The sequence below is a fragment of the Peromyscus eremicus genome, chromosome 5 (assembly GCF_949786415.1).
Source record: "Peromyscus eremicus chromosome 5, PerEre_H2_v1, whole genome shotgun sequence".
Taxonomy (NCBI): Eukaryota; Metazoa; Chordata; class Mammalia; order Rodentia; family Cricetidae; genus Peromyscus; species Peromyscus eremicus.
In genome coordinates, this window is record NC_081420.1 from 85,635,825 (window position 1) to 85,776,866 (window position 141,042).

General features: G+C 54.7%; 3 protein-coding genes across 3 annotated transcripts; 1 reads left to right on the top strand and 2 right to left on the bottom strand.

Moving 5' to 3' along the window:
- The first annotated feature begins 285 nt into the window (after positions 1-285).
- Positions 286-3,805, top strand: LOC131910620 (thyrotropin-releasing hormone receptor-like). Its single transcript, XM_059262512.1, has 3 exons — positions 286-657; positions 1,863-2,256; positions 3,124-3,805. Exons 1-3 carry the CDS (start codon positions 299-301, stop codon positions 3,517-3,519), a joined length of 1,149 nt encoding a protein of 382 aa, XP_059118495.1. The 5' UTR covers positions 286-298; the 3' UTR covers positions 3,520-3,805.
- A 23,665-nt stretch (positions 3,806-27,470) lies between these two features.
- Positions 27,471-88,590, bottom strand: Zfpm1 (zinc finger protein, FOG family member 1). Its single transcript, XM_059263885.1, has 10 exons — positions 88,489-88,590; positions 64,569-64,691; positions 60,998-61,147; positions 42,544-42,677; positions 33,458-33,557; positions 31,509-31,715; positions 30,708-30,938; positions 30,309-30,404; positions 30,077-30,223; positions 27,471-29,905 (listed from the first exon to the last, which is right to left on the bottom strand). The coding sequence occupies exons 1-10, from the start codon at positions 88,526-88,528 to the stop codon at positions 28,140-28,142; spliced, it is 2,994 nt and encodes a 997-aa protein (XP_059119868.1). The 5' UTR covers positions 88,529-88,590; the 3' UTR covers positions 27,471-28,139.
- Positions 88,591-99,080: 10,490 nt separating this feature from the next.
- On the bottom strand, positions 99,081-111,468 carry Znf469 (zinc finger protein 469). Its single transcript, XM_059262513.1, has one exon. The coding sequence runs from the start codon at positions 111,466-111,468 to the stop codon at positions 100,030-100,032; it is 11,439 nt and encodes a 3,812-aa protein (XP_059118496.1). The 3' UTR covers positions 99,081-100,029.
- Positions 111,469-141,042: the final 29,574 nt, after the last annotated feature.

Sequence of the window (141,042 nt, forward strand, 5' to 3'; positions counted from 1 at the left end):
TAAGGTCCCCTCCACCTTCCACAGTGGGCTGTCTCCTGCATCCACACAGGAGAGGAAGCTTCATGGTGGCACTACTCACTGTTATTGCTGGGAATGGCAGAATACCATGCACACTCCATGACCTGCCCCAGTGCAGTATCCATGCTACACAGCACCAGGTCTCTGAATGCAGTGTCCTGGGCAGGTATCTATAGGATCCAGAGCCAGTATGTAGTCCAGCCCAACCCATGGCTGCCTCTCAGAGCTGCCTCTTCCTACCCCTCCAGGCCTGCCGGGCATCACAGAAAACACCGGCAAGATGGATGGCCCCAGCAATGTCTCACTGGTTCATGGTGATACTACTCTGGGTCTGCCAGAGTACAAGGTGGTCTCAGTCTTCCTAGTGCTCCTGGTGTGCACCACAGGCATTGTAGGCAATGCCATGGTGGTCCTGGTGGTCTTGACCTCACGAGACATGCGCACGCCCACCAACTGCTACCTGGTCAGCTTAGCTCTAGCTGACTTAATTGTGCTGGTGGCCGCGGGGCTGCCCAATGTCTCTGACAGCCTGGTGGGGCACTGGATCTATGGACATGCTGGCTGCTTGGGTATCACCTACTTCCAGTATCTAGGCATCAATGTCTCCTCCTGCTCCATCCTGGCATTTACTGTGGAGAGGTAAGTACCCACAGGCTACCCCATGCCTTCTTCCTTCTCATTGTCTGCCTTAATGAGAATCCAAGGAGTCTGGATTCAAGCAGGGATTCCTGGTAAATTGAGGCTCCACTGAACAGAAGGGGAGCTAGGCCAGTGTGGGGTGCTCAAAGAACCAGCAAATGTGGGCGTTTGCTCTGCCTCTAGATTACTGTAGAGCGTCAGGAAAAGTCCCTGTCTTCCTTTGAGTCTGGATTTCCCATCCGGAACACAGGGACTTGGATGGTCTTTCTCATCACCCCCCCTACTGGGGATTGAACCCTGGTCTCCCACCTACTAGGCAAGCCATACCTCCAATCTTTAAAAAAGTTAAACTTGAGATGGACTTGTTGACTATAAACTTGTGATCCTCCTGTCTCGGTCTCTCAAGAAACAGAAATAACAGGCCGTACTACTGTGCTCAGCTATGGTACGACTCTTGAGTCTCCCCCAGCTTGAAGGTTTTGTTTCCATGCTTGTTTGTTCATTTTATGAGACAGGGTTTTACTATGAATACATATTTGGAATTGCAAGCCGGCCTTGAACTCTCTTTGTAGCTGAGGCTGGCTCAAACTCCCTGCAATCCTACTGCTTCAACCTCCTGGGTCCTGGAATTATGAGTGTGTACCACCATGTCTGGCTTACCTCTGATTTTAACACCCAAGACAAGTGGCCCAGTGGTTGAACATGCTGATCCAAAGTATGAATTTGGGGTCAAACTCAGCTGTATCCACAGCAGGAGTTGAGGCTTGGGGCTCAGTAACTTGTTAGGGCTACTCAGAAGCTGAACAAAGCCCAGGTCTGCCATATCCAAACACTGGGTCTGCTTTTACAATCCGGGGACAAGTCAGCGTGGGGATGTCTCATCTGCACCATGTGATTGTCCCCAGGGGCCTAAGTGTGAGCAATAAAGAGATCTGCCTGTAAGCATTGTACAGTATAACTCCCTGCCTTTGGTGGAGGGCATGGAGTCACAGGACATGCCCAGGCTGCTTTCTGTTCCTCTTGGGAGGCTGGCTTTGTCCTGCCTCTCCTTGAAGTGTCCTCACCCTAAACCTTTGCAGCTTCTGCCCTTGCAAAGTGCAGCTCAGCTACCGTTACTCAAGGCTCAGCTTGGAACAGATGTCTCAGACATAAGGCAAGCAGGCCCATGGCCTCAGGAGCCAACATGCCTTGCCTGTGCCCCACAGGTACATCGCCATTTGCCACCCAATGAAAGCACAGACTGTGTGCACCGTGGCCCGGGCTAAACGGATCATCGCAGGCATTTGGGGGGTCACATCCCTCTATTGCCTACTCTGGTTCTTCTTGGTGGACCTCAATGTCCATGACAATCAGCGCCTGGAATGTGGCTACAAGGTGTCCCGAGGCCTCTACCTGCCCATCTACCTGCTGGACTTCACCATCTTCTTCATCGCGCCCTTGCTGGTGACCATGGTGCTCTATGGGTTCATTGGAAGGATTTTATTTCAGAGCCCATTGTCTCAGGAGGCCTGGCAGAAGGCGAGACAACCCAATGGGCAGGGTGAGGGTGCACCAGGCAGCCGCTCTAGGTCCAAGGGCTCCATGTCCTCCAGGAAGCAGGTTAGGAGTCCTCCTGGGTACAGGTGGGGGTTGCATGTGGGTAGAATTATGGGGAGAGGCACAGATATGCAAAAGAGCATAAAACACAGGATATGACTAGCAAAGCAGATAAGTAAGTGAGCAATCACTTGGTCTCTTATTTGTCCAACCATTCATCCATCCATCCATACATACATACATACATACATACATATATCCATCCATACCTTCATATATCTGTGCTATGCCTGCCAAGCCCTTACATATGCCCAGTGGGTGCTAGGACACAGGGAGAACATGGAAACACAGTCATATGCCTCCTTGAACTACTACCGTGGAACCAAGTAAACACAAGCCTGTCCAAAGACAGGAAGGAAGGAAATGTGGGGACAAATGATGCTGGGGAACAGGAGTTAGGGGATAGTTCAGGAGGCCTTGCTAAGAGGTGACAAACAGATAGAGCTCTGATGTTGACAAGGGAGAAAGCCAAGCTGGCTGTGGGGAAGCATTCCAGGAAGAGGAACAACCAAGGTTGAGGCTGAGGTGGCAAGCTGAGCAGAGGAGGGACTTGGAATGTATAAAATGGGGACATTCAGGAATGGGGAGAGAAAGAGGGATGCGTAGCTAAAAATGAGGTGGGCATGCCCAAAGTCACAGTGGGGACCCTCTCTGGGGCCAGGGACTTCGTAATAGAATTGTGTCCTTGGAAATCCAACATTTGGAGGAGCTCAGGGTGGTGGCTGTCCTGATCCTGTCTGAGTCCCAGTTCTGAGAGATGCCCCAAGATGCTGGTTTTGGCATCTGGTGTATGTGGATCCCTGTGGTCAGCTTCTCCCTGTGCTTGGTGAGTGTCTCACAGCCATGCCCCGCCCCCTTTCCTCTCCACAGGCCACCAGGATGCTGGCAGTGGTAGTGTTGCTTTTTGCAGTGCTGTGGACCCCCTACCGCACACTGGTGTTACTCAACTCTTTCCTGGCCCAGCCTTTCCTGGACCCCTGGGTCCTGCTGTTCTGTCGCACCTGTGTCTACACCAACAGTGCCATCAACCCTGTCATCTACAGCCTTATGTCCCAGAAGTTCCGGGCAGCCTTCCTGAAGCTGTGCTGGTGCAAGGCAGCCAGGCCACAGGGGCGTGCAGCATGCACCACAGCCAGCAGCCACAGTGCTGTCCAGGAGACCCCAGTCGGAACTGAGAAGCTGCAGCTGGGCTCCAGTGAGGCCTCAGGTCCCACAGCAGCCGGGTCCCTGCATTGCCAGCAAGAGCCCCACTTCAGTGTGCTCTGAGGAGCCCTGCCTGGCCCCTGACTCCACCCCCTGTGTTGACTTGCTCGCTGGTCTGGTTGATATCTGCTCTGAGCACTGGTGGATTGCCAGGAGAGGGACAGACAGCTCATTGCTTATGGGTGACCAGAGGTCCCTTTACCATGAAGGAGGACACTGGAATGTTCTCAGCTGGATCCTGTGTGGGTAGTTCTCTACTCTGAAGTGATGCCGGTGGGGACAGAGAGGAAGCTGGAGGCCCAGTCTTCACCCCCCTGTATGATCAAAACCTTTTGTCTGTTTCCACTCATTACTTTAAGCATCTTTTGGGGGGTTCTTATTGAAGGACTGGCTTCCAGGTTTTGCTCACGTCTGTCCCTTGGTGAGCCCATGTGCACAGGTTTCATATGTGGTCATTGGACAATGGGGGTTACATAGAATGGGCATCCAGCCAGTCACACTGGCACCCAGGGCTGCTCCATGACGTTCACCACTGGCCCCAGAACCCCTTCCAGTCTTCCATTACGGTGGGCAGCCCTGTAAGAGAGTGCACCAAGCAAGCTCACCCACCACAGATGGTCTTGAGGGAGACCATCTGTCTTCCCAACCAGCACCAAGAAGCTGCCTCTACCTCCTGGGCCCCAAATGTGCACGCCCGGCCCTCCGGACCCACTGTGCCAGTGACTGTCCTGCGTGCTGTCTTTACTTGGAGGCACGCTGCAGACTCAAGAGATGTCAGGAAAAGCTGCTTCTGGGAGCCAGCCCCATCACTGCCTGCAGGACTACTGGCTGAGCCTGAGGACAGCAGCCCTCCATGTCCCATACTGTAAATGGGGTCAGTGACCCTACCTTGGTCCTGGGACCTCAAAGCTGAGGGACACTGTAGCAAACATGTTTCACTCTGGAAACATGGGGCCACTCTGGGACTGGAGACCTCAGGAAGGCAGGAATTGGGGGATGCTTGCATGTGTGTGTGGGCGCGGGGGTGGGGGTGGGGGGTGGGGGGGGGAGGCAGAGGTAGTTGGACCAGGTGATTCAGCCTACTCACACAGCTTCTGCCTTTCCAGCTGAATGTGGTCCTAGTGACTCATCCCTGCTCTGGGGACCTGGGGTACTCCAAAATTGATGTGGCTTTTTAGGGGCTCTGATTGCTGAATCTGGTCTGGTGGGGTAGGACATTTAGAACCTCACGGGGGAAGAAAGGGCCTTACCAAGGGGAAACACAAAGGTTAGGGCCGCCCAGGGCAGCTGGAGCCCTAGCTGAGGTCTCTCCGTGCCGTAGTCTCCAGCCTGGGAGGCACGTTCTCTGGAAGCCCACACACCAGGCTGGCTGTCCTGGGGCAGGACTTGCCCCACCCTCTACCTGAGCCAGCGGTTCCTGCCATCTTTTGAGCCCCTTTACCCTGTGACTTAAGACCATGATGTTCTTCCTTACCACACCCGTGTGACATGCATGTGTCCCCTGGCTGATGTGGCCAGACAGACCTGCTCCTTAGCTCTGCCCTGTCTCCTGCGTCATTATCTGAGATCAGAGCTTCTGTCCACTGTGAAGTAGTCAAATATGGGGACAAACATGGAGGTGGCAGGACAGGTCCAGCCATGGTCTCTCATGCTGCCCGGTCTGCCTGTGTGAGCTGCAAGAACCACACCACCCAGCTGTGTGACCTCTCTCTATGACTGTGGCCTGAACAAAACACTGCTGACATCAGACACACCAACTGTTTTCCTGTCCAGTCTCATCTTTCCTAGTTGCTCCCTGGAAGCACATTGTCACCAGCATGGCTGCATGGCATCTGTTGGAGGTATGTGGCAGCCATCACCTCACCTCACTGCAGCTTACACCGGCCTGTGCTTTATGTAAGCTAGTCCATGACGCTGACAGCCAGGTGGTGGAACCCACAGAAGTGGCCGATGCCTGTTGACTCAACTCTATACACTGTCCTTACCCCTCAGGGGCACCTGACCACTGCCTTGGCCCATCCTGAAAAACTCTCTCCTAGTGTCACAGCGAGAATTGGGCCCTTGGTTCTTGTACCACCTCAAGAAAGAATTCAAACAGCTCACGGATAGTAGTAGCAGAAGCTAAACTGAGCTGCATCCCCAGGTCCAGTGAAATTTCACTGAAAGAATGCAAAGCAGTCAAGACAGGAGTCATGAGAGAGCTCTTTCCGTGTCCTAAACTTTTCCCTCCTGACCCCAAGGTGGAGTTCTGAAGTTGGGTAACTTCAAGAGCCATGTGACTTGCTGTCCATTGCACATGTCTCTGCCTAGAAGTTACCTGCAAAGTCCATCGGGGTCAGAACGGCAATGCCAATGACATAGTTTAGTGAGCTTTAGTCACTGGAGCTGGGGTCTGGCTGGCTGAATCTAGTTCTTTCCCTATTGTATGTATCAGAGGCAGCTGAAGCATCCTTACTCTGGAAGCTGCAAGTGTAAAATGCTATATTCCCAGAATCCTGAATTTTAACCCCTTCTTTGTTTTGTTTTTCAAGACAGTGTTTCTCTGTAAAATAGTCCTGGCTGTCCTGGAACTCACTCTGTAGACCAGGCTGGCCTCAAACTCACAGAGATCCACCTTCCTCTACCTCCCAAGTGCTGGGTTTAAAGGCGCGCACCATCACCGCCTGGCTTTTTAACTCCTTCTTGTCCACTCTTGTCTAGCTAATCACTAATGTCACTGTGATTATGTACTTAATGTCACCGTGCATGGGGAAGGAACAGAGTTCTGATCATTTCCAGGTATGGCCAGAGCCACTGGCCGTCAGTCTGTAGATACCTGAAGAAGAGGTACCTGTTCAGCGGGACAGCCACAAAAAGAAGCTGTCCACAGATCTTGAGCTCCGCACGTTAGCAGTAAGAGCTGCTCACGGTGTACAGGACAGCAGCCACTGGGGCGCCAGGGCAGTGTCCTGTGTCAGATGTGGAACTGAAGATCCCATCACGACAGACATGCCTCTTGATGTTGCACACCTGGTAGTACTCACTTTCCTGGGTGAACTTGGGTCTTGTAGGGCCAACTCAGACTGTGGCTAGGCAGAGCTCACGAGGTCAGCTCTGTGCCATCCTCCAAGTCCACAGTACTTCAACTCTGTGCCCAGCTGTTGCCTTCTATAGCCTCTCTTTTGTGGAGCATGAGGTCAGTGACCACTCCCACTCTTGGCTTGGAATGCTGTTTGATAAAGTTGCTGGTTGACTGGTGAGTGTTGCCTAGACATATAGTGTCCTATTATACTGGCTTTTCTCTGTTGAGTGGTGACCTTACAGGTCTGGTATGGGATGAAGCAGGTCAGCAGCTCCCAGGATCGCATGGGTCTTGTAAATGGTGTAGATGTTCGGCCACTGTGGACTCCTGCCCTAGAAGCAGGCTGCCCAGGATATGCTTAACACCCTGGAGAACAAAAACCATGGAGCAGACCTCAAGGGTCCCTCTGGCCCTGAATCGGGGTCTACTTTACATTTGTAGCAAGAGCTCTCTCCTGAGGAGGCAGCTGAGAACCCATGAATGGAAAGATTGCAGAGAAAGACATGGGAGACACAAGCCTTCTTCAAGACTGCCTGATGACACACAGACATTTGTAAATGTATACATTTGCTCATGTGTGACATAAAGTCTTTTACATACATGCAAGCTGTGCTTGGAACAGGCTTGGACAGCCTGTCTTATGCATGCTTTCCCTGGAGGCCAGGTGAACATGGATACCTGCTTCTAAGCTTAGGCTCTGGAACTTTCTTAGGTCACAGCATACTACAGACACCTTGTCTCTCTCCCACGAGACCCAGGAAGCTCCAGGTCCTCTGCAGTCAGGTACAGCTACTCAGTCAGCAGTCACTCAGGGTGAGCCCTGAAAGATGCTGGCCTACTCTATGATGTGATGACCTCCTCCCCTGAGGAGGCTAGGTGCTTGCTCAGGGTTTCCCACAGACAAGCAGATGCACATTCCTGTGAGGAGTGTGGTCTAGTGGCACAGTAATTAGCCTTTAAGCACAGGGCCTGGCAGCCCCATTTGTCACCCGCAGTTCATCTTAAAGCCACCTAGGTAATTGGGAGGCCATCAGTGTGGGTATTATGGGATTTGTTAGTCCTTCTCATTCCCCGCAGCTGCTGGGAGCTGCAGATGCTAGAAGACAAAGGACCTACTAATCTTTCTTTCTTTGAGTGTCCTAGGCCCTGCAAGGCAAATAGGAGTCAGAAATGAAAAATAAGGAAACAGGTTAATCCTTGTTGGTGAGAGAGGGGAAGGGCCTCCATATTCATAGTTATTTTACACGAGACAACCTGATGGGTTAGTTGCTTCCTGTGCTGGGTTTGTTTTGTCTTTTTAAAAAAATAATTTATTATTTTTATTTTATTTGCATAGGTGTTTTGCCTCCATGTATGTCTATATGAGGGTGTCAGACCTTGGAGTTACAGACAGTTGTGAGCTGCCATGTGGGTGCTGGGAATTGAACCTGGGTCCTCCGGAAGAGCAGCCCGTGCTCTTAATTGCTGAGCCATCTCTCCAGCCCCCTGTCTTTTATATTTTCAATATATTACGGATATATGAGGTGGGGTTTGTGTTCATGACTGCAGTGCCTGCAGAGACCAGAAGAGGGCATTGTATCTCCTGGAGCTGCAGTTAACAATGGTTGTGAGCCACCAGTGTGGGTGCTGGGAACTGAACTCAGGTCCTCTGCAAAAGTAGCAAGCGCTGTGAACTGCTGAGCCATTTCTCTAGCCCTCTGTGTCTGTTCTGTGACTTTTTTTTTTTAAGGCAGGGTCTTGCTATGTTGACCCAGGCTGACCTTGAACTCTAGATCCTCCTACCTACAGCTTATGAACTGAGGAGCTGCTCTTCTGAACCATGATCAAAAGCAGGGAGTTCTGCCTCACAGCGTCTGGCAAGGGGAACTCTTGAATGGAACAGGGAGGGGCCGATGTTGAGGGATGGAGTCAAGCACAGGAAATAGACAATAAAGCCGGGCACCCGACCAGGTGGGCTCTCTCATGGATGGGGACAGGAAGCCCAATGCAGCTTGTGGCACATTGCTGGGACAGTGCAGGAAGATGACAGCTAGAGGTGGACAAGGAAGGATGCCCCAGGATGAAGCCCCCGTGGAGGCCTCGCAGAGGAGAGCGCAGCCGCCCTGCACCAGCCACTGAGAACAAAAGCAGGCAGTCTCGTCGGGTTTGGCTCCCCTGAGACCCACTGGAACGGAAGACAGAAACAGCTGCTGTTCTGGGGAGGGGGTGATTTGATTTGGGAGGAGGCAGGGAAGGAAGAGAAGTGAATAAAATGTACAATATGGAGACAGTCGCACCTGACTTGGTCCCACTGGCGACCTTATGTACAGCTGTGAGGTTTGTCCTCTGCATCCACCCTCCCAAGGACAGATGGCATTTGCCATGATCCCCATGCTCATTGGTTGATGGCTGCCCTGGGTATCAAACCTCTATTCTTGTGACCTCCATCCTGTGGCAGAGAAGAGCCAAGTGACTTAACTGGGCACCCACACATAGCATTGAGTTGGAGTGGGGCCGAGGTAGGTGGTAGGGCACACAGAGAATCCGCTACAGACATGGCATCGTTGAGGCCCTCAGAGCACATTGTCCTTGATCTTGAGTGCAAGAGATAAGGAAATATGTGGACAAGACACCACGTTCAGAACAGAAACTGTGCCAGGTGGTGCCACTGTGACTGACAATAGCTGCTCAGGGAGGGAGGCACTTAATAGGTGTCCCCTAAGTAGCTCGTGAGTGACATAGATGCATGAGAAATAGAGGCTCAGCTCCCCTATACAGACTATAGAAAGCTGGGCTCACACAGATCAGGCCCGCTAGAGGAGACCCACTGCATCACAGATGGGCAGATCAAAGCTCCTATTTCTCTGCTGGGAAACCCAGGCCCTAGGAAGAGAGGGGACTTGTCTGTCTGTCTTAGTAATGCTGTCCTGGTTCCCACTGCTTGATGCTTGTAAGAATGGCAATCTATTATAGTCCAGGGAACACAGAGGCGTCTCTTCTGGTCAAGTTAGAATTGCATGTACACAGTGCTGCGGCAGGTTTTGTAACTCCTAAAAATGATCAGGGTTCCTGATCTCTCTAGGTGATTAAGAGAAACATTCCACATGCTGTCCTGGCCCTGAAGGTGCCCTTGACCCAGGATGCAAAGGTCAAGGCAGGAGGAGCCCAAGGGTTCAGCCACAGGATGCCAGCCCTGCATTTCTAGTTCAAGTGAAGAAAACCAGAATTCAGGCAGAGTCTGAGTTGTTTGTGCTGTCCTACTGACTGGATTCAACACTGAACAAGCCACAAAGGGAGAGGCAATGACCAGGGGACCCATTTCAAGATAATAAGGAGGGGATGAGAAGAGGTGGGAGGGAGGCAGATGGCCCAGGGATCTTCTAATAGGTCGAGGGACCAGGAAGTTGGGAGAGGCAGGAGTGGCTGAGGGAGATGGAGCCCTCAGGGGTCTCTTTCAAAACTGCCAGGGCTTTGGTGCTGAAAAGGCACAGGCCTGGCATGTAAGGGTCCTCAGTCCTCGCTTGTGTTCATACCAACTGCTCAAGGCACCAACTGCTCAAGGCACCAGCTGGCTGACACCTCGAGACACACTAGTTTCTGTCTTTTGTCTCAAGGCCTCACAGAAGATCCCACATGGCCCAGATAAAGGACAAAAGAAAGCACTTCCCACTGGGTGTTTGGTCCCCACCTGCATCCAGCTCAGGCTGGAGCTTGCAGACTCCATTCTACAGACCCCCACTGACTGCCACTCACCCTCCCTGTAAACTAAGCTGGACAGTTTCTCTGCTCCTCACAGCATTCCATTCCACATGCGCATAAATTATCTTTTAATTGAAAGTTTATAAGCTCTTTAATCTTGCTTATTGTAGCTGAGATGATATGTGTTTGTACAGTTTTATTAAATAATGAATGTCCTTGCCTCCCAAACGCCCATTTAGTTTGCTTTGCATGGCTGTGTGGGAGGTGGAATAGGGGGGTAAAAGCCCTACATCTGCAATGCTTAAAACTTGTGGCTTTAGGGGGTAGGGGATGGCTTAGTCGGTAAGGTGTCTACCACACAAGCATAAGGAGCTGAGTTCAGATCCTCAGCACCCGTGAAAACGCTGGGCATGTTGGTGCACATCTAATCCCAGTGTTGGGGAGGGAGAGGCAGGAAGATTCCTGAAAACTCACTGGCCAGCCAGCCTCGCTGAATCTGGGAAATCCAGAGCTCAGTGAGAGACTTGGTCACACACACAAAAAAAGTTGGGTGGGGCTGGAGAGCTAGCTCAGCAGTTTGCTCTTCTGCAGGGGATCTGGATTCAGTTCCCAGCACTCACACAGAGGCTTGCCACCACCTGAAACTCCAGTTCCAGAGAGTCTGATGCCCTCTTCTGGCCTATGTGGGTACTGCACACACATAATGCACAAAAACATGTAGACAAGACATTCATACGCATAAAACAAAAATAAATAAATCTGTTTTGTTTGTTTTTCAAGACAGGGTTTCTCTGTGTGGCCCTGGCTGTCCTAGAACTCATTTTATAGACCAGGCTGGCCTCAAACTCAGGGATCCACCTGCCTCTGCCTCCTGAGTGTTAGGATTAAAGGTGTGCGCTGTCACCACCAGCCAGCAAAAATAAAAACTGACCTGACACATATTCATCGGCTAGTAAGTAGCTAAACAAACGTGGTAACTCCATACTGTGGAATGCCATTCAGACTGGGAAAGAATGAGGCACCAGCATGCTCAGCAAGAAGATCCCAGAGGACACAGTGCTGAGGAGGCAAGCCAGAGGCTACAGGCTATGAAACACCCATGACAGAAGCCTCCAGAAGAGAGAGAGGTCTCCAGGTACTTAAGGGCTGGAGGAAGGGATAGGGGTGTGCCTGCTCATGGGCTCAGAGACCTCATGTGATGGTGGGGAGGCTCTGGAGCGAGTTAGAGGTGAAGGCTGTACAACTTTGTGAACCACTAAATATTACTCACTTGTGCGCGCTAAAGAGCAGAGAGAGGTATTCTGTGAAGTTTATCTCAATTAAGAACAAGGTGGACCAAGAGACAGCTGAGGGATGTGGGCTGTGGGATTCCCCAGTGACCTTGGCTTACAGTGCAGTTCTGGGACCCAAGCCTCTCTGGTATAGGCTCAGGGCTGAGGTCTGTTGTGGCGTTTGGTGACCCTTGTTGGCACTTTGCCTCACTGAGACAAAACCGAGACAGTGTGGCAAGGATTGTAAGATAATGGGTTGAAACACTAGCAATGCAGCCAACCCTCGAGTTGGTTTGTTTTATGGTACTGGGAACCCAACCCTGGGCCTTCCTTGTGGGGCTGGGCAAGCGCTCTAGCACTGAATCGTAACCCCGCCCCCAACCAAGTTTCCAGAGGAAACCTCAGCTCCTGAGTTTTGGACGCAGCAGGCAGGCAGTCCTCCAGAGGCCACTGCCTAGGCAGCCTCTCTCATGTAAGCTGCTCACTGTTTATCCAGGTATGGCCCAGAGTGGTCACTTGGCTGGAAGCCAGCCTCTGAGAAGTCCAGGCTTAGTATGCCAGCCCTGCTGCTGGGCTGCTCTCTTGGCTGAGCTCAGTGTCACATGACTCAGGGCTGTAAGCGAGCTGAACAAGAGAGGAGATGAATCCCAGAACCACGTCTGAAGGCTATACTGGCTCTGAGAGGGCCAGCTCAGCTTTTTGCTGACCACTGCTAAGGACCATTGTGCTCTGCTTACCTTGTCCCAGAAAGGAGCCCGAGGCCCTGTCTTCTGCCTTTCAGGTAGGGTCAGAGCCCCTGGCCCTGGGCCAACCTGAGCAGCCCTAAGGCATCTTTGTCTGTGGATGTCAAGTGTGGGGGGCCAGACGGCTCTGAGAGGCAGAGAGGAGGAAGCTGTCCACATCTGTGTCTAAGGTATATAGACGCTGGGCAAGACTGTGCCTTAAGAGACACAGCTGTGATTCAGAGGAGCCTGGAGAGGGGAAGGGGTCTGGCCTCCAAGGAGCCGCAGGTGAGATCATGGCGGTCAGGGCTCCGGAAGCGGGTGCACTTGCTTTCCTGGTATTCTGAGATTTTGGAGAGACACACGGGGGTTCAGTAGGTATGAGAGGTCTTTGTCTTCTAATAGTGGGGCAGGGACTAGGGAGCATCACAAGTTTGAGTGCACCCAGACCCTCCTTTCAGGTATATATAAGATGTGGTGGACGAACTTGGCCTCACCCCAGGTCCCCACTGAAGACGATCCTTGTGTCTAAAGGGGAGAGCCCTTAGAACCTTCAATATTCCCAGTTGGTGAAGGTTTCAAAGTCTTGCTATTTATTTTATTTATTTATATTTTTATTTCTCCTGTGTGTGTGTGTGTGTGAGAGAGAGAGAGAGAGAGAGAGAGAGAGAGAGAGAGAGAGAGAGAGAGAGCGCACGCATACACACACACACACACACACACACACACACACACACACACACAAGTACACTCATACCCTAAGGCTAAGGACCCTCTTGTCTCTGCCTCTCTACCTCTTTCATAGCCCATGCTGGCCTGGAACTCCTCATCCTCTGGTCTTCACCTTCCAAGTTCTGGATTACAGGTGTGGACCACCATACATAGCTAGTGTTGTTATTTAAGTAAATGCCACCACCACCACCACCCCGACTAAGTCACTGACACACACAGTAGTGACTTGCTTATTTTGCCTTGACTGAGCACTTAAAGAATCTCAGCAAAAAAGTTCAGATACTAGCTAGGTGGTGGCACATGCCTTTAATCCCAACACTTGGGGGCAGAGGCAGGTGGATCTCTGAGTTTGAGGCCAGCCTGGTCTACAGCGTAAGATCCAGGACAGCTAGGGCTACACAGAGAAACCTAGTCTCGAAAAAACAAACAAAAAGTTCAGACATTGAAGTTTAAAAAAAGACAGCATGATGGTTCCTTTGCAAAATTAATGCTGAATTGGTGCCATTTTTAGACTAAGAAACACTTTGTTCTGCTTTGGTATTTCTGCTTATTTTGAGATCCAGAAGTGGCCCCTCTTTGCCATGGAGGTTGTGCAGGGATTCGGGCCAAAGCAGCCCTACACTGGCTTGCAGCCCCATAGGGAGAGTTAGAGCCAGAGAGAGTCCTGTCCACACACCTAACCACAGGGACCGTCTGTTTCCCTTTCTGTAAAACACCACCAGTGGGGCCATGCCTGTTTCCACGCAACAAAAAGTAAATAGTGAGAGTGAAGCAGATGTCATAAAAATACAGTTACATCCAAGTTCATCTGTGTGTGTGTGTGTGTGTGTGTGTGTGTGCGCGCGCGCGCGCGCGCACACACACACACACACACAGACCACAGCGCAAGTTCATCTTTCTCTGTGTGTGTGTGTGCACGCACGCACCTGTGTGTATGTGATCTGGTGTGCACATATATCCAAGTGCAGGTGTGCATCTGTGTGTAGGTGTGCATCTGTGTGCAGGTGCACAGGGGGGCTAGAGGTTGATGACAGTTGTCTTCCTCAGTCAACCTCTGCTTGTCATTGTCATCATTATTGTGTGTGTGTGTGTGTGTGTATGTGTATGTGTGTGTGGTGTGCGTAGGTGCACACAGACCACAGCGCAAGTGTGAAGGACAGCAAACAACCGTGTGGAGTCAGTTTTACGCGTCCACTTTTATGTGGGTCCCAGGGATTGACCTCAGGTTGGCAGGCTTCATAGTGAGTGCTTTTATCCACCAAGGCAGCTGGCTCATCCATTTATTTATTGAGACAGGGTCTCACTCACAATGTAGCTCTGGCTGACCTCAGTTCACAGAAGTCTGGGGACCTGCCCCCTGCCTGAGTGCTGGGATTAAAGGTGTGTGCCACCATGCTCAGCCTTATTTTATATATATATATATAATATTTTAAATTTTATTCAGAGAAATTTATACCTTTATACAGTTTATTTTGATCATATCCATCCCACTTCATTTTTTGTTTTGTTTTGTTTTTTCAAGACAGGGTTTCGCTGTGTAGCCCTGGCTGTCCTGGAATTCCCTCTTTAGACCAGGCTGGCCTTGAACTCATAGAGATCCTCCTGCCTCTGCCTCCTGAGTGCTGGGGTCAAAGGTGTGCGCCACCACTGCCTGGCCCCACCTCATTCCTTACAACAGCCTTTCACTGAGCCTGCAGATCAGAGTCCGCTAGACCCGCTGACCAGCAAACCCCTTGGGCCCTGTCTCCAGCTTCTGCTCTGGGGTTATACAGTGTATTCCTGGGGATCTGAACTCAGGGCCTCACACTGCAAGGCAAGCACTTTAGTGTCTGGATGGATGGCCAGCTCTGTACAGAGAGCTATATCCAGGTACCACTCTCCTGGAGACCAGAGATGTCTGTACTGCATTTGACCAGTGAAGCTTGAGGGTCCTGGAAGTGAACTGCCCCATCTTGGGGCTCACAGAGTAGATGGGGTCAAGCATACTCCTATAACTTCCAAATTTCATGACCTTCGGCTGATGTCACAAAGGCTGGTAATTCATGTAAAGATAGTGAATGTCCCTCTTCATCCAAGGAAAACACAGGCCACATCACATCTGTGGGGAGGGCTGCCAGGAAAGGGCATGTTACACAAATTGGTAAGGCTGTGGAAAGTTGAAGTCCTCACACAGCCCCACAAGAAGGGTGGAAGTCAGTGTTTCATGAGGATTCAGAGTCACCACAGACTCAGAAAGTCCAATCAGGTGTACCTAAGAAAGCCGACAACACGGGACCACCCAGACACTCACAGAAAGATTCCAGAGCAGAATGCTGTTCACTGTGAACGGGAAGCACAGAGACCTGCCACAGCACACGTGGCCCAAGCTTCCGGAGCTCAGTCACAGAACCCAGACAGACCCAAGAGACCACTGTGTGTGCAGGAAATGTCTGAACCCCCAAATTCGCAGAGCTAGAAGACTGGCTAGCAGATGTTTAGAAAGGTGTGGGGAGGTAGTCAATAGCAATGTTTCTTTTTGGGGTGATGACATTGTTCTAAAGTTGAACACGGGGACCCACGCACCGCTGGGAGTCCACTAGCAGCCAATGAACTGTGTGCTGGCTGGGTGACTGTATGTGTGAGAGCTTTGGCTGGGTACAGCTTCCCGGGACCTGAGGTGGCTGAGGCTCTGGGAAGGTATGGGGTGCAGCCAGGTGTTTAGGGTGCAGCTCTGCTGTTCTACAGATCATTACGGAGTGAGGGACCTGTAGTCCCTGCCCTTCCCCAGGGTGCAGGGGAGAAGGGACCCCATTTTCCTTCCCAGAGGCAGCCATCGAGCCTGCCTGTCTCCCTTTCTTCCTCCCTCCTCCTACTGAGCACAGGGGTGGCTGGCAGATAGACACAAGCTTGATTAGGTACAAGTGGGAGAAGCAGGCAGTCAGGTGACCTGTTTGCCCTGTGTAGGCAGGGGCTCTCTTTCCTCTGGGGACAGAGCTAAAAATAGAGCTCCAGGGAGCAGCTGTAATTATGTTGTGTGTACCCTCTCTCCCTTCCCTCTCCCTGCCCCCCTTCTCCACCCTCTACCTTCTTCACCCCCACGGCTCCTTTCCCGTTCTCCACCAACTTCTTCATAGATCCTTTTTTGGAACCCCTTTCTAGTTTTTTCCCTTCCAAACCTGGGAAATGGAGAGTAAACAAGCCAAGGTTAATTCTAACAGAGGGTTCTGCCTGCTAGCTCTCTCCACAGTCTTGTGAGGAGGATGGGCCCACACTGCGAGGCTCATAGGGACAAGCCTGGATTCACTAGGTAGTGACCCCTTCACCCTGTTGAGGCCAAGGACACAGGTCACAAAAAAACACATTCTTGTCACCCCATCTCTGCACCAGTAGCCCAGCAGGTCTGGCCTAGCCATTCCTTGAGCAGTTGGGATACAGGTCCTGCTGAGACCACCAGATGCCCACCATCATGGGGAGTCGACATAGTGAGGCTAATCTTGTTGTTGTGGGACACCCCCTGAGGTGCCCCTCCCATCCCTACCCACAGTCCATTGCACCTCCAGGGACCGGGGGCCCTCAGGGCTCCTCCTGAGTTCTCACCACTGTTGTGGGGCTCTGTCCCATGAGGGCTCTTTGTGAAAGGAGAGGAATTAGCGTCTGTGCCCCTGTTTGGGTTCTTGGGCACGGAGTGGAGAATGTTCAATCCCAGCAGGTCTTGTGAGCATCCAGCTCTTGGCCTGGCCATGCTGTGGACTGGGCTGACTTGGCCCAGTGTCCATTTGCAAAGGACATGTAGTCCTGCCATGCAGACAGCCTTGGTGCAAAGAAGGCCTTTCTTTCCCAAAGCCTGGGAAGCTGGGCAGTGTGCCCCAGGAACCGTGTTCATCTACATCCCTAGGCTATTGCTTCATTGACAATAAGGGCTTAGCAGGTAACTAGAGAGCAGAGGCGGAGCCAAGAGGGTGGGTCCTACATCCTGAGGCTGTCAGGAGGTACCAGAGAGAGACTAGGGGGATGGAGGCCGACTGCCACGATGAGTCCACACATGTGGGGCCCCAGGAGCTGGGGGCAGGGACAGAGTCTGTCTCGGGAATCTAGTCTCTGCAGAAGTCACAGGGTTATGGGCCTTGCAAGGGCGACCCTACTTCAGTTACTCATGTCCCTATAAAGGGGAGATTTGGAAATGGAAAGACGACCAGTGTGAAGGAGACAGACGGGAGTGATGTGGCCACAGACCAAAGAAACTGGGTCCTCTGGGAGCTGGGAGAGGCAGGATGGAGGCCCCACCCACCAGGGGGCACAGCTCTGAAACTTAGATTTTTCATTTCTGGTCTGCAGAGAAGCACCCCGGTTTTCAGTCATTGGTTATAGGTGTCTCAGGACACTCAGTGAGGGGCTGAGTCTAGAGGGACTGGTCCAGGACTCTAAGCCTGTCTCATCTCCCTCAGTGTCTCTGTTGCTAATGGAGTCCCCAGCTTGTGCTCTACTCAGAGCATCTTCTGTCCCAGGGGAGCAGAGTCCCTGCTGTGTCGGCTGTGAGTGTCAAGGGATACCTTTCTCCACCCAGACCCTCTGGCTTCTGGTGCACACTACAAATTTCCTGAATGTCAGTGACTCCTTTTAGTAGTCCCTGCCAAACATGCTGGATGTATCTGATATGTTCTTCCTGGCCAGTGATTTGCTGCATGTTCACATGGAGTCCCTGGCTTGGTGGGAGAGCAAGAACAGGACACCTCAGCTAGGCCCCTTTCTAGGATGATGGTTATGCCTGTCAACTTGACGGACTCCAGAGTCACGGAGGAGACAAACCTCTCATCATTTGTGAGTTTTGTCTGTATTAACTGAGGTGAGGACACACATCCTAACTGTGCACCATACATAGCTGGGGTCCTGGACTGAGTAAAATGAAGAAAGTGAGCCAAGCGTCAGCGTTCACTTCTTTCTGCTTCCTAATGGTGGATGCAACTGTGACCAGTCACCTCACATTCCCTATTCCTTCCCTGTTCAGATGGACTGTATCCCTTCTCAATTCATGACCTATCAGCTGGGCATGCTGGCTGTCCTGGTCAGCTTTGTCAGCTTGGAAACAACCTAGAATCACGTGAGAGGAAATCCTCAGTCAAGGAATTGGTGGATCAGATTGTCCTGGGGGCGTGTCTGTGGGGGTTGTTTTGATTATTCATCAATGCCGGAGGGCCCAGCCCACCATTGGTGGATCAGATTGTCCTGGGGGCATGTCTGTGGGGATTGTTTTAATTATTCATCAATGCCGGAGGGCCCAGCCCACCATTGGTGGATCAGGTTGTCCTGGGGGCGTGTCTGTGGGGATTGTTTTGATTATTCATCAATGCCGGAGGGCCCAGCCCACCGTGGGGGGCACCGTTCCTAGGCAGGTGGTCTTGAACTGTATAAGAAAGCTAGCTAAATGAGCCAGAAAGTGAGTTAGCAAGCAGTGTTCCTCCACGGTTCTGGCCTCCACGTACCTGCCTTGAGTTTCTGGCCCTCATTTCCCCCAAGGCTAGAAGTATAAGCTGAACAAACCCTTTCCCCACTAAGTGGCCTTTGTTCGTGGTGTTTATCACAGCAACTGAAAGGAAAATAGAATAATGTCGCCACATGTCTGTAATCCCAGAATTTGGGAGATACAGGCAGAAGGTTTAAGAGTTCAAGGCCAGCCTTGATTACACTGTAAGTTTGAGGCCAACCTGGGCTACATGAGATCCTTCATTGCCCAACCAAAACCAAAACTAAAACCCACCATGAGCCAAAATAAGCACTTTGTCCCTCAAGTTGCTTCCCATCAAGTATGTGGTCATAAAAATGACCAAAGTCCAAAGATCCAGGAGCTTCAGAGAGTTGTCAGCACATGAGAGCAGACTCAATGCTCATCCTTCTGGTTTTAAACACGCAGAGCTATGGATTTTACCGTTAGAGTTATCCAGTGGGAAGAGGGTGTGGGGGTAACTGCTTCTCAAAGTGCTTGCTGTGTCACGATGCTGCCCGAGAGTCAAATCTTGGGTACCGGAGCCAAATGAGTCCTTCGTACAATACTGGACTGATGTTCTCGGCTCTCTGCGAAGCTTTAGATGCTGGCTAATTTCTGGAAAATGCTAAAACTAATATTTGAACACAACCATTGTTAGGACTTTGGAGTGGTGTGTGTGTGTGTGACAGAACTCCATCTAACAGGGAGACTGAGGCTCCCAGGACCCTGCGCAGATGGAAGGATGGTGCTCCCAGGACCCTGTGCAGATGGAAGGATGGTGCTCCCAGGACCCTGTGCAGATGGAAGGATGGTGCTCCCAGGACCCTGTGCAGATGGAAGGATGGTGCTCCCAGGACCCTGTGCTGATGGAAGACTGGTGCTCCCAGGACCCTGTGCTGATGGAAGGATGGTGCTCCCAGGACCCTGTGCTGATGGAAGGATGGTGCTCCCAGGACCCTGTGTAGATGGAAGGATGGTGCTCCCAGGACCCTGTGCAGATGGAAGGATGGTGCTCCTAGGCTCCATTGTAGCTGGGAGAATGGGGCTCCTAGGACCCTGTGTATCTCAGAGAATCTGGAAGCTGCACAGTGCAAATGGAGAGTGGTGGGGGCAGATGAGGTGTGGTAGGGCTAGAGAATCAGGAGCTGGGTATCCATCTCCACTTGCATGGCAGTGAGGTGAGCCCCAGTCTTGAAAGAGGAGTTAGGAAGTATGACAGGATCTCCCCCAGGAAGTATGAGTGGAACCCTGGTGATGGTGAGGGCAGGACTCTCAGTGCCAATGGGGGCTCTGCTAGGAAAGAGGATCCCCAGGGCAGTCTTTCAGAGCTGGAGTAGGTGTCTGTGGTAGGCAGTGGGTGTGGCAGGGCTGGGAACCAGTTCCTGCACTATGGTACATGCCAGCTCTGACTCAGGAACAGGAGGAAGAGGAGGCAGATCTGTCTCCACAGGGTCAGGCTCTTTGCCTCCCTTTCTCACCTACTGCCCACATGCATATCAGAGGCCTGTTTACCCCAGTGGATACCCACAATACACCCCAACAGAGAACAGAGACACAGCAACAAGCATGAGGCCCAGCCCTTACCTCAAGGGGCCATGTGCATCCACCACCCAGGCCCTGGAGCTTTGGGAAGAGGTCTGTCCTTAGATACCCAGTAATTTCCTCTAGGAAGCAGGGTCTCACGGGAGCCCCCAGCTGGCTTCTAAGTCTTAGGATTCTGTGATGCATGCATTTGATTAGACCCATAGAAAAATGCAGCTGACCCCCGGGCTGTCCTCAGTGACTCTGAATACTGAGAGGCTGTTTAATGTGAGCTTCTGCCTTGCTGCCAGCACTGCCTGGATGTGCTCGGATCCTCCGTCCCCAACTCAGGGAAGAGGCGTGCTCCAGAAACACAATGCAGTCCTCGACACCCTCCCTGTCCAGTGAGCATTCTTAGAGGGCTGCAGAGAGCCACAAATCTCCGTGATTGGGCAGGCTAGGGAGAGCAGAGACACTCAGCTAGGTACAAAGAGCTCCACTGGGGCTGTCTTCTGCGAGCTCGGATGGAAAGTCACCTTCCACAGTAAGCCAGCCACACCACTGTCCACTCCTCTGAGGGACTTTCTGGACGAGTCTGACCTAATGCCGGGTAGGATGGGAGCTGTCAGCACAGACACAGTACACATCGTGCCTACCCGTAGGCTGTATCCGACACACTGGAAGGGACACGGGGCTTGCTTGTCCCCATGGAAGGAAATGGGGACTCTTTATGTGGGTTGCAGTGCCTTCCAGTGGAAAGGGTGTACAGTCGGTCCCATAGACTGCCTGGGCTTCACAGGGTGCCTCAGCTCAGCCCTGCTGCCCCTGTGTAGCCGGGACTGAAGCCCTGTGGTGTGGCTGGGCTGGGTGTTTGTTTGTTTTCTGGTTTCCAAGATGTGACCTTCACATTGTTCAGGGGCCTATGAGTCCAATGACAGGAGTTTGGAAGCAAGTTTCTAACGTAACAAGGAAGACTCTGAAGTCATTCTCCAGGTACCCTGCAGCAGCCCAGCTCCTGCAGCTGACATGAATGCCATTTGTCATCCAGGTACAAGGCAAGGTGGTGTTAGGCTCAGCATGAAACACATCTGTGTTCCAGAGAAGAACAGGAGGGCCATGAGTCAGCGATGGGAACCTTAGCAACAACATTGTACAGGCCATGTGGGTGCCCAATGCCCACACTTCAGGGACCCAGACATAGCAGCAAATGTATCCGAGAGAGAGAGAGAGAGAGAGAGAGAGAGAGAGAGAGAGAGAGAGAGAGAGAGAGAGAGGGAGAGGTGTGCATGGCAGAATGACCACAAAGATGTCTCTAGCCAGTCTCAGGTAAGAACTGGGTTGAAGTTCCTCCTTAGCTGACATGGGGATAACTGTTCTGGACTCTTGGGTGACTGAAGTGTGACATGCTCTTATCAGTAGGAGAGAGAGGCAGGACAGAGAGAGCGGAGTTTTGGCTCTAAAGAGGGAGGGGCCACTAGCTAAGGAATGTAGAAGCTTCTAGAGGCTGGAGAAGTCAAGGAGAGGATTCTCCTTGGAGTCTTTGGCAGGAACTGACCCTCCTCAGCTCACTGTGACAACATTGGGCCCTGGTACACTGACTATGACAGAATCCACATGTGCAGTTTAAGCCACTAGCTTGGGGTCTCTGCCAAAGCATCATAGGAACCTCCCACAGAATCCCCACATGACACTGGGACAGAGGGCCTCCAGCAGCCAGGCCACAGGCACACAGGTCTACAAGGGCTGCGGGAGTGTCTGAGCTGCAGGTAGACCTGTGCCTGCCCATCCTGCCGTCTGTTCTTTTCTGCAACCTTGTGAACAGCAGCAGTAAAAACAAAATAACCGTTCAGAACAGGTGGAGAGAAATCAACATGGGGTGCTTTGCTCCTCGGTCAACTGGAGAAAATAACCGTTAAGAAAGGGGAGATGGACAAGATCAGGGAAGTAAGACAAATGGCAGAGAGAAAGCGGAGACAATACAAGCTCCTCCGTGCAAAGCTCCACGTGACATCAAAACATCCAAGGACAGCACAAGGAGCAGAGCTGGAGTGACACTGTGAGGGAGGCAGTTCTGCCTGTAGGGGACAGGGTGGGGACACGTTTCCTGTGGCAGCAAGAGGTCACAGGCCCTGAGAGTCATCATAGTCCCATAAATAGAAAGTGTCTTCTGAGCGGGAGCTACACGCTAGGACCAGGATGTGCAAAGACCACTGGGGCCCAGGCAGGCCGGGCTGAGACAGGGCTGGGCCACTCTGGAGGAGGTAGCTCCATGGAGACTGAGCTGGCAAAACAGCAACAAAACATCTAACAGCAAACCCACCCCTCAGGAGGCTGAGGCAGGAGGATTGTGAGTTCCAGACCAGCCTGAACTACAGAACACGACTCTGCCTTGTCTCAAAACAACACCAAAACCACCAGCAACAATGAAGAAACATGCAGCTTATCCAGCCAAACCAACCACAACACCACAGTGTCGCTCATTCTGGTGATGTTCAGGTTCCTGGCCCAAGGGGGGCAGGTGTTTAGACTTTAGGATATAGTAGCATGCAGCAAGAGTGTTAAAATAACCACGACAGTAAAAAAACAGGACACGAAAATCCTAAATAAAGCTGGCCATGGTGGCACATGCCTTTAGACCTACCAATAAGGAGGCAGAGGCAGGGAGACAGATCTTTGAATTTAAGGCCAGCCTGGTCTTCATAGCAAATTCCAAGCCAGCCAGGACTACATAGTTACATCCTGTCCCAAGAAAACAAAAATCAGGAGCTGGGGAGATGACTCAGTGGTTAAGAGCACTTGCTGCTCTTGCAGAGGACCTGGGTTTAGTTCCCAGCATGCACATGGTGGCTCACAACTATCCATAACTCCAGTTCCAGGGGATCAGTCGTCCTCTTCTGACCTCCAGGGGCACCAGGCATGCACGTGGTGCACATACACACATGGAGGAAAAACACTCACACACATAAACTAAATCTAAAACAACCCAAAATTAAATAAACATTTAAAATCTAAGGAAGAAGGCCGGGGAAAAGACCTAATGAGTACCTAGGGAAGTAAAACAGAGATATAACTAAAACAGGGTTTAAAACAAGATGATGGGAACTGGGAGGTGGTGGCAAATGCCTTTAATCCCAGCATTCTGGATGCAGAGGCAGGTGAATCTCTGAATTCGAGGCCAGACTGGTCTATGGAGTGAGTTCCAGGACAGCCAGGGCTACCCAGAGAAACAGTCTTGAAAAGCCAACCAAACAACTAACCAAACAAACAAAAAACTAAGATGGTAGGAACCCCTTAAAGTGTATCCATAGCTAGCCGGGCGGTGGTGGCGCACGCCTTTAATCCCAGCACTCGGGAGGCAGAGCCAGGCGGATCTCTGTGAGTTCGAGGCCAGCCTGGGCTACCAAGTGAGTCCCAGGAGAGGCGCAAAGCTACACAGAGAAACCCTGTCTCGAAAAACCAAAAAAAAAAAAATAAATAAAAAAAAGTGTATCCATAGCTGACAAGCACCTAGTCCTAAAATGGACAGTGGACTCACTGACGACAGGCAGATGGACGCTGGGCCCCAATGGCACCCAGGCCTCACTGCTCACACTTATGGGACCCAAGAGGCTCCAAGGCTAAAGGAGACTATGGAGTGGAAGTGAGGGTGCAGGGAGAGCACCCCAAAATACTTGGGAGCCCCACTGTGGCTGGAGGGTCCTCATACATGGGTGGGAGAGGCGGGGCTCCACCCTAGAATGGTTGCATGTGCCCTTGGGTAGGGTATTTGACCTCTGGGGGAGCCAGCTCTGCTAGTGGAGCCCAGAGTTTCAGAATGAAGTTGGGGTGCAAGGCCTGCTCCAGCCTCTACGGACTGCTTGGGGCTTGGAGTTCAACCTGGAGCAGTTGGTCTGTACAGGCCATTTCGAGGACATCCTAGATTGTAGATTCCTCCCTCCCCCTAATCCCTAGTCAACGCATTCTGATCAGTTCCAGGACAAACCTTGTCCAGTTGTCCACGGGTGGACCTGCTGCCTGGCTGTTCTGTGCAGGGGTTATCCCGGGCTTGGCGAGGGCAGAGGCTTCTGGTACTCATGCCCAGGATGTGAATGACAGGACAGGTCAGAGTGCAGCTGCTATGTAAGGGGCCAGGCTCCCTTGGATGACGTTTGTGTCCAGCTCCACCTCTCCCAGGAAAGCCCCTCCCCCAGGGGCTGAGGAAGGTCTGTTCAGCAGGTGGGCCCTATACCCACTCATGAGGCTTTCAAGGAAGGTGCTAACAGTGGGCACCTAGCAGCTGTCAGGACACACGAACGAGGCCCCTGAGCAGGCCTGAATCCCTGTGTCCAGAAGCCCTGTGGCATGCGTGTGCTCAGGTGACCCGAGGCAGGTGATGCAGAAGTGTGCTGAGGATCTGCCCACCTCTGCCCCTCCTTCCTCTTCCTCGGGGGGTGGTGGTGGTGGTGGTGGTGGTGGTGGTGGTGGTGGTGGTGGTGATGGCATACACTTCAGGGTGGGCAGGCCACACTAGCTAAGCATGGTGGCAGGCCAGCCAGGTGCTTGCATGGGCCATCGCTGCCCTCTACTGTCCTAGTGTTGAAACCAAGAACAGGACTGGGTAGGGGTGTCTGCCGGGGGAGGGAGAAGGATCTAGATGGGGCCCCCAGCAAACCCAATAGATGCTACCTGTAGCCTGGATCAGACACGTACATGGAGTCTTCGGAGGGGAAACACTGCCAGCATGACCTTCCCTGGTCAGCTGGGCGAACTTCTACAGGCCTGAGCTCCACACAGGTAATGGCTGGGCCTGGGGAGATGGTGCTTGAGATCCTCGGTGCTGGGGGCAGGCCAGCCAACATGGCTAAAGCCCAGCTGTCCCAGAGGTGTGCTGGTAGGGGCTCAGCACCCCCGAACCTTGGTGTCCCTACCCATGGAATAATGCCAGCACAGGGGGAAGATAAGGGGTTGTACACCTGGCAGAGACGGGAGACTGGGACAGTGCAGTTCCTTGTGTTGTCTCACGGACGCTCGCGGGCCAAGCATCATGAGGCGGTGAAGCGGTGCAAGGGCACATGGACTCCATCAAGCCTTGGTGACGGCATCTGGCCAGCACAGGCCTACGGCAGAGTGGAGTATTGTGTAGGGAGGACAGGGGTGGAGGTGGAAGTCTGTCTTGCCTGCAGGGCACTAAGAGGCAGATCATCGTGGTCTGAGTCTGTCTTGAGGGGAGGAGGGTGACAGGCAGGGCTGAAGGAAGCCATCATGGCTTAGCAAACAGGCTCCTAGGCACTCGGTGGTGACCATGGCTGTGGCTACAGTGTTGGTTGCACACACAGCCTTGTTTATGGTGGGTAGAGATGGTGGGCTGGGAACACGTTTGATAAGAGGGTGGTGTGGTGTCACATAAGGAGGTGACATGGGTGGTTTAATTGGGGGGGGCAGGTAGACACAGGCAGACTAATTGGGAGGCCCGATGGGGACTGACCTTAGGGTCTGTGATTGGGAACCAACTCCTGGGTATGGAAGAAGATGGCTAGTGAGCTTGTCTGGTAGCTATGAACTCAATGGATAGGGGCTCTCCTCTCAGAAACAGGCCAGACATCTAGGGGCAGGAGGGTTAGGAAAAAGCTGGTGATCTTGAGTGAACCTCATAATGAGGTTACTCTAGTAGGAGGCCCACTGAGAGGCGCAAAGCTCATATGGAGGGGAGTCCCTTGGCTGTAGCTAAGGAATATGGTAGACGGAACAGGGTTGGGCTTCTGCCGGTGGGGCCAGAGAAAGTCCCTGTTCCTCCTGCAGTGAGTCCCTACATGGTGAAGGCTGGGGAGGGGAGTCTGCTCTGCAGGGGTGGAGAAGGGGTTTACAGGGAACTGAAGCCAGAGGCCAGGCCTTGGAAGGTGGGAGTCAGAGGGGTCTGCTAGGGAGATGTGAATGGGGCCGTTAAGAGGAGACCTGGAAGAACGTTCCAGACCGGGAGTATGGGATGTAGGTTGGGCCAACATGGACAACACGGAGTTACATCTACAAAAAGTGCAGCAGGTGGAGCTGGCGCCTTCATCACTATAGCGTGAGGGGCAGAGGTTCACATGTGGGAGTGGAATACGCCCTAGGGAAACCTTGGGGGTAATCCGTGGGCAGGAAGTCAAGAGTCTGAGGGAAGAGGTATGGCCAGACTCATGGCAAACTCGGAGGCATCCCAGGGCTCTCAGTCTCTGTAAATCTTTAAAGGGGAGCTGAGACAGGTCCAGGGCCTTACTTTCATGTAGACATAGCCCCCCAGGGAGCAGGGAACCAACACCCAGAAGGAGGTACGTCAAGTGTCAGTTGGCTGTCTTGCTATGGCAACTACACCCTAGGGCAGAGGCCATAGAGCAGGTGCTGGAAAACCTAGGGGATCGCAGGGAGAGGAGAATGGGACATAAACTTGAGGGTACACATGGATTGCTGACATCTGTGGAAGCATGCCAGGACTGAGTGAGTTCTAAGCACAGGTGTGTATTGACTGATTACAGGCCCAGGGGTGAACTGTAGGGGTGGTTGTCTGTGCTTTACCCCTGAAGTACCACCTCTAGTAGGCAGCAGGTAACTGCTAGGTACCTGTACTCCCTGGGGCATGGTCAAGATGGGGACCCCTTAAGACCTGGGATGAGTATACGCTCATTCTCTCTTGGCTACCTCGTGGTCTCGGATGCTGGTGCTGCAGATCAAGGCAGAGTTCTCCAGAGAACTGTGTTGGACCGCACCCCACCCCTCCTGGATTCTGCAACCAACTCCTTTATGCTTGTTGTGAATTAATCCAGACTAAATTTCTTTGATTATCAAATAGACTCCGTGGAATTTCCCCATTATCTGGTACCCCATGTTGGGCGCCATGGCTGCTGGTTCCTGTTCCTGGCCATAAACTGTAGGAAACTGCAGAATCCAGCATCCCACTGCAGACGTCATATGAAGCTCACACTTCTGCTCAAGAGGCTCCTACCAGGCCATGGTAACACTCTTACAGCCCAAGGTGGGGATAGTGGATGGCAGGAGGGACCTCCGGGTAACAGGGTATAGCCTAACCTGCAGCTCAGCCTGGGTGAGGGTCACAGGGTCCCTTCACTGAGTTCTCAGAAGGGAGCTCAATCCTATTTTACAGGCATGGAAACTGAGGCAGGCCTGGATGATATGGTGAGCCTGTGGTACAGGGCCTTGTCCGAAGCTGTGTATGGGTTGGGGCTCAAGGGGGAGGCTGGGGTGACCTTCCGTCATCCAAACATCTATTACCCACCAGCCCATCTCCCTGATGTTCCCCATCACCTTTAAACAATTTCAGGCACACACTAAAACTACGTTTAAGCTGCTAGAGAGCCGTGTGTACAGACTTGGGAGGCATTTGCCTTCTACCAGGCTTTGAATGGAAACCGGAGCCCTTCATGTAAATTCACACCAGCTTTTGTGAAAAGAGGGCCCAAGACAGAGGCTGCCTGACTTCTCAGAACCCTTCGCTAGCCAAATCCTGGGCTCCAGTTGTCCTGGTGGTGTATGGCCAACTCTTACTGAAAAGGTGTGGCTTTTATGTACCCCTGTGGTAAGCAGGGCAGGGCCTGTGAACGACTCTCAGGAACATTTATTTTTTGTGCAAACCCATTAGCACAATGTGCAGGCCCACTAGCAGGTCACCTTAGAGGGCTGGGTGAGAGGCAAACCATGCTCCAGGTCTCCAGAGGTATTTCCAACCTCCACAGTGGGCAGGTTAAGACTTACGGAGTTGGAGAACAGGCCTGTTTGCTTTCTCAGGGGACCAAGTAATGAAAGAGGCCAAGGCAATGGCTAGACAGAGTTTGGATGGGCTCTGCCAGGCATGGTCTACAGCCAGTCAGCAACAGACTACAGGTGGTACCCCCAGTGCCAACTCAGTAGTCATAGGGACCCACCCAGGTTGTGATGGGAGGGGCCCTCTGGGACTTGCGCCCTTCCTCTCTTACTCAGCAAGTACAAGGTTTCATTCTCCCTAGTGGTCTGCAATCGGACGCACACGGTGGCAGGGCTGCGGGTGAGCTAGAAGCAGAGGAAAAGAGCTCTGCATCAGGTGGTTGAGCCTCTGGAGTGGGCTAGGTCCTGGAGGAAACGGTGGGGTGCCCGTTGCGGGTCTGCACAGGCTGGGGTATGGAATGAAGCCCACTGGATCTAAGACAACAGGCTGGCCCATCAGCAAGCTTGTCACACCCAACGTCTTTATTAAATGCCAAGGGTCCAGGCGGTGCGGCCCCGCGGGCTCACTTCACGTGCTCAGCAGCATGAGAAGAGCAGTAATACTTCTTGTGTGCGATGAAGGTGGACAGGCTGCTGAACCTGATGTTGCACAGGCGGCAGTAGCGGTGGCCACCACCACCACCTGACGAAGGAGCAGACGCTGGCGGGCCCTTGGAGGGCGTCCGCACGCCTTGATCTGCGGGGTCAGAAGGCGTGTTCTCAGGAACTGGGGATGGGGAGCGTGGCGCGCGGCCGTCGGGGCTGTCACGCGGAGCACGTTCGGCGGGCGTGCGGGGCTCTGCGCCCGGGCTGGCCGCCGGCTTGGCTACCTGCAGGCCGTGCGCCAGGCGCAAGTGCTCCACCAGGTCGCCGCGCACGCGCCCGTTGGGCGGGCAGTAGGGGCAGAGGGCGGCGGTGCGCAAAGGCGCAGCGGGGCACGAGTATTTCTTGTGAGCCAGGTAAGCTTCCAGGCTGTGGAAGCTTACACGACATGCGGTACACTCATGGTAGTCAGCCAGTGCGGGCAAAGCGGCAGGTGCATCCGGAGTCTGGCGTCGGGGCCGCTTGCTCAGGTCTATGGGGCCGTCGGGTACCGGGCCTGGGGAGGGCGTGGGGGTGGGGCCGGCGCTTGCGCTCGCGGGTCTCGGAGAGGAGGGCAGCTCCGCCGTGGGGGCGGGGACAACAGGCACAGGGGCGGGGCCTACAGCAGGAGGCGGAGCACCGGCTCCCGGCAGCTCGTACAGTTTGCGTCGCCGGCGCGTACGCACGGGTGGAGCTGTTAGCGCCGGAGCCGCCGGTCCGGGAGCCGGCGTGGGTGCGGGTGGCCGGCGCGGTGGCGGGTCGTGGCGTGAGGCGCAGTAGTAGCGCTTGTGCACAGTGTAGGTCTCGTGGCGGCTGAACCGGATGTTGCAGGCCTCGCACAGTGTGCGGCTGGGATCGTCCTCCGAGTCGTCCACCGAGCTGCCCGGGCTCTGGCTGCCCTCGCTGCCCCGGCCAGCGACCTCGGCCTCTGGAGTGGTTGCGCCACCCGCCTCTTCCTCTCGCGGCCCGGGCCCCGGCGACGAGCGCTGCTGGTCTGCCTCTGCAGCTGTGCCTGGGGTCGCGCGGGCCGGCCCCGGGGCCGTCTTGGGTCTGCGCACGGCGGGCGTGTCCTCGGGCGCGCGGCGGCCAGAGCAGTAGAGGCGCTTGTGCACGTAGAAGTTGTTGATGTTGTTGAAGGTGATCTCGCACTCAAAGCACGTGGCGCCCTTGGTCCCCGGGAAGAGGCCGGCGGGCGTTCCCCCTGCTCCGGAGCTCCCCGCACCCTGTTGCAGCCGGCTGTGCACCAACTCGGACATCTTGGCCAGGATCTCTGAGGCCTGTGGCGCTGCGGGGCCGGTAGTCGTGCCCGCGTCGGGACCGAACACATATTGTGGCAGGAAGAGCGTCCCCGCCATTGCTAGCTCTCCAGGCCCCGGGCTGGAGCCCGGCGTGGGGCTGGACAGTTCTGCTTTCACCCTGACTGGAGTGGGGCTATGCGGTGAAGGTGTCCGAGATGGAGCCTGGGGACCCGGCTCTCCCGGACCGGAAGCACGGGCCGCTTCAGGCTCCTCTGCAGCCTCCACCTTGATGGTTCTGGGAGCTGCGGGGGCCTCACTGCTGCCCCCATTTTGGGGGGGCACTCTGGTCTCTCCATTGGTGACTTCGGCCAAGGCTTTACTGTCCAGTCCTGAGGATGGGGCGGGTGCCTTGTCAGCGGGAGCCAAGGGGCCGTGCATCAGTGAGTGTTGTTGGAAGCCTGCCAGGCTGTCTACAAGAACACAGGACTGCATGTCAGGCCTGGGACAGGCCCTACATAGGATGGGGTAGGCAGAAGGGATTTAGGACAAAGGCTGACAAAGACACCATGTGTTGCCTGTGGACAAGCCCCCTCCCTTTCCACTTATCAGAGGGTCAGTGAGGCCCCAGCATGTCTGCTTACCTGGAGGAAGTTTGGCTGCTGGGTGTCCAGCCCCTGGAGAGTAGATCTCACCCTTGGAGCCTGGCTGGCACACCATATGGTTTGTCACCAGGTGGCTGTAGAGGATGTCCCTTGTGGTGGATATGAAGCCACAGTTGTGACAGACACCTGCAGGCCATGCTGTTGTGGTCAGGGTCCTGGAGCTGAGGTGCGGCCCCAGAGACCCCAACCCGCCCCTCTCCAGCCCACCTACCGCTGAGTGTGTCCGTGTGCACCTTGAGGTGGCGTTCACAGTTGGCCTTGGTGGTGAAGGCTGACAGGCAGATGAGGCACACGAAGGGGCGCTCTCCTGGAACATGGAGATGAGAGGCTGCCTTGGATCCCAGTGACAAGGAAGGGACACGGGACCCAGGCCCTTTTGAGTTTCTTATCAGCCACATGCCTCCCAGGGTCCAAGGCATATACCTAGCCCTGTATTACGTGTGCAGGTAGCCACAGGTAAGCCTTGTGCTAGGCTGCGGAGAGGGACAGGAGAGCTGTATGGGCACAAGGCAGCAGAGTAAACTTTCCTAAGCACCTGTCTGGTGTGTGGTGCTTGGTTATGCCAGAGAGCAGTGAGGCCAGGAGCAGGCACCGGGCACCGGGCACTTACCGCTGTGGCTGCGCATGTGGATCTCCAGGGAGCTGGCGCTGGGGCAGCTCTTTCGGCACTGGGGGAAGGGGCAGACACGCTCATTGGGGTAGGTCTCCTTGGGCTTTTCCTCAGTCGCCGAGGCAGGGGAGCCGGCACGCTGGCGGCTGGCACAGTAGTAGAGTAGGTGGGCTTGCAGGTTCCGCTCACTTCGGTACCAGATCCCGCAGTCTTTGCAAGGGAAGACATCCTCTGGTGGGGGTGAAAGTGGGGATGAGGTACAGACTGACAGTGGGTACCCGAGAGTAGGGACTGGCCTGTGCGACGCCTGTTTTTGGTGACTCCAAGCTGATGTACTGGCTTTTGGTAACCCAGCTCCCCTTTCAACGTGTCCCTGATGGCTAGGGTCTTACCAGGAATGGGATCTCTGAGTAATTCCCCCAGGTCGCCCCTGCTCCACAACAGTGACCTACTCATGAGTCCTCTTCTCACCGTAGGACTCAGGCTCCGGGAATTCTCCTGTCCCTGCACTGGGGACTCAGTGTCTACCGTTGCCTTAGGGCAAACATCCCCCCCACCCCTTAACACTGCATGTTTCTCATGGGCCATGTACCCAGATCCTCCCCACCTTAGCAGGCCATGTGCAAACTTCTAGGACTCAGGTCACCCTGCATTAGCTGGTTACTGTCCTCTTTCAATTCATTGTCTTTCTGGGGACATACTTCACACCTCTTGTATGCCCAGTACCTCTCAGTTATGCCCCAGCCCTAATCTTTACCTTGAGTGTCAATCCAAGTCTGACCCAGGGTGTTGCATACTTACTGTTGATGACTGCGGTGGCGAGGATGGACGCCATGCCAGCCTGCTGGGGCAGCAGCTGGATGTCTGTGTGCACTGGAGCCGGGCCTCCGGCTTCTACTGCTTCCTGCACAGGATGTCTGGGAGTACTGTGGGGCTCAGTCACAAGGAACACATGGAGTAGTCCACCCGAAGGCACCACCTTGGTGACCCTGCACCAGAGGGCGTCATCTGTAGGGTACAGGCATTGATGATGCTGGGACCAGTAATTCTCAGTTTACAATGGAAGTCCTTCCCTTTATCCCTCACGTTGGGGCCCACTATATTGCCAGGGATAGGTGAAGCCAGGCAAATGGCAGGAAGTGGCTGTGTTGAGGTTCACAGTTGTGGCTGGCTGGATTTGAGGGGTGCTATCTTGTGGCTGGGCAAGGATTGGGGGCTATACCATTTCCAGGAAAAGGTGGGTACGGAACTGGCAGCAATAACTGAGGGGATCTTAGGTAGCCTCTTGGCTGGGGTGGAGGGGTTTTCTGATGCAGGGGACCCTAGAACGAATCCTGTTGGGAATTGGCCAGCTGCTGTTCCCAGAGTGACCTGTAGAGGGCAGCCTCAATCAACAAAACCCAGGAGTGCCGGGCCAGCACGTCTACCTTCTGGTCTGGAACCCTGAGGCTGTGCTTGCTTCCCCTTGAGCTGTGGGTAGGGTCACTGTTGGCCTCAGTCCCAAGCCAGGGGCCACACCCAGCAGAAAGCGGGAAAAGAAGAGAGTATGTCTGCTCTAAGAGAGCAGTAGGAGCTGAGCTGCAGTGTAGAGCCTAGGTAAGTCCCATTGTGGGAGCAATGATGGTAGAGGGAAAAAAAAAAATCACTCATCAGAGACTATAGGATTTCTGGGGTCATTATGAACCTGTCTGCTTGTCTTGGATTTTCCAAAGCACAGGCCCTACCTAGATCATGTCACCTTTATCCTCATCAGCCCTATAAGCCCTTGTCTTTTGTGGACAGCACACTTAGGCAGAACTGATACAGAAACCTATGGGCAGGGAAGGTTAGTGGTGCAAGCACAGGGCTTACTGCTTGCCAGCATCCACTCTGGTGCTGGGGCATGTTCCTTCCTAGTACAGGTTGCCTTCTGGCTGCTCTCTCTGGGTCCTCAGACTACCCTTTGATAGGATGGGGAACATGGTCCCCTCTGCTCTGCAGATAGGGAAACTGAAGCAGCGCGCGCACACGCGCGCGCGTGCGTGCACGCGCGCACACACACACACACACACACACACACACACACACACACACACGGGATGAGGTGTTGGCACAGGTCCCACATACTTGAACCCAACTCTTAATACCTTTGGACCTTAGGAGGGCGCTCTGCTTCCCCTGAGGGCTTACTCAGGAGTTGACTTCAAGGACAAAGCTTCCAGAACATTTTAGCTGAGGGGAGAGCCCCCTTTGCACCCTCCCCCCACTTTTAGAAGGCTGGAGAGACAGGGAGGGGGTCAAGTAGGATGAAATCATTTGACCACAGCCTTCTCCAGTTTTCTAGATGGAGTAACAACCTGGAAAGCCAGGGACTTACCCAAGGTCCCACAGCTAGTAAGGGGTGGGTCTGGTCTGAACACAGTTGGTCTAACAGAACCCAGGCTGGGCCTCAGGTTGCTGCCCTTCAGTGGCCCCCAGAATCCCTCTGCATTCAGTCTCTACCTCAGCTCGGGTGGAGAAGCCGCGATCTCAGTGGCTACAGAGGGGCCCAGTGCAGCCCCCATCTAGCTCTTCTGTCAGTAGAGGTGATTTGTGGGACTGCAGCTCCCAAGACTGCCCATCATCCTCTCAGATGGGGTTCTGGGTGCTCTCTCAAGCAGTCTGACTATCACTCTTACCCAGATAGGCTAGTGTCCCTTTAAGAGTGGGGCCAGACAGAGCCCGCCTTCTGAAAGACCTTAGAGGGGAGGGGGCAGGCATGTGAGACAGACCCTTCCTGTAGATCTCTGAGTTGGCTTCGGCTTCAGTCAGGGCTTGGGGCAGCATCCTTAGCCAGCAGGCCTCATCCACCAGCAGGGTCACAGCCGGGCCCTAGGGAAGACCAGGTACAGGAGAGGATCAGTCTACATGGGAGTGCCTATTGGGACTTCGCTGTGCAGTGGAGGTCAGTGGCCTGGCTGCTTCTATGGCTGGGGCACGCGTAGTCCAAACACTATGGTATTTGGAGGCACAGCAGGGCGCTGCTCTTCCCAGGGTTAGGCATCAGTCTCTCTTGGAAACAAAGGTCCAGAGAGGTCAAGCAGTGTGTCCAAGGGCACACAGCTGGTGGGTGAGTCTAGAGCCTGCAGACCTGTGTTGCCTCCCTGCACCAGTGAATGCCTGCAGAGAGCTACATGATACCAATTCCTATTGAGGGAGGGAGGGGGAGGGGGGGACACCAACCGACCCTTGGGTCCTCCGACAGTATAGCTTTCCTCTCTAGTGCAGGGTGGAACTTTTATCCCTCTCCATTCATTGGGAACACTGTCACCTCCCTATGGTGGGTCGCCCCAGCCCAAGACCAGCTGTGTTGCTGAGGCCGGGTAAAGGGTAGGGGGTAGTTGTGGCTCTCTGCCCTTTTCACCATTGTATAGGCAAGGACACTGAGGCTGGGTAAAGGGTTGGGGGTTGGGGGTCGAAGTTCCAGCCTAGGGCTGTGCCACACACTTCCTCTGCAGCTTGGTCTAGACCTGAAAGGAAAGAGCTCTGGGCTCAGCCCCCCAGGGCCACCGAAGCTGCTTGTTTCCTGCCCCCTACACCCTGGCTCTCAGCCCAGCAGCAAAGGAAGTATACGTGGCCATGTCTCAGTGCAGTCCAGGCTGGAAGCCTGGGCTGGGATTTAGTCTCACGTGGAGGATGAGACATAGCCCGTGGCAGGCAAGCAGGGGCAGCAGAAGCCCTGTCCTGTTTGTCCTTGGAGGGTGACCAAACCTCAGTCCCTGGACCCAGCCACTTGGGCACTATGTGTACAAGTACAGAGCATGCCCATGCACTATTCTGTCAGCCACTCACTGTTTTATTCAAATAAAAATGCCTTTTAACCAGAAACCTGTACCTCAAGAACTTTTAACTGAAGGCCCAGAGCCACTGCTCATGCTGTGGGTCTTAAGAACCCCTGTGGGGTTCATGGCAATTGGCTCATTGGGTAGGAAAGATAAACAACTGGCTGCTGATTGTGTGGGGCACCACCCTGCCAGGGCTGTGCTTGGCTTTCTTGGGTTTCCTTGTATGTGGTGCCCATATAGACTCTAGGGCCAAACGTCAGGGTCTAACTCAGGCTTGACCTTTCCCCTATGGCCCCCATGGACCAATTCTTCAGAGACCCCATTCACATGGCATATACAGAACCAGCAAGATAAGGCCTACCAGCTGGGAACTCCCAGTGACCAGGTACTATGAGGTCAGCACAGCCTAGCCAGGTGGCTTCCACGTCACCTGCTTGCTGCCACGTGGCTTGTCATGGAGCAGAGAGTGGAGATAAGCTGGCTCTGAAGGGGAACCCCAGAGTCCCGGCAGGGAACACCTACACCCCTGGCCTCAGTTTCCTATATCCCGGCAGAGTGAGACCACATGACACAGTTGCTGGGAAGACTCCTTGTCCTGCCACCAGCTCTCAGGGGTCCCAGACATGTCATTCTCCTCTCTACGGCCCTTTCTCCCTGGACATCGATGAGTGTAGGTATGCAGAAGCCCATGGAGCTGCACACACTGGCCACAGCTGCCTTACGCTTTGCTTGAAGGATGACGTGAACAGGAAGTTATCTCTGGGCCTAGGTACGAGCCTTAAAGGGTTCTGGATCAGGCTGGCAATTGCCAGCTGTCCATTGAGGGGGTGCATTCCACCCCAGAGCCTGTTCCAGATCTACTGGTGTCAGGGGGGGTGGCTCATTCTTAATGGGTACCTTGCTGACTCCCAGGGATGAAGGGGACAGATATGCCTTCAAGGTCACAGTTGAGTAGCCTGGAGCAAACCAGAGGGATAATACAGCACATGGGGTGTGGCACCCACATCGGGGACCTGTGACTCCCATAGCCTAGCTATTCCAGGCCCGAGCAGAGGGCTGTCAGTGAGGTGGCTGGGTCTGGCCCTCCCTGCCTCAGCCTTCCACGTCTCTAATGAATATTAATGAGCGGAGGAGGGTGAGAAAATTAATCTGCCTGATCCTCTGATGGGTGCTGTGGTAACGATATGAAATCTAATTATTCGTCCCAATATTTCTAACCCCTCAAACTGAGACTGACAGTCGGTTGAATGCTTATCGCTCTCTGGAGCAGCATGTTCACGGCATGATAAAAACACGCGCGCGCCACTTTGCTGACGCTGCACAAGCCGCTCTTTCTGTGGAGGTCCCGGTGTAGGGAGCACCAGACTGCATCCCTCCCACCCACCCCCCTGCCCCGCAGCATTGGGCATGGGGTTCAACTTTGGGGAGCAGAGCTAGGAGGGAGCGAGGGAGGCTGTTCATAATCACATCAGCCCTCCAGGGAAACAGGTCACGAGATCCTGGCTGCCCCAGAGCAGATGTCCTGGGCCTCCATCCATGGTCCTTCTCTGCCTCCAGGGGGCCTGTCATCCAGTGTCAGGATAGGCTGAGGTCTGGGGCAGGGATTACATTCCCTCTTCTTACTGTCCGGATCTCTTAGGCCCTGGAGGATGGAGCACAGCTCAATTCCACCTGACATCCCCGGATAGCTCCCTGTTTGGCCCAGAACCTCCATGCCAGCTGGAGCCACGCTTTGATCCCCTCTGGCAGTGGCTGGGGTAGTAGGACAGGTTAAGGTCCCTGTGTGTGGCTTGCTTCCTTTCTTTCCTTTACTCTCTTCCTTGTTTCTGAACAGTTCTGAGATAGAACTCCTCTCTAGTGTTGAAGGCATCAGCCAAAGCCCCACTGGGTCCTGCCCCACCCATGGGTAGCAAGGAACAGGCCTGAATGGGGTCTATTTTATTTTTCAGAGGGGAGAGCTATGAGACAGGTTCTCCTGTAATCCAGGCTGGCCTTGAACTTGCTACATTGTCAAAGATGTCTGTGAACTATCGACCTCTTGCTTCTGCCTCTTGATTCCTGGGATGACAGGTGTGTACCACCATGCCTGGTTTATATAATACTGGGGATTGAACCCATGGCTTTGTGCATATTAGGCAAGTGCTGTACCAGTCAAGCTATATCTTCAGCATGGGGCTTGTGTTCATTCTCACGGCCTGGCCCTTTTGCCAAGGCCATCAGAGGCACGGTGCAGCCATCTCCCTCCCAGTTCTCAGACCTCACCCCGGCCTCACTCCATCTGTACAGGTGTGTCCAGGCTCAGAGAAGGACCCTGGCATCCGTCCCTCTTGCCCCTCCAGTCACTGTTTGTTTCTTCCTCCTGGCTCTAACTCACCCCGGCCCCCAGCCCAAGATGTCGTCAGCCACTTTAAATTCTCCTGTGGATCTAAGCCTTCTCCCGTTCCCCCAACAAAGAGGTTAATGTCTCGACTCCATGGGCCGATAACCATCAGAAACCATATCTGTGCACTATCCGCTACGACAACTTTATCTGAGACTTTTCCCAAACCTTGCTGTCCAACTTCTAAAGCCATTTATAGGGAAGGTAGGTCCTCTCAGCTGGGCAGCCTGGCCCAGAAATGGCATCCTACACTGCGGCCTGGACTCCAGGTCTCCATGGGCTGGAAAACCAGGGCTGAGGCCTGTGGCCATAGGGTGACTCCAATTATAACCCCTCTCCTAATCCATCCACCTGAGCTAAGAATTTACTGATCCACTCATCTTGCACAGTGATGGCAGCCTAGGCTTCCTTTCTTTTCCCCAGATGCCCATTGCCCACTTCACAGGTACAAGGCTAAGGCCCACCGAGATGGCTATGCACACAGGATTAGAACCAAGGTCTGAGAAGCTCTGCCCCATCCCAGTGGCCTTTCAGTCACACATTCACAAATTCATTCATTCACCCCTCAGATAGTTTCTGAAGGCCAGCTGTGTGCCAGGTGCTAGGGACAAAATAAATAGAAAGGAGGAAGGACCAGGGCCTGTTAAGGGCCAAGGACAGTAGGAAACAAGGGACTAGCAAGTGTCAGGCCTGGGCTTGCTGTTAACTGGGCCATCACAGACAGAAGAATGCAGACCCAGGAGAGCAGACATCACCTGCAGGGAAGGTCACAGGGGTACGATTCATGCCATCCTTGCCAGCTTTCCCTCTGTATGGAATACCCTGCTGCTCACCTCCTGGTCCCCAGCCTTTTATCTCAGGTGGGAGAGCCTGAGCAAAGCTTGGTGCCTGGGGGTTTCCTAAGCTGCTACCACAGCAGACAGGGAAACCAGAGCATGGAGAAGACAGGTGCCTAGGCCCCCACAAGGCCAGCAGCAAGCCTAGACTAGAAGTCCACCCCCACTTCGCCTGGTGACCCAGCCAAATGATACTCCCGACTATCCCAGTCTCTGTGGAGTGGGCAGAATGGAGGCTTCACAGATGTCAGCAGAATCGTGAGAGTGATTGATCTCACGTAGAGAAAGGGGCTTTACAAGTCTGAGTTCAGAATCTCCGAATGAAAATATGAAAGTATCTGGAGCGGGGTAGTCCTAGGCCCAATAACAAGTGACCTAAAAAGAGAAGAGGCAAGGGGAGACAGGAGCCACATGGAGTCAGTAGCAGACAGAGTGGTGGCCAAGGGTCCTGGGGCCACCAGACACCTCAGGCAGACTCTGCCTCTGAGACCCACAGGACTGGCTCTACCCATGAGGATAGTGACCTCTGTCTTCAACCATGACAGAGTGTAACTGAGACACCAGGTTGTAGCACTCAGGGGGCATCCGCGGGAGGATCTGTCTGCTGCCAGAGTCTGGCAAACATCCATTTCCAGTGGAGGTTCCTGAGGCTGGCCTACTGTCTCTTCTAAGCACTAGATGCTAAGTCGGGGGTTGGAATGCCTTAGTAGGTTAGCAAAGCAGGACTCAAACATAGGACATCTCTGGGTAAGGCAGTGGTGGGCACAGCTAGGCTGTGTGGAAGGGAGGCCTTTCCTGGAAACCCCTTCCCTTCCAGTTACACAGAGATGTGGCTGAAAACCAAGCTTGCCCCAGCACTTCCTAAAATCCCTAGCTAGGGTGGGGCCTGAGGTGAGTCTGGGCTTTGCCATGCTGGCCTAGGTTTCCTAGCTCAATCCTCAGGTGAGAGAGCCCCAGGCCATTAGGGGTTGGCCTAAAGGACATTTCACACTCCAGTGAACACTTGCCCAAAGCCATGTGGAGGCTGGGCCCAGATGGTCCCACTTCAGTGTCTCTAGCATCTCTTCCTGCTTAGCACTCAGGCCCTCCCCTGCCTTCACTGATGTTATGGTGGGCTCCTGGCCAAAGTAAGTAAGCTGAGGGAACAATGAACAGGCAGAACCAGCATGGCCAGGCGGGGGTGAATGGCTATGCACTTACCATTCATCTATCCATCCACCTATGTACCCATTTCCTATCTGTTCATTCATTCTTCCACCCATCCATTCACCTACCTACCTATATGCCCACTTAACAACCATCTACTCACTTGTCTATCCATCCATTCACCCCCTTACCCTCTATCTATTCATCTTTCTACCCATACGTGTACCCATTTATGAATACATGTCTACATATCCACTTATCCATTGACCCACCCACTACTCATTCACCCACCCATCTATAATCCATCTACTCACCTATCTATCCATTTAAATAACCATTTATGCATCCATATCCACTCATCCATCCACCCACTTACCACCCATCTACTCATGCATCCATCTTTATCTGTTCACCATCCATCCACCTATCTACTCTCAGTTACCCATCCACTCACCCACCCATTCACTTACCCAACTTTATGTGCTCACCCACTCATCCATCCATCCATCCATCCATCCATCCATCCATCCATCCACCTATCATTCATCAGTCCACCCATCCACTTAGTATCCTCATCTCCTCTCTCTTCATTAATCCATTCTGAGCATTTTTTGGGGTGGGGGCAGGGTGCATCTTGGAGCTGGGACCCCAAGAAGCCTTTTCAACTGTTTTTTTTTTTTTTTTTTACAGGCAATGGAAACCATAGCAAGCCATAGATTCAAGACTACCAACTCTCCACTCAGGGCTGTGTGACTCAGTTTCCTTCCTGGATACTAACCTTGGATATCTGGTGTGGGTGAGTGTTGGGGGAAATTTCTCTTTCAACATGTCCCCATGATGAGCAGTGCCCAGCCTAAGAGAAGCCCGGCAAAGGGGCCCCATATCTGCCTGTGCTCCCTCCTCCTTCTCTTAGGGGAGAGGAGGAACTGCCTGGTGGCTGATAGGGCCATGGGGCAGGAGGCGACTTCTTCCTTAGGCTGCGGGGAGAACTGGGACCCATCAGCCGAACTTGATAAGAGCCCGCTGAATGTTAGCAAAAATATTTAGACAATAAACGAAGTATCGCAAAGGCGCCCATATCTTTCAGAAATCAATCATCTGTACCATGTGTCTGGACGCTTGGCGCCAAGGCGGAGATAGTGCCTTGTGGGGAGATAAGGGTTAATCAAAGGATTTAATTCTGTGAGAAAGAGGGGAGTGAGGGAGGTGCTTCCTCCCTCTACTAGGAGCCTCAGAGGCATTGTGACTGCAGTCCATTGGCCAGCATCTCACACCTGGGTGGGGAGTCTACCTTCCTGCCACCTTCCCAGGCTGAGCTATGCCAGGAGACAAACTGGGAACAGAGGGTGGCAGAGACAGAGGCTCTTGTGAGGAAGGGTGGCTTGAGATGGCCCAAGAACTTGAGCACAGCTGGGCTGGGTTCTAGCTCTCCCTCAGCTCTCTGGATCCTGGTGATTTAGGTAAGAGCCTCAGTGCTTAGCTTTGTCATCTATAAAATGGGGACATTTGGGGCTAAGGAGATGGGTCAGTGGGTAAAGAGGCTTGCCTCTAAGTCTGGCAATATGAGTTCATTCCCCAAGACCCCAAAGGTAGAAAGAACAAATCAACTCCTGTTAAGCTGTCCTCTGACCTCCACATATATGTGTTGGCATGTGTGGATGGACAGATGGATGGACAGAAAGGAGGGGGAGAATAAATTATAAAAGTTGGGGACAGCAGCCTACCTCCTAGGGTTTGGGGAGGCTGCCATGTAGAGTGTGCCTGGGACATACTTATTTGTCCTAGCTTAGGTTGACCACCCGAAGGAATACAGAGGAGACTGAATCAGGGCACACCAGGACTTGGGGGCCGGTTCCTGGGCAGATCTGCCTTTGCTCCTGTTGCCAGATGAGGGTTTTCCTGACTAGAGTGTGGAGACAGGGGCTACCAGGTTCCTGCTTGCACACTGACTCCTCTTTCTGACTAACCAGTGTCAGTGGTCTCCAAGTCACTTGCTGTCTACTGCACACAAGGACATGCTCGCCCTGCAGAGCCACTTTGAATGCCCTGGCTTCCTTCCTACAGGACCTTAATCAGCTGTCCTGTGCATTGTGACATCCCCCCCTGGACCTTGGGCCAGTCTCCTTCCTCGGGCTGTACTGAATGTGTACAGGGTCAAGTACCACTCTAGGCCTATCTTACGTACTCCATGCAGCCACCAGCAGGCAAGGGGATTGACTCCTACTTCAGAGCATAGCCTGACCTTATCTTCTCTGCAGGCCTAGGCCTAAAGGAAGCCTCTAGGTTCTGAGTGTCCTGCCTGCAGTCCCAAGGGCTGAGAAAACAGTGGCTCTGAGCAGGAAGGGATCTGCCTGGGACATAGTAAACAGAAGACTCCAGGTGGACCTGCTCAGTCCAGGGCCAGCTCCTGCTCTCCCTGGACAGCCTGGGACAAGTGTACCTATCCTGCTAGCTGAAAGGCTATGTGGCCAGGCCACAAGCCTCTGTAGATGGCTTATTTGAACTCGGTGAGCCTTTTCCAACATGAGAAAGGCTGTCCCAACACAGAGATTCTGAGTCACCACATATGGCTTGTGCAGAAGGGGCTGTGAGTGGTGGTCTGTGCTAGGGACCTGTTTGCTGCTCCCCACCTGCCTATGGACACTGTCTCAGCAGTTTGTGCTTCTGTGATGTTTCTGAGGATGAGACTGTGTATGCATGTGTGTGCAGCATCCTGGCTTCCAGATGCTGGGGAAGTGCAGCCCACTGTCTCAGCCTCACTGCAAAGGGCACTAAGAAGGCAGTCCTCAGCCCAAGGAACCAGTAGCATGTGGCACTGGCCAGCCAGTGAATATCTTGGATCAAGCCACACCCAAATGCCACATCAGGAGACAGAGGGCCTACACCATAGTGCTCTAGCATAAAGACACCTCATCCTAGGCTTGACTGGGCTAGCCTAGGAGCTGTTAGGCCTCCCAGGCCTTTGCCATCATGCTGCCTCTGGACATTGCACAAGGCCCTCCAATTCCTGCTCATCAGCTGCCTGTGCAGCTGCCCTGTGTTTGTACGCAGGTCTCTGTGTCCTGGTGTCATTTTCCATCTGAAATGATTTCAAAAGGAACCCACACATCCCAGCAGGAGGAAGCCAGGCCGACTTGCCATAACAGACGCGGCCTCAGAAGCAAGTCCAAGACAAACGGCAGTGTAGCTGTGTGGCGGGAAGGAGGCTGCCCTAGGAAATCTCTGCCCAGGCAGGGCTGCTAGGGTGAGCAAGCTGAGCCAGTGCCGGAAAGCCACGCCCACCCCAGTACCTGTTCCTGTGTCGGAAGGAACTTCTTACCTTCCTGCAGCTTCCCCTTCACTCAAGCTGCTGCCCACCCCGGCCACCTTTCCCTCCCAACCTGATGGGCACCCTGTTCCTTGCCACTTATTCCTTTTGGACCCCCTTCCTTTCCCCTGCTGGGCTCCTGTCCTCTAGGAAGTCATCCTGGGACCCAAAGCATAGTATCACTCCCTTCAGAGGCCTCCCGAGAAGTCTCCCCCACTTCAGGGGCCTCCCAGGAAGTCCCTCCCCCTTCAGAGGCCTCCCAGGAAGTCCTCCCCCTTTCACCCTTGGCTCTTTGGATTCCACCAAAGTTCCCCATGGGTAAAGGCAAGAGGTTTGGTTGGTCAGCCAGGGTTCAGCTCCTTACCGGTTCTTCCCGCTCAGGGGATAAGGCTCTGGTCTGGATGCTCCCACGGAATGGGCCCCAGGACAGGCCCTCAGTGAGGCTCAGTCGGGCCCGTACACACCTCTGCCCATCCTGTAGTACCAGCTCCAGCTCCTCTGAAGAAAAACATGGTGGGGTGAGGTGGCTGCTTGGTGAGCCCCCAGCCCACTTCTGACCCATAGCCCCCACTCCTTTGCCCTTTTTGAGGACACGTTGGATTACAGAAACACCACAGAGAGGTGGATAGGCCACACCATGGCCTTGGTCACTGTCTGCAGAAACTGTGTGGCCACACACATGCAGAACCTTGTGTGCTAGGCCAAATGGTAGCCCTCCACAAGACATCACCTATAACTGTGAATGTCCCTTGCATGTGAAAAAAGGTCTGCATGTATGACTAAAGATCATGGGATAAGATCACCCTGGATTAGCAGGTGGTTCTAAATAAGAGACAGTTGTCTTTTAAGAAAGGCAGATGCAGAATACAGGGCCAGAGGGTATGCCACATGAGGCTTCTAGAACTTCTCATGGATTGTGGCCTGCAGGTTGGGACAGGAGACTCAGCTGTACTTATTGGTGTTAGCTGTGGGACACATGGACACGTGGCCAGCCATCTGCCCTACTTGAGCCTCTGTTTCTTTCTTTCTTTTTTCTTTTGGTTTTGGTTTTGGTTTTTCAAGACAGGGTTTCTCTGTGTAGCTCTGGAGCCTGTCCTGGAACTCACCCTGTAGCCCAGGGTGGCCTTGAACTCACAGAGATCCGCCTGCCTCTGCCTCCCCAGTGCTGGGATTAAAGGCGTGTGCCACCACCGCCCGGCTGAGCCTCTGTGTCTTTAAAGGAGGTGGGAGCATGGTCATTCCTCAGGCCACACACGCTCTGCCCTGTCCACCTGCTACTCAGGCTGCCAGCCTGTGGAGGCCTCACATGGCCTGGCCTGGTCCCCTGGCCAGAGTGCTGTGGCGGCCCCACTTCCTGGAGCCCCATCAGGCAGGCTGTGGCCTTAATGGGCTCGATCATCAGATAACTGGCCAGCTAATGGTGGAGATAAGGTGTAAATACGCCAGGAGGCCCCGTGGAGAGCTGTAACTGGGCCTTTGTCTTCCCCGGGGCTGATAAGATGGCAGTGGACCAGGGCTGGAGGCCAAGGAGGCCTGCACCCCTTTATCAGCCTGGGAGTGGGGAGAGGGGCTAAGGGGCCAGAAGGCAGGCTCTACCCTTCATAAAAGCAGCCAGTCCTCTGCAGCTCACCCAGGGCACTGTCCTGGTGCAGGGCTGTCCCACTGGCTCCCCCTCCCTCACCTTCCCTTGCCCCACAGGGCATGGTTCAAAGCTGACACCAGGATGGTCAGTACCATCTACAGGAGCAGGGCTTGGCAGCACTGTCCTGAGAGGGATGGAGAGACTATCTCCTGTGAAGCTTATTTCCTGTGTAGACAAGGAAACTGAGGCCCTGATAGGCCCATAGCTGGCAGCAGGTGTCAGTATCCAAACCTGGACTGACTACAGGGCTGTCTATCGGTTGTTGTGACCCGTCAGCTTCCCCTGGTTTGGGTGCTTATGTCTTTGGTCCCCACATAATGGCCCTCAGGACAGAAATGGAATTAGAGAGTTCTTCTGAGAGTCTGTGCTTTAAGCTTGGCTACCCAGCATCCCACCAAGGTGTCAGGAAGGGACAGAGAAAGCTCTATTATCCTGAGAAGGGTGTACCTGGATCTTGAGACAGACAGCTAAGTCATCTACCCTCACATGACTTCCATTCTGTGTTTAGAACATCCCTCAGAAGATGGGGCCTGGCCCCTGTCATGATCTCCCTGTTGCAGAGACACCTTCACCTGAGGCTATGTCCTCACAAATTGAGGCACAAGGTAAGGAGGCAGTTGATGTAGGTCACCCTGAGGGCGTGGCATGGGCAGTCCTACAGCCACACTCATCCATGCTGCTACCTGTGGGAGCCCGGCTCTGGGCTCCAGCCTGCCTCCATCCCCCATGGGGAAGGAGGCAGTCGGTGCCACCCCCTCACTCACCCACCAGCAAACGGCCCCGCACCCTAATCAGAGTTCACGGCCACAGCTCAGCCTTCCAGATAAGAACATGGCTGGCATTTCCCACGGCAGCCACCCCATCCTCTGGGTATCATGCACTGCCAGAGAGGGCTGGTTGCTGATAAGGGCTGTGGTCCCTCTCTCAGGGGGACAGCACCATCATTCTGCACTCAGGGACTGGGGGAGGCCTTGGAGAAGTGAGATGTACAACAATCACTATGGTAACACACCTCTCTGGTCCAGGGTCCAGGTCAGCCAGTCTGCCTTTTGAGGCAGATGGGTAAGGGGAAGGCAGCTGATTTCAGCCTCAGCTTTCCTCAGCACTGTGTACAAGGCAACCTGTGCAATGGTGCACAGCAGCTCTGGTGATAGTCAACATTCAGTTACTTAGATAACCTAGTTCCTGCCCCAATCCCTTGTGGCCAAAAAATGAGCTAGCACCCAGCAGAGATGCTCTCCTAGCAGGTAAAACGGCACCAGAAAAGTGGGGCTTGGAGAAACTGCTCATTTCCAAGGACCCTGAGAATGAGAGTACATGAAAGCAAGCTCGGGGCTACCTGGCCGGTGAGGGGCTGGGAAGACAGTTTTCTAGGAAACCTGGACCTCAACAGTGGTGACAGGAAACCTGGGCTGGATGTGGCCATGTGGCCATGATCTAGCCTCTGGGTTTGTGGCACATGCTCACTGGCAGAGCTGAGGGGTATCCGGGGACAGGGATTGGGGCCACAGCTTCTATCCTGGGAATTCTAGGAACAAGGTGCTGTCCAGATGCCCTCATGGTCACAGGCAGCTCCTATGGTGGGCTGTTATGGTGGGTTCCAGCCTGGTTTAGACCTTGGCCACCTGTTCCCTCAGTGGAGAACGAAGAATGTGCCCTTTGTCCCTTAAAACCTGCAGTCCTAACATGAACCCTGGTCCCATCCTCTGTCCCTCAGCCCAACACCAGACACAACTTACGAGATTCCTCCTGGCATTCCTGGGAGACCGAGGCTCAAAGAGGGTCAACAGCCAGCGGGACTGTGTAGCAGACAGGCTGAGTTTGACCCAGAGTCTTGCCACACAACCCCAGTACCCTTTTGAAGGATGACGTAGGAGGGAGCAGCTGGCTTCTTCCAGGGGTGAAATATTCTGGCTCTGGTCTCAGTTTCCCTAATGCTCTCTGGTGGGCTCTTGACAGGAACCAGGCAGTCACTGCAGGTCCAGCACTGGGTCAAGGGCTAATTTATTCAGGTAAACAACTGTACACATTGCTTCTAGAACACGTGCTAGGACTTAATTGCATTCCCCAGAAGCATCTTCAAGGAACCTAATGCATATTTATCTGTTTGCAATGTTAGTCATGCACGGCCCTCAGGGCACTCACCCCCCAGGAACAGAAGCCCAGGATCCACCTCCTCAGCTGGAGCCTGGCTGGGGGTAGGGGTTGATCTGGCTATTGTTGGGGTGCCCTAGGTGGCAGAACTGTGTTCAAACCATAGGCCAAGTCCTGACACTACCCTAGTGGCAGCTGTTTCTGTCCTGCTGGACCCTCAGCTTACTATGTTGTAGAAGGGGTGCTCATATGCTCATAGGCCATCCTTAAGAGCGTCTGTCTGTAAGGCCAAAGGGCCGTGTTTACTACAGTGCTGAAACTGGCCTCACAGGGGTGCCCTTGGCCTGGGAGCTCCTCAGACCTGACTTGAGGCCCCTGAGTTCCAGCTCTGCCTTGAAATCTAAGTGTCTTCCCTCAACAGCTGCACAGCACTGCCCAGTCCTGGCGTTGGCCTCCTCTTTATGTAGATGATGGAGACCCAGAGATCTTTTGCAAATTCCCCAAGGTCACAGGCCCACGCGTGGCCACTCCTTTTTCCTTCTTTCCCTCTTTTTTTTCTTTCTTTTTTAATGTTTTATTTATAGTGTGTGTGTGTGTGTGTCTGTGTGTAGGTATGCCGTGTGTGTATCTAGGCTCACACAGGCCAGAAGAGGGTGTCAGATCCCCTGGAGTTGGAGCCTCCTGACACGAGGGCTGAAAACCAAACTTGGATCCCTAAAAGAGCAACAAGTGCTCTCAACCACTGAACCACCTCTCTGGCTCCCCAAGCATGGCCATTCTTTTTGTAGGGTTTCTCTGTGTAACAGTCCTGGTTGGCCTCAAACTCACAGAGATCCGCCTGCCTCTGTCTCCCAAGTGCTGAGGTTAAAGGCCACCACTGCCTGGCCCAAGTATGGTCACTCTTAAGCCCTGACCTCAGAGTACCCTTTTGATAAGACCCGAGTCACCCCTGTTTTCCCGTGTGGGTAATGACCCCATCTGCTGGCATGCAATTCTAAAACAGGAGGTTGTGGTGTATAGGAGTGTCAGCAAGAGACTTCCTCACCTCAAATGGGGCCAGACCCCTTGTGCCAATGGCCAGGGCCTCTGGAGCACCAAACCAACCACCCAAAGCCCCCACCATGCCCCTGTGGAGTCTGTGGTTGGTATGTGGGTGCCCACCAGCTCACCACCAGTACCTACTTATCTAATCAGCCCATCGTTCCCTCCAACCCGCCCTGTGACTCCCATAGGGCAGCTGGGGAGCGGCCCCTATCACAAGGATCATCCTGTTTGCTTTTGATAAAAGTCACAGTAAAGGAAGAAAAAGGCACCAGCGGGGAGGGAGGGAAGCCCCAGTCTGGCGGGATCTAGAAGATTCCGCAGATGTGAATATAGAACAGGGAAGACAAACTATATGGCCCAGAGAACATCTGCTCCACCTAAAACCAAGGCCCAGAAAGGGCAAGTGACCCACCCCAGAGTCACACAGCAGATGAAGGAGGGATGAGAGAGCATCTGGGACAGGTTCTCTGGACCAAGCCACACTGAAGGACAAATCTGGCTGTAAAAAGGGACCTGTGTGTTATGCCTGCCCTTGCTTAGTTGCTGAGGCCTCCGATTGTCTGCTAAACACTTTTTAGGGAAGACATGGGGGGCATTGAAAGCAAGCTCAAAGAGGTCAAGGGACTTTCCAGAGGTTATATAGCCAGTAAGGTGAGTTCAGCCAGTTCCCTCTGACCCCAGACTCATGACTCCAACTCAAGTGGTGCTGGCTCACTCATAGCAAATCCCCTGGACCAGGCCCCTGGGTATGCCGGACTTAGCCACCAGATTTCCCACTTCCAGACAGGAGTATGAGCAGTAATAGGGGCAGACAATGATCCTGAAAGCCCAGCAGGGCCCCAGTGCTCACTCTCTGGGAACTGGCCAGGGAATCTCAAGTCTGTGGTCACTGGCACAACCAAGATGGAAGAATTTTCTGCCAGGTATTCTACCGAGGGCGATGATGGCACTAACCAGGTAAGCTGTGGAGTAACAGACAGCGTGGACACAAGCTTGAGCACTAGGAAGCAGAGGCACAGTAGGCTGGGAGGATCTCCATGGCACATGGGAGGGTCTCTGCCCTGCCCCTCAGGTAAGGTCTGACCTCGCCGAGTGCCTGGAGCTGCCAGCCACCAGGGGAATGGGAATCAGTCAGTTGGCTTCATAAAGACTGATTTCTGACTCGCTTTGGTATTTCTGGCTGGGCTGGAATGACTGGGGGCCACCAGAAAGCTGGGTTCAAGTCCTGTAAGGATGTGATCCGCTCATACCAAGAAGCAGTTCTGTACCGGGGGTGGTGGTGCATGCTTTTAATCCCAGAACTTGGGAGGAAGAGGCAAGTGGATATCAGTGAGTTTGAGGCCAGCCTGGTCTACAAAGTGAGTTCCAGGACAGCCAGGATGGTTACACAGAGAAACCCTGTCTCGGAAAAAAAAACCAAAAAACAACTACCAAAAAAAAAAAAAAAAAAAAAGCAGTTCTGAGTTCTTCTCTGAAGCACATACGTCCACTCTTGTGAAGGCAGCAAAGGATGGTGTTGGGACATACAGGTGCAAGCAGTGTCCACAACCAACAGGTATGGGTAAACTGGTCCATGGGTGCTGCACCAGGATCCTGAGAACCCTCATGTGTTCCTCTCCTCTTTGTGCCCATGTCCCCTCCCTCTCACCTCACTGTTCCCAGTGGCGCAAACCTCAGAGGAAACAGGTGTCTAGCTCCCTAGATTGCCAGCCCTCAGGGATATTCCAGGCATCATGTGTCCTGGACCCAGGAGGATATCGTGCCTGGGAGAAGGGGCAGCTAGTCCCAGGGGGTGGAAGAACACCACTGCTTCTGTTCCCTATTTCTGTGAGCTGCTTTGCCTGCCTCCTCCTCAGGTCCAGCCACCACTCTGGTGGCCCTGGGGAGGAAAAGGCCAGCCTCAAGCTTCCTGTCTACAAAGAAGGTGCAGGGTGGGGTGTGTGTGTGTGGTCAGTTTGGCCTAGGGTCTGGGTCACTGGGAACTCCAATCACTGGTGTTGGGTTGGAGGGCTGGTCCAGAGTGCGGAAGCCCTGCCCCTTCCAGCTAGCCTACGGCTTCTCCCTGGTCTCTGGGACTGTGCGTGTTGAGTATTGATTTTTTGACATGGAACAACAGCCAGCCTTTATCGGCTGAACCCTGGCCCTTGCTAATGACAGATCTGGGTCCACCTGGGAAGAGCAGGTTATGCAGGGTGGGGCTTTTCCTTCCTGGGATCTTGGGGGCCTCTCACCACCTGGGATAACTGAGCTTGTTCTGGTGAAGAGCTGGCTCTCACAGAAGGTACATATATAGGCTGTAATGGAGCAAGGGATGCCTTCCTCCTGAACAGTGCCTAGGTGGCTGTAACTTGCTCCTCCTAGGCCCTTGTATGGCTCAGAGCCAGGATTCTAGCTCTGATCACCCCTACTGAACCTGGAGACAGGACTCCTTGGAGAGGGACACTAGTTCTTTCTCTTCAGGGCATAGCCAAAGCAGCCAGAGCAGCATAGCCTGAGCCCCCATTGCTCCCTCAACAGACACACAGATCCCTTAGTGGCTTGGGTGCCACACCCAGGCGAGGAGCTCTTTCCTACCTACCCCACTTGCCTGAGGAGGCTGAGAGTCGTGGCTTCCAGGTTGCCTTTGTGTGTGTGTGTGTGTGTGTGTGTGTGTGTGTGTGTGCGCGCGCGCGCGCGCGTGTGTGTGTATGTGTGTGTTGTGTGTGTGTATGTGTGTGTGTGCATGTGCGTGTGTGTGTATGTGTGCATGTGTGTGTGTATGTGTGTGTGTGCATGTGCGTGTGTGTATGTGTGTGTGTGTGCGTGTGTGTGTGTGTGTGTGTATGTGTGTGTGTGCATGTGTGTGTGTGGGGTGTGTGTGTGTGTGTGTGTGTGTGTGTGTGTGTGTATGTCTTGACTAGGCTTCTCTAAGATCTCCATGCTAGGTGTTTCACCGTCACCGCCCCCCAGGATGGGGGCAGAGGAAGCCCCATCAGCTTAGAGCCCCCCCCCCCATCTTCCTGTCTACTTGTGATGGCATGGACACTCTGGTCCTTGCCCAGAGCCTGGCTTCACCTGGCTCCAGCTCAGTGCACTCACCGACCTTGCCTTCATCCCTTTGCCTTCTGGTGCCACAGTTTCTGGTCTAAGTGGTCAGAAGGGTGAGTATGAGGGCATGTGAAGGTCTAGAATGTGGCTGCTGTTGCCAAGGGTGAAAAGGTGAATCCTCTCCTACCTGGAGTGACAGCTGTCCGCCTTGCCTACAGGCATTCACATCTTGGGGCCAATAGCTGAGAGTGAGGCAGGTGCTGGGGAGGCCAGCACATCAGGATGTGGCTACCACCTGGAGCGCATTGGTCCTCCAGGGCCCGAGCACCTGCTGACCCTCTGCACACAGACCAGAGGCCCCTACGAAGGAGGTATATGCAAGTGGGGTGTCTGAGGTCTTGGCTGCAGGGTTCCCAATCTCTCTGGATGTTAGGCCTGCACCTCAGGGTGAGTCAGGCACCACACAAGTTGAGAGACAAGGAGGCTTAGGGCCTTGTTAGCATTTCCTCTCAGAAGAGTCATCTGCAGTAGCCTTGGCCTTCGAAGCCTCTGTCGACTTCATCTTGAATTTAGAGGCCAGGGGTCACATTGGGACCCTGGAAGTTCAAACCCAAGCCTCTGACCTGGCTCTGACCTTCTTCAAGCTCCCTAACTGGAAAAGGGAAGAGGATGGCATGGTGTGAGCAGGGGCTGGTGTGGGTTCAGGAAAGGGACCTGCCCTAGATCCACATGTCTCCTACTGCAGCTCCCTGCTGACCCTGGAATCAGGCACCCAGCATGGCTGGGCCTTGGAGCTTGTAGTCCTGGGGCACCTGTCCCGCCTGTCCACTTTCTGCATGTGATCTAGAATGCAGAGTCTTTGGGGGTAGGCCCGGGGCAGGGGGAGTTTGGGCAGAACTAGGCAAAGGCAGGGTTGGGAGACAGTACTCAGCTTGATGGCTCCATGTACCAGTGGAGCTGTGGTCAAGCCTGTCAGGTTCAGGAACTTCCTACAGTATTCCTATGGAGTCTGCATCTCTCAAAATGATTCCCACTCTCTTGTATAATTTTTTCCCCCCTCAAGACAGGGTTTATCTATGTAGTCCTGGCTGTCCTGGAATTCACTCTGTAGTGATCTCTCAAATTCAGAGATCCACCTGCCTCTGCCTCCCAAGTGTTGGGATTAAAGGCATGCGCCACCACTGCCCGGCTCTTGTAGAGACTTTTTTAAGGGTCAAAATGTCCTCTGGCTTCACTACAATGGCCATCCTTGCTGTTCTTCAGTTCACACTCATGGTCTTTCTGGATAAATTTGCAGGGCTCCATCAAGTCTCTGCTTGGGCAGCAAAGGGTTGTGGCAGGCCTTGGTTAGAGGGCTCCAACACACCCCACACAAGTCATATGGGGGGGGAGGAGGCTCAGTGGATTGAAGGACAAATCCAAAGCCTATGGTGATTCCAGGGGACCTGGAGAGCCCAGCTGGGGGCAGGGCCGGGTGGGCAGGGCCCCCATGAGACACAATAAGGTATGATAGCATCTTGCCTCATCTCAGGCCGCGCTGGGCCCTTGCGTGCAGGATATGACCAGCCCTCGAGCCGACGGCGGCCCCTTTGTCCCATCTCTGGGGACCGATCTTATCGGCTGCGTCCACCGCCTCCATAATGGAAAAAACGCAGCGAGGAAATCAAAAGTTACGCACAGAGATAGAGGGGTAATAAATAAATAAATAAATAAGGAGCCATCGTGGCTATGGGGAAGGGGTGCCTCTCAAAGAACAGAGATATGTCATAGGGCTGGCAGGGAGTGGGTGGGGGTTGCTTCCTGGCTCCCATCCTGGGTCTGGGTAAGTCTTGACAGCATGCTGGGTCTCACGAGGGAGGTGGGGGGGGTCTCATAAATGCTGCTCATATAAGGGCAGTGCTGCCCACAACTAAGCAGAGCTGCCTCAGTTTCCCTTCTAGGGCAGGGTAAGACAGAGAGGGGAGGGAACATGTTCCAGTACCTATGGGTCCCAGTACTGTGCCTTGGACCCAGGACCTGTGTAGATTCCAGTTGTGGGTGTAGGGAAGCACAAGCTTGCTCCACTTCAGCCTTACCCTAGTCACCCTGTCCATATCCCAGAGAGAAAGGACAGCTTTCTGGATGAGGCCATCATTGCCACCAGTAAAAACGAGAGGAGTGAGAACATAGACCTAAGGTCACCTCATGTTCCTGTCTTATTCCCACTAGGTACTGGTGGTCATGGTAGAAATAGCTGGAGCAGATGTGGCTCCGGCCAGGACTGGGCATGACAGAGAAGAGAGAACTAACAGGCAGTCTGCGTCGGCTCTTACTCCAAGTGCGATTTGCCAGTGATGGTCATAGTGCCAGGGGCACTGTTAGTCAAGGTACCCGTGGCCAGGAAGCCAGTGACGGCACTGAAGACGGTAACGACACTGGGGCAGCAGCAGTGACCACACAGGTGGCATCATCAGCCATGGCACCAGGAACAACAGCTGTCCCCTACCACACACACTGCTCTGTGGCAGTCCCCTACCACACACACTGCTCTGTGGCCACTGTTCTGAAGAGACCACGACTTAGGGTTACAATGACATGCAGACCTTGTAACCAGGGAGGGGACAGGAGGGAAACTGCTGGAAGGCAGTGGTGGAAGCTCCCCTGGCAAGGACCAAGCTCCTAGGACCTGCCTTGCTGATGTCTAGGCCAGCTGTGGGGCTGCTGGCTGGGCAGGAAGCCGGTGGGAGGGCGGAGAAGGAAGCGACTTGATTAGTGCCGCCACCGAGATAGCGTGCCCTGGCCACAGACAGCGGGTCCCGGAAGGGGGTGAGGTCAGTAGGCCACATGCGGTGGGTAGCCAGGCCTGGGGCCCCTTCTAGGGCTCCACCTGCATTTCCCACTGGATGTCCTATTGTCTGTCCACTTACCCTCTCTGCCTACAGTGTCCAGTGAGATCCCCTTGTGCTGAGACTTCATGGTAGGTAATAGACACTCCCAAGAGGTAGGTTTGCTCACTTCTCCCCAGAACTGCCCATCTTGCTTGTCTGCCTCAGTTTCTACATCTGTCATGGGGCACCACAGTGCCTCCTGCTGCCTGGATAGTGAACTCTCATTTCTTCTGAAGTCTTTTCGGGGCTCTCTTTCTACCAACACAGCAGCCAATGGGATCTGCTCCTAGAGCAGACCTATCTGGCATGCTTGGTCCCCTGATGCCATTACACCAGCTGTACCTTAGGGGCCATTTATCAGGTGTCAGAAAGAGCTCTGTACGAATCCTGGGCCCTGGAGTTCGTAGCCATTGGCCCTGCCCCCATGTCTCAGCCACCTTTCTGTCCCTTGGTGACTGGCTGCCACTCCAGCTGCTGCTGGGATGGCGTCCTCAACCCTGAGATCTGTAACAGGCTGGCATGTACCCAGTGCTCAATGTATGAGAAGCAAGGAGGGGATGGGAGCCAGCATGGGGAGGGGAACAGTTTGACAGGTCACCTGGGTAGCAGTGCTAGTGACAGCCCCCTTCTAAAGTTTCTAGGGCCCAGTGCCTCAGAACAGTTGTCAAGGTGGAATCTGAGCCACAGCTAGCCCAGAACTCGTGTAGGCAGGGCAAGGGTGTCCATCTCCATCTGTCAGCCATCCTCCCATGGCCCATGCTGACCCGAGGCTATGACCTCTGAACCTTGTTTCCAGGACAATCACCTGCTTACCGCCACAGTCCCTCCTTGAGGGGGCCCTCTACCTCTGCGCCTCCTTTCTCCTCACCTGCATTTAGATCTAGCTGTGTACATTCAGCTCAGGCCTTTCACCGTAGCTTCTGCCCCAACACACTAGTTTGGGTGGCTGATGATTTATTGGCTTAGAAAGCCCCACTCAGACACCATCTAGAATAGTCTCTGGCCTCAGACATGGAGGTAGCAGTGTCTCCAATACATCCCAGGAGAGCAAGGTCCTCCCTGTGTCTTTCCAGTCCCTGAGAGTGACTGCCCCAGGAGGTAGTCAGTGACAATCCAGGAAGAATATGCCTGACTGTAAAGACACAATTTCTTTAGGATTTTTCATCCATCTCTTAGCCTCAGATTGTTCATAGCAACCCTGGGGTCTCAGAACAACATGAGTCTTCAAAGGGACTCCAAGCTGCTGGGTTGGTCTCTGAAGCTGACCCCAGAGTGACCCCTGCCATCTACTAGTGCCCCCTCCCCCGCTGGCTAATCTAAGACAAATAGGCCTATCACCCGCCACGCCAGGCCCCATGATAACACAAAATAGCTGGAATGATTTTTCCCACCCACACATGCCAGCTAGACGGTCGTGGGGAGGGGAGCATGGCCAGCTATCGGCCCATCTCCCAGGCTGTCCATCAGGACGAGCCGTCCTGCCTCAGCCACCAGATAACAGGCCTTGAGGTTCACACAGAAACCCGGGCCTGCGAGATTAGTTAGCCGGACACAGTCTAGATAACAAGCTACCGCTCCATGGGAGGGAGGGGTCCCCATCTCCTGCTTCCTTGGGACCCTGGGCCGGAGATCTGGCTGGGGCCTCCAACAGGAAACGGCCAACAACATCTCCTGTGGCCCTAGGAGCAGCCCTTCCATCCTGAGACTGTGGGATGCTCTAACTCTGATCTGCTCTCCCAGGCAGCTGATCAAAGACCCTCCCAACGTCTTTCAGAATCTCCACTGTGCAGCCAGGAATTTCGGGATTGGGTGTGGCTCAGAGGTGGAGTGCTTTCCTAGTGCGTTTGAGGGCTAGGATTTTATCCCTGGCACCATGACAAGGCTGTGAGGGCTGCCCTCAAACTCTATGGCTCATAACCCTGCCCCGTCTATGCCCAGCACCATCTCTCCCCACGCTCACCCTAGCCCTAAGGCTCCATCATGCCATGCCCCCAATGCCCCAGGCCTTTTGCATATGCCAGCTCCTTACCTGAACATCTCCCTTCACCCTAATTTGCCTTTCAGTCGTCAGCTTAGAGATGGGGTCCTTCTCTGGTGCTGCCATCTGCTCTCCCACTTGGCCTTGACACTCAGCCATCCCCTTTGCTGACTGACACTGCTCAGGGACACACTGGCCTAGTACATGGCCACCCTTCCTGGCCCTGCCTCCAGGAGCTGGGATGGGCTGACTGGCTCTCACTCAGTTCATAGCAGCTCCTGGAAAGAGTTCTGGGCTCCAAGAAACTCCTGGGTAGAAGAGAAACAGTCCTTTCTGACTTTCCTTTCCTGTACACGCTGCCTGGGCAGCTGGGCTTCCTCAGGCCGGGGCTGTGGGGTCAGCTGTGCCCCTTGATCTCAGCTGTAAGGAACCACAGGACTCCTCTTCCCTGCTCTACTTTGTCTCTGGAACTTGGGGTGGGTTTACAAGTCTTAATCCTTCCCAAGGACCGTGTGTTCCAGGAAGAATTCTACAGTCACCTCCTTTTCAAAAATGTGCATGGGAAGGTGCTGAACACGGGGTGCTACCTCCTTCCCAGCCAGTGCTCTCCTCTTCCACCCTCCCAGGGCCTCAGGATGCTGCCAGACCTTGGCCTAGCACCTTGACCCTGTATGGGGAAGCTGCCCTACCGCCATGGCATACCTGCTTATTCTCTCTGTTGCTGACCTTCACCCCCGCTGGCCTGTCTCTCTGCATAGATCCTTCCAGGAGGTCAGGCTGGGGCCCAGCCCAATGTGAATCCTGACATGGACTCGGGGCAGTGAGCCTGAAGGAGCTCAGGTGGCTCTTCTGCTGCCTGTCCCTCAACCCCTGGAAACCTCCAGGGGTTTCCAGAACTGAGAACTGGGTCCTGCTTGGGGATGGTTGAAGGAGTGGTCCTGGGTCACCTAGCATGTCCACATGGTGCTGGTGTGCTTGGTGTAGCTGTCTCAACTCACCCTGAGGTCCTCTTGCCCTTCCTCTTACGGTCTGCCTCAACTTCAGGCTCTGCCCCTGGATCCTGCTCTCAAACAGTGGCGACCAGAGTAAGTTCCAGGCTCAGGACACTCAGGGGAAGAAGAACACTGCTGAAGTCCTGCTGATTCCTGACCCTCACTGCTAGCTATGGCTGCACTCATACTGACAGAGGGTGGAACTCTCTGGGTCTCTCCATTCACTTTACCAGAAAGCACACCCCAGGGGATGGTTTGAGGCCCCCATCGTAACTCAATGTGCATCCCATTCTAGTACCTGCTCTGGCCTCCCAGACAGACACTGGGAGGGACTGGGAGAGAGATTCATCACAGATAGAGTGCCACTCTGTTGGCACAGGCAGCATCACATAGCTGGTGTACAGATGGCATGCATGCAGCCTTTGGGGGACCTGGGAAGGTCATGGTCCCTCTGTGTCCCAGATCCCCCAGTTCTATGGAGTCTTAGGGAAGGAACTGGGTAGGCTATCGATCCCTTTGCTGAGGCCAGCCCTGGAGGAACCCCTAGGAAGAGGACTCCACACCAGGCTACCTGACTAACAGCAGCTTGTTCATTTCTTCTCTTCTGCTGCTTGCTTAAGATCATGTCAGGTGGGCCATGAGGGCCAGGGCAGGGGTGCTGACAGAGTTAGATGGGACTTGTATCCTGACAGGACTGATGTGTCTGCAAGCCGTGTCCTCCTGACGTTAAGGGAAGGTGATAGGAGGAGCGTGACACTGAGGGGCACCAGGCATGGGGACAGGTCCCCACATTCCACAGCCAGGCAGCTGGGCAAGGTTACAGATCTACTTTCAAGCCCTCCGCATAGCTGGGTTTGAAACGGCCACCACTCCTGCAAACAAGGTCATTTCAAAGATGACAGCTCAGATTCTCTCCTTCCTACTCTTCTTCTTCCCAATTAGAACTCAGCTGAGGACCAAGAGAAGCCAGGACTGGTTCTCAGCAAGGGTATCCCAAACCCTGTACCCAACTTCCCGAGTTCTGTTTCCACAGTGTGATCTGTGGCTCCCTCAGACCCAGGGTGTGTCCCCTGCTATGCCTCAGGAGCACAGAAGCCTTCCTGCTCCAATCCTCCGTTTTCCCCTCACCTGATGGGCTCAGGCCCAAATCCACAGGGCCCTGGGCTGCAGCTCCTCTGACTCTACTCTCCCTTGGCTCATGGACTGCTAAGGCTCCAAGCTCTCCAGGCCTTGGCATGGCCATTCCTTTCTTGTAAGCTCCACTCTCTGGCATCTACAAACCTCTCAGACGGCAAGATACAGCAAACCTCAGAAGGACCATCAAGGTCCCTCTCATTCTACAGAGCACCATCTGGTTTGTTCTGAGCACTGAGAGCAGGGCTACCCTGTCTTGTGCACATATGGACTTTTATCACACGTGCTCTGAAGGCACTTTCCTGGCATTTTCTTTAGGGTTTATAATCTACATGGGGCAACACCATCCCCGCTGCCCAGAAGAGGGTGCTGAGACCGCACTGTGGGGTTAATACAAAGCAGGACTCTGGGCAGTGTGTGGCCATCAGATCTGCAACAAGACATTGCCCATTGTGTGGCTCAGGTGCAAATGTAATGCAAAATCAGCTGCTGGAGGGGTTTCTGAACCCTGAAGGTTTGCTTGCACCCCTGTATGAGGTAAACCAGGTGCCTAGTAGGTGACAAGTTGGAGGGCCACAACGACTCTCCCCAACTCCATTTTACAGACTATGAAACTGAGGTTCAGAGGTCAGCAGCCCACCCATAGACACTCAGCAAAGCTGGGCTCCTGCAGCATGGAAGAACTGATTGGCCAGTACCTGGTAAGACACAGAACTCGTGATGATGGATGAAAATGCCATTGTGCACTACCCCCAGACTGTGGAGTGCTACAGTCATCAAGTACCAGACAGGGGCAGAGGGAACTAGGCACAGTGACAGAACCAGGAGAGGACAGGAAATCATGACAGTGATGGTGATTGACACGACCTTGGGGCTGCACTCTAGTGTTGATAAAGCTCTTGAGCAAGTACAACTATACTTGGGTCTGCAGCAGTCAAGTGACTACTTCTGGGTATCACTGGCAGCATGGAAACTAGGAGGCCACATGGGGGTTTCTTGGGGGTCTTTTCCCCCCCCTTTTCCATTTCCCCTGTGCATGCGCGCGCGCGCGGTGTGTGTGTGTGTGTGTGTATGTTGATGCTGGTAGTCATCCTTGATCACTCTTCCACCTTATTCATTGAGGCAGGGTCTCTCAAGCAGACAGAGGTCACTAATGACCAGTACTGTTAGCTACCTTGCTCTGGAGGTCCTCTGTCTCCGTCGGGAACTACAACAGGTGGGCTGCTATGTCCAATTGGCATTTATGTGAAACACCAATCTTCATGCTTATGTGGCAGACACTAATTGCTAAGCCATTTTGCCAGCTCTTCCTGGAGGACTTTTCTTCATCTGCTCTAGGCCTGGGCCATCAGGCCATGAGCTGTCTCTCATCTGTACACCTGCTATGAAGAAGCACTGAGACCAGGCTCTTCGACAGCCACTTTCTGGGGCCTGTTTAAGTCCTGTCTCATCTAGAGAGGAATCTGAGGGGTGGTCCCTGATACTTATGAGCCTGGGAAGCAACATCAGATTGTGTTCGGGATGGGCAGAGCCCTCTGGAGATCCCAGCCCCGGACTGTCAGCTCTGTCATGGGTCCAGTGACCACCTCACTTCAGGCAGAGCAGATGGGAACGGGCTCAGGTCCAGGCACTTCTCTGAGCCAGACAGAGCCAGAGGGAGACTTGGAGTCCAAGCCAGCTCTATACCTTCTCTCCAGAGAGGAACAGTGGAAGATGCCTCTCAGGCAGGTTCCCTGGAACAGGCAGAGTGGGTGTGGGACCTGCTGGAGGAGGGCTACAGGCCAGAGGTCAGAAAGAGTCAAAGGCAACCAGCAAGGCAAAAGTAGCCACTTGGTCTGTCACCAGACTGGGCACTGCCTTCAGGCCTTAACCCTACAACCTCATCACAGGCTCGGGCGGCCCTGGAGATAAGAGCCCCCTGGGCCTCTCCAGCAGCTTCCCACTAGGTGATAAGCACGGCCTGTGTGGGAGCTGATAGGCAATGGCTACCACGGCGGTTGGCCAGCGGCCACTTATCAACCCCATCGCTGCCCACTGCACAGAAATTCCTATCTGTGGGAGCCGATAGGGTACCGCCTGGCCCCTGAGGATGCAAATAACTCGGGAAGCTGGGCTGCACCCTGACCCCAAACCACAGCCCATGGAGCATGGCCTTCATAGGGGCAGGGCAGGCTGCAAACTACAAGGGCCTTGCTTCTCCATCTAAAAAATGAAGTAATAACACTTATGTGGATGAGGACGGTGGGTAATGTTCAATACCGATGCTGATGGCCTGGCTTCTGGGTCTCTGTAGCAGCAGTTCCCAGCCAGTGATGCTCTGCTCTGCACTGAAGTGGGTATGACACTCTACTGGCTCCATGGTGCTGATGTAAAGACCATCCATGTGGCCACCAAAGTCCATAGACACACATGATCCCTGCCATCCCCAGCAGGCATTGTCCCCTTTATGCTCTTAGACATGGAACAGGGACACACAGGGTCCTGGTGCTGAGTCAGTACTCACAGACTCCCTTCTAGGTGGAGAAACTGAGTCAGCATAGGGCTGATTAGAAGCTGGGCAGTCTGGACACAAGGCTCTGCCCAGTTCTATGGCTTTGGGCATGTGAGTGGAAAAGGCTGGTCTGTGGGTGGAGAAAGCCCTGGCACCCGTGAGATCAAGTGCAATTACTCCCATCATGGTACCGAGGTCTGGGGACACTGGCCTCAACTGAGGACAGGACCCTGGGTCAGTGCCCAACTCCCACCAGGCACCCTAGGAGGAGTGGACAAATTTGTCATACATGTCAGCCAGGTCATCTAGAGCCAAGAGGTGTGCTAAGCATTGATGTACTAAGGGATGGCAGAGGGGAGTGCCCCAAGACAACTAGCCATAGGGCATTCTGTGAGTGGACTCAGTTTCCATACAGGGTGTGGGTCCCCATTCTGACTGTGGCCTTCCGGGCCAACCCTTCCTCTCTGGCCTCAGGCTGTTATTTCATTGTGTACCCCTCAGCCACACCTGCCACTCATCTTCCTTTGCACTGGTGGCAGGTATCACAAATGGTCTCCCATACTCTTATAATGCCATAGGACCCCATCAAAACACCCATAGGTTCAGTTAAGAGTCCATTTCTAAACCCCTTTCCAATGTGGATCCCTAGTTCCCCAGGGGAGGAACAGGGTCTCTGCCCTGGCAAAGCCTCCTCTGACCCCTCAGCAAGACAAGACCCTTGACATGCCTTCTAGACACAGATAGGAATCTGGCTGTGATAATTCCTACATGCTCATACACAGCTGACACTCAGTAACTGTGTACACATGTGCTTCCCACCCACACGCTCAGCCTCCAAACTCCTCCCTCCTTGATCCACCTCTTATACATACACCACTTAACCCACCTTACCTACCTGCCCTGCACAGTAGCCCTCAGCCCGCAATAAGAGCCCTGGAAATATCACTGACACCCCCACTGTGCTCCTGGGCCATGGTATCTGTTTATCAGAAGCAAGGGTACCATGACTGCCACATTCTGAGACCTGGGAGATCTGAGCCAGCTGCCAATTCTAGCTTAGCATGTGACCAGCAGCACTCATTGCCTGAAGATGTGCAAAGGTACAGGCCTGACTGGCTTGTGGGGCTGATGGTAACTAGGAACCTCAGATAGGTTGCAGCCCCCAGGAAGAGCAGGTGTTCTCCTTCTCACACAAGTCTGAGCCCACCTGGGCACCAGCCAGCTTAGAATGCCAACCATCTGCTGTTGGGAAGACCCCAGACTGGCAGCTCCAGCTACATCCTCTCGACACCCCTCCAGGTGCCTGTTCCTGCTGTCATCTCTCAGTCTTCATTACCAGTCACACCAGACCCTCCAAATGCTTCTGTCTACACCACAGGCTCTGGGTGTGAGCACTCCAGAGACCAACTCAGACCATATTGCTTGGGCCAACTGCACAGACCTGGGCACCAGTGGTCTCCAAGAATCCAAGATAGCCTAGTCTCCAGCTAGCCCAGAAGGCTGCACTGGGGTCATAGCAATGCTGTACTTTGCTAGTCAGCCTGGTTACCTGGACCACTCCAGGGACTGGCCATGGCTGCCTCTTCTTCCTTTTCCTCTTTCTCTTCAGCCTGGGGTGGCATCTCCAACTCCTGCCCCTCCATATCCTCGGGACCTTCTGGGGACTCAGGGGGTGCTGGCACTGTGGGTGTACTCACATCTGTAGAGAGGAAAACATTGTCACATTCTTTCTGGGCTAGCCTGTGACCAGGAGGGAAACGGAGGCTAGGGGGCGCACAGTCACCTGCCCTCCTGCTTTATCTAATACTGCAGGTTTCCTCTTGGCCTTAAAAAGCCCTCACAGCAGTACTGATCACAGCAGTAATAATTATTCCTTAGCTGCTGTCTGTCACACCCCAGTGCCCACCCAGTGCACCTAGGCCTGTGGCCTCTGGCTCACTGGTCTCTGCAACAGCTGGGCCCCTCCACCAGCCCCGCACCCAATTCCAGCCCAAAGGGCATGTTTGCCTTCCTGGCTGGCCAGATAACCAGTGTGGCCCCCGATCGATGCGCTCCTGTAAAGCCCCCTGGGTGACGTCATGGGAACAGCAGATTATTAATACCACGATAAGGACTGTGATTAACATCAAATAAATCAATCTCATGGTATAAAAGTCCTATTATTTTTGGCTATAAATCAAAGTGGCTGGCATCTGAGCTCCAGCCACTGTGAGGAGCCGCGCTGGACCCGCCTGAACGTCAGATATGCTCTTGCGCCGTTATCGAGCCCATCACTGCGTTATCACAGCCGCTGGTGCCAGGTGCAGGCCTGGCTGTTTGTCCCAGATCCTTCCCGGCCCCACCCGCCTACCCTCTCAGCAGCCCCAGCTCCCCAATCAGATAAAGACCCGCTCCCCTGGAAGCCATGGGTCAAAGTCCAGTAGCCGCCAACCATTTGCCCTTTGGCAGCTCGGCCACAGCTGCCTTAGTGCAGCTCCTGCCGGTAGCACCGATGGTGAAGGAGATAAGGTAGCAGCCTATGAGCAAGGCACTTGCTCTCCTGGAGGTCACCCAGCAGAAACTGAGGCTGAGAGGTGGTCGAGGGCCAGCCATAGATGGCTTCACCCCTCAGTACTGTATGCCGGCGAAAGCAAAGCAAACAGTAACAATGAGTAAGGTCCTGACTGGAGCCTGGCCTGGCACCTGCCCCCTCACTCCTGGGGCAGGTGTCCCTGGAGAGCTGAGGATGATGGAGTCAGGGCTTGACCCCCAGGGCTATTGCCAAGGAAGGGCCAGAGCCTCAGGCTGGGTGCTGGCCTGGAAAAAAGAAGGGAAGTGGGAGGGTCCCTGGCCTGCAGCCATTCAGTCAGGGACTCTAGTACATTGGTGGGGTGCACAGTGAGGAGCCCCCAGGGATGAAGGTCTATCCAGAATTTCTGTTCCCTATTCAGACTCGTAAAGATCTCTCTGATGTCCCCCTGTCCTTCCTTTTCTGTCAGCTCTGTTGTCCTGCCATCGTAGTCCTCCTCCTTCCTCCTTGTCTTCCTCCTTGTTCCACTCTACCCTCCAACCTATCCCCCCCCACTATGTGTGTGTGTGTGTGTGTGAGTGTGTCTGTGTGGGGGTGTGGGGGTGTGTGAGAGTGTGTGTGTGAGTGTGTCTGTGTGGGGTGTGGGGGTGTGTGAGAGTGTGTGTGTGAGACTGTGGGGGTGTGTGAGTGTGTGTGTGTGTGTGTGAGACTGTGGGGTGTGTGAGTGTGTGTGAGTGTGTCTGTGTGGGGGTGTGAGAGTGTGTGTGAGTGTGTGTGTGAGACTGTGGGGGGGTGTGAGTGTGTGTGTGGGGGGTGAGACTGTGTGGGGGTGTGTGAGAGTGTGTGAGTGTGTGTATGTGGGAGGGTGAGCGTGTGTGTGTGTGTGTGTGTGTGTGTGTGTGTGACTGTGGGGTGAGAGTGTGAGTGTGTGTGAGTGAGTGAGTGAGTGTGTGTATGTGAGTGTGTGTGTGAGTGTATGTGTGAGAGATGTGGGGGGTGAGGCTGTGTGTGTGTGTGTGTCTTCATGTGTGGTGGCCAGAGAACAACCTTGGAGGTCCTTCCTCAGTTGTTCTCTACCTTGTTTTTTGAGCTATTGTCCGTCATTGGCCTAGCACTCAACCAATCTGGCTGGCTGACTAGTGACCCCCAGGGACACACCTGCTCACCTTCCCAATGTTGAGGTTAGAAGCACGCATCATCACACCTAGATCTTAGAGATGCTGAGACTCAAACTCAGTCCTCAAGCCTGTGTGGCAAGCGCGTTATGGACTGAGCCCATTTCCCCAGGCCTTTTGTCCTCTTTGTTGTCCCCCTCTACCCTCTCTGTTGTCCATCCTCTGCCATCTGCTCTGTCCTGTGTCCCCCTACACACTTGCTGGCACCACTGCCAGAGTACCAGCCCTCTTCGCATACAGCACAGGTGGTTCCTTGGGGATCTCTGCTTAAGGTCACCACCTGCCTCTCCTTCACTTCTGGTCATGTCACCAGTTGACTATCCTCCCAAGTGGCCCAATAGCTACACTGTCCAATCAGAGGCTGGTGGGCAAGGTTGGGGTGTGGCTCCATGGTACAGTGCTTGCCTAGCATGCTTGAAGCCCCGGGTTTAATCTCCGGCACTAGGTGGGGGTTGGAAGAGGCTAGTGTGGGCTAATTCAGACTCTGCAAAGAATAGTAGATATGGAATGGTACGCCCTTGCAGCTTGGGGCTGTAGGTGGAACAAAGGCTCATGGGTATGCAGTGAAGTGCTCCTGAAGTTCAGAGCCGCAGATAGACATGACAGGGCTTTAGACTCACAACCAGGTAGAGCCCGGGATACTGAGTCAGGATGCAGGTATCCCTTAGGTACCTCTCTACCATCTCTCCAGAACTCAGTGGCCTCCAAAAATGCAAGAATACTGATCTCTCAAGTATTCTGCCTGTGAGTTCCCTCTTCCCCGGACTTCAGGGGGCATCTGAAGTTTCACTCTCCTACATCCAGCACCTGGCCTGAACTGGCCTCATAGAGTTTGGGTGGTGTGGGGGTCTGTGGGATTTCCTTCCATGGCCTGTCTTCAGCTCCAGAAATGCACTGACCTGGGAAACTGCAACCAGGAGACCCAGTAGAGTCTGAGGAGGTCATGTGGGTGAGAAAAGGGGGCAATGTGACAGTGGGATGAGTCTAAACCCAGACCTAGGTCAGATTCTTGCTGGAGTGTGGGCTGTGATCCCAGGCAAGCTTCTTAACCTCTGTGGGCCTCATCCTTCAATACAGCATATACAGTGTGTTCTTTGCCTCTCAAGAGCCTCACAGCTCTTCCTGAGTACAGCTTGACATTGTGTATGGAGCCTAAGCCATGGCCCTGCAGATCCTGTGGACACCATTTCATAGGGGTAAATAGGCTGGGAGTGGCTTGGCTTTCCTGAGGTCTAGTCTTGGACTGGATTTTCCCACCCAGGCCTCAGTTACCTTAGTATGAGGCTGGACCCCCATCTCATGCACTGCAGATACCCCCCTTCCTTGCTCTCTTTAGGTCCTAGGGCCAGCAGCTGGAGGACACTAGGCATCAGCTGCCTGCTGAGGCCCTCTGTCCTCCCATGAGCTCTATGCAGGATGTTTATCTGCACACTCACCTTCTCTGGGTGGGCTTGGGGGCTCTTCTATGGCTGGGGCCTCAGGGGATGTGGCCTTCTCCTCCATGGGGCTGATGTCCATGGCCTGGGTTTCTTCTCTGGCTTCCATATCTCTGAGAGAACCTGTGGACATGAGCCCCAGGGAAATCATGAGGTGCTTCTGGATAAGGCCACCCTGGTTTCCTAATGGCCAAACAGGCTCAGCTTTGGGGCCTGGGGAGAGTGGGCAGGACAAGGGCAGGGCCAGGCACCCATCGTGGCAGAGGCCGTGACTCTTTCTGGTCTCCTGCACCTAGTATGCAAGCTCACCCTGTGTTTACCCTGACACTCTGCAACAGTTCCTAAGCTTTGGTGTCACTCGATGCACTTCCTATCCTTGTCCTTCACGTTGTCTGTCCCTCCTCAGGTAATGGATACCTGCTTGCTAGGACAAGAGTCACAGCCCTTCCCAACCATACATTACCAATAGAAACACCAACACCGAGACCTTTTGGACTCAGATGGATGCTTCAGGTCTTCCTGACTCACAGGCTCACACACAGACTCACGAGGTCACACACAGATTCATGGGGTCACCCAGCAGACATGTCTATTCTTTGCTTATGGTGTCCTGCAGGAAAACTCTCAGGCCCCATATGTCAAGCCACCCCACACTTGGGGTTTGGTCCAGAGCTCCCCAATGGCGAGTTCTTATGCTCAATACATGGGGCAAAAACATGATGGACATAAACATAGCAGATGCATGATTGGTGGGGTGTCTGCCCTAGGGTAGAGGAGGGGACAGAAGACATGTAAGGGCCATCTTTGGTTTTGTTTTGTTTTTTTCAGACAGGGTCTCATGTATTCCACGTTGGCCTTGAACTTACTATGTCAATGGTTCTCAACCCGGAGGTCACACCTAAGACCATTGGAAAACACAAATATTTACATTATGATTCATTGCAGTATCAAAATTACAGTTATGAAGCAGTAATGAAATAATTTCATAGTTGGGGGGTCACCACACCATGAGGAACTATATTAAAGGGTTGCAGCATTAGGAAGGTTGAAAACTACTGTACTATGTGGTAGAGGCTCCTGCCTCTATCTCCTGAGTGCTGAGATTATAGGCATGCACCATCACACCTGGTATATGCAGTGTGGAGGCTCTAACCCAGGGCTTTGTGTATGGTAGACAAGTGCTCTACCAACTGAGCAATGGTCCTCAGCCATTTCTGGAGGCAGGCCAGTGTCTTCAGGCAGGGGGATGTCTAGGATGCACCCCTTTGATACTTGGGGGCCCTCAGCCTCTCACAGCTAATGAAACCTGCTGCTCCCCAGAACAGTGGCTCAGGGCTGCTCCTTTTCAGGAGGAGTGGGGGTTCTGTGGGAGACCCACAGGCCTGTGGCAGGGCCATCAATACCAACACGTGTTAGTTCACACCCAATACTGAAGCCATTGTGGGATCCATGGTACTGGTCATGTCAATGGCATGGGGACCCATGAGGATGGAATAGAGGCCAGGCTGGGACCAGGTTTGTAGAGCGATCTTTCAGATGGGATGGGGGACAGATTTCTGTGTCTGAAGGACTATGATGGCTGTAATCCAGGCCATACTACTGGGGTCAGTGCCATCCTGCTCACACTGACCTCAGAGAGCCAGATACCATTCTAGCTAGGATGCAGGGGCTTCATGACATTGCCTGTGGCTCCTGGGGGCAGGAAAAACCAAAGAACCATAGTGGTTCCTAAGCCAGGAATGCAGGCAAGTGCAGGGGGTGAGACCAGGAGACGTGATGTGTGGGAGAGGGTAACTGCACCGGCGATAGAGTGTGGTGGGTGGGGGTGGAAGCTAACTAACAGGCAGAGCCCCACCATACTGGCCATCTTCAGCCTGGGGCATGGGGGCGACATCACAAGTCCCAGGAAGGAGAAATGAGATAGGTTTCCTAGCTGCAGTACTGTGGGTGCTAGCTTTGGACCCAGCCTCCCAGAAACAGAACTAAGGCTCACAGTGGCAGACATATGCCTTGACCTGTATGACCTTGAACTAGGGCTGGAAAACAGTGCTGTGATGGGGTCCACCCTGAGCGGAGCCATCCTTCAGGGCACTGGAGACTTCCCTGCCTAGGCTCATGCACCCATCCCTCTGTAGGAGTTCCATGCCTAGGCTCATGCACCCATCCCTCTGTAGGAGTTCCATGCCTAGGCTCATGCACCCATCCCTCTGTAGGAGTTCCCTGCCTAGGCTCATGCACCCATCCCTCTGTAGGAGTTCCATGCCTAGGCTCATGCACCCATCCCTCTGTAGGAGTTCCATGCCTAGGCTCATGCACCCATCCCTCTGTAGGAGTTCCCTGCCTCGGCTCATGCACCCATCCCTCTGTAGGAGTTCCATGCCTAGGCTCATGCACCCATCCCTCTGTAGGAGTTCCATGCCTAGGCTCATGCACCCATCCCTCTGTAGGAGTTCCCTGCCTAGGCTCATGCACCCATCCCTCTGTAGGAGTTCCATGCCTAGGCTCATGCACCCATCCCTCTGTAGGAGTTCCCTGCCTAGGCTCATGCACCCATCCCTCTGTAGGAGTTCCATGCCTAGGCTCATGCACCCATCCCTCTGTAGGAGTTCCATGCCTAGGCTCATGCACCCATCCCTCTGTAGGAGTTCCATGCCTAGGCTCATGCACCCATCCCTCTGTAGGAGTTCCCTGCCTCGGCTCATGCACCCATCCCTCTGTAGGAGTTCCATGCCTAGGCTCATGCACCCATCCCTCTGTAGGAGTTCCATGCCTAGGCTCATGCACCCATCCCTCTGTAGGAGTTCCCTGCCTAGGCTCATGCACCCATCCCTCTGTAGGAGTTCCATGCCTAGGCTCATGCACCCATCCCTCTGTAGGAGTTCCATGCCTAGGCTCATGCACCCATCCCTCTGTAGGAGTTCCCTGCCTCGGCTCATGCACCCATCCCTCTGTAGGAGTTCCATGCCTAGGCTCATGCACCCATCCCTCTGTAGGAGTTCCATGCCTAGGCTCATGCACCCATCCCTCTGTAGGAGTTCCCTGCCTAGGCTCATGCACCCATCCCTCTGTAGGAGTTCCATGCCTAGGCTCATGCACCCATCCCTCTGTAGGAGTTCCCTGCCTAGGCTCATGCACCCATCCCTCTGTAGGAGTTCCATGCCTAGGCTCATGCACCCATCCCTCTGTAGGAGTTCCCTGCCTCGGCTCATGCACCCATCCCTCTGTAGGAGTTCCATGCCTAGGCTCATGCACCCATCCCTCTGTAGGAGTTCCATGCCTAGGCTCATGCACCCATCCCTCTGTAGGAGTTTCCTGCCTAGGCTCATGCACCCATCTCTCTGTAGGAGTTCCATGCCTAGGCTCATGCACCCATCCCTCTGTAGGAGTTCCATGCCTCTCCAGGGGCTGGAAGGCACCTGGAGTCTCAGCAGCCTGTTCCAGCAATGGGATGAAGCCCATTCTCAGCAACTCTGGGGCTGAAATTGAGCTGGGCCAATGAGGGGGCACAAGCAGGAACATTCTTCCCTAGTAAAGGTCATGGAGCCCAACCTGGTGCCCACCCAGGTGGCTCTCCCACACCCAGGCGCCTGGAGCTGGGATGTTCCTCCATTTACAAGAACAAAGGCGAGCGCTCCGCACAAAGCCTTGTGGATGAGCGTGGAGAAAGGAGCCGGGCTGCAAGACGGCTCATTCTGATGTTGTTAATTCCGTTCCAGAACAATTAAAATGGCTATGATAATGCAGGGAGACAATCGCCACTGGCGAACAGAGAGAGCCCACAGATGGGATGTGGCGCTTCTGCCTGGAGCCGCTATGGCTTTCGGAGCCCTCAGTTGGCTTTAACGGAGCCGAAGCTGGCACTGGGCCCTCTGGTACACCTGGCCCCGTAAGGAGAGTAGATAAGGGGCAAGGTGGCCCTGTACGTCGGGGGTCTCCATGAACCATGGCTGGACACTGTCCCTCCCCAGGATGCCGTATGCCAGGGTCCCTCTGGGAACCCTCACTATCCCCAACAGGCAGAGTGACAGATAAAAATGTGTCCTTGCTCTGTGACCTTGGGCAAGCCACTCTACCTCTCTGTACTCCATCTCCTCAGCTATGAACGGAAACTCTCACAGCTGCAGCCTCCCAGGACGGCTTGCTGGCACTATCAGAGTGCAGCTCAGGGTGCTGGGGCCAGTGCTTTGCAAACACCAGCTGTCACTGGTTACTGCCACCAATGGCCCAGCAGGACCAGGAGATGGGGAAAGTGGTTTATTAAGCACAAACTGTGTACAAAGGGCTCAGCATTTCACAAATGTCCTTCCTTAACCTCTCTCGCTTACATAGCCTAGTGAGGTCATCTTCCAGTCCTCTCTCAGATGGGGAAACTAAGGCACAGAGGGTTCATGCTGGGCTAGATCTTGGCATGTAGAGGAAATACAGAATATGTAATGTGAGCCACACTGGGTCCCATGGGAATGGGGGCAAAGAACAGTGAGGGTGTAGAGTGGGGAACCTAAGGCCGGTCGTATCTAAATTCCATTTCCATAAGGTGCCTAACACCCCCCAGTGGGAAGTCTGGGTTGCACCCACTTTATGGACAGGTAAACTGAGGCCCATCCAACTAAGGCAGAGCAGCTTGCTCATGATCCTCAAGGAAAAGGCAAGGGGATGGTGCATGGAGAAAAAGGAACCTGGACAACATTAGGATCTGAGCAGACAGGCTGCCTCCTCAGCACTGTCTCAACCACACCTCCCATTACCCACAGTGAAGCTGACGCTAGCCCTCTTGCCTGGCTACTGCCCAGGTTGGAGATGTCTGGGCACAAGACAGCACTTCTGTTCAGTGGCATCCACAGGCCACCATGGTGGTCACCCACAGTCAGGACAGTACTGGGAGCAGCCCCCATAGTGCCCCAAGCCCCTTGGTTATCACAAGGAGCAGATGCCCAAGCGCCCATCCATCTCCTGCTCATTAAGCCGGACGCCGCTTGGGAATGAAAACATAATAGCTATTTGATTGGGGGTGAGATATTTTGCATATTGGCTCAGAGCTGATAGCGGAATTTCATCAACTCCCTTTTTCATGCTTTAAAACTGAATTATGGAGACAGGCTCTGTGTGGCAGGCTGATGCCCACTCCCTTCCAGGTCCCTGTGTATGCGAGGATGAGTACAGCCTCTCTCAGCTTTGACAAGTTGCACTGAAGGGTGGTGGTGGTCATTTTGAAATCACCACATGGAGGTCACTGCAGGTTCTGGAAGAGGGACAAAATCCCCCAGTCTGTGTCCCCCAGGCAGCAAGGAGGGTTATCATGGTCCAGGTTAGAATTCTGTTCCTGGGTAAGACCCCTGCAGACCACCACCTGGGGATGGGGACCACTGTAAGAACCGGAGCAGCACCCACCTCCCAGCAGGAGTCACGGACCGAGGCCCATTGGAGCCTGCCTGGCATAGGGTCCTTCCTTTAGGATCCCCCAGAGATTCTTTCCTCTCTTCCTATAGATGGAACACAGGCGATCTGGAATAGCTGCCTGCCCATCCTTGGGCAACAGAGATCAGAGAAGGATCCCAGGCAAACCCCCCAGAGAACAGACAGCCTCAGTGCTAATTTCATCTAATTACACACTCACTGATTCACCCATCAAACCTTTCCCATGCCTTTGTTGTGCCAGAGTCAGGACCAGGAGCTGGAGACAAAGCAGTGACGGAACTTCTTTCCCCAAAGGAGGAAAGGTGCCAGTGAGTATGGCAGGAGGGAGAGAGGTGTGAGAGGAGGATTCCCGGAGGAGGTGGCAAGGACTGACAAGGGAAGAGACTCCCTGCCAGGGGGCCGGGGAGGAAGGAGTGGGGTAGAGGGGCAGTGCACACCAGGCAAAGCAGGACCATTCCCTCACAGAAAATGAGGGGCAGCCTCTTGTGTGGAGTCCACACAGCCATATGGGATAAAAGCTGGGAGCACAGCCTGGGGTTACTGTGACAACTGCTGTTCTTTTCAGGGCTGGGGGGGCCATCGGGAGGAATAGGAAGCCCCCCCCCCCCGCCATCTTGGCTGGTAGAGGCCTAGCCTCCTCACCTCACTGGAATGGCTTGGCACTGCCAGGAGGGAGACCCTGGCCTCCAGCAGGACCCAGTGGCCAGATAAGGCCCCGACAGCAGGGAGAAAATAGCAACAGATACAGACTTTCCCACCACCAGACAGCGGGCAGCTAGGGCCATGGCGGGGACAGACAGGCGGCAAGATAGCCCTGCCCTCCCTCAGGGGCCAAGTTTAGGGAGCTTAGCTTCACAGGACTCAGCCCAGTGGGGGACTACAGCCAGAGAGTCTCCGGGCCTGCATCTCAAGTCTAAGGTCTAAAGCCTTACTTCCTGGCTAGCAGACACTATGACCTGTGACAGTGGGTCCTGGTCAGCAGGACGAGGTGGAGTCCAGGCCCCATATAAGTAGGGATTCTGATCCAGCCAATGCCGAGGCGTGGAAACTGAGGCACATGGCATCCCAGAGCTGCAGGCTGCTACACACTCCAAGCTCCTCAGACAGACTTGACTAAGTCTTTAGCTTGACAATACCCCTGTCGAAGAGCATTGACGGGGCATGTTGAAGAACCTTGGAGACGACTCTGACCCCATGGCCTCAAGTCCTCAGGATCACCTCAGGCCATATTATGTACAGTGCAGGAGAGCAGGGCTCTCACAGCGGAGTCCCCTTCACCTCCAGCCATACACCTTGGACATGGCCCAAAGTTGTCTTGCCAGTGAGAGAAGGCCCAGGCCCCTCAGCATGTGCCCACTTGACATGCTTTCCATGTAGGGTATCTGTCACCAGTACCCAAACCTGCCCTTGAGTGGCTGCTGAGCCTCCTATGGCACTCCTCAGTCTGTTCGAGGATTCTTCTCCTTCAGAGTCCCCACACCCAGTGGGGTGGGCTGTCTCTTCTGGTCCCACCAGCTTATTAGGGTTGCACACTACAAGGTCAGAGATCTGTGTGGCCCTCAAGGCTTGGCAGGTGTTCAGCATGCCTGGGAAGGGTGGAAGGGCCACTTGAAGCTCAGTGTCTGTCTCAACCTTGACCTCAGCCTCAACTCAGGATGCCCCTGGGGAGGTGCTGAAGAGGCAGTACACAACGGTGGGGGCTGGGATGAGGACGCTGTTGGAGGTACACCATCATATGGAGCCTGGAGGGGGCACTGCCCATAACTAGGCTGGTCACAAAAGTGTTGGCCAAATAGCATGGCTTGTTCACTTGAGTACACACCCTGCTCCAGCAAGGGGGAGCATGTCTGCCCCCCGGGGTTCCCAATGATCAGAGTCAAGCTGGGGCTGCAGCCACAGTCCACCATTTTTTGAGCCTGCAACCTGGACTATTCACTGCATGGGTGGCACAGGGGTTGAACAGATATGGGATGGGACAGGCAGACTTTCTCACCCAGCATATCACAGAGGGTACTCCCACACACCCTGGGCTGGGGAGCTCACATCTCTTTCTGAGAAGTCTGAGCCCTACGATCTTCTGTGTCTTGTCTGGTTCTCTCTACCCTGTTGTGGTCTTAGGTGGCTGACGTGCTGACTGCTTCTGTGCCTGGCTGTAAGCATCAGGAGGGCCTACCCCAACTGGCATGGACTTGGAGCTCAGGACATCCTGGAAGGTGATATATACCTTTCTTAGTCACTGGGTGGTCTTACAGAGGCACCAAATAGGGGGTCTGATGGAGAGTCAGGACCCACAATCTAGTAAACACGGGTCCAGACAGACCTCACATTCAAACACTAAAAAGATCCTATTGAGATATGATTCACACACAATCAAATACAAGCTTTCCCTGCTGCTTAGCTTTTAAAGGCATAGATCTGTACTGAAAACAAACAAACAAACAAAAGAAACAAACAGGTGTATGGGGGCGGCACACAGCCCAGATAAAATACAGGGCTCTATGTGACCCTGCCTCGTGAAAAGCACACTCTGGTGACCTGAGGTCAAGTTAGTTCCAAAAAGTTTAAAAGGAGTCACTGAAAATTCTGATGTCAGTCACCTTCTCTTGCCTGTCCCCAGAAGGCCCGGGGCTTCACGAAGCTGTGAACCCACCCAGGGCATGGCTGGCTCTCCCCTCCTGGAAATCTTTCCCACTCCTGTTTCCAAGCCTCACACAGAAACCAGCTCTGACTTAACAGAATGTGGTGGGCTTCACTATGCCAAGCTCTGGCCTGTTGCTGTTTTGGCTAGTCCGTGTGGGACCCAGGCACCCCAGGCTTGTACTTCAAGTGACCAGAGACAGTGCCAGGGCCTCTGGCCAGGCCCCTGGACCAAGGAAGGGCTGCTGGGGCTCTGAACACTAATTCCACTGGCACTTGACTCTTAGTAGCTCTCCAATTTGCCATTACCCTGCTTTTAAGTGTGGGAAACTGAGGCACAAAGTAACAAGGTCTCTCTGCAGTGCCCCCCAATCCTGGTTCATAGTGAAGAGAAGCAGGGATGGCCTTGCCTAGAGTTACTGAGAAGGATTCAGATACAGGTACAGGTCCATGAGGCTCTCAGGACTGAGGTCTTGCTTCTACCCTTGCTGGGCCTCAGTTTCCCTCCTTGACCTCACATCTTCCTTCCCACCTCTGTTTCTGTCCATCCCGGGTCCCTATGTCTATTCCTGGAGCCAGAGCCTGGGTTCTGCTAGCTGTCCTGGAGTCAGGACACTGTTTTGTGGAGATGTCTCCTGCCCCCTCCATGGTTGTCTGTCATCTTTGGAAGCTTCGGCTCCGTTTGCCCAGATCCTTGTAGACACATGCACACTGCCCTCAACAACTCACTTGGGTCGTCAGAGCCTTACTAGCACCACCCTGCAAGGATGTTGATTCCATGGGCAGACGAGGAAACTGAGGCAGAAGGCAGCCATCCTAGCCACCACGGGGCCTCAGGGTAGCTGCTCACACTGTTATTCGGGGACATACATAATGGAGAGCTGGCCAGGCTGCAAGGTTCAGGGGCCCACACCGGACCTTACAGAGCTTTGGTGAGGAGCAGATGGAGAGGCTCTGGAGGGATCAGGAAGTTCCAGGAAGGTCCATCCCAGGCTGGGGACTGACTGTGCAGACAAGAAAGGACATTCAGTCTGGGATGGAGACAGGGATATAGGCCTCTGTACCTCGGAGGGCTGGCTCAGTCCACAGGGGATGTGGGGGTACTGGGGCTTCTCAGAGGAGGTGGCCTTTAAGCTACAACTGAGAACACCCCAGGGAGGGCACTCAGGCAGTGTGTGCAGGAAGGCCTAGGGCGGGGAGGGGGCACAGAAAGTCCCAGCTGAGCTCCCAGGGCTAAAGGCCTGGAAGGGAGCTAAGGTTTAATCTGGGTACTGTGAGCCGCGCCACCAGATGCCAAACTTGAGGACGCAGAGCCTGTCGGTGGCGGTGGGGTGTGTACTGGGCCCTTGCACCCTGAGGGTCCTCAGGATCTTCCCCTTGGCCTGAGCCTGGTCCCTCTCTCAGGCCAGATCTAACCGGCAAGTTGGTCTCCTACCCTGTCCCCAGGGGTAGGGACCTGGGTGGGGCAAGGCTGAGAGAAAGGGAGGCTAGGAGGAGGGAAGAGGGCCCGGGGCCTGAGAAAGCCCAGCCTGGCTGATAGAGAGAGATTGGTTTCAGCCGGAGCCTCGGGCCTGCCAAGTCCACATCCTATCTGCGGCCTGCGCTTACTCAACATTCATCACAGCTGAACTCGGAAACTTTATCAACGCTAAAGGTTGGCGCCATCTCTAGGCCCAGCCACTCCCGTCCCTCCCCTCGATGGGCCTGATAGCCACTGATAGATTACACAAGATTGTTTCACTCCAGGAACCCATGGCCTATGCTTCTGGGGGAGGGGCAGCATGGGGGAGGGCCCAGGACACCACAGGGGTTGGAGCTGTGCACCCTGAGGATGGTCAGTGAGTGGACTGGGGGCCTTGTGCCAGGATGGGACCTGGGGCTGTGGAGGCCACGTGCCAGGCAGGGGCGGCTGAGGCCACAGCTCAGAGCCTCGAGCAAGAGAGGAGGAAACAAAACGGTGGAGATGGGCGCTGAGGCCTGGAGTGATTCTCTCTCTAGATGGGTGATAAGCGCTGAGCGATGTGAGCAGGTCTCACTAATGGAGCCGTCGCTGCGTGGTACGGGTCAGAGGGATGGAGGCAGATGGCTGCTTAGAAGGAGACGGCTCCTGTGTGACAAGCCATCCACTCAGCAGGCTGGCTGGACCCTCTCCTCTCCAAGCCCACCTTGACCCCACAGCGGCTGTGGTAGTCAGGCAGAGCACAGTGCTCTGAGCACTTAGCCCAAACCCACTATGGGTGCTCCAACCTCTCAGTGCCCTGCTCACACATGAGACCCTGTGTTATGTGCCTTTCACATCCTCACCAACACCATCGGCATCTACACACCCCTCACCCAACCCAACCCTGCTCAGCGTCTGCCCCTCCATCTCTGATTCAAGAATGCTCTCGCTGCCGGGCGGTGGTGGCGCACGTGGCACACGCCTTTAATCCCAGCACTCAGGAGGCAGAGGCAGGGAGGATCTTTGTGAGTTCGAGGCCAGCTTGGTCTACAGAGCGAGAGCCAGAAAAGGCGCAAAGCTACATAGAGAAACTCTGTCTCGAAAAAAACCAAAAAAGAAAAAAAAGAGAGAGAAAGAAAAAGAATGCTCTCCACACTGTGGGGCTTCCACACCATCAGTGCACCAGTCCTGGTCCCTTCCCTGTCTCTGTATCAGAGCACTTGGCTGATCCCTCAGACTCCTCTGTCTGTGGTAATGCCAGCGTCTCAGGCTGACTTGACCCCTCCTTCCTTTTCCTCCGGAGACAGACAAGGCTGATCTAGGAACCAAGCAGGTAGCCTTTACCCAGTAATAGACACCCTGTGCTTTTGGGGGAGGGCAGAGCTGCCCATGTGAGAAGGAAGTCCTTCAGCAGAGACTGAGGCTGGCCCTGGAAGGCCTTGTGATGGTGTAGTATAGTCATGTGCTTCCGACCCTCACACCCATTTTATAAAAACAGGTGACAGAGACCCAGAGTGTGGGGGCCAAGACTGAGGTCCTGAGGTCACTGCTCACTCTTCTTCCCGTAGGTCTCAGCCCAAGCTCTCTGGTGGACCTTATCCCACCACTATTTTGCACTTACACATTTTTAAAAAACACCACACCTATGGCTTGAGGGTGCTGTGGGAGTCAATGACCCCCTGCTGTGACTGTGGGTCCAACCCTGCAACACAGTATATTGAGGAGTGGAGAGGATGGAGGCAAAGTCAGGTTCCCATCTCCACCGGCTTTGGAAAAAAAAAAAAAAAAAAACAGGAAAAAAAAAAAACAGGCATGGAATGAGCAGCTTTAGACATTGCTGCATTACAATGGCCCCATGATTTGGGTGGGGTAACCGAGGCCTGGGGCAGGGTAGGGGTCCAGAAACCAGCCTGGCAGGCTGAGGGACTAGGTTTCTTTTCCGTTTTACAGATTAGGAAGCCAAGGTGTGATCTCACCTTGGACACAAGATCTGGCCTCACCAGAGCCTGGGGCCACAGAGGCCTGGACATCAAGGTTCCCAGGAAGTCACTGGGGAGCAGGAGGAGATGGTGACAATAACAGGAGCAGGGTCTGGAGGGAGATAGGGGGAGCTGCCAGCCTTTGCTGTCTGTCCTTACCCCACTTCTCACCTCCTCATTCTCATTTGTCACTGGAGCTGACGGCACTGTTTGTGGAATGCTCAGGTCCTGGCGCCCAAGGGTGTGGCCTAGGCTCTGAGGTCAACAGAAGTTACTCAAAGGTCAGCCTGTCCGAGGTAAACACAAGGATCCTGAGGAAGGTTCAGAAGCCTGGGAGGACTTCCACCCTGTGGGTCTAGGCTGGACAGGTGCACACTCATTTTAAGGTAAGGCCCCACCCCCTCCATGGAGCTTCAGCCAATGCCTGAGCCTCAGGTCTGCCCATTTGCACTCTGTTTTCATTGGCTGCTAGCAGGGGCTGGACAGTGGTGGGAGGAACCTATGTTCTGTTCTGCAGGGGGTAGGGGGGCTCAGTGGTGCTTCTCTTAGGAGCTGAGGAAGTTAAGACATCTATAGGGCTTTGGAGTTTGTGGAGGTGAAGGGGTGGGAGGCAGAGGTAGGACTGAGTCTGGGGGGTGTTGTGGGAAGCGTTAGATTCTGGATGATTCAGGCAGAAAGGAACTTTACGGGGAACACTGGTTCCACTCAGGCCTCACTGTAACTATCCTGGACAACTTAAATCCATCCTGGGTGCCTTAGAGAGAAGGTCCTGACGCACGGTCACAGAGCCAACATGCAAGGGGTATTATGGGGACCTCCCCCACCCCTAGGAGGCGTCCACTCCTGGACAACTCCATCCCGGCTGTCATGTCTCAGAACGGGCCATTTGGATCTTCCCTTTGCAAAATGGTGAGAGTGAGGGGCCTAACTTTTCCTTTAGATGTAGGGGCCATCTCTCCTGGCAGCCCAAGGTGGGCCATGGGCTTGGCAGTATGTGTAAGTCTGCAACGCTTTTGTTCCTGGCATTTGGAGGGGTGAGATAAGGAAAAGAACCGCGAGTGAGCAGGCAGATAGATGGGGCGATAGCGGCTCCTCCACGCATGGCGCCTATCGCTCTTTTTATCAAGGTTCCTTTTCTTTCTTCTTTTTGTTGGGGGCCTGGGAGGGCGGAACACACCCACCCCAATCCCTCCCACACCCGTGGAGCTTAGGGAGGAGGCCTCTCTCTTTCAGGCACCAGCCAGAAAGGGAGACACAGGCCCCGAGGAGCACCTGGGAGGGTGGGGGTCCTAAGGTACCTGTCTGCCGGGATTCCAGGGTCCCCAAGCTCTGCCACATCAGCTCCTCACAAGGACCTGCAAGGACACCCACTGCCTTGTTTGATGGGTGAGGTAGCCAGACCCAGGGAAGTGAGGTGCCTAGACAGCCAGGGCAGATGGAACTGAGAGCCCAGCTACGTCTCTCTGGCCTGGAGGCTCACAACGTGGGCACAGCTAGGGGGCACGGGGCCCATGGGGTGACCAGCAAACATGGCTGAGGTTCTGCGGAGCAGGTCCAGGGTCTGCGGGATGCAGTCTTAGTATCTACAGCCCTGCTTACAGATTTAGAAACTGAGGCTCAGAATAAGGAGATGCCTGAAGGATGATGGGTAGGCTAGACCCTAACCCCCTCTCATGTCCCTGGGTTGGTTGGTTCAGTGTGTGACTCCTGTGACACTCCAGGTATGAAATTCTGGTGATTGGTGGTGGTGGGGATCATGACCCAGGCTGACAAACATTCTAGAATCATCCAGGTGGTAGTAATCAGAAACGCTGAGCCTGACACCTCAGCCCAGAGTCCTGTGGGAGCTGTTTGTCTTAGAGGGCTACAGTAGCTCCCAGAGGCAGCATGTCTCAGCCTGCTCAGCACGGGAGCTGCAGGTGCACACTGCCAGGCCCGGCTCTTTTGTATAGAGATCTGCGCTGGTCCTTGCACTTGTGTGGAGAGCGCTTTACTGACCGAGCTGTCTCTCCAGACTCTCAAACCAACTTTCTCACCCAAGGAGCCTGTGGGGCACATGAAATGAGAACAAGCAATAAGCAAGAGCATAGACACACCGATTTAGCCAGACATGGTGGTGCACGTCTTTAATCCCAGCACTCAGGAGGCAGAGACAAGAGGGTCTCTGAGTTCAAGGCCAGCCAGACCGATTTGCACTGATCCAGGGATAGGGCTGGATAGTGCTGAACACGGCCCTCTCTGTACCCACTCCTTCCTTTTGAAGTGGAGGGACCAGGCCCCTTTATAGAGGTGTGTCCGGGGGGTTATTCTGCAAATACCCCAGAACCTTTAGATAGATGGAGACTCAGATTTAGACAGAGCCTCTAGGTCAGAGTACCTCCTGTGCTGTGTGACCTTGGGCGATTTATTCAACCTCTCTGAGCCTTGAGTCATTAGAAGAGAAATGAGGGATAATGGGAGGACTCAGTGTCATAGGCAGGATAAGCCCAAGAGTGTATACAGAACTCAATCATGATCACTATCCTCAGTATGGCCATCACTGGGATCATACATACCTAGGAAGACCCAGGACCACACAGGAAAGTTCCTGCCCTCCTCAGGCCTTCCCATCTCTGGGATTCCAGTGTTTCAGTTCTCAGGAGTGATTTTATATACACAGGACAGGGGCAGAGCTGAGTGCTCCCACCCCACTGGGCCCAGCTGGCCTTCCACGGGGGCTTCCTGCCAGTGGGGCCAGCTTGGCCTGGCCACTGCCCCAAGAGGTGTTGGGGCTGACAGGCCTTGGTTTCTCTTCCCACACAGCAGGTGCCTCACTCCCCCATGGCTGCCTTACCTGTCCCTCAGCAGGAGGATTAGCCTGGCGCAGCCCTAATCTTGGCGCATCACACCATCAGCGAGAATCTCGGATCAGCTGAAGGAGGCAGCTTTATCCAGACAAGCTTGCAATGGCACCCGAGTCCCATCTGGGTGCCGCCTGTCACAAGTGGCAGCTGGGCCGAGCTGGGAGGCATGATGGCTGAAGACAGGCCTGGAGCCAATTGGGCTTCTGAGTGCTGCAGAGCAGAGCCCTCACAGCCGGTGGGCGTGGCTTTGCATAGGCACCTTGACATTTACTGAACCACCTATGGTCTAACCAGGCACTGCAGGGCAGCAGGGCACACAGGCAAAGCTTCCTGGTGAGGCTGCAGAGGCACCATGTCTGCTGGGCAAACAAGGCCACGTTGGTATGGAGATCTGCCCAAAGCTGTGTGTGTGTGTGCCAGGGGCTGTCATCAGTCCTGGAGGCTGGACACTATGGCCTGGGTATCTGTGTACCAGTGTCTTCTCTGAGTGGGGCCTGATGGACCTAACTGGGTCTGGCCACAGTTTCAGTGGCTGGACATTTGGTGGCTTCCCAGCCTGGCCTAGAGGCTGGGAGAGCCATCTCCTCAGAGTCGGCCAAGGGCTCCCCTCTAGGGCCCCTTTCTCTCCGCCCTCCTCCCTACCTTCCTTTTCAAAAACATAATTTATCTGTGTATTATCAAGAAATCCAGACACTTTAATCAGCGAGCTATGAAGTCAGAATTTCCATTCTTATCTGCGGGAGGAGTGGAAGGAGAGGAGATAGCGCGGATCGCTGGTGGGGAATGTTAATGGGCGGGAGCCCAGGCCGCTGGCCACCGAGACGTGGGTATCTCCTCCATTATCGAGCCGTATCTTGCCAACCATCTCAGTGCAGTAATGGGGCCAGTTCAACTTTCCGAGTTATCACAGGAGCTGAAACCTGCGCCGGAGGAGGCTGGGACCAGAGGCAGTGCAGGGAGGACCAGGAGAGGGCTGGCTGGCCAGCTGGGTGAAGGCCTGACGTCCATGGACTGTCCAGGCTGCCAGGCGAGTGTTTGGGTGCCCCGTCCCTGGGCAACTGTACTTGGTCAAGCTGGGTGTGGGACTCAATGGGGAAAACCAAGGCAGGAGGTGCTATGGTGGCCCAGGAAGTGGAAGGAGGCAAGAGGCATAAAGGCAGCAGAGGAGTGAGGCCCAGTGAGTCTATACAGCTCTGATCTTTGCTAAAACCGTGGCTCAAAGTCACACAGTGGGGAACAATGTGGAGACCAGAGCTGGCTGTGGTTGAGACCCACTTGAGAGCCTCGGACTCTGGGTTTGAAAATGGGTGTGGCTGCTCCCTCCCTGACCTACCAGCAATCAGTGGCCATTGCTCTTTCCCACCCCAAACATCCAGATGGTGGCTCTCCCAAGGATCTATCTGATCCTGGAACTTTCTAAGCCTTGGTTTCCCCATCTGGGCCTTGAGTCCAGGTCTATTCAGGCTAGTGGGCGTAGACACAAAGCTGGGCTGGGGCACACTTGGCATGTGCTCACAGTGATACCTGTGATAGCTGAGTGTGGGGAGACTGGGTGGGGTCACCCACACCAGTGGTGCCCAGGGCTTTGAGCCCCAGTTTCCTCTCCCATCACAAATTTCTGTGTGCCAGAAACCAGAGGGGTCCTAGAGGGGTAGCTGTAGGCCCTGCCCCTCACTGGGGGCCAGTCCAGCAAGGTGGGGATGGATACCTTGTTCCTAAACAGCAAAGGAAGTTCTGCAGGAAAGAGCCATCTGAGACCCTTAGCCCTGGCCTCCTTCTTTCCTCCTGGGGTGAGAGAATAGGGAACTGAGGCAAGTATAAACCTAAGGGCAGATGGAAAGCTATAGGGCTTGAAGTCAGATGTCAGGAGGAACTGGCAAGAAGATGTCTCCGGGAGACAGAATTACAGACATGTGGGGACGGGCCATCAGCAGTAGAGGGAGGGGACAATGGCCCCTTTTCCCTCTTCACTTGCTCTTGCTGGCCATGTCTCCTCTGTCAGTTCTCTTTAATCCTTGTCTCCCACCAGGTAGGCATCATAGTGCTATGTGTAGTAGGGAAACTGAGGCTCAGAAGGTTGGGACTCACACGAGGACCCCAAAGCCGTACAGTGCACCCACCTGTATGGCAGGAGCAGACAGGGCTATGCATACCATCCCAGGCAGGCTCTCTTTCCATAGTGAGAACCTCATATATAGCTGTGAGACCCTGAGGCAGCATCTCTGATCCTCCATTTCTTAAGGACCAAAAAAAAAAAAAAAAGCACTCCAATCCTCTATTTCTTCTGAGTAAAAGGGAGAACCCCAACCAAAGGAAGTACCTAGAGAGATGCTTAGAGATGTGGAGAAAGTACTGAGTACACGGGAGCACTCAGTGATGGTCAGGGATGGGTGACACCAGCTGGGTCTACTGCAGCCCTTGGTCAAGGCATGGGGACCAGTCTATGCCTCACTGGCTCAGAGAGGCTGCAGAACACTCATTTCACAGATGCAAAAGCTGAGGCTTAGAGGTCACTGCCAGCTGAAGCAGGCAAAGGACAAGGGGGTACTTGAGACGGGAGGGGGGGACCCGCGCTGCTGATGTGTCTACCCAATTCTGCATAACATCAGTACCACATTTTTGCCCCGAGGACTGCTGAGGAGGGAGAAGGGGAAAGCCAGCCTGCAGAGGCCCCAGAGACATGCAAGATGGCGCGGTTGACACTGTGGGTTACAGATCTCTGCTCAGAGACTCTCCACCCTGGCCACAGACCCAGCTTCTGTATTGGCCGGCCTTGGGCAAGGCCTTGATGTTCTCACTCATAGCAGGGGTGGGAAAAGGCCACCAGGGTCGTGTGCAGCACACGACCCTCAGGCTTCTGGCATATGCCAACACCAAAGGCAGCAGGACTGGCAGTGTCCACCCGGTAACAAGCCGCCTGGCACTTCAGTGTGCACCTCCAAGCTCCCCCTATGGCCACAACAAAGAGGTGCTCTTATTGCTCTTTCTGCAAGTAGAAACTGAGGCAGGAGAGGCCTCTTACACATAGGTCTGCTGAGAAGCCAGGCTGAGCCTCCCTCCATGGGGGACCTGTCTGTGGCTGTCTGGCTTTAGGCAAGGGCTTGCTTGTAGCCTAGAGTTCACAGGTGATGGGAGTCATGCCACCAAGGGTCCCTTGGGCTGGGTCTACTCTGAACAGCACTGTCCCTTAAGTACCTACTGTATACCGCCCCTGCTTAAGTGGTGAACACCACTGGACAGGGTAGGCTCTGCTGTTTCCATTCTTCAGGTTAGAGAATCCAGGCTGGCCGAGCACTGGGAAGACACTGAATGAGGCCCCTGGGAAGAAGCTGGGGCTGGGAGCTGAGTATCCTAAAGTTAGTGCCATATACGAAGGATGAACGCACAACTGGAATGGGGACGGTGGGGAAGGGTAGTCACTGGCCTCTTGGGGACAGCCCTAGCCAGCACTGCAGGTGTCACCAGGCACCAGTATGGGCTGCTTCTGTTTGCCTGGGCTCTCAGCAGCCCCTGTGGTTTGTTGGGCCCTGGTCAGGGAAGGTCTGAGCTCCTGGGCCTAGACATCCTCATGTGAAGTTGAACAGGGGCATTTTCCTGCCAGGCCATGTGACCTTGGCAGGCCCCATCCCTGTGGGGCTCACCATGCTTACCATGTGTCATTAGTGGGGGAGCCAGCCCATAGGTAAGAGCTCAGCTTCCTGCAGGTTACGAGTGTGTACATGGCCCCTCAGTGGGGTAGAGGCAGCGAGCTGAGACATGGCGGGGCTCCATTCAGGCAGTTCTACATGCCATGAACAGCTTCTTGACCTTCCGGTGGCCCCTTGCTCCCCCATTCTGCCCATGCCTTCTCTCCCTCACCAGACTACTAGCTCCTCTGTAGATGGGCACTAACCTGGGAGATCCAGGGGGTTCCACTTGGCTGCCTGGATCTGGACACTGCAGAGCACAGAGGGGAGAAGAGGACAGAGGTGTGTGAAGGAAGATCACGGAAAGCTCTACTCTTGTCCTCTCTGACAAGGAATCACTAGCTCACAGAAGGCAAGCTGCACACCGAGGTTGCACAGTTCAGGTGCTCCCTTGACAAATCAGTGCCAATATGCAGGAGGGAGAGGCTGGCCAGTAATAGGGAAGATACCTGGACCCTACGTCTATTCCACACTGTGGGCCAAAGAGCAGGACCCCTGTATGTAACATGCTGAGATCTCATGGGAAAGAGCCTGGGAACAGGGATGTCCCATCTCAGTTAGACTGGAAACCAGACCTGACCTGATCATGAAGAGATGGAGGAGAGAGGGAAGGGAAGGGGGCAGTAGGGGAGGGGCTACAGCTGCTTTGGGAGACAGGCACTGTCACCCCCACATTGTGGATGGGAAAGCAAAGTTCCTGCTCTCCTAACAGGCCTTTCCCACAGTCCTATGGGCAATAAGAGGGGCAGAACCTCCTAGCAAACATCTGGCTTTGGTGGGCCCAAGGAATGGTACACAACTGAGACAGACTTGTAAGAGCAGCCCTGTAAAAGCACTGAGGCTGAAGATGCCTGAACGGGGCCCCCATAACTCTACTGGAGCCCAAGCCCCACTATGCTGCCTCTACCCCACTGAGGGGCCATGTACACACTTGTAACCTGCAGACAGTTGAGCTCTTACTTATGGGCTGGCTCTCCCACTAACAACACATGGTGAGCCTCACAGGGATGGGGCCTGCCAAGGTCACATGGCCTGACAGATGGGAGAGAGTAGGGTATGTATGACATGATTCCTGGAGACCAGTGATGCTGCTGTCCCTCACTTTGCCACACCTTCAGCCAGAAGAGGTCTATAAAGCAATGTGTGTGTGTGTGTCTGTGGTCTCAGTTTCCCCATCTGTGAAATGGGAACAGGGACCATAGGCACCTCCAGGCAGCCTCAGGGGGATGGTGGGCAGGTGGGCAAGAACCAGCCAGGGCCTGAGTATGGCCAGGCAGCTCCATGTGGGCTGGGTCCATGGGTTTTGTGATACCAATCGGGAGGCAACAGCTGCCTCCATGAGGCCTGTCGATGGCAGATAGGCTGGCCTAGAGTATTATTCACGAGCCGTCAAGCCCCGGGACCGTCTGGTTGGCATAGAAACAGGAGATAAGGGGCACAATTAATGGCATCACATTCCTCCTCCTTTCTCCCCAACTGACCCACTTAAATCGGTGCCATACTGGGTTCCTGTGACCTCCAGGGGGGGCTGGGCCAGAGGGACTAGGTCCGGGGCTCAGGCCAGGGTAGGGCTGGGTGAGGCTTCCCCAGGGGCTGCCCTTGAGTTGAAGCATCTCAGAGAGGAGCACCAGAATGGCAAGAGCAGCTGCAAAAGACTGCAGAGGCCTCCATTCCTCCCATAGGCCCACTGTACAGATGTGAAAATTAAGGACTGTGACTGAGAGCAGGCAAAAGCCAGAGGATGGTGAGACACCTTGATGGAGTTCCTGGTCCCAACAGCAAGGGGCAGTGTCCACTTCATACTTCCAACTCTGCCTTCATTACTTTCTGGGACACAAAGCTAATTTTTTAGCACTCAATTTCCCTGGAGGTACGATGTGAGCATGGGGCCTAGGTAAGTTCTTTCAGGCCTGGCATAGGGTAAGCACTTAGTTGTCATCCGTGACCAGTGATGCTGCTGTCTTTTGCCCATGCTGTCCACCTAGTGCCCTCTCACGCTCCAGGAAGGTAGGATAGCCACTGGCAGGTGGGATCAGAAGGCCCAACAAGAACTGGAGACCTCATGTGGGCTCCCGAGAGTCAGGAAAGGGTTCCTTACAGAGTGCCTCCTGCCTTGGACCGCTCTGCATAGGCACCATGCTTGAGCTCTAGTACTTTAGAGGACCATCAAGCACCAGGCCAGTGCTGATGACCAGGGCTTGGGACAGCAGGGTCAAGAGCAGGCAGCTCACATTCACTGAGCCCTGGATGACAGACACTGCCACAAAGGGAAGACATGGAGGCAGAGGAATCTCCAGGAAGTGTCATGGGCCACCAAAGCCCTTGAGGGGCCTGACCAGAGGCACCACCTATCTTACAAGGGGGGTGGGAAATGCTGTGTAAACAGTCCCTCTGTGTCCATAAAATACAGCTCAATCCCAGCCTCCTTCTGGGTCTTCACTCTGGCTCTCCTGGGAATGGGGCTGTCCCCTGCTGTCAGCACCATTGGCCCTGTGGGTGGGTGTTAGGTGTTAGAAGGAGTTGGCAGATGGCTTCTGAGCTTGGAGCAAATTAGTCATCCTGTGGCTACCAATAATTTGCTTAACTGAACTGTAAGAATGTGTGAAAACACCTCCTCAGAGACAGAGGGCTGCTGCACCAGGCGGGACTCCTCCTCCAAGCCTGTGCCCAGTGACCTAGGTCTTTAAGCATCTGGGATCACTAACTCCTGCCTGACCTGGGGACTCCCTGTAGCCCTGAGTGCTTATCTCAGCCCTATTTTTCAAAGAGGGAAACTGAGGCCAGCCCTACATGTCAGTACCTTCCTGACTTCATTCTCACTGGCATCTTGCCTTTCAGCTCTTCATATCCCCAAACAGCCCAGTTTTCCAAAGCAGAAAACTGAGGCCAGGTTACTATTCATTGAAGTGCAACCATGGCTGGCCTATTCTTGGCACTTTAGAGGGCGGCTACTGAGAAGCGACCCTGACCCCAGACTTCTCACCTGCTTGTGCCTCCCCACTTCTCTCCCTTCCTCATACCGTGGATAGAGCTGAGTCAGTGCTTGCATACAGCAGGTACTCAATAACACAGAACTGCATACAACAGGAGAACAAAAAACACTCCACTGCACACAGCACCTAACGAACTCTCAATAAACACTTGTCTGCTCAGGCAGATCTATACAGATCTCTCCGGATGTGTACCTGCTGGGCTTCCCAAAAGCAGTCAGGTCAGTGGAAACCACCTCGAGTTTTTCTTCAATAAACTCCACGGGAGTCACACCTAAGACTTGCCAGGAACCAAGAGCAACCCAGCATGATTCAGGGGAAACCACCCTTCGCAGGTGACAAACCGCCCCTGGCCTCTGAGTGCAACCTAATTGGAATGAGGGGAGGAGTGTCCTCTCTCTCTCCCCTCCCCGCAGGCAGCACGAAGTCAGTTTTCTTTCATTTTGATGGACTGTACCACTGGCCGCAGGGGGAAGATCAACTTCTTGCCGATTAAGAGTGTTTGGGAAAGTGTCCCAGATGGACGCCCCCCGTTGTTCCCTCTTTCGCTGCCCAGGCCCCCTGCTGCCGCCGGACGCCCCCACACTGCTGTTGCCTCGAACCCGGCGGGGCCTGGTGGCCGTAGATAAGGCGTCTTATCACTCTTGGCAATCGCCATTGGGCGGACTGGCCCGCGCTTAGGCCCCCCCTTATCGGAGCTTACATCGACTGGGCAGGAGGAAAGCTGGCGGACCCGGGCACCAAGGGTCCCGAGCTACACCCTGCCCCTCGCCCCCTCCAGGGGCCCGGCCTATCATGTCAGCCATCTGGCCGGCTAGGGCCGCGCTCCTGCCTCGCCCTCCCCCCCTCTCCCACGTTTGAAGTTAATAAATGGAAGCGCTATCGCGGCTGCCATCGGTTGCAAGCCTTATCAGCGCGGCACATCTATCTTTGCGCAGAACAAAAGGCGCACGGAGGCGCGGGCAGCTGCAACCCTGCTTTGGTGGGGGCGTGGAGGGCGGCGGCCCCTAGAGCTCAGCCTGCTTCCCCTCCGCACCCTGAGACCCGCCACAGGTGAGGCCAGCGCAGCCGGCGCGCAGCTGCGAGGGCCTCACGCACGGCCTTGGGCAGAGAGCGGGCGGGCAGGCGCCGCCGCTTGGTGACAATCAACGTTCGCATCTTAACGCGTTTAGATCTGCTAGGGGAGGAGGAGCCCAGGCCACGAGTTGCACAGAGAGAGCTCCGGGCCCCGCCCTCCCCCAGGCTTGCTCTCCTCCTCTGCTCCAGTCATGGGGTACTGTGAGGGGGTCGGGGCTCTCCTGCACAGTCCCGGTCCCGGTTCCCAGAGTGCGGGGTTTCGCTGACCCAAGTGGGTTGGGCTCTGCTGGGCGCCCGCGGCCTTATCAGCGCTGGCGATCCGTTCCCAACCTGAGATCTCCCTGCCCTAGCTATCTGCATTTCTCATCAGGCTGAAACACACACACACACGCTCACGCACACACACATACACGCGAGAACAGAACCCGGCAGAGGCGCACAGGGGAGGAGGGGAAAAAGAAACCAGAGAACCAGCACAGATCGGGACCTGTGGGTGGCTTTAATACTTGAGTTGACATGATAGAAGGAGACTTTCGGAAAACAGGTCCGGCTCGAATTTGGGGAGTCGGGTTACCAGAACCCAGATTCCTGCCTCTGTCCCCCTCTCCCGAGACCTCAGTGGTAGGGACACCCTCACAGGCTAGAATGCACATTGGGTCCTGGTGGCAGCGTCATGTGGGCAGAGGAGGCAGCCAGGCGTCTGGAACTGGGAAGCCGGATGCCCCCCTCCCTTGTCACCTCGTGGGCAGCCCAAATGACTTGTTTCTCCCGCCAGGGGGAAGCTCCAGGGAGGAAGCCCCGCGCCCTGTCGGGAGAAGCGCGAAGTTATTATTGGTGTGGCGTGGGGAGGAGCTCTTCCTGTGTGCTTACTCGTTCCTAGTGCAGCCAAGTGGCCCCGCAACCTAGTGGCCCAGAGAGCACAAGAAGCTCCTATTGTGGGGGCATGGGTGATGTAGGAGTACAGGGCCTGCCCTACTCGGGAAAGTGCCCACGGAGGACCTGCGAGAAACTTGGACGCACGCAGGATCGACGCTCGAGTCCCCGAGGTCCCTGGCTGGTTCAGAAAAGCCCCTCGGATGCGGGGGTGGAAGGAGGGGTGCCCATGGGCACACAAGGGCACTATTTGCCCGCGTGGCGTTGTTAGGGGCAGTTGGTGGGTCAGACCTCCGTATGTCCCCAAGCAGGCAGAGGTCAGATCGAAAACTCCAGAGTTGGGGCGGATAAAGGGGGTTTGGTCAGCCAGTGCCGAGCGCCTGGGCTGCAGCAGCCTTCACTAGCTCACTCCCCGCAGCCACGCCGCTCTGCGGTCACAGCGCTGCGGTGGGCGCCGGCCCGCCCCGCGGCCCTAGGTACCCCTTATTCCCAGGTCTTTCTCCTTCTGCCTCTAGATACAAAGCCTGGGAGAGTCAAGCGCGCCAGATAAGATCACAATTTCAGCCCGTCCCGACAGAGCGATCTTATCAGGATGGGACTTGCAGAATGGAATATTTTAAACTTTATCTGAGCCCAGATCAGGGCCGCCCTATCGCCGCACCATCTCTGAGATGCGGGGGAGGTGCAGGCCGCGAGGTGGCTGGGCTCTGCCGGAGCCGCGCCCCCAGTCACTCTCCTTCCGGCTCTCGGGACCCGCCACCCTCTCGGGGCCCGGACCCCCTGGGTGCCCATGACGAGACGCGGGGGCCCTGCCCGCCGGCAGAGATTAGATTACGGCGCGCTTGGCACTCTGCGCGGGGGGCGCGGCGCGGGGTGAAGGTCGCGGGCGCAGTGGGGCTGGGCGGCCGCACAGGGGCGGCGCAGGGAGGCTAGGCGCGAGCGGGGGTCCGGCGGGCACCGCGGGCAAAGTTTGACTCACGCTTGATCTGCCGGGGATTGCTCTGTTTCCTCCTGGACATGTCTCCGGCGCCGCGCGCCCTCGCGGCAGCCGCCTCTAGCCCCTGACGGGCGGCGGCGGGCGGCAGGGACGCGGCGGGGCGGCTCATGCCCCCGGCCCGTGGGCTCCACGGCTGCCTCGGCCCGCGCCCCCAGCCCGCCGCGCCGCGCGTGGGCCGCCGGCGCCGCCGCGGAGGCCCGAGGCCACGGCCCTGCGCTCGGGCGCGCGGACTGCCCGGCGGGCGGCGGGCTGGTGGCGGCTTCTCTGCTCCGGCGCAGACGCCGCGGCCGTTTGGCTTTTCTCAATGGAACCTGCGAGCCACGAGCGGCGATCCCGCGGCCGCCGCCAGGGCGCTCCCGGCAGGCTGGCCGGGCGGGCGGGGCCTCCGCGTAGCTGGCGGCTGCCCCGCCTCTCGCCACGCCCCGGACCATCCTCCGCGGTCACGCCTTCCTGCTCCCGCTGGCCCCGCCCCCAGACCGTCCTTCCCGCTGGCCCCGCCCCAAACTATTGCTCATGGCTTTTCTGTTTGCCTAGGCTTCCGCGTACTCACCCAGCCTCTGCCTGGTTGTCTTTCCTCGCGCTGGCTCCACCCCTCAGCCGTCCTCCTCCCACTGACCCCGCCCCTCAGCCAGTTCTTCATTGATCCCACCCCCTCAGCCCGGCCTCCTCACATTGACCCCGCCCCCAGCCCGTCCTCCTCACATTTACCCTGTCCCTCAGCCGCTGGATCGCACTGACCCCGCCCACCAGTCGTCCTCCTCATATTGACCCTGCCTCTGATCCTGTCCTCACCATGCTCTTGCCCCTCAGCTGTTCGGCTCATATTGACCCCGCTCCTTAGGCCGTCCTCCTCAGATTGACCCTGTCCCTCATTCTGATCTCTTCACATTGACCCTGCCCCTCGGCTACTCACATTGACCCCGCCCCTCAGCTCGTCCTCCTCACAAGAACACAGCCTCCGCTGTTCTCGACCTGACCCCGCCCCTTTGCTCGTCCTTCTCACAGGCCCCGCCCCTGTATTCCCCACTACCCCGTGCTGGCCCTGCCCCCAGCCCGTCCTTCCCGGTGCTAGCTCCGCCCATGTCTCGTCCTTCCTGGGCCTCGCCCCGCCTCCGCAGGCCCGCCCTTCTCCTTAGCCCCGCCCCTGCCCTGTAGTCCTTGGCTCAAGCCCGGCCCTTCCCCGCCCCCCACTCCAGCCTTACCCGCGTCTGCCCAGTCCTCAGCCCTGTCCTCACCTCCTGCGGGCTGGCCCCAGGCCGCGCTGGCCCTGTCCAGAATTCCCACCCTCGGTTCTTGGTAGACCTCTAGCCCCCTTCGCTAGTTCCAGTTTCCTGAGGCTATGTCCGCAGGCCTGGTTAGGACTTGGAGACCTGTTCTGAACTGCAGCCCTGCAGCCCTGGCAACACAGTCCCCTGGCTTGTCTGGCCCTGCCCCTCCGCTCTGGAGCCCCGCCCCCATGGCCTAAGTTATGTTGTCCCTTGCGTCTCTGCGTTCCAGGCAGCCAGCAGTGGGGTCCGAATGACCCAGGCCTGGACACAGAATTTGCGTTGTTCAGGATTTGGCATGTGACAGAGGTTCTGGTCTGGAAGGAGGCTTCAGTATGAGACTCCTGGAAGCGGCAACCCGGTGTTCTGCAGCTTCTGATGGTTGTGGCCTCTAGTGGTTCAGTCTTAGGCCTAATGGGCTGGGGAATCTCAGGTTTTTCCCTCTTGAACTCAGACCTGTCTGGAAATCTGGGAGGAGCCAGGGGTCCGTTGGCCTTCTTGCTTAACTACAGCCGAGGTCACAGTGGACATCTGCCAAGGAGATGTTGTCCCCAGTCCCCCAGCCTTCCCTGTTCATCCAGCCCCAAGCAGGCAGGTTTACAGTGCCCACACAGTCAAGAATGTACCTCATGTTCTTTGAGGGCACTGAGAGGCGAGACATGCTCAGGATCACACAGCTGGAGATGGGAGTCATGTCCTCATCCAAACGGAAAGTTCAAATGGCTGTCATTGATGTCTGCTGTGCCTCTTCATAGCACGCAGGGAAACAGAAAGGTCTCCACAGAGAACACATCTGGCCCTCGCCTAGTAGACAGTCTTCAGCTGGTACAACTGTCGCCATTCACGTCCCCTGGAAGTTTGCCAGATGCCAGGTATCAGGTGTTCTAGGTGTGAGACCTGTTTCTTTCCAGTTTCTGTTACTGAGGCCCTTGCAAAGAGGAGAAGAGGGGTGTCGACCTCTTCCCTGCCACCACTGTCATTCAGTGAAGGCCACTGTGCAGGACTGTCCCGTGGGACGGGATGCTGCCCCCTCTCCGCTGGTCATTCAGGAACACCAAGGCTAGGACCCAAGAGCTGCACAGAGTTGCCCAGCTTCCCACCTCTTCCCAAAAGGAGCTGTCCCTTCTACCGCTGGAACCCCACATCTGCTGGGTCTCCTCGGTCTAGGGACCCCAAGATGTTTCAGCACTGGACAAGGCATACCTCTTGGGTACTGCCTGTTCTCAAGGGAAGGGTGCTTTACAGGAAGGGGTTCAGGAGCTGGGAGTCATGGGAGGTGGCTAAGGGCTGGCATGTAGGGATGTGGTGAGAAGCTGGGTGCTCAGTAAGTAGCACCTAGGCTAGAGCTGCTGGACAAGATCTGTGTTGAGTTGGAATCTGAGAGTCGTGAGAGGAAACTGTGGTTTTCGATTAGCAATGTCTGCCTGGGATGCAGGAGAGTTAGATGGCATCTCTTTGGGCCCTTCTTTGCCTGATGTGATTTACTTGTATGATGCTATGTATACGGAGTCCAGGCTGGGAAGGAAGGACAACACTCAGCAACACAGAGCCTGTCGACCAGGACAAGCTGCATCACTTGTGGGACCAAAAGCAAAACCCATCAGGGGCTATGTGTCTCCAAGGTTCAGTGCCTAGTAGAAAGTCCTGCCTAAGCTTGCAGCTTCCTGAGCGCCTTCTTCCCCAGGCGCCCACTGCAGGCCCCAATTTCCCCTGCTTCTGAGTGTCCACTGGGAGTGGCCAGTTCACAGCTAGAGTCAGCAGGGAAACAGGATTGCTTCATCCAAAGACCTTGTGGTCACCTCCGTGTGGAGTGCAGGGGGACTCAGTTCTGAGCAAGGAAATCCTCCTGTGGTTGTAGGGACTCCTGCTCTCCCAGGGACCCAAGGCTTAGTAGTAGGTCTCCAAAAGCTTTGCTGAGAGATGCCAAGGGTGCCAGCACCCGCTGTGGGCACACAGAACAGGGTGAAGGTTTTGTTACTGTCAGCATTCTCTGAACCCCTTCAGAGTTGGCTTGGGTTTTCTCCTGGGACCCTGTGTAGGTAGGTCTCAAAGGGTTATGCCATGGAGGAGGCATCTTCCAGGCAGAAAGCAGCAGGGTGGTTCTAGGACATATAATGCTGCTGTTTTGGTGATGGCCCAGAGATGTCATGGTTGCAGAAACTGAGGCTTGGACAGGCCCAGATCCTTTCTAAGAACCCAGCTCAAGAGACAGAGAGCTGGGATGTTGCCTCAGGAAGCAACCTAGAGTTTTGCTGGACACAGGTCCAATTGCCTTGCATCCTCTTCTGTTGTTTTGAAGGGTCGGCCCCTGGGAAGGACGCTGGTTTCCTCCTGGTGCTGGAAGTGGTCACAATTGCCTAGGGCTCCTCAGACCTCAGTCTCCAGCCCTCAACCCTGGGGGTCTAGGTTTAGGTCTTGTCTGGCCATGGTCCTCTACCTTATGGCTGGCTCCTCTGACTGGTGGGCATATTCTGTGCTGATTCACCCCTGCACTGGCTCTTGGACTATAACCAAGAGACTCGGAGCACGTTTTAGAAACTTATGCTAGACCTTGAAGGAAAAAGAGGATGCTCAGAATAGAATAATGGGAGGGTCACTGACACAGAAGCTGGGAGGCATGAGCATCCGGCTGACTATATGAGGCCAAAATGGGTGTGGGGAATAAGGTCTTGGGCCAGAGGTCAGGCTGCAAGATGACAGTTTGCACTGGTTTCTCAGTCCTTCCCAAACCCCACTTGCTACTGCAGTCATCCAGTCTCTGTGGCTTCTTCATCTTCTGGTGGCTCAGACTTGGCTTTCTTCCCATCTCCTCTAGACCTCCTTGACTACCATTCTGACCACTGTCTCCAGCTCCAGCTGGTCCAACATTCACTCACATCCCCATTAGAGGCTGAAGCCAATGGGAGTCATGATGTCAACTACACAAACATTTGTCTTAGCTGAGTGTGGTGGTACATGTCTCTAATCTCATTACTAGGGAGGCCAAGGCAGGAGGATTGCCACGAGTTCCACTATTGACTTGAGTGAGACCCTGTTTTGTTTTGTTTTTTTTCCCTGCCTTAACTACTAAAGGTCCTAATGTGGGTCCCAAAGTCCTGTGGCTACAGGGCCTTTGCCTTAGTTGTCTGGGTGCTATGTACACCCTTCCCTTCCGTTGCCTGGTCCATCCTGCTCACCTTTCCAGAGGGAATCCCTGTCCTCTCTGTCCCAGCTTGTAAGGCAGCTGCAGGTAGCTCTTCAGCACTAGGCACTTAGTTATCTCTCACTAGCAGTGGCAAGGAGGGGTATCATGGCACCAGCCTCCATGCTGAGCATCCCATGCTGAGCACTGCCTTGTCCTTGTATCGATCATAGCAGCTTTCTGAAGGAGGAACTGACAGAATTACCATTTGCCAGGTGGGTAAATGGAGGCTCAGCAAGGTGAAGTCACTTACACAGCAGGTAAGGGCAGAGCTGGATTCCTCCTGGAAAATGCCCATACTCTGCCTTAGAATGGATGCTGAATGCTGCTTTGGGGGAGAGGCCTAGACCTTTCCCCTATCCCTTACCTGGGTCAGGCCTCTCTTCCTCTACTGCCAGTCATCCTGGGCCCTGGAGACACCAGGCAGCTGTGCTAAGGGCCCATCCCGACATTTGTCAGCGCCAGCTCTGTGAAGGGCTTAATTAACTTCCTGTTTCAATGGAGGATAATGAGTTTTAAACACCACGTGACTCCCTAAGGAGGTCAAAAGGCAGCCAGGATTTTTGTCAAAATAAATTAAGTTAGGAACTGGGAGGGCGCTGAAGGAGGCAGGTCTGGTGGTGCTGGCTCCCCAATCCGGCGGGCTGTCTAGGCAGTGTGGGACGTTGGTCTGTTTCCCCTGGCTCTGACTAGCTCTGGGGGGAGGGCTCAGGCAGTCCTTGTCCCTGTTCACGGCCACTACAGAGGTCAGAAGTCAGCGGAGGGAGAAAGCGCAGGCTTGGGCCACCTGCACACGCCGCTCACCTGGCCTCCAGGGTCATGTACACAGCTGAGGTCCCTAACAAGCCATGCTCTCTGACAGCCGGGGACCACAGGCTTATGCCTAGATGCTGTCATTGAATATTGTGAGCGTAAGCCAAGATCCACCCTTCATGGTGCTCCTCATGTGACTTCTATTCCCCCTCCAGGCAGGGGTGTGGACAGAAATACAGCCTTTCCTGGACATCACCTACGTCTGGGCTGGAGGTCAGGAGAACCTGTTCCTTCTGCACGTTTACCATTCCTGCTTCATCCCTCCTTCCTCTCTCACTTCCATCCTCCCTTCCTTCTTTTCCTCCTTCTCTCCACGAAGATGATGGACCAAGTCTGGGGTTAAGCAGTGAACCACAGACACCTCTGCCTCAGGGGTGTGGGTTTAGAGAAAGAGGGAGTCAATAGCCAGAAATAATGGGTGGTCTGGACCACACGGGCAGGTTAGATGCAGTGGGTGGCAGAGGAGAGCAAAGAAAGGCTGTAACATGGTAACGGAGGTGGACAGTACTGGAGGGTCAGACACTCTAGCTCTGTGAGACCTCTGGCCATGGATGCCCCCCACCCATTACCCTCTAGAAATGGGTGGGTGCAGGTGCTTGCCCTGAACCTCTAGAGCTGTGAGCAAACTGGAGTCTTTCTGTTTTTAGCTGCATGGTTGCCTCAGGTATTGTGTTGTATGCAATGCAGAGCTGACTCACAGGCTTTCCTCAGCTTAGCTGTGGCTAGGGGAGGTTAGTGATAAATGACCAGAGTAGACAGGAGGCAAAGGAGGAGCTGGGTACCCGCAGGAGGCCGGCCGGGTGTAGGCTGAGCAGGCCACACCCACCAACCCTCCTAGTCTCACCCACGTTCTGGCCACAAGACCTGCTTCAGCCAATGGGAAGTCAGCAAGGATGATGCCTGTACAGGCTTTTTAAACCCTAGGGCAATGGACTGGCCTGAGGCAGACGTCTCTAGGAAGCTAGCTTCAGCTTTCAGCCACCTCAGCTGACTGCAGCTGCTGGAGTGAGGCCAGGGGACACAGAAGCAGGACCTGCTCAGTCAGCAAGCACCCAGAACCATACGTTGAATCCTTATTCAGCATTGACTACTGGGGTGTTAGTTATAGGGCAGCAGTCATGGATGGAGTGGGGTACTCAGCACCAGCTGTGGGACCAGCTGCAGATGAAGGCTGTGAAGTGGTCTGTCTGGACAGCCAGGGTCATCAACCATACTTTAGGTATGGGGACCTGTGGGATACAGGGTGCCAAGGAACTCAGGTCATGGCCAGCTATAGCCAGGTTGGATGTTTATGTACAGTGGCTCCCATCATTGCTTATGACAAGATTCTGGGGAACAAACTGGTGTTTTCAAGCAGAACTAAGGTAATAGACAAGATCCCCAATATGCTGGGTGGAAGAAAGGACCGTGGCCTATTGCCAGGGGCCAGAACAGGCCCCTCAGGGAGATGGCTTCAACTGGTGTGTGTCCAGGATGTGGTCATGAGGTCTTTGGAGCAGCCCTTGGTGCAAACGAGAGCTGAGATTCTTGGGGTGGCTGCAGGCATGGACAGAGGCCCTGTGTCTTCAGGGGCTCTCCCAACCCTCACCTGTGCTCAGGTAGAGGAGAGGGAGGTCTGTCTGGCAGTCACAGCTATCCTAGGGAAGCAGTGGACCGTCTGTTTGGAACACGACCTCAAGAACAAAGCTAGACCCACAGTCACCCTCATGGGACTCAGTAGGCTTGGAACAAGGAGACCAGCATCACCTGGCTGGGTCTCAAAACTGCTCTTGGCCTGCAGCTGCTGTGTGCCACTTGTCCCCTACTCTCCATAGAGGAGCATCAGTGGCCTCTGTCTTATGTCCCGTTCTACACCATGGGAGGAGCCCCATCCCGGCCTGCTGGGGACTGTGGATATCACTCCGAGGCCTCCAATAGGAGCAGTGTGAACCACCCCAGCCATCAGTGAGCGCTTGTCATGGAGGCAAGCCCAGAGCCTCACAAACACCATTTCCTCCCATCCCACAGCCTCGCATGAGATCTTACAGAGCCCATTTAAGCCCCAGGTTTGGTCGTGAAATCCAGATGTTCTGTGCCAGCCAGCCTTCCATCTGGAGTTGGGTCTGAGGAGAGAGCTGCTGAGTGCCAGGGTAGAAGGATGTGTGTTGAGCATGATATCCATTTAGGGTTGGAGCAAATAGCCAAATCCTGCCGTTCTCATTACTGTGTCAAAGCCATATGCTCTCCTTCTGGGGCCTCAGAAACAGCACTGGGGGGCTTGGGCCATAGAGACTGGGGGGCTGTTTACCCATTTCCAGCCAAACCATGGGCCTAGGTGGATTACTCCTGCCTCTCCTCCCTGCCTTCACAGGGCTGGAGACCAGGGGCCTTGAGTTTCTACCCTCAAGGCCATGCCAGCAGCCAGGGAGGCAGACAGTGTTCTGTGTGAAAGTGGTCTGTGACCTTGGGTTCCCTTGCACACTGGGAGGACAAAAGTACAGGTCTCACTGTGTCTGCCTGACTATGATGCCCCACCCCCAGGGTATTGGGGACTGTGGCTTGGGGAAGGTCCTGTTTCACTCACCTCAGCTTCTGGAAGTTGGAAGAATCTGTGGGCTGAAACTGGGTCTGCCTGGCCAAACGGACAAATGTGGACTTCTGTGGCTCCTGGAATCTATAAGCCCTAATGCCTCATGGGAACACCACAAAGAACCCAGCCATGGGCACCTAGCATTATACTGTACCCTCTCATACCTGGGCAGCTTCTGTTCCCCTAAAGGTGCCTTTCTGGATCCTGTCCTTCCTTCCTTCCTTCCTTCCTTCCTTCCTTCCTTCTTTCCTTCCTTCCTCCCTCCCTCCCTTCCTTCCTTCCTGTTGTGTGTGATAGCGCATGTATGTGCGGAGGTCAGAAAATATCAGAGTCGGCTCTCTCCTTTCTGTGGCTTCTGGGGATTGAACACAGGTCACCAGGCTTGCACAGTAAGTGCCTTTACCCACAGAGCCACCTTGCCAGCCCAATACTGTCCTTTCAATTCTCCCCACACTGGGCACACTTTCCTAGGCCCAGGAGCACAGATTAGCAAAGGCAGTATCCAAAGCAGCCTGTTGGGGAGCAGAGGAAGCCCTGCGTGTGTAAGGTCCTGAGGGAATGTGTGTTGTTGACAATGGGCACAGCCATCCAAGGACGCTAGCCTCAGAACCTGAGGGAAATGGCAAAGCCTTCTCTTCTGGTCCCCGTGTGGACGTCGACAGTACGTGCAGGAAATGGCCACCATAGCTTTCTCCCCCTGAAGACCACTTCCCTACAGAGACTGCTCCTGTGAGACTATCCAAACCTGCCCCCTCCATCCAGCTGTACTCCATAAACCCTGCCCCCTTGTTCAGCTGTCTGCAGCAACCCCGCCTCTCTGTTCAACCCTATAGACTAAGACACACTGTGCTTCCAGGGTGCTGAGGTTTCTCCACCAGAGAACCTAGGCCACCCGAAACCAGTTCTTTCTATGTCTTTCTGGATCTGCCTTTTCTTCATTTCCTGACTTCCCCAGTCAGGTTCATCCCTGGAGCCATGATGGACATGGTAGCAGACATTTCCATGAACCTCCAGCCTCAGTTCCCCAGAGACAATGGGCTCAACCCACAGAAATGCCAAGTGTGTCTACGCTACCAGTGGCTCTCTTGACCGTCTTGTTGTCCAGCCCCCAGCTGCAACTCACAGTTTCTGCCTGTCACCCGTCCTCCATCTGATCCTGGGCATGGGCATCTCTGCTCCCCTCCTCCCTAGGCAGGCTGAGATAGACTCGGCGACTTATAACGGATGCCGTGGAAATCTATAGTCTGTATACTCCTCCCATTGAGGCAGATCCTGAGGGTAAATGACAGCCAGAAGAGGCCTCAGAGCCTCAGGGGTGAAAGTGGCCCTGCCTAAGGACAAGGGAAATGTTTGTGTGATAGTGACCCTGATGATTCCAGGGTTGGTTGTCTCTGCAGTCCCCCTTCTGAGTAACTCGCTGTTTCTTGGCTCTCATTTCAATGTAGTCTCCAGGGAAGCCTACCCAGGGCTTCCCTAGAGCCAGGCCCCTGACTGCCAGATGGATTCCAAATCACAGGTATCAGTACTTGCCGGGCAGGCAGTGGGCACCTGGATGTGTCCTGGAGGCCGAGCAGGTGTGCTTTCAGAGAGTGCCTTCACGCGTGTGAACACTCATGTGTGGGCCATGTGTGCAGTGTGTGCCTGCTGGTGCAGACAGGGTACCTGCCTACCAGATGCATCTGTGTTTGGAAATCCCTATCTCTGTCCAAAGAGCTTTGAAGCCCACTAGGTTCCTGAGGGCTGCCTTTGTGCTCAGGTGGCAAGTCAGGCTCCCTGGTTGGATGGATGCTGCCACCTGGTGGTCAGGCTGGGGTTATGCCCTATGTGTGTCTAGGGGTCACAGGATGGCATGCATGGACAGGGTTAGGCCTGCTCATGTCAAGCCTATGTTTCCAGGAATCTGCCCTCAAAGTCAGGCCCTAAGGGTGTGTGAGAGGGCAGAGTTCCACCAGTCTGTGACATCTGACCAGTAACTCAACCTCGTCCTAGGTGAGGGGGCAGCTGCTAACTAGGGTGCCACCTGAACCCTGTTGAGATGAAGGACAGGGCAGAACAGTGGACCTTGTTGGTTCCCTGGGTCTCCATCCTGGAGCCCTTCAGACCTTTTCTAAGACTCAGACCGTGCAAGCCACTCCGCTGAGCGTCACCGGCCCAAACACTACTAGCGAGGGCCCTGTATGGTCAAATCCCTTCCCTGCCCCTCCCTGGACCTGTTTATGCCACCTTATCCACTTCTCTGTTTCCCTAAATCCATCTTAGAGGATTCCTATCCCCCCTCAGTCCCTCTTGGGTCCTGCCTTATGTGTCCCCACAACTTTGGTTTGGCCCATAGCGTACAGTGGCCCTGGGAAATGACCACCAAAGCAAATGCTTTCCAAGCCACATATGGGCTCCAGGGGGAAGCAGGAGCAAGGACAGATACCACAGAGACAAGAGGTTTCTGCGAAAATAGTGAGAATATATTTGAAAAGACGAATTAGCTGTGACTTTAACAGTACGACCTCAGGGGCCCCCTGCCCACGTCTTTATCCATTGGAAAGAGGCATTCTGAAAGACCCCAGCACCTTCTATGGAGGCAGTTTGGGCCTGGTTTGGTCTTGTTTAAAATGTCAAAATAAAACCTTTTGACACTCACATTGCACCCAAGCTAAAAACTACACAACAAAACAAGCCAGGAATCTCTAAGACTCCCTAGGAGAAAAGGGGAAGCATCTCCTCCTGCCCATTTTGATACACAACACTATATTGGCAGGTGTGTAGTTGGCAGGCTCATGCCAGTACACAAACCACACCCACAGCCCAGCCTTGAGGGTCCCTTCACTGCTGGGACCCTGGGACTGGAGCTCAACTAGGGAGACCTGTGAGGCTCAAGACCTGGGCTGTAGGTCTCCCCACCCTAATTATCCCGTGGTTCAAATAAGACTAGGGAGCCTGTATTCACATTACAGCATGGGAATAGCACCAGAACCTTTGGATCAGGCTTTCTGGGACCTAGAGACAGAGCCCCAGAGGGGAGGAAGGCACTTGGAAGGGGCCATAGGGCTGAGGGATCCATTGGGCACTGGCCAAGGTGCTGCTTTCTCTGCATTCCCTATAGGAACCCAGTCCCTGGGGGCAAGGTGCTGGAAACATCCGCAGTGCATCTGGAGGCCAGCATGACTTTGTGGTTGGGAGGATGGTCCTGTCACCCTCTCAAGGACCAGGTGGCTCAGAAATGGCCCAAGTAGAGAACATGGTCCTCTCCCATGTGACTTCTAAGGTCACTTTGGAATCTTAGCAACAGCAGCAAGACGAGGCAGCTGCCACTGTTTGGCTGGCTGATGGCCTCAATGTGCTTTCCTGCTAGGAGATGGGGGACCTTGTGCAAACCTTCATATACGAGTTTGACAGCCCGAGACACCTGGCCAACAGGACATGGTGGCAGTGACGGGTCGTGAGCCGCTTTCTTCAAGTACTTGGTACCAAGAAAGCAGGTGCGCGATCTCAGGGGGGTTGAGGCTGGTCCTTCCCTCAACCCTCGCCTTCCAGCACAAAGCCCTGTTCCCAGCAGCACACTCAGCTCTCTAATCTGGTGGAGAATCTGTGGGAAGTCAGGGCCAGAGAAACAGATGAGTGGTCTCAAATTGAGCTGCCTCTAACTCCGAAGGCCAGACAGGAGCCCATCAGCTGGGCTCCCAGGCATCCTCTCTTGTGGGTTACTGGGAATTGTCTTTCTTTAGAGGGATTTTGAAGCTGGTCAGTTTCTGCCCAAACAGCTGGCTGAGGAGGTCGCTCTGGGCCTCTGCAGTCCGGTGGTCTCGGGGCTCCATGTGTTCAACACTGTAGACAGCTTTGACCCTTTTGTAGGGCCTGGACAGGGGTCTTGCCTGGGGGAATGGGTCCTTTTCAGAAGTGTGGCCCAGGTCCCCTCTCTTCTGTGATGACGGCTGTGGCCTTGTCCTGCCGCTCTGGTTACTAGGTCTGGACTTGTCAGGGGGAACTCGGCTGGGAGTTGCTTGCTTTCGAGGAGCCCTGGATGACTTGTCAGGGGCTGAGGGGCCTCTCTCCATGCTTCCCAGGCTTCCATGCCTGGCTAGTCCCAGGGCCTGGCCCTTTCTCTTTTTCTCATTGTCTTCTCTTTTCTCCCTGGGACTTGAATGCACTTGGACCCCCTGATGATCAGCTTCTCTGGGCCCCCTGGCACTGCCCTTGGTGTGGGTTTGAGGTGGGGGCTGGTCAGGGGTGGAGCTCCCCCAGCTAGGACAGCTGGGCTCAGTGGGGGTCGAGGCCATCTCACTTTGGAGCTGCCCACTGGTTGGCTGGGGCTGGCTGCCACCCCCGGTCTGAGTACCAGACTGTAGACCCTCAGTGCCCTGAGAGTTGGGTCTCAGTTTAGCTTTAGAAGTGCTGGGTTTTACCCTATCCTCAGGACTCTGGACCAGCTCTCCAGATGCTGGGGTCCCCATCCCTATAGGTTTTCTTGGTGGTGCTGACAGCTTCAGCGCTTTGCTGGGGGGCGCTGCTGATCTGTGCTTGGAAGAACTCAAGCAGGCTCCTGGTTTGGTGGCATTTCCCTTCTGGGAGGGAACCTCTATTCTCCCCTCAGGTACTATGTGGTGTGTGATCATTAGCCTCTCCTTCTGGAGCTTGGAGGGGTCTCCCGGGGAACAGCCAGGGGCACACTTGCCTCGGGTGCCTGGACTCCTGTGTTTTCCTGAGAACAGGTGAAGGGCTCTCTTTTCTCTTGGGGGAGGTTGCCACTTACGTGGCTCAGGGCTGCCTGAGGAAGCCTCATTTTCTGGTTTCTCCAGGGCTCTGTCCAGCTTGCGGCCACCTGTACCTTCAGCCGAGGCAGCCGAGAAAGGAGACAGAGACGGAGGTGGAAGGTCCTGGCCATTCAGTGGTGGGTTGTTCCCCTTGAGTGAGTGGTCTGCCTGGTCCACAGGCCTCTCTTGAGAACTGGGCTGGTCCAGGATGGGGCTAGGAGCTGTCTCTGAACAGACCAGGGGTAGTGCAGGGAGGCAGCTGTCACTTGGAGTAGGGCTGCTTATGGATGGGACTCTGTCAGTGCTGGCCTTAGAGGGGCTGGAGGGCGCCACCACCCTGTGCTGCTTGCTGGGTAGCACATCCTGGGGGACCTGGGTCTTCCTCCCAGGAACCCCTGGCCGCCTAACACTTCGGAGTGCAAAGGGCTGCTGGCCGCTCCTCAGGTGCTTGTCCATGTGTCTGTCAAACTGCTCCTTCTTGGCAAAGGTGTAGTTGCAGGAGCTGCAGACAAAGGACCTCCTGATGACATGCATGACATTGGCACAGAGCTCACAGGCATAGAGAGGCATGTGTGGTAGTTCCCTCTCCTCTTCCACCCCGTGGGTCAGGCCCAGGTGCACCCTCAGCTCCCAGTGCTCAGGGTAGACCTGTGGGCACTGGGGACACAGGTAGACGCGCTGTGGGCTGTGCACCGCCAGGTGGCGCTGCAGCTTGAAGGGCTTGGGGAACTGCTTTCCGCAGTGGTGGCAGTCCCGGGAGGGGTCCTTGCAGTCCTCATGCACTGGGACCGCTTGGAGCAGGGACTCACTGTGGGACCAAGGGTCTGGGGATGGAGTTGGGGGCGTCTTGGCAGAGCCAGAGCAGATGACAGAGCTGCCGGTCAGAGCGGGTGGGCTGCCTCCTTCGGTTGCCGGACTGAGGGACGGCAAGGCACCATCTTGGTTGGGAGTGACTGAGGCGGGCACCTTGTGCTTCACTCTTCTCCCTGGGGTTTTCTTCCCTGCTTCTCCTTCCTGCTCCGATGCCTCCCTGCTGGCCTTGCCAATTGAGTGCTTGGTCCTCTGGGGTTTAGATGTTTGCTCCACAATGCTGTTCAGGAAGTGTGTGAGAGTGCTCTCCTCTTCCAAGCACCCTGGCAGGTCTCCCAGGGCTCGCCGTGCCTGTCCACTTCGGGCGAAGCGGGCGGCATGCTCCCGCAGGTGCTGGTTGTACATCCAGACATCGGCCACCTCCTTCAGGCACATGCCGCAGGCCCACGGCCCCGCCTTGCCCTGCACATGCTTCTCCCACAGGTGCTCCCGAAGAAGCTCCCGGGAGCTGAACCTGCGTTCCACACACATGTAGCAAGTAGGGGGTGGTGAAGGGCTGTGTGCCAGCTTGTGTAGATCCAGCTCGCCCAGGCTGTGGAAGCGCTGGAAACACACCTTGCACTTGTGAGAGGCCCTCCTGCCCTTCACTGGCCGGTCTCTACCTTTGGCTCCTCTGGCCCTGGCAGCTTCCTCCATTCTTTTGTTTGGAGGCCCCTGTGAATTTGCTGTGGCCTGGAAGTCTAAGATACCTGGGTTGGGGAGGTCAGCAAGGCCATCACAGGGTCCTAGAAAGCACAGATCTTGTAACTCTAGCTGGGTGCCGAGCACCTCAAAGTCTTTAACGTAAAGCGGGGGCAGGCTGGCATTTTCGGGAAGCCTACCATCATGTTCTCGCTCCAGGTTAGGGGGCTCCGGGCTCACGTCTCCAAGGGAAGAGGGTGTTTCACAGGCAGGGCTACACAGCTCCAGGTCTCGCCAGGCTGCTGGGACCATGTGCAGCTGGGGAATGGCCTCGGACCACTCATCCTGGTTCTCGTTGAAGCAGGAAGGCGCCTCCTCCATATAGCTGGCCTCCCTGTTGGGTTCCAGGGCCCACAGGCTGAAGCTGGGGGTCCAGGGGTCAAGGCCAGGTGCCTTACTGCTCAGGAGTCCATCTAAGAGGAGGGACTCAGGCATATTCATGGCTTCATCATCCCACAGGTCCTCTTCCTCACGGGACAGGCAGAGAGAGCCTGAGTCACTGAGATCTGTGGGCAGGCGTGTGGAGAAGAGTGAGGCATTGGCTGCCACCTCAGTGCTGGGCTCCTTCGGTGGTGAGCGCTTTGGTCTTTTGCAGCGCTTCCCGTAGACACGTAGGTTCTTCTTTTGAGTAAGGCGGCCATCCATGGGGAAGAGCTGAGAGAAGGATATCTCATCATCAAACAAGTTTGGAGGCTCCCTTTGACCTGGGCTGGGGGCTTCAGGAGTGGTGCCCTTGGACTCCAGAACTCCACTCTGGGTTTCTGGGTCACTGACAGGACCCCGGGGGCAGCTGCTGATGGCGTTGTCCACTTCAAGACTGTGTGTGCTGTCAGGCAAGTCAGAGGTCCCCTTCCCAGTGCCTCCATCTGACCTACCTTCGGCTCGTGTGCTGTCTTCTGCAGGCTGGCTCTCAACAGCCTGTGATGATTCTCCACTAATAGCCAGTGCCCTGGCCTCTCCTGGTCCCCAGAACCACTGTGCCCAGGCTGCCTTCTGTTCCACTGGATGTTCCCCCTCTATCGTCCCTTGACAGATTCGCCACTCTTGGGGGGCTTTCTGTGCCGGCATCTCTTCTGGACACAGGGGCCCTGTGTCCATGTCTGCAGCATCCTCCAGAGCTCTGGGCCCTACTGTGGGGGATTCTCCCTCAGGCGAGAAGCTCAGAGGGATGAGATGATCGCCACATGCGGCTGATGGATCTGAGAAGTCCCTGTCTGAAGTCCCCTGGGCAGTATCTCCAGGACCATGCTTCTGAACCCTCCTCATTCTCAGCTTTCCCCCTTTCCTGTTGGATTTTCTCTCTGAATGGCTGGGGGAATCAGCAGGCTCTCTACCTCGTCTCTGGCCTCTCATTTCTGCCTGGTTGGGAAGGAGGTGGTCTGCTCGCCACCCATCCCGTCTTCTTGGCTTTGAGGCTGGAATCTTTGTACCCTTTCCTTGCTCAATCAGGCCTGGGGTGTGTGGTTGCTGGTTGAGAGGACTGTCTGCTGTCCTGGGTCCCTCAGATTTCTCACTAGTCACCTTCAACATCTCAGGACCCATGGTGTCTTCTGGTGTTGTAGAAGCCTGGAGGGAAGGTGGCCCAGAAGACTGGCCAGGGCCCAGGGGTGAGTGACTTGACCTCCCTTTCCCAAGCATCTTGCAGCTTTTCTTCCTAGGGGTCTTGCATGCTTGGGTCACAGAATCTGGAGGCTGGCAAGCTGGCGGGATCATGGGGCTCAGCTGGGAGCTAGCCTCCTTTTGTGGCCGGTGCTTCCGGGCTTTGTGCCTGCTTAGGCCTGCTCTGGAGAGGAAAGAAGCTGAACAGAGTTCGCAGGTCATGGGTAGCCCAGCTGAGGTCTTCTCTGTAGATGCTGGCTTCTTTTTCAAGCCTCGAGGCCTCCGTTTAGACTCTTGGGGACTGAAGGGGCCTTTCTGAGGAGAATGATGAGAGGTACCGATGCGGTGTTGAGGAGATTTGGACTTGAAGTCAGTAGCTGTGCAGCTCAGAGAGGCTGCCAGGGTCAAGTGGAGTCCTGTAGGCACTCCACAGGCACTGGCTCTGGGTACCTTGGTCACATCACAGTGTCTTGCCCTGGGTGTTCTTGGGTTGTCCTGTTCCTCCATACTGGCTGCTGCCTCATCTTCTTGGCAGATCTGAGAGTCTGGATCTGTAGTCCCCAGGATGGCGAGGTCTGTGGGCACAGCTATAATGCTGTGGCTTTCCCTGTGGCCAGGGCAGGGTGTGTTGCTCTGGGGCTCTAAGAAAGGGTCCTCAAAATATGTCCTTTCTGGGCTGCTGAGAGGTGGGATTCCCATGCAGTGGGGGTCTGGCACCTCTGGTCTCTCATCTGAATCTAGATCATCTTTGGTGGGAATGCTGGTCAGAGGGGCAGCTTTGATGGTTATTTTGGGGGAGCTGGGACCCCCTGGGGGAGGAGCAGTGGCATGAGCAGGAGATGTCCTCAGCTCCTCTTTTCCAGAATCTTCTAATGTTCTTACTGTGATGCCTTTGGGGCTGTCCCTGTCAAGTATTACAGGGTCTGAGAAACTGATGGGGCCAAGAGCGCCCGAGGGAGGGTCTTTGGAACTGCTGGTTCCCAAGAGTGACTGGTGGGATAAAGCCTCTTCAGAGCCACAGTGGCTTGTTATCAGTGATGTAGGAGTTAGGGGCCCAACATCTTTGGTGGCTTGGCCATGACTGGCCTGTCCCAGAGGTGTCAAGACAGGATAGGCTGGCTGATGGTAGGGGCTGGGTAGGTCTCTGTAGGAGGAAGGTGCTGGTGGCCCAACAGGCTTGACTTTGGCCCCAGGGTCTTCCTGGGGTAGGGGCTCAAGGTCATGGGGAGTAGGTGTGGCTGGGGAGATGGCTGAGAGGGCACAAGTGGCCAGGTCCCTGTTGGAAGGAGCTGAACTCTCCTGGCTAAAGAGCAGCTGTGGGCTGGCTGCCCTCTCTGGGCTTCTCTGTGCTGGCCCCATCTGGAGAGGGAATGCAGTCAGGATGGAAACTGAGGCTGTGCCATCAGGGTGGGTGGGGCTTGTGGAGGGCAGTGCTTGCCTCCTAAATCCTCGGGCTGCTCTGTTCCTCTGACGTGCCCCTCTGCTCCTGGCCGGCCTAACTTCCAAATGGGCCCTGACCTTGGTGAGCGCGTCTGGGTTCCCCAGGCTCCTCCGGTTATTTGGCCGAAGTCTGTTAGCGCGACCTTGGCCCTTGGTCTTCTCAGATTGACCTGGTGAGCCCAGATGTCCATCTGCCTTGGACCTCAGCTGCTTTCGGATGTCTGTAGTTAGAGCTGACATCTTTATAGCCCCTGACAAGCCCCCTTTCACACTGGCCTCCAAGGGGTCCCCAGGCCGAAGGCCCTGGGGATTGTCTTCACTCTTGGCTCTAGCATCCAGGACCTGGAGCAGAGGAAAGGAGCAGCAGGCTGGTTCCTGGAGCCTCTGTCCAATGGGGGCACTGGCCACCCAAGAAGGATCTGGCGTGGAATGGGACAAAGCTTTGTCACTCTGGAGGGTGGATAGTGGAAAGGCCCCTGCAAGTACAGACTCACCCTTAAAGCCAGGATCCTTTGCAATGGGGTTGGTTAGCATAGTTCCTATGGGACTTCCTGCTTGGTCCTCAAGGTGTCCCTTAGAGTCGTGGCTGGGACTAACACTTGGAGGGGAGGTGACACCCTCATCACCCTTAAGCATCAAGTTGGGCTCTAGGGCCAGATAGGCACTGGGGCTGTTGAATCCTTCTGGTGCGGAGGGACTTGGGCAGGGCTCTTGGGCCTCACAGGGGTCCAGAGAATGCCCTCTTGTATGTTCACTGGGAAGCAGCAGTGGGACATTCTCCTGTGTTCCAGAAGCTTCACTGTTTTTAGAAAACAAAAGCTCACGGTTTGGACTGTACTTGGCTAAGCTCTTGGCACGTAGCAGGAGTGCCTGCTGCCTGTCGGAGTCGGGCAGATGGTCACTTAGGGGGACCTGAGTGCCTGCGTTGGGGATGCGGGCCTCTGGCACTGTCTGAAAACTGAGGCTGAAACCTGCAGGACTGAGAGGAGCCCCAGAACCAGGGTCTTCTTGGGTACCTGGGGGAGGTGCTGCTTTGCCTGTGTGGCAAGAGGCTATGTAGGACCACTGTTTTGGGGCGTTCCCGAGGGCCCCTTCCTGCTGTGAACTTGATCCCTCAAGGCCTGTAAGGTTGGCTGCTGAGAGGATGTCTCTGTGGGGTGAGGCGGCCTGAGGTGTGGGCAGCAGGGAGGCCTGCCTTGGGCTTGGGTCCATCCTGCCTTCATGTACAGCTTCCTCAGGCCCTCCCAAGCCCCCCTGTGTACTCCCTTGCCCCTGTAGCTGGCTTTCTAATTCAGTTACCAATCTTTTGATCTCTAGTTCATCCTCGCACAGATTGCTCATAGGGGTAACACTACAGTCACTTCCCTTTTCAGGCACAGGAGGAGGGCTGGGAGGTACCGTCTGTTCAAAGGGACACTTCTTGCTCAGTGCTTTTCCCTTGGAGAGGCCAGGAAAGGGGCCAGGCAGCCCTGGAGAAACTTCCTCCAGCAGCAAGAATGAGGGGTACAGGGGGTCTGTCAGAGGTTTCTTAGGGAGAGGGTCAGTACACACCAGTGGTACGTGGGTGACCCTGTTTGCAGACAAGCTGTCATAGAGCGGTGGGTCAAATCCATCCTCAGGCAGCCCTGCAAACAGGGATGTGGACTCCAAGGTCAGTGGTGAATGCACCTTGCCTGGGTCTGTTTCAACTGGGTAGGGTGGATTCTTTGGTGGTGTTGACTCAAGAGTCTCCATACTATCCTGGCCAAGGTAGCAGCTGGGGGCAGGCAGTGTGTCCATAGTTAAAGGCTTGGAGCACAAATCTTCAGGGAAGCAGTTAGCTAGCTCCTTGGATCCAAGGAACAATTCACAGGGGGTGTCACTGTTAGGCAGGGGTCCTCCTTTGGCAGCTGGACACCCTATAGAGTGTTCGTCACAGTGGTCAGGGTCACAACCAGAACCAGAGTTCTTGAAGACTGGGATTCTAGATTCAGTGTAGAAAGCATCTGCCACCTTATCAGTGGGTGCCAGGCACCCTCCAGGCTGGGAAGCAGAGGAGTCTTCTCTAGTATGCAAACTGGGGCATTGCATGTACCCAGAAGTATCCAGCAGAGAGCCTGCATCTGGCGCTGGCATGCTCTTTCCTGATAGTGTTTCAGGGTGGCTTCCCGATGGCCTGGGGCTGCCAGCCTGTGGTGGCACTGAAGCGGTGGGTCTGGGGCTCCCCCCACCACAGCTAGCTAGAGAACTGGATCTCTCCTTGAGTTCTGTGGTGTCACGGTGTAACTCGGCAGCAACACTGGGCTTTTTGACCTCCTGGGGGAAGCCCAGAATGGCATGATTTTCCTCTTGGGTCTCGGTGGTGGTGAGGACCTGTGGAGGATGCTTTGGGGCTACTGTGGGGTGATCGGTCTGCTCAGGGCCTCTTTCCACAGGGACTTCTCTAGCATCCAAGCTCTGCAAGAGGCTGGGTGTTCTCTCTGGAGTCAGGGAGCCCCCATTTTCACCAGCCTCCTGCCTCACGACCTTTCTTGGTTCCTGGGCCAAATCTTCTTTCTTTCTCTTCTTGCCTTGGCGCCACCGGCGGCGGCTGTGGCGGGAGCCGTCTTGGACGGGACCCCCTGTGTCCTGCTGCTGCGCATCACCCTCTTCCTCAGATTCAGAGGCACAGCCTTGCCCCTTAAGCCTGCCCTTCTGGGTGCTAGGTGGTCTTGCAGGCAACAGAGAGACATGGGAGACCTGGCCACGTGGCGTCTGCCGCCTGTGGTACCTGTTTTTCTGCTGTACTATCTTGTGGATGAGCTCCTTGCTCCAGGAGCCTCCTCGCCCCCTCCTTTTCCTGGGGTCCTTCCCAGAAGGCAGTTGCAAGTGCTTGGAGCTCCTGGTCTCTTTAGAGGTGGCTCTAGGGATGCTGTGGTCTGCAGGAGCATAGACCTTGCGAGCCTGACTTCTGCGAGCCTGACTTCGACGGTCCTGGGGCCGGGGCCGCTCAGCACTGTGGCCCTTCTTCCTTGGCCTTAGGCAGATGGCTCTGGCAGAGTTGTTAGTGCCCTTGGTCACACCTGGCTCTTTCCGAAACAACTTGAATTGCTTCCCTCTCCTCTGCTGCCTGACCAGGGTGGTTGCATCTGCTTCTGCAGATGCCAAGCCCAGGGAGCGGGTTTTGGGCCTGTTTCGAGCTGGGCAGCCCCTGTCTCCGGTGCAGGGAGCTTGGGGTTCTGGTATGACAACTCTGGATGGGAGCTGGGGCTGGGTAGCATTCTTGGGAGTTGTTCCCACCTGTGTGTTGAGGGAATGCCCAGCACTGGGCCCCCTGGAGCCTGAAGGCTCCTCATCAGCAAAGACGTCAATGAAGCTGCTGTCTATCTCAGGGTTGTCTGACTGGTACTCCATGCCATTGAGTGCCTCGGTGATAAGCCTGTCCAGCTTGGCATCATCCTCCATGTCAAGGTCCGAGGTGGGGAGTGGGAAGGGGGTGACAGCCAGGCCGGTGGGCAGGAAGCTTGTTCTCAGGGAGTCCTCTTTGCTGTCCCCCTGATCATCTCTGGGTGGCAGGAAGGGGGCAGCCTGGTTGTGTTCAAGCAAGCCTGAGTGTGCATCGGTGGGTGCCTTTGAGGTGGTGGTGGGTGTGGAGAGCCCTGGGGGCCGCAGGGCGCCATCCTTGGTCTTGGCTAGCAGCAGGCTGCAGAATGGTCTGTGTTCCAGGAAGGCTGCTAGGCTGCTGTAGTTGCGATCACACTGTCTGCAGGTCAGCAGTACATCTAGCTGGTCCAGGCTGGCGCTGCTCAGGGAGAAGTGCTGGGCAGGGTACGGTGGTGGCTCTGGAGGAAATCCCTGCAACCTGTCTCTGCCCAGTGAGGGGCTCTTGTGGGGAAATGGGGCTCCCTCCAGGCTCTTGAAGGCATCCTCAGCTCCTGGACCCTCTGTGGGGAGAGGGAAGGCTTTGGCCGGCTCTGATTGGTAGCATGTGGGGATGGTATGTGTGGGCTCTGGGGAAGGGAAGGGGCTGCTGGTCTCCTGGGAATGGGTGGGGGGCAGGAAGAAGGCTGAGGACCTGAGGGGTCCAGGTTGCTGGCTATCCTCAGAGCTGGGGTTGGCTGGGCTACTGGATGGTGGCGACAGGGATGAACAGGTACTACTGCTGGCCGTGTTGGTTGCAGGTGAGGGAAGAGGGGACTCGCTGGGAGAGGCTCCCATCACCCTGGGTGGGGGCAGGCTGAGGGCCCCTTGAGGTGACACCTGGGATTGGGTTCCCCCAAAGAACAGGGGCTGGGTCCCAGGGTCCTTTAGCCCACCATAGGCTAGCAGCCTTGGGGAACTGCTTGGCTGTCCTGGGCTGCTCCTGAGAGCTGACAGCGTCTCCCCAGGCCTATGGATTGTATTCAAAGCACCCAGGGCTCCCTGGCTGTCCCCTTGCCACTCAGAAGACCCCCTGGGGAATGTCAGTCGGCTCAGCACCCCCATTTGGTGAGAATTTGGCCCAGGGGTCGTAAGCACTGGGGACCAGGGCAGGGGAGGACTTTGGGGAAGGCAGAGCCGCTGGCCTTCAAAGAAGGCAGTTCTGGCAGCAACTGCAGGGTTGAGGGTGGATGTGGGGTAAGAAGCTGCTGAGGAATCCCACAGCTGGGGCAGATGGGTGGGTGGTGGCCCAGGGGCAGGCAGCTCTGTGTCCAGAGGCACTGGGCTGGTACCCACCCCATTAGCTCCATACCCCTGCCCTGGAAAATGCCTCTGAGGTGGAGGATTTGGGGGACCCCTGGGACTCCCCAGTCCATCATGAATTGGAGAGGGCCCTTCAGGAAGGCCTTTGGTCAGGCTCTTGTGCAAACTGTCATGGAAGGGGCTAGGGACCAAGTGAGCAGCACTAGGTGGGGAGAGGGCACCTCCAAGATCACTGGGAGTGTTGACTCCCCCTGACTGGCCTGGGTTGCAGGGCAGGGATGGGTAGGCAGGGTTCGTACCCAGGGCCTCCTCAGTCCATGCTACCAGGGGCTGGTGGAAGGTGTACAACACTGTCTCAGCTGCTCGTTCATGTTGGGCCATTTCTACGGGGAAGGGGTAGGGGACAGAGACCCCCTGGGGGCTGCTAGGCCTGTTGCCTTCAGGGAAGGGCTTGGGCTCTGCAGAGGGGACCCCAAAATTAGCACCTGGGAAGCTGTTTTCAGCAGCAGGAGGCCAGGGGTTGGTCCCAATGGCCTGGACGTTAGGGCCAGAAGCAGGCCTATGGGGGCTGGTGCCACTGCTCTGGGGGGCCCTCTGGGGCAAGGGCCCAGGGGTGGCACTTGGTGAGGTACAGTTGGTGGAGGTAAAGCTGGAAGGGGCCTCCTGAAAGCACCTTTGGGGGCCATTCTCTTCTGGGGAGGGCAGGGCCTCAGCCCTTGGGATGCTGGGCCTGCGGCGGGCTCTGGTCTTTTGGACCCGAGGAGCCTTGGTCTCCGACACCTGGGGGCCTTCATGCTGTAGGTCCTTAGGTGGCTCATCCAGGATGCATCTGATCCTTGAAGTGCTTAGGTTGTGGAGCTGTGGGCGACTGCTCTCCATCCTGCTGGCCAGCCATGAGTAAGCTTGTACAGAGCTCTGTCCTGCTGGGGCCTGCGTTCTCAGTAGCCCGTCCTCTGGCTTCACCTCTTTGGCCAGACTCAGCCGGGCTTCAGGGGAACACTGGGCCTGGGCCTTGTTGCCTTCATCTCTCATGTCCTGGGTGGTCCTGCTGGCAGAGCTGTGGTCCTTGAGCGGGTGCTGAGAGTGGCACCCCAGGCCGCTGGCAACTTGGCAGGGCTGCAAGTCTCTGGGCAGAGTTGGGGGCCGCTCTCCTGGCATGGCCCCACCGTCCCAGGTGCTAGGAGGAGGCAGTGGTTGGAGGAGGAGCCCAGGTAATGGGCTGGGTGGCCATCCTCACCCCCTGGTGGGGCTCAGGGAAGCCTATACTCATGGCCCTGCGTGGAGCCTGCAAGGAAAGGACACAAATGAGTTCATGATGGCTGGATCTTGGGGGAAGACAGGGAGCCCATGCTGGACTTGGAAGCCTCCTATGGAGACTGTGTCTAGGTCAGAAGCAGCAATCACTTATGTGGCTGTTATCAGAAACCCAGAGGGTGACTGGCTCGGAGAGCAGGGTCCCTGACAAATGGAGCCAGGGATATTAGGGAGGTATGGTGAAAAGTGGAGGGAGAAAACGGAAAAGGGGAAGGGGTCTGAATATCAGAGAAGACCACTTGCCTCTGCAGAGGAGTCCAGTAGCTACCTGCTGGGCAGGAAATGCCCCGCTAATTTAGAACATGGCCTGTCCCACATTTTTCAGGGTAGATGGAGTTCCAGTGTCCACCAGCAGTGGGCAGCATACCACTCACGTCGGGAAGCAACCACAGAAGACCAGACAGCAGGGTAGACTTGGTTGGGGTTGTGGGGACAGGATGGGACAACACAGGACTTCATCTGCCACATCTAGGTTCTCTCCAGCCTACCCACCTGGAGGAAGGCCTCCTTCCCTTCTCTGGTCTTCACTGTGATGGGCAACTGGGTCCTTGGGAAAGACTTGTTTGGTGACCTGTTATGTGATGGGGCTGATGGTGTTAATACCAGCACCTCACTGCTGAATGTGACTCCTTAGTCCTCACAGGGGCTCAGACAGTCAGAATTGCTTCTGTCACCTCTGACTACGGGCGAGGAACCCAGGCAACTTTCCCAAGGCCTCACTGCTAGTGAAGGGAGTGGGCCCTCCAGAGGGGCACCTCCCAGTCTTTTCCAGAACTCAGCCATATCACTGGGGTCCAGAAACTCCCAGGGACTAGGTGGGAGGGGGCATAAGCAGCCATAAGCTTCACGGTCCTCCATGAAGCCCCTACCTGATGAGTGACACTACCATCTAAGAACAGGAGGCCCTGCTGAGGAGATGGTGGGGCTCCTAGTGAACCTCTTGGCTTCAGGAAGGCATCCTAGGGCATAACTGAGTCCACTGGTGGGTGGGTGGTACGGGCCAGTCTACCACAGCTGTGCCCTAGCCACTACATACTCCAGGAGCTGTCAGAGCTGGTCTGCTAGGGCCAGGGGTCCCTGGTGATGCTGTGATCTACCCTTCTCAGAGCTTTGGTTTCAAACTGCCTGTCAGATGGCCTGGCTCAGGAGAAGGCTAGCCAGGTGGTATTCCCAGTGATTGTCTGGGCAGGAGACAAGAGTGGTGTGCTGGGGTGGAGGGAGCCTCAGAGACAAGGCACCTCCTCCAGTCAGGGATATGGCTCCCCATATGCACTCTAGCTACGCTCATCACATACCTGGGGATCTGGAGCCCCTCACTGGGTTCCTGAACAACTGCCCGAGGAACAGGACCTTCTTGGCTGCAAAGAGAGGGGACAGTGTGTTAGAATGTGGGGTGCGCTGTCTCCTCCAGAGGATCCTTGCTTGTTCCTCCGTGAGAGGGGAGCCCTAAGGGAGCTTACTGCTTCTCTCCAATGTGTCTTGAAGCAGAGAGAGTAAATGACAGCCCCACTGGTGGCGAGGGTGGTGCCAGCCATTCTGCCACAGCAGCACTCTAGCTACTGGGCATCCCGGGAGCTGTCAGACCTGAGGCTCCTAGCCTGTCCAGGGCCATGGTTGCAAACCACCTGCCAGCCCCGAAGCGCAGGTCTCGAAGTGAGCATTCCCACCAGCGTGCTCTGGTCCTGAGCACGCCTCCGCTTGGCATTTTGCCCCTCGCTTGCTGTCACCGCGTGTGAGCCCCGGTGCTTACTCACTCCAGGGCACTCCACAGAAAGACCTCATTAGTTTCCCCCCCACACACATGGCTGCCTCCAGGTCCAGATCCCTCAGAGAGGCTGGGCAGCCTCTTCCTTCGGCCTCTGCACGTGGTCAAGGAGACCTGAAGGGGCAGCTTGCGGGACTCCTAACTTGGAGAGATGCTGTCTGTGTAGTTTTGAAGATAGACAGGTGCTGCCATGATGGCTGATCAAGTCATGGCACTTGCCACCACGCCTGATAACTCAGGTTTGATTCCTGTGACCCACAGGGTGGAAGGAGAGAACTAACTCCTACAGAAGTTGTCCCCTGACCTTCACATGTGTACTGTGGCATGTGCTCCTCCCCCCCAAAAAACAAACGAAATACATAAACGTAAAAAAGAAGTAATAGTCAAGTATCCTTTGACCTCGTCCCTGCAGCCTAAACACAGCAACTTACTAAGGGACTGATCCTGGTGGCATTGAGGGTACTGGACTCCCCTATGCAGGCCACGCCCCAGCTCTCTGACTGCACACGTGGGGAATGACATAGAGTGACCATCTGGAAAGAAAACATGGCAAAGAGCTGAGGCCTGCCATGTGAGGAACCACCTAGGTAGTGGGCCTGGCTTCAGCTGAGTCTCTAATGAGACTGTGACCACCAAGAACGTTGGGTTTCGACCTTGTGGGACACCAGCCGCACATGCATTCCTGATCCTAGAGATGCCCAGGCCCTAAGGACCTCTCTCAGACTGCTGTTGCTGAAGTGCCAACCGATGGCCGCTTGGTGGTGCGTGTTCAAGAGGGACACATGTCTCCTCACAGCTGCAGACTCTAGGAGCTTGGCCGAGGCCTTTTTCTAAGATGGGCAGCAGAGGCTGGAAGAGGTGGAGGCTGGCTAGGGGCCACACAGAACTCTATCCACTCACCCAACATCCATCAGCTATTATCTATCCATCCACCATCGATTCAGCCATTCACCATCATCCATCCACCCACCATCCATCATCCATCCATCCATCCATCTACCCACCCATCTATCCATCATTCACGCATCTACCACTTATCATCTATCATCCACCACTCATCATCCATCCACCCACCATCCATCATCCATCCATCCATCCATCCATCCATCCATCCATCCATCCATCCACCCACCCATCTATCCATCATCCATGCATCTACCATTTATCATATCATCCACCACTCATCATCCATCCATCCATCATCCATCATTCATCCATCCATCCATCATCCATGCATCTACCATCCATCATCCATCTACCCATCATCCATCCATCCATCTGTCCATCCATCCATCTACCCACCCATCTATCCATCATCCATGCATCTACCATTTATCATATCATCCACCACTCATCATCCGTCCATCCACCCATCCATCCATCATCCATCATTCATCCATCCACCCATCATCCATCATTCATCCATCCATCCATCATCCATGCATCTACCATTTATCATATCATCCACCACTCATCATCCGTCCATCCACCCATCCATCCATCTACCCATCATCCATCCATCATCCATCCATCCATCCATCCATCAGTCCATCATCTATCTGTTCATCCTTCATCCACTAGTCTATACCTGCACCAGATGCTGTGCCAGGCAGGCATGAGGTGTGGCTGATTCACGACTTCCAGGTTACTGTAAAGATAGATGTAAAAAACAGCTATAGACGACAGAAATAAGGGCTCACAGAGGTCTGTGACTTGCCCAAGATGACACAGTGGGAACACTGCCAAGCAGTGATATAAATGCAGGCACAGCATGGGTCCTTCCTTGCCTCTCTTACATCCAACAAAGCCTGGAGTCCTTGTCTCAGCACCTGATTCTCGTCCTTTCCATCCTGGCTGGTCCCAGGTACTTGAACAGCTCTGTCTCCACTTGTTCAGCCTGTGGCAAAACTCAATCTACCCTGTCCTTGGTCTTTGTACCCATATTCTGCCATCAGCACCCTGGGGCTAGAGTACCAGACTCTGGCTCCTTGTCCATGTGCAAGGACCATAGGCAGCATGGGCAGGGTTCTCCCCTGCCTGGGCTCCTGGCAAAGCCTCTTGGTGCTGTTGAGTTGGTATGGGTTTCAGCAGGCCAGGACCCCTTTGAACTAGAGGAGAGATCCGAGCCCCAGATCCGCGGCTGGCCCCAGCATCCCTGGAGGGGTGGGGCATCCCTTTTCTCTCAGCTGCCTGGGCTGCCCAGCGGCCCGGGGAGGGGCTGCAGTAGCATTGCCTTGATGTTTCTTTCAGCGATTCCCCTTTCCTGTTTCTTCAAACGCCGCCGCTTTCCTTACAAACTGTTACCCGAGCACTCAGATAAACCTCTGCAGGTAAAATTATATCTGAGATGTGGCCCAGAGGGTGTGCTTAAGAATACGGCGCACATTATCAGTTGCATTTATCTTAATTACTCTGGGGAAAGTAGAGGCGGGCATTGGGAAGGAGCTGGGAAGCAAGGCCTGCGCTGCCTTATCGGGGTGCATATTTGAGATCCTTTAGCAGGAGGGAGATAAGGGAGTGTGTGTCGGGGGGACACAATAATGTTGTCCAAGATGACAAGGAGGTAGCAGTGGGGAAGGCAAGATTCCTGCCTGAAGGCAGGACCACACTGCTGCCCAAATAGCTGAGAGCCGGTACAGGGCAAGGCCAGGTACCAGCCACCCTCTCCTCGTCCCTTTGTGCTACAGGGGCATGATGCTGGTCCCAAGAGGGGACGCTTTGTTTGCCCAGACTCCACACATCAGCTGGGCATAAGCCTGCTGGAACCTTACTCAGTGATTCTGCACCCAGGCTCCCCTGCACACAGCTTCCCAGGAGCAGTCTTCAGTTCAGGTGCCAACACCTCTATGAAGCCCTCCCTCCCTGACCATTGAGTGCTGCAAGAGCCCAAGGTCATGAGCTGACTCACCAAGGCCCATGCCAGTCACTTACACTTCTTAGGCACCAAGGAGCAGAGGGTTAACCCTGTGTCTAGAGGTGCCCAATGGCAAGGGAGCATGTGCTTTGGCACACAGCTCACTGCTCACTGTCAATACCAAGCTTGGCCCCTACGCCATTTCCCACTTTCCATCTTGAAGATCCTCTGCCATGTAGAGGTGAGGTTGGGCTCAGTGGTCCCGGGAACTCCAAGTGAGGAGCCCATTGTGGACTCTGCTCTAGAACACCTACAGATGGGGTCTGGAGTACATCTGTTCACCGAGGAGGCTGCACCTGCCTTCCACAGCTCCAGCACCTGCGGTGACAGCCCAGGGTGCCTTCCATGACCATACTGGCTGTCCTGCCTGGCCCTCTCAGTGGTCTTATCTGTGGTGATGAGACTAGAGCCCTTTGCTGGGCCTGGGCATGCAGTAGAAAGCCTGCAGGATGTCACACACAGTCTCAGGATTTGGTGTGAGACACGGTGAGAGAGTGGGCATGAGGCTGGGTTGTCTTCCCACCTTCCTGAAGGCTTGTGGCTTTATCCAAGACAGGTGACTGATGGGGGAGTTCAGGGTGCCTGTGGTAAATAACAAGGAACAGTATTTGCAGTCCCTAAGAGTCACCCCTCTGGAACAATGTGACCTGCTGATCATCTGTGCTTGTCTGCTTCCTGAGGTTCACGCTGGCAGTGTATGGGCAAGGAAATGTGTCCCAAGGAATGAGGTTGACACCCTCCCTGGGGATTGCCTATGGTTCTCTGCTGCATCTCATTCCTGATCCTATCTGCCCTTTTCCCACTAAAAGTGATGATAATTTTGTTGCCTGAGGATACGAGGGTCAGCAGGGGCTGGAGCAGGTTGAGTGGAGGCCAGGTGGGAGGGCTGGGGCTGCTTAGGGCTCCACACTTGCCCCAGCTCCAGGAAGGAAGCCCCCGAGTGCTGACTGTGTGAGGGCAAGGCCTCTCCAGGCACTAGGTGCAGGGGGATTCGGGGAATACCTCTCTGCAGGGAGATTCATGGTGTCCCTGTTGCAGCCACATTCCTGGAAGCAGGTGCCTGTTCCTCAAGTACAGATACGGAACTGAGCTCAGAGAGTGTGGGCACCAGGTCACACGGCTGTCACATGGGCTGTACTCTCTCCAGCTGTTTTCTCTCTCAGGCTCCGTCCACCCTTACTGTCTCTTGTTAGCTCCTGGACAAGCTGGTCTCAGTGGCTACCTGGACTGTGGCTGTATCCCAGAGACTGTCTGCAGAGTGAGACCGAGGGGCTAGATTCCCTGCTACGGGGTTGGGGAACACGAGGAAGGTCCTAATCTCCTATGGGAGGCACATCTGCACCCCTCCCCACAGCAGTATCCCAGCTAGCTCTGTGATGCAGGCCCAGCTTGGGGGTCTTGGCCTCAGTGTGCTCAGTTCTAAAATGGATGTGGTTGCCTCCCACGGCACAGGGCCCTCTGGATAGAATGCTCTGAGACACACCCAGCTGCTGTCCCTCTGTCCTCTGGGGTTGGCCCTGGCTGAGGTTTGAGAGGCCAAAAGAGGGCAGTGGGTGGGCCTAGGCTTGGTGCCAACAGGAATGGTCCCTGTTCTTTGTCAAGGCTCCCACCTAGCTGTAGCCAGCAATGGCCCCAAGGCCCAGGATATCTCTGGACAGCTACCATATCCATCTTCTCGAAGATTCTGCTGTTCTTCACTACTCAGGTGAGGAACAGGCTCAGGGCAAGTGACTCTTCCTAGGCCACAGAACAGAGTGAAGGCATCTGGGGACATGAACTTCCTCCTGGCTCAGAGCAGTGGCCTTCTCAAGGGTAGCTGTCCTTCTCAAGGTTGGGTGGCATCACTCAACCAGCTGGAATCTAGAGGCCTGGATTGCTCCTCTAGACTGGCTGACCAATGACTAATGTCGCATGTGCCCTCTGACAACAGTAGCCTGGGGAGGGGTGGCCCAGCACACCCTGGCTCTGAAGCACCTGTTCAGAGCTGACTCTTACCAGAATGTCCTCCCCATATGGCCCACAACAGTGACAGGAAGCCCCAGCCTGGGAAGGCAAAGGAAGCCTTGCAGGCTCCCATAATGGCTTCCTATTGCGAGACTTGCCCACTGTCCTCTCCCAGTGGCTTCCCTGGCTTCTGATCCTGCTGAGTCACATGGGTTTGTCCCTCACACTCATAGGTGCTCCTGCCTCCTGGCTATCAGACCCTCCTCTTCACGATGTTCTTCCTGGTTCCCCTGGCTGCTCTGCTCTCTCGGATGGCTCACACTCATGTGAAGAGGAGCCTTGTGCTCGTTCGGCCATTCCTGCTGGGAGTTGAGGGCATAGGGACTGCTAGGACTCCAAGGTAGTCCTCATAGTCAGGGGTCCAACTGCACAACAAATGCAGGCTGCCCTCTGCTCCCAGATACACTCCTCGGCTGGGTCACTGACTCTGAACCCCTTTCCTTACCCCAAATCCCCTCCACATCAAGTGCCTATGACCATGACCACAGCCCTGAGACTGACTGTTCCTAATGCCGTAGCCTGTTGGATTGACCAAATGCACAAATGCCTACAAATCTACCCCACCACTTCAGGATACCCCAAGACCTTGCCCCGATACATGATTTTGCAGAGGCCTGGGCCTACAGGTGGATAGGGTGAGTTGTCACTGTGTCATTTCTCCCGGGCCTAAGCAGGCTTCCTCTGCAAGCTCTTCCGGTCTACCACAGCCGTTCCCAAGGCTGCTGCCCCACCCACCCTGTAATTTGCTGTCTGCGTGGCTCCTTGGCAACCTGGGGCTGGGAACCCTGGGCAGGCTAGATATCCAGGCCACCAAGGCTTGTAATGCCGAGAGCCCCTGAGAGGCTGCAAAGGGAGGATTAGAGAGGTGTCACTGAAGGATGGCTCTGTGTGGCTGCAGGTGTGCCCTACCTCTTCCCATCCTTTGGGTCCCTATGTGAAAGTCACCTACTGAGCCCACCCATCTCCAAGGACCCTCACCTCCCTGGTCCTGACCTTTTCTAGGGGACTGACCTTTACAGCCCCTTTCTTGCTCACACAGAACTGTTGGCCTTGCTACCTGTTCTTCCATTGCATTCTGAGGGCTGACATTTCTGTGTAGTATGCACAGCTGTGTCCTCCACTGCCAGGGACACTGCTTGGGACAAGGGACATGGCCAGCATCTGCTGGAGGGAAGGAGTTTGAGGGATATCCCACCTACCACTGGGGCTGTGGAAATGCCCAGGGTAGGCTCTCTGCATCCCTGGGCCTCTCCCTTCCCAGGCCCCACTTGGTCAGTGGGTGCTGTGGCAGCCAGGCCGCTGGGAGTTGTCAGGAAACTAGGGACAAGGCAGGCGTCCTGATTTTTCAGGAAAAGTCTGAAATCCAAGTTTTAAAGTGAAATCTCCCCATTTTAAAACCTGGCAACAAATTCACCTAAAACAAAATAACTACTGTGTGGGCTGAAGCTGTCTGTGGTTTGCTGACTGTGACCTTCCTTTGGGCACACAGGTCCAGCTGTCCTCACCAGAGCCGATTCATACACTCATATCCTTACTCACTCATGTATTCACACACTCACCTACTCATTCACTTGTTCATATACTCATATCCTTACTCACTCATGTATTCACACACCCATTCACTTATTCATATACTCACTCATTTAGTTATACACTCACTCACTTGTCCATATACTCACTTATTCACTCACTCATGTATTCACACACTCACATACTCATTCACTTGTTTATATACTCATATCCTTGCTCACTCATGTATTCACACACCCATTCACTTGTTCATATACTCGCTCATTTAGTTATACACTCATTCACTCACTCACTTGTCCACATACTCACTTATTCACTTACTCATGTATTCACACACTCACATACTCACTCATTCACTCACATACTCACATACCCTTTCATTCACACACTTACATACTCACTCACTCATTCATTCACATACTCACCCATTCACTCACATACTCACATACTCACCCTTTCATTCACATGCTCACATACTCACATACTCATTCATTTACATACTCACATACTCATTCATTCACATACTCACATACTCACTCATTTGCTTTCTCATTTAATCCTTCACTTATGCACTCATTAATTCACTCATTCATTTATTCACCCACACAATACACCCTGCCTCAGTAATGGGACATTGTTGTGGCTGAGATTGACTGTCCCACTGGCCCAGCAGGGATATCCTCAGAGGTCTCCTGGGTTTAAAAGGAATGCCATATCCTGGAAAGTTCTAGTGACTTTCACAACCACTACTGGGGCAGGAAGTTCTTTACTGGAGAATCACTTTGTAGGCTGCGAAGCTGCTAGCAGACAGCCAGTCAGCAGCAAAGTCCCCTGACTGCAGCCACACAACCTGTGCATACTCCTCCTGTTTCAACCGGCTCTGTCTCTCTCTCTGTACCCAGGGATCATATGCACGACACGTGCACATGACACATGCACACAATACACATGAAACCTACAGCACATCGTCTCCTGCACTCTGCTACAGTCTCCTGCATGCTAAGCAGGTCTACTCATCCACACCGCGAGTTCCCCCTCCACACTGTGGGGTTTCCCCATTCCTTCCGCAGGGTCTCCATTTCCCTTCCCATGGGGTCTTCCTATCCTATCATAAGGTCACTCCTCTCCACTGGGGTCTTCTCCTGCCCCAATATGGATGGGTCTCCAGCCTGCATCCCCGCCATGGGTCCTGCCAAAGTCACAGATTGTACAGCTGAGCCCTGGTCTCATAAGCCTCCTCTGGCTCTGTCACCACCCTACTTTTTCAGGTAAAGAAACTGAGGCACAATGAGGCCAGGAATCTCCTCACCCAGCACACTGACCTGAGTCTGGGTCCCCAGCTCCAGGCCACATCTCTGTGGGCATGGGCCATGTGACCCTCTCATTGCAGAGGGGCCTAGCAGGGACGCCCTCACTGGGCTCAGCCCCCATTCCCAGCAGCTGGCTACAGAGGGGCCCATTCGAGGGAAATGGGGTGCTGCTGAATAAGGCTAACATTCATCTCACAGGCAGCTCCGTGGCCTGCAGGCTTGTGTTGGCTGGGACCAGCACAGCTCTTTCTCCCTCCTCCCTTCTCCCTCCTCCCTTCCTTCTCCCTCCTCCCTTCTCTCCTCCTCTCTTCTCTTTTCTCCCCTCTTCCTCTCTCCTGTTCTGCCCCCTCTCTTCTCTGTGGTATTTTCCTCCTCCAGTTCCCACCTTCCCAGGAGAGTGTTTGCTGGGCTGGAGTGCACAGAGGCCTGGGAGTTGGGTCAAGAGGGTGAGGCCCAGCTTGAGCCCCACATGGAAGGACCCAGGTAAGAGGACAGGGCAGTCTTAGAAGCCCACAAGAACAGGAGTAAGCAGGAAGGAGACAGTGGGTTCTGGAAGGAGTGAGTTTATTGTTTAGTTCTATGCACACACCAGTGCTTTATAAGGAACTGCAGGACGGATTTCTAGTCATCTGGCCATTTTGAGACTTGTCTCCACAGTGGCCCACAGTGGCAGCTTTCCCCCATATTCCTTAATCCTCCCACCTCAACTCCATTTCTTCAAAACATGCACTCTCTCTGCCCAAAAGGCACCACAGCAAGTTTAGTGAAGATGATCACAAGGTGCTCACAACACAAACCGGAAGAATAAGCCTTAGGAGAGGAGCTTCCTGACAACCAGGGCAGAAAGAGAGTAAGTCCCAGTGAGCTTGTCTCTCCCATTTTCTGTCCAAAAGGAAGTGAGTATAGGAGGGTGGCAGAGTGTCCTCTGAGAACTCTTCTAACCAATCTTCTCCTCACAGCATGTGATGAACACCAAATGCAGATGCCCAGTGGATTCTCACATCACAGGTTCAGTAACAAACAACCTGAGCCCCTTCGCGATTTCCATGGTGCTGTCACAGCTGACTAGGTGCCTGTGCCCAGCTGCCCACGAGCCAAGGCATGACAAGTCCCTTATCACTCAGCTCAGACCCCTTCACAAACCAAGTGGGGTAACTGTAGGGCTGTGGGCATGGGCCTCCCTACAGGAGTTCTCGCCAGCCTAGACCTCTGGGGACATCATACCCCAAGGCATGGGAGTCTAATGTAGGTAGTGGGGTAGCCACCTTGGGTAAAGGTGATGGGAGGGATCCCAGGGTGGTCTGTGCACCTACAGCCTGCAGGGCTTGCTGCTTTGGAGGTCCAGAGCCTATCAAGCTTGAGGGGAAATCCCACTGGCCAAAATGGTAGCCCTGGTGGCACATGTTCACAGACCCAGTCTCCCCAGATGGTCTGGGATGAGATTTGTGACACAGACAAGGGACCTGATTGCAGTCGACAGTCCATGACATGTGGCCTGATTCCTGGACTCGGTCAGCCAGGGCACTGAGTATAGGATAACCCAGAGATTAATAGCACAGTGCCATTAATCCTTCTTGGTAGGTGTTGGTTAAAGAGCAGGCTCTGCACTTCCTTGCTGTGTGACCACAGATAACTGACTCAGCCTCTCTGAGCTTCATGTGCCACCTGCAAACAGGTCTGAAAATGGTCCTGCCTCTTAGAGTTTGTGGGAACACATTGTCCAGCAGGTGACAGTTCTCAGTAATTCCGGCAGTGGCTTCACCATTGTATATTTATCTGTCCCAATCTGCACTAGTGTGGCAGAGATGGGCCATTTAAAAAGTGGATGTGGCTACCTAAAAAGTGATTTGTGGGCCAGGGTGTAGCTAGAGAGTAGAGTGTTTGCCTTGCACGAGTGAGGACCTGGGTTCCATGCCCAGCACTAGAGGGAAATAAAGGGTTAATTTAAAAACAGCCGAGGGCTGGGGCTATAGCTCAGTTGGTAGAGTGCTTGCCTTGGGTGCATGAAGCCCTGAGTTTGATTCTCAAAACCACATTAAAACAAAAAACAAAAAAAGAAAACTCCATGTGTGGTGGTGCACACCTGTGATCACAGCACTCAATGGGAACAGCTGGATCTGAAGTTCAAAGTCATTCTCAGGTACATGAAATTCTCTCTCTCTCTCTCTCTCTCTCTCTCTCTCTCTCTCTCTCTCTCTCTCTCTCTCGCGCACACACACACACACACACACACACACACACACACACACACACACGGAACTGACCTGGAACTCCCTCTGCCTCAGCCTCCCCAGTGCTGGGATTGTAGGTGTATGCTTCCAAATTCAGCTCAAATGAAAACAACAATGGTGAAAACATCCTTTCAAGACTCCACTTTCCCATCAGGAAAAATGGGTATGACAGATTTCTCTGGCCCTGGCCAGCCTGGACCTGGCTGTGAAGCTGAGGCCTGCTTAGCATTGGCTTTCTTATACTGGGGCTCTGGGAGGCAGCCATAGTCTCCTTTTGGCTCGATGGGGGATATTACATTGCCCTAAGGAAAGGGGGAGACCCAGCTGGGTTGACACCAAGGAAAGCTGCTGTGGTTAGAATCTGAAACGCCACCATAGACTCATGCTTTGCTCCAGCTATTTTGGGAGGCTCTGGAAACTCCAAGAGGTGGGCCCTGGCTGGTGGAAGTAGATCACTGATGCAGGCCATGCAAGGCTGTACCTGCCACTGGTTCCTAGTGTGCTCTCTGCTTCCTGGTCCATGATGATGTGAGCAGCCTCTGCCACACATTCCCACTGCCATGAATGGAGCTGCCTGCCAGGCTCTCCCCACCACCATGGAAGGAAACCAACCATTTGCGAGTGTGAGTCAAAATAAACCCATCCTTCTTTCCTTCCTTCCTTCCTTCCTTCCTTCCTTCCTTCCTTCCTTCCTTCCTTCCTCCTTTTCCTTCCCTTCCCCTTCCCTCCCTTGCCCTCCCCTTCCTTCCTTCCTTCCTCCCTTCCTTTTTCCCATCAGATACTGTGGTCAGTGAAATGGAAAAGTAACCAACACAGGCATCATTTCTGACCTCACGAAAACCAACCAGAGCCCTCGGCTGCCCAGGTATGCACAGTTCATAGAGGTGGGGACTGGGGTCTTCTTCCCACATTACCCTCTCTGGACATCAGACACACAGCGAGGGATGCTTTAATAATGTAAAGACCAAGGGTCAAGTCTTCCAAAGAGTCCTGCATCTTCTGCTGAACCCCACACTGACTGACCAAGCTGAACGGCTGGTCCTGACCCTGCAGGCAACTCCTTCCAGGAAGGAGGTCAGCACCCAACTGAGCAAATGCTGCAGAGCACCCTTGGATAGAGGGTAAACTGAGGCATGCACACAGGACCACTTTGAGTCACACATCCCAGGAGTACACTTATAAACAGTCACATGAGTGCACACACATGCACACATGGACCCTAAAACATACCATACTTCTGTCCACTTCCTGTACTCAGGCCCCTTACCTCATAGCAGGGCAATCCCTGCCAGTTTCACCTCTGGCTAGGCTGAGGTGGACTGGGTGGGTTGTCAGCCCAGCAAGGCTCCCTGGCCACAGCATAGAGGCAGTGGGCCACTACGAGGGCCTTTGTACCCTCCACATCCTGTGGAAAGCGCCCCTGGCTCCCCACCTCCCAGTTCCCACATCTCAGCTGGTTTTAATTAGTTTCCTTCAAAGTCCCCCAAAGCCATTCAGCCACGTTAGCGCTCTCCAGCTGCCAAGAGCTCTGGGGTGTGTCAGGGCGGGGGTCGGGGAACACAGGGCCACATGGAGCTGCAGGGCTTTTCTGCTTCTGGGGCCAACAGCAAAGGGCAGGTCTGGCCTGGGCAGTGGCAGGGGTGGAGGAAGGTCCTGGAAGGAAGGGTCTGGGACAGGTCAGATGAGGCAGTCCCCCACCATGGAGGTTCAGAGGGACTGGCTTTAGGGTCTGGAGACCTCAAGATCTGTTGGCATTTCCTGGTGGGGGGGTGTGTGTCTAAATTCCAGTTGAGTCTGCAGGCCCAGCTGTGCCTTGGTCATGGTCAACAGTCTCATGTGTCTCAGTGCAGACCTGCATCAACTCCCTGGAAGCCTTCTCTAGCAAGGTCCACTGGGCCAGGATCTCTAGGTGCTGGGTGAGAGGCTCAATGAGGCCAGTGGGAAAGGGGCAGTGCTGGAGACCCAGGACGATATGAGAACTGACAGCCACCCCACAGGCATCAGTGCCTAGTCCCACCCCATATCTGCTCCCAGGATCAGCCTGGACGCATCTCTCCTGCTTCTACAGAAGCTTGGACAGTTTTGCAGGATGCAAACATGTGCTGGGTGGGTGTGGCCCAGGCTGCCAGTCTGCAGTTGGGGGGGTCTGGGCTGGGGGCTTCCTAGTCTGCCTTCTTTCCTCCCTGGCCCTTTGTTGTGTCCATCTGTCCCTTGTCCCCTCTCCCATCTTCTTGCTGCTGGCAGCAACACTTCCAGTTTCCTCCGGGGAGTTGCCCCGTCCCTCCTCTCAGTCCACGTCTGAGCACCTGGATTTAGCTACACCCGAAGGACCCCTCCATAGCCAGGCTGTTTGAGCCAATGGTGTACTTTCTGCTAAGCCTACTTTGAGTTGGATTTTCCCCCCCTGTGTTTAACTAACCTGAACCCACGTGGGGGACTCAGAGGTGGGCCTTCTGGGTACTCACTGCTGTGTCATGGGTCTGTCACACATCCACGTGGCTGTCGTGGGGATTAAGCCTCACAACCATACTCATTTAACACCTGCTTAGCCCACCTTGGTTGTCTGTACCTCCTTTCCATAGTGTCCCTCTGTGCCCACACCTCACATTCACAAGACCAGAAGGCTTAAGCCAGCTGGGGAGTGCATTCGGTTATACGCTGGATTATGTGTGAGTGCTCAGGAACTCTTGTCTCAGAAGATTCCAGGTAGCCCCAGGGCCTGCCTTGTAGCTGGGGTAGGGTCTCCTTGTGGTCCTCCCGCTCTCCAAGAGGCTGAGGAAAGGACACCAGGACACAGTCGCCATGACACTGCGCTAACTGAAATCGCACAGATGACCAACACACACTGGTAGCTTGTCAGCACACGGTGTGGATGCCAGCCCCGTCTCTCATGTCTGTCACACCTGAAGGGTACCTGCTGTCTTGGCAGAAGTCTCTACAGTGATATGGCCTCCCTACAGGAGTATGGCCTGGCATCTCTGATGTCCTTTAACAGTACACAGTGATTGAGGCACACAAGCTGATGAAGCCAGATACCCGGAGTTGTACCACCTCTCTGTCTGGTGGCTGGGTGTGGGGCATATGGCACCTCTACGGCTGCTTCTGTGAAAGTTTAAAAATGATCTATAGTAAATACATGAGAATAACCATCACGAGGGAAGTTCTGGCTGTTTCTGGAGGCATTCAGAATGGCCCCAATCAAATCCCACTGCTATGAAGCTGTTATAGCGCAGAGGGCAGCCTCTCCCTGTCTCCCACTGCTCTTAAGACAGCAGCAGGTCTGCAGCGTGGGGGGCAGTGGTCACCATGACCAGCCTGTCTGATTCTACCTCAGTTAAGACATCCTTGTGCATCTCCAGGGACATGTCTAAGACATGCCCAGGGCCAGGCACCAACGCAGAGGGTTTTAGAGGCCACTGAACTGAGCTAAAACAGGAAAAACTTGGCCAGCCAGGATGGGGCCTCAGGGACTGTTCTAGGGAAACCATGACACGTGGTCACCCTGCTGGACATACAGAGGAAGGGAACATCCACTTCACATACAGGAGTGAATCCTTGACTTACCATAGTCCAGGGTGAATCTATACCACCAGCCTGGGTCACCTTGTACAGGGTCACCAGCTTGGGTCACCTTGTACAGGGTCACCAGCTTGGCCTGATTCCCCATTGGCCTCCTTTACCCTGTTTTCCCGCCTTGCCCTCTCCTCTGTGTTCTCATTCAGCTCTTGTGGACTCTCTCATACCCACGGCTTTGCGTTCTGATGTCTATGGCTGGCAGTTTCTGCTGCCATCTCCCTGGAGGGTAGGGCTCCCTGTTCTCAGCCACAGAAAGCCACTGATCAGCAGAGCCCTGGGATTGCCTAACAGAATCATTGTCCTTGGGCTGGCCCTCCAGCCTGTTTCCCCTCTGGTAAAATGAAGTGGTGAAGGGAGCCAGCCCATGGAGAGATGAGGCCAGCTTGGTGCAGGCACAGATTCATCAACCACAAAGGGGTCCAAGCCGGGATAAATGTAAACTTACGTAGGGTAAACTGAGGCAGGGACATAGCTATCTCTGTGGGGCTCTTCAGATGCAACATGGCCATGGAGCATCCTCTCCCCACAGGCACCCCAGGTCTCTCCTTCCCCAAAGTTGTCTCTTGTACATCTGTGAATTTGTGGTCTGGCTGCAGTGCCTGCTCGGAACACAAAGACCTCAGCATGGATAGGAGCAAGTCCTTAGCCCAAGAAGACAGGGTGAATTTGTATCAGCAGGAAGCTCCAGGAAGCAGGGACAGGGTCACTGCTGTGTTTCTGGTGTTTGGCACAGTGCCTGGCAGATGGTACTCACCTACCTACCTACCTACCTACCTACCTACCTACCTATCTACCTACCTACCTACACACACACACACACACACACACACACACACACACACACACACACACACTCACCACACCACACCACATGTACACTTTTTATTTTTGCTTTTTAAAGAGGTTGTGTGGAGTTGATGTGGACTGCCACATGACAGTAGATGTCAATGCTGTTTTCACAGCTCAGAGAAGGGACTCAGGCTCCAAGGGGGCCACCTGGCCTGGAGGTTCCGTGACCCACAGCAGCCCAGATGGGGCTCCTTCCTGACCTGGCCGGCAGGCAGGCAGGAGAATGACCCCAGGGAGGCAGAGGCTGAACGTGGGCCCTGGCCTGTCTGTGGGCCTGTCCACCTCACTCTTCCATCGGGAAGAGCAGCTGCTGTCCCTCTGGCTGGTCCCTCAGCCAGGCTGTGAGCTGCTGGCCTGGGTGTATGCAGCTCTTCTGAACTCCTGGTGGTGGAGCCATATGGATGCTAGGCCCCAGAGGCTATATTTCAGGGCCATTCATCCATTATCCATCCATCCTACCAAGGGATAGAAATTCAGGGTCACCCCTTAGGTTGGTGTAGAACTAGAATCCAACTTAGGTCTGCAATCCCAGAAGGCTTTTCTGTGGACTCTGGACCTCAGGAATGGCTCTGGAACAAAGTGACCGAAGAGCTCCCCCAGTTGCTACCTGACCCCACAGTAAACATGGCTCACTGATGCCACCTTGACCCCAAGATCTACTGTCACATCTGTCTGGGCTGACTCTTGTATTAATCCCTGCCAGGGCAGCAATGACACAATCCCTGGGTTCCTGGACAAGAATCCAGGTCCAGAGGATAGGAGGGTGTCACATAGTCCACAGATCCTCAGGGCGGGGCCATCATGCTTCCACCACCTGAAGCCAAAGCAGACACTGGAAGGTGTTTTTCCCACCACATCATTGTGTCCCAGACTCCTGCTTATCTGCTGAGTCCAGCATGGCAGAGCCCTGGGAAGGGGGGAAGAGGAAGGGGGTTGCTGCCCAGGGTCCTGGCTCCAGCTTACCCATCCTGAGACTTCAGTGAGGGGAAAGGTGAGGGCAGCTGCTATAGTCACCCCCTCCCCCAAAGGTACCGGCTGTTAAGATGCATAGATACAGAGCAGTGCAGACATCAAGGGCGATTTTGGACATCAGGTCATCAGGTTCCTGTGTCTATGGGGCTCACTGGAGGACAACTATCTCTGTCATGCGACTGTCCCCTCACATAGGCTCATGTATGCTGTATTCCCTGGCCATCCCACCGTAGAGAGCCCCTCACCCAAGCTTGTTTCAACATCTAGTGTTGCCATCTTTGAGCCAAGGGACACCACAGGGAACATCATGTGGCCACCAAGGGTGTGTGGCACCTCACGTCAGGACAGGGACTATGTCCCCTTCCCAGGGCCCAGGCTGGCCAACATAAACAGGAAGAAGTGACATCCTGAAAGTCTGGGCAATGGAGCTCTGCTGTTTCTGCTCTCATCTAGAGAGAGGGGAGTAGAGGGCCCTGGCACTCCCCAAAATGCCCCCCAGGGGTTGAACTCAGAATCCAGTTGCCAACTGGAAGCAGCCCCATGAGTGGCTGCTAGGCAAGAGCAGAGAACCCCAAAGTGCAGAGAACGAGAAGCTGCAGATGGCTGAACTCTTTCTGCTGCAGCTCCTGCCTGACATCTCTGACAGCGAAGGACAGTTCCTGGAAGAGTCTGCAGCAGGGGCTCTGTGCCCAAGTCTGGCCCACTCTGAGACCTTTCCTCTAGGGTGTAAGAACAGGGCTAGTCCTGAGGAGGACTCAGTCCTCATTGCTACTTTAAAGAGCTCGAGGCTACAGAGCTGGCCCCTGAGTGCAGGATCACACACAGGTGTCGGGATCAAAGGCCAAGTTGAGCACAGGACCCGCTTCCCGGGTGTTCGCTTTACAGACAGCAAGCCTTCGGCTCCTGTTCCATCTTTTCTAACAGGCTCTGAGTAGCTGCCTACTGAAGGCCTCTGCCCACTCAGCTGCCGAGCACCCTGCGGCCCCTGCCACAGCCTCTGGCAGGGTACATGGGGGCAGGTACAGCATTCTGATCTCCAGGCCCAGTGGGAGGTGGGCACAGGCATCTACGCCACTGTTGAGTTTGGTGCCCATGCCCACACTCAGCTCCAACTGGTCTGTGGCACAGAGTCCCAGGCCTCTCCAGTGGGGACTCTCAACTCTCAGGCTGTGAAATCTTTGTTCAAATCTCCTAAGTGTCACAGAGGAGTATCCACCACTAAATGATTTTTTTTTTTTTATCATCTATCCCTCTGTCATCTATGCATCTATCAATTCTCTCTCCATCCATTCTTGATCTTCTGTGTAATGTACACCCTCATATGTCTCCCCATCACCTGTCTTCCCATTCTGTCCTTCAATTTGTCTACCTCACATACTAAAGACGCACATTCCTGTATGTATTAACACCAAATTCATGTCCACAGGATGGCCAATATTGCTAATTTAGCAGAGTCGTGCCCTTGCCCTCCTGCCCTGAGAGCTTGAAATTCACCACCCAGCCTCTCTTCCCTACCACTGTGTCTTCCCTGGCAGCCATCTTAGTCAAGACGACAGCCTCAGAGATCTGGGGACAAAGGGATGCAGGGTGGGGAGGAAGGGCACTCCCACCCCAGAGCCCTGGGAGGGGCCGATCATACTGCTGGTCTCAGGATAGATGTGACCTGGAGCTGTCTTCAGATCAGGGAAATTGCTTGAGGTGAGTCGTCTCTGAGCCACCCTGAAGAGGGTCTCTGGAGACTGGAGCCGGAATGGGTCAAGGGATGTGGCTGATTCTGATGGCACTGCCAGGGAACCTGGATATATCTCTGTCTGAAACCCACTCTGTGCATGTGTCTTGGCCTCACAAGACAGTAACTTCCCTTCTGTGATGTCTGAATTGTATTTCCATTGTTCATACTTAAGTCTGGAGTACAAGGACAGCCAACTAAAGGGCAGGGTCATGGAGAGAAAGGAGACAGGGTCAAACGTGCAGCAGGACCTAGAAATGACAGATGAGCTTGGCACTTTCTGGGACCCTCTGCTTGCTGAATGTGGAACCTGAGTCCACACAGCAGATGCCCTCACTCTTCTCTGCCATTTGGACACTAACTGTCAGCAGAGGGCCTCACTCTGCCCTGCCAAGGGCACCTGCACAGCCAGGGCCACAGCATTTGGGCACGGGTGCTGGAGACAAAGCAAGAGCTCTCTGGATGTGGCACTTGTTTCCAACTGATCCAGGCCAGAGATGCCAGCAGACACACGCTGTTGATCTGCCCCAGGTGCCATGTGCCTGTAGCTTCCCTGGATTGTAGACGACCCAGGGCAGAGTGCAGGAGACTGGCTTTAGAGTTTATGCATTGGTAGTCATCCTGCCTGCCTGCGGGGTCATGCAATCTCACTTCAGCCTCTGATTCCCTAGTGGGAGGTGGCATAGTATTGTCACCTGCCACAGGGTGACTATGAGGGGACAGGCACCAAAAATCAGGGCAAAGTCCCAAACAATGTTTGATATAGTCAAGAATGGCACACTCAAACTAAATAACCAAGTAATACATAAAAATATATAGTACACACCCGTGACAATATATACATGTACATATAGTTACATGTCATTTATGTAAAAGCATGCATAACATACAGCAACATAAGTATAGGTGTTCACAAGGATTATGAAATGTATGTATCTGCCTGCCCATGGTGCTCTCCAAAGGGCTCACCACAGTCATAAGAGAAACTTTCTCTTGTTTGAAACTCTCTAGGTGAAAGGTTGCCAGAGATAACTCTTTCCCAGGGGATCCATGGGAGGGATCCCAAAGCTGCAGGAGGCAAGCTGGCAGTAAAGTCTAGATCTCAGAATAGAGAAGCTGGTGCTAGTAAAGCTGCCACAGAGGATGAGGCATAGTAAAGGCACCTGTAAAATGGGAGGGAGGCAAGGCTGCTGAGAGGGTCATGGGTGCAGCAGACGTGGGGTATCTGCAGTGACCACAGATTGTAAGAGGAGACACATTGAACAGACTCTAGCATGCTCAGTGCTCTAGATACCACAGTCACTCTCTGGGAGACTTAGAATCCTCCGACTCTGAACACCTGATGTCCCCTGGTCTTCAGAACCAAGTCAATGACAATTCACAGCTAGTGTCTTGGGGAAACTACCCAGAGACAACTCTAGGAATGGCCCAAAGGGCAAGGGTTGGGATATCTGTCCTGTGTCCCCCAGATCTACCCCTCATTGCTCCCTGCCATGTGTGGCTCCCAAGATACAACACACACAAACAGATCCTTGCCTTTGAAGCCGAGAGTTAAAAATCAGAAAACATATCTCAGATACTTAAAAATACAGATTTCATGTGGAATATAAGTGGTTTGTTATAAATGACACCTGTCAAGGCTCTGCCACCCATTTCTTTTCCTCATGTGGCCACTACTACTTCTGAAAGGACACTGGATGTCACACTCACCTTGTACAGCAGGTGCAGGTGAGGATGTGGCCCCTTCTGCCTGAAGCCAGCATGCTCATGCTTTGAGAGCCCTGGTGACCTTGGCTAGACACATGTACCTAAGGTACCCCTGAGTGAGAGTCTGGTGACATAGTACCAACTCTCCTTTTTGTGGGAACAATGATAGGGAGGGCACTAGGGCCAGCCCACAGTGTGCAAAGGCTTTCAGATCAGCTGCCAGCCTCACCCTGTTCAAAAGAGGCTGAGCCTGTGATCTCTGGATAAATGTGGGAATCAGAGGCTCTAAGAGGTAACATACTTCAACAAAGCTCACCGCTTCAGGGCTGATCCCACTCCGAGTCCCCTTCTGCCGAATGCTGTCTGCTTAGCTTCGGCCAAACCCACCTTTCCCCTTTCCTCAAGAGGGTCCTTGACTCTGACAGCACTGGTGCCCAGACCTTGGCCACCCAGGGCAGGCAGGCCCCTTGGAGACTCTAATTACTCCCCAGGCTCCAGCCTGGCATAAACACAGCTTAGACATCCAAGAAAAGCAGGCTGCCGGCACGGGAGCCTTTCCCCAAGCTAAATGCAGACGCCGGTACTGGGCAGGCTGTGGGTACTCAGATAACAATCGGATGCTGTGAGCCCTGAGCTGACCCCAGGGTGGACATATTCCCACTCACCAGGAGTGACTGCCTGGCCAGGCACAAGGCCCCTGGCGGCCTGTCTTCCGCTGGGAGGGCACTTGGGGTGCGGAGGCAGGAATGCAATTGGGCTGGTCCAGTTCAGAATATATTTATAGAGTGGTCACAGCTGCCAGCTGAGTGGTGCCCACAAGGTCAGGTTCCTGCCGGGCCATGTGGCCAGATGTTTACTGAGATTGTAGGGACCAACTTATCCACCCACATCCCGACTCATCCCACATCCACACCCAGAGGCCCCTCTGCACTAGGGCTCTGTTGGCCTGTAACTTTGAATGGGGACAGCCCTCAACTGGTGTCATGGTCCAGGAACGAGAGAAGGGGGGCTAGTGTGAAAATCAAAAGGATTAAAGACATCAGGCTACTCCTGTCATGTCCATATGTTACCCACAGCTTCTGCCTTTGAGTCACCTTAGTATATGATCCTGTGTTTTGAGCAGCTCTGACCAGAGCCTACACAGTGTTTGGACATTCTCAGAATTCCCAGATCAGCTACCCATGCTCCAAAGTGAGAAATTTCTCAGGAAAGCCTCAGAGGTGGCTGTGATGAGCCCCCTCCATTAGGCAAGGCTTGTGGATGCAGATTCTTGGTTCTCTGCTGGCCCAGAAGCCTTCTCTTCAGTAAGAAGTATAGGTCAGCCTGAGAAGCGGATCCTGGCCTCCTTCATTTGTTAGGGTGACCCTGAGGCTGATCATGATGTCCCTAGGAGAGCCCTGCAGACAACACAATCTGGGAGGCTTCTCTTGGACCACAGATGTCTGGGCATGCTGTCCCAAGGGCTTTACCCAGAGGTAGACCCAGACCAGGGATACCAGAGCTAAGAGACATGGACAACCACATTCATAGCACATAAATAAATCTAACACACCCTAAATTCCCCTGGAGTGACTTGGTGACTTTGACCTACAACACTTCTGAGCCCCGTCCATTGGTACCAGTGCTGTCCCCGTGGGACTCAGCATATACTTAGTTCTCCCAGAGTTGCTACATCCTGTCTCTCTATTGGGAAGTCGAGGAAACAGGTTCTCAACAAGTATGGCTTTGCTGGGGCTTCACAGATGATGGGTAACACGGGGGTCCACAGCCCCATTCCATTTGCTAATTCGTAACAGCAACATAGAGGCCAGCTGGTGTGGACTGAGTTCTTGGGCAGTGGTGGGGGTACAGAGAGGAGCTGTGCATGAATAGCTGTGGACAAGAAACACCAGGGGTTCAGGATACGCCATAGGGATGTGCCTCTGGGCCTTTGCACATGCTGCCTCCTTTGTTCAGATTCCTGTGCCCTATTATGAATGCGTGACAAACGTTTGCCATCCTTCAAAAGCCAGCTCACAGACCTAAAGCTCCAGGGAATCTTCCCTGGGTCCTTAGGCACTGGGCTGTCTTCTTGGTCTCTGTTAGTTACCTACTCCAAAGGGAATGGCAGGGTTATACCTCGCCCTGTAGCTGGACAACCAGCTGTGCAGGCGATTCCTGAGCAAAAGCACTGAGAGGCAGAACACTATAGCTGTTAGTCAGTGGGTGAAGGCATTGGAAACTCTCAGTGCAAAGCCATGAGCCAAGCGGGTATAATGACAAGGGGAATCACAGATTTAGAAGGAGAATGTATCATCCAGCACCAACACACAGCAAAGCAAAACTCTTTATAACTATGTTCTATGTACAGCATCCAAAATGAATGGCCAGGGCTGGGAAGCTGACTCAGTCAAAAAGGCGCTTGCAGTGAGTATGAGACCCTGACTTCCATCCTCAGGACCCACAAGAAAAGTCAGGCATGGTGGTGCGGACTTGTCATCTAGCACCCGTGAGGTGGGGACAGGTGGAGTCCCTGCCAACAAGCCTAGCTGAACTGGCCAATTCTAGGTCAGTAAAAGACCCTGTCTCAAAAAGAGTAAGGTGGATGATAGTTGAGGAATAATACCTGAGGTTGACTATACACACACACACACACACACACACACACACACACACACACACACACGCCCCAAAACAAAACGCCAACCAAACCAAACAAAAACCAACCACATTCATACTTTTTGGATGAAGTATGTCCTGGCCACATGTGTTCTGTTCTCAGGCTAGGGCAGTACAGGTACCATGGGCCTGGCCTGATATCCACAGAACAAGCCCTGGGTGACAAACCACAGCGTGGCCCTGGTGGCCTCACACTGGGCCAGTACCCACTGGAGCAGCACTTTACAGAGAAACTTTTCATGCGAGCTTCTGAGAGCACCTGGGCCCTCCAGCTGCACATACATGTACAGGTCCCGGGCTCCTGACGGCAGGCATCATAAATCTTTCCTGGCAAGTCACCTCACTTTCTGTTCTTCCATTTCCTCACCTATAAAACAGGGCAAGAGCAGCCTGCTCCTGGGGAGATGAAATCTCAGGTAGAGTCCCCCTCCCTCTGCAGACCCTGGCCTCAGCACCTCCCCTTGGCCACACTCTGGGCCCTAAAGGTGGGGAAGTCCCTGGGCTATTGCTCTGCACTCGCTTGGGCTCCAAGGCAGGTTGTCCACGTTCTCCCTGCATTTCCTAGAACTACCTTGGAGTCTTTCTCCTCAGCTTCCCCACTGAGGTGCTGGGTCCATGTCCCCTCCTCCCTCAGCCTGCGTTCCTGGCACAGTGAACTGTCATGGCACTTGTCCCTGAAGTGCATCCTGGCTTCTAGACTCTCTCTGGATAGGTGCTTAGTGCCAGCATTAGGGCCTTGTCATGTAAGCCCCAGCCCTCCCCCTATCAAGTCCATATCCACCTGACATGGTTGCCCTGGCTATATCAGCAGAAACACACGGTGTAGTGGCAACTTCCTGTCCAGGGCCCGCAGGGGTTTAGGTGGCCTGGCCTAGTCCCCCTGACCATCATTACGTATCACTGGGTAGTTTGGGGCACGTGCCTCACCAAGAGCTGTGTGTATCCTGTCCACTTGGTCTGCCTCTCCCCAGTGCATTCCAGGGCCAGGTCAAGATCTGCAGGATGGGATCAGGGACCCACCAGGATGGAGACAGGTTTGAATAGTCCACCTGAGCTCCGAAAGCACAAGATATGCTCTCCCGCTCTCAATGGCAGTTCAGAGCCATTATCAAGGGGCTCCCCGAGGGTGTGACAGCCCACTGTCTTTGACACCCAGTGACCCTAGTCAGATGCCAGCTCCTTTGAAGGAGGCTGCAAGAAGGATTGACAGGATGTGGTTTTGATCATGTCTAGGATCCCTCCCCAAGGCCCAGTCTCCTGCAGGAGTCTGGGTAGCTTGGGTCTCATGAGGAAGATACGGCATGCTTTGAGCAGAGGCTGGAGCACAGCCCAGTGGGAGGTGAGCAAGTGGAGGCTCTGGCATCTTAGGAGGGACAGGATAGCGCCTCCTACAGGACAGAACTGTCCCCTGGATATGGCTGAGTCCTGACCACTGCTCTCTTGGCCTTGCTGAGTGGGAATCCGACCCTGAACAATGCATTATCCACTAGAGTCCATGGCCCTCATCCTCAGAAAGGAGTAAATGGCTCCTATTGTTCACTGGCTTGTGGGGATGTGACAAGGCACAGGCATGGCGGGAAACGAAGTTTGATGGCTCTTCATGAGCAACCATGGGCCGGGTACATCCACGAGGGATTACCCAAGAGAAATGAAAACACCCGCCTACACAAACACCTGAACACACATGTCTACAGCAGCAGGATGCATGGCGACCACACATCTGCTACAGTGACGGGTACATGGTGCCCAAAGCAGGACACTGTCCAGCCATACACGGGCCGAAGCTCTGACGGAGGCAGCCAGTTCTCAAGTTCTGAACACATGACATCCAGTGAGAGAAGCCAGACACAGAAAGCCACAGAGCATGAGTGTATGTACACGAAATGTCCAGAATAAGCAAATCCATAGAGGTAAAGAGGAGATTAGCGGTTGCTGGAGGCTGGGAGGAGTTGGGGGGAGGGGATGGAATGTTCTAGAACTAGATCGTGATGGCACAGCTCTGTGAGCATACTGAAGCCCACAGAACTTTACACTTTGAAAAGGTGCTGTGTGGTAAGTGAGGGGGGGGAAAAAGCCCCTGCCTTGTAGGCTGCCATGGACAGCGATGGTACCCACCCCAGCTTGCACCCCAGCCTCTGCCAAAAAAGCTGTTTCTTCCAGGACCAGACCAGCAGGCTGGCTCCTGGCCTGGACATAGTCTCAGCACTCCATGCTCCTGCTCCCGTGTGCCCAGTGGCCACATCCAGGTCCTGCAGAGCAGCCTGTTTACACACAGCTAAGGCCAGATTGGCCGGGTGGCCCCCGAGGAATGTGGAAAATGCCGCTCAGGGGCGCTCCTAACGGTCACATTCTGCAGGCGCTGCAGTGCCCCAGCCGGTTGGGGCCTTGACTGCTGCTCATGAATGTTGACTCTGTTAGGTGGCTGGCTGAGATGCCAGCCCCGGAGCAGCCAAAGACAGGACAGACACTGTGAGAGGCAGCCAGGGGACGGAATGTCCCCCATTCTGCCACTGGCACCGGCACCAGCAGGAGGAGCCGGGATGGGAGGGGAAGCTTCCTCAGCCTGTCTCCTGGGCATCGTCTCCAGCAACTCACGTGGGAGGCCATTTTCCAAAGCTCTCACCTGTCTTTGCTCTCTCACAGTCAGATAGAGTCTGTTCAGTAACCTAGGGTCCTGCCTGGGTCAGGGAGGGGTCAGGCAGAGTGGCCTCCCATTTCTGGCCACTTTTTTGCAGACCATGGCTCCAAGCCTGTCCTGGTCTTGTATACTGCAGGGGCCAGGAGAAAAGAAACTAGGCCTGGAGCTCAGAGGCTTATATTCTTCTCACCCATGGGGCTCACCCCTCTGATCCGGAAGAAGCAGGACTGAGCGGAGGCGGGGCGGGGGCTGAGAGTCACCTAGAGGAAAGGAGAACTTGGTCCCCAGCTCTCAGCAGATAATGCACCCCTCTTTATTTAAGCGCTGGGTGATGGGAAGGACTGGCTAGGGGAGGTCTAGAATGGCTGGGTGTTGGGTGCATGGCCAGTGTCCTCAGACAAGCCTCCCTGTAGCCTCTCCATGCTCATAAGCAGAGCTTAGCTTGGGCGTTGCCTCCCTAGAGCAGGCTCCATTTAAACAACAGTGTAATTCTCAGAGACCACTTCAATCCTGCCAGGCTGGACATGGAAGCATATGGTTTAAAGACAGGTCACGGGCCCCGGCTCCACTCTGCCAGGCACACGTGCTCCAGTTTGGACTCAGTACGAGCTTCTGCAGCAGCAGCGAGAGAGGGGCAGAGATCAGCTCTGAAGAACATCTGGAGGCAGGAACTCATTGCTGACCACAGGCAAGCCAGGCCTGCAGCACCCCCGGGTGGGTCCCGGTAGCCTCACCGCCGGCTCCTCACCCTTTCCCATACCATGGGGGAGAGACGTACACAAGAAGACAACACCTGAGGAGGGGATCCCAAGTCGGAAATCATGGCTGCCTTGGCTCTTTGGGTCTCTGGAAAGGGAGGTCAATTTCCAATATGTACAACTCACTAGGCTGAGTGCAGTCTTTGGAAGCAAAAACAGCCCCTCACACACAGCACAGACATCATGGGGCCAATGTGGGGGCTTTCATACATAAGATGAAGTGCTCTTCTGAGAGCGAGGAAACAGCCCTGGGGTGTGTGGAGTCTTGGTGAGCAAAGCACCCTAGTGCAGTGAACATCTACCCACCTGGACTGACCTACTTTTTTTGCCGTTGGAAATGGTGGACTGTTGGCAGACTTCATGATGGGACTAGAAGATAAATAACACTAGACAGCTTCCACCACCCCCGCCCCAGCCCCCAGGGTGAATGGCATGCATAAATAGAAAGGGGGAGGCTAAAGAAACCTTTCCAGGTAGGCCATCTCACCTCAACACAAAGCCCAGAGCCCACTTGGTATTGCCCTCTTGCCATGCTCCAGTCAGCTCCACAGAGAATGGGGCTGAGGGTGTCAGTCAGAGTCAGAGGGAGCAGAATGCTATTTGGAAATGGGCTGGACCATATTGGGAGTGTTCTTCCTTTGGGGGAGGGACACCATTTCACCTGCTCTGGTGATGGCCAGTGAGGACAGGGACAGAATGGGAGGTGTCCCAGGTGAGAAGGGAAATGAGGGTCCTGGGCTTGGTCCCCAGGGTGGGTGTGTGAGGTAGGGGCTGCACTGTGGGTGATCTCACTCTTCATCCTTCTCTTTCACTCAGGAGTTCCAGGAGGAAACGAGGTGAAGAGGGGCAGATGGAAGGCTGCTGAGGAAAAGTAGATGGCATCGTGTGTCCTGGCTACCTGCCCCACATTGACTGTCAGCTGGAACCTTACATCTTTCTGCTACCCAGGCCCCGAGAGCTTTGGTGACTTGCCCAAGGCCACACAACCTGCCCCAAATGTCCCCACCCTGGGTACTTCTTTGAAGATATGCTCCACTCCCACACTCGGTTACAGTTCTAGAGGAGGAAACAGACACAGAAATGGAATTCTTCTCAAGAGGGGTGGGAGGGCTGGCCCAGAAGCCCAAGCTGCAGATGAGTGTCAGCAAGTGGGTAGCTTAGCCTCTGCTTCCAGGCCACCCTGGTGTTTAACAAGGGTGAGGGGCATGCAGAGACCCAGGGCATGTCTCCCAAGGGTGGTGGCAGGATGCTTCCTGGCCTGCAGTGCTAAGTCAGAAAAGTTACACACTCCAAAGACCTGGTAGGAAGTGGCATACTATTAACTTCGCCAAGGGCAGCTGTGTGAGTTAGCTTAATATGTTGCCTGTCACTCCAGATGACTGACAGCTAGGAGCTCTGGGCCAAACTTAAACAGATCCCTACTACTGGCAGGACAGTAGGCACAGGCTGTTATTGAAGAGGTGAGATCTCATCGCAGGAGGCCTGCAAGCAGCTAATGACCTGAAGGGTGGGGTCTTGTGGAGACCAGAACATTGATGAGGGCTATCAGTTCACGACCTTAGAGCCCTCTTTGGCTCTGAAATCCTGGAACTTGCTGACCTTCACAAAGCCTGGGATATTGCCCGTCAGGAGTCCACTCACTGGCTCTCACCTGTATCTTCCAAGCTGCACCTCACAGCGACTCTGGGCTGTCCTCCTATTCCCAACTAGGAAGACACACTCTGTTGGCTCTGCCCAGCTGTCTGGGACCTGTCGGACCAAGCTTGTGGCAGAAGAAGGCTGTCATCTTAAAGGGACCCCCTGTCCAGTTCCTGCTCTCCCCGACTAGCCCTGTCAACATGCCCAGGCATTTTACTTGCTTGTCTTGTTATTTTCCGGACTTGGGTGTTGGCTGAGTCAAGACAGTTGGGACAGTGCAGGACATAGAGGCCTCAACACACCTTCATCCCTCTAACAGGCAGAACTGGACCAGGATCAACTGGCAGTGTGGGTAGACACTGTCAGCTCCTCTGCTGCTTTCCAGCTGTGCAACGCAGGCCACTCTGACCCTCGCTTTCTTCATCGAGAGCACGGGGTCCCACCCATCTCACGACTGAAGATTAAATGCAGTAGTAACACGTGGCATAGTCCCCACACAGTCCGGTCAGCCCAGCCGGCAGAGAAGCAGTCAACTGCCTCAGCTGGAGTCCGAGCCCCACTCGGCAGCCCAGCTGCCCCGTTTTCACAGTCTCCTGTGTGCATCGCTGTCTCCACCCTGAGGTCCGGGGTGCAGGACAGGGTCTGGGCGGCCACTGAATCGGGACGAATCCCCATACTCTCCCCTTCCCGCCATCGCCACGAGGGGCGCAGTGTCCCCGCGGTCTGCTTAGCTTAACTCTGTGGACTTCTCCAGCGGAGCTGCCCCAAAGCAAAGGGTGGGTGGGGGCGCGATGGGCCTCCAGGCGGAAGCAACAGCGTGGCGACCCTCCAGTCCCCTAGCAGAACCCCATCCCGCCCGCGGCATTGGACCTTACGATGTCCCGAGCGGGCGGCGGTGGGGTCGCAGACGAACGGCTCCAGGGCGCAATGAATGAGCCACCGCACCACCTCCGGCAGCCCCGCGGCTCCGACTCCCCAGGGCGCTGGCGACGCCGGCTCTGCGCTTCGCAACACGCCGGCGACATCGCCAACCGCTCTCCCAGGGCCCCCGCCAGGCCGCCCCGTGTTCGGTGCTCGGCGCATGCAGCTCATCTCACTACGCTTGGGGACCCGAGGCCGGCCGTGCGCCTTGAGCGCAG

Bases quoted from the DNA above. Each gene is read 5' to 3' on its own strand.
- LOC131910620 (XM_059262512.1), top strand. From the start codon at position 299: ATGGATGGCCCCAGCAATGTCTCACTGGTTCATGGTGATACTACTCTG. The intron at 658-1,862 runs GTAAGTACCCAC...TGTGCCCCACAG, and splicing joins CTGGCATTTACTGTGGAGAG to GTACATCGCCATTTGCCACC. The intron at 2,257-3,123 runs GTTAGGAGTCCT...TCCTCTCCACAG, and splicing joins CCATGTCCTCCAGGAAGCAG to GCCACCAGGATGCTGGCAGT.
- Zfpm1 (XM_059263885.1), bottom strand. From the start codon at position 88,528: ATGTCCAGGAGGAAACAGAGCAATCCCCGGCAGATCAAGC. The intron at 64,692-88,488 runs GTGAGTCAAACT...TCATGTCCACAG, and splicing joins CAATCCCCGGCAGATCAAGC to GTTCTCTCAGAGATATGGAA. The intron at 29,906-30,076 runs GTAAGCAGACAT...GTGTTCTTGTAG, and splicing joins AGCAGCCAAACTTCCTCCAG to ACAGCCTGGCAGGCTTCCAA.
- Znf469 (XM_059262513.1), bottom strand. From the start codon at position 111,468: ATGCCAGGAGAGCGGCCCCCAACTCTGCCCAGAGACTTGCAGCCCTGC.